This window comes from Homalodisca vitripennis, chromosome X, assembly GCF_021130785.1.
Source record: "Homalodisca vitripennis isolate AUS2020 chromosome X, UT_GWSS_2.1, whole genome shotgun sequence".
Lineage (NCBI taxonomy): Eukaryota > Metazoa > Arthropoda > Insecta > Hemiptera > Cicadellidae > Homalodisca > Homalodisca vitripennis.
The window spans coordinates 6,458,716-6,602,894 of NC_060215.1; the positions used below are offsets into that span (position 1 = coordinate 6,458,716).

Genomic DNA, 144,179 nt, shown 5'->3' on the forward strand with positions numbered 1-144,179 from the left:
CTGTCTCACAGCTTACACATATTAAGGGGACCCGGAAACCCAAAAAATATTTTTTATCAATTGTTATTTTATATTTATTTTAGTTTACATGAACATAAGCATTAAAAATATCAAACCAATGGTCATAAAATTAAAAAATGTGGAAGTAGATGTGTTTCTGACATGTCGTTGAGAAATTATGAACATAAAATAATATAATTTTATTCTAATACAAACACCATTCTCTATAAGATCAATCAACAACAAAGTGAACTTATCACTGTGTTATAACATAGGCATCTCATGCGACAGTCCCTTCCCCCACCACAACACTAGAATGCTCCTTGAACCTGTTTAAAAACATCAAATTGTTATGTTCAACTCCGAAATATATTATTGGGTAGCTTTCGATAATTTTTAAGTCGAGTCTGCATATTTGAGGCACTTATTTTTCAGCGTTCGTGAAAAACTTGAGCACCATATTTTTATAACAAAATATATAATTTGCTTAGCTACGGCACAAACATACAAAATCTCGTGTATAATATTTACGATCTCTGTTAGCCACTATTGGTTCAAAACGTTTAGTTATACGAGTGTGATAGTTATCAACAAACTAACAAGAAGAATAACAATTTTGGGAGTTAAAGTGTAACTTGTTTATTTTTGCGTTTAGAAACAAATCAAATAATTAAGAAATAAAAATTTTCAATGGAAATATCTGTCTAATTGAGAAATAGATGCAGACTTGTTTATGAGTTTAAAATAACACAAAAACTTGTTAATAAATTACCATTTTAACTTGTATTTCCTACCATGTGGTACAAAATATTCCACATTAATCTCTTACAGTTATATTCACCATTTAATTTATGTTAGCGATAATAAAGGTATTAGCTGTATCTCAGCATTCAGGTTAGAATGACTGACAACATCTCCCAATATGAAGTAAAACAAATGAATGCAGCTTACTATGTCCTTCACAACAAATTATAATGAACTTTATATGAATGAAATTATAATAAGGTTACAGTTTTTCGTTTATGTATTCATATTGAAAGACAAATGAAGTAATGTTATAAACAATACATTTTTAAATATAGAATTGTTTTAAACAATGTAATAAATTTTGTATTTTATATTTAAAATAGCAATATTTCTTTCTTACCGAGGAAGAGTGAACTGCAACAGCGCACCTACTGGTCTCAGTCCAAAGTAACTCAGCCAGTAACCTGGCTATATATAACACAAAGTCCTGTAGCCAGTTGTAATACTAGACAGACAGTTTTGACTGATGTCCTCTTTCTTGTTTTCTTGTCTTGCTAATGATTTCTTATGAGGTTTAATTACAAACTTTCTATTAATGTGTACTGTGTCTAAACCAACTCAGCCAGTAACCTGGTGGACAGGAACTGAACTAGCACGCCTGGTGGCAATTTTCAGAAGTTATTATTTTACTAAATACAGTAGAACCTCGGTTAACCGAGGTAATTGGGACCGAGGGTACCTCGGATACGGCGAACCTCGGATAACACGGAACGTAACCTAAAAATCGTTACCGGGGCTAAAAATAGCTCAAGATATACTAAAACATGAACAAAAGTTATTAACTGAACTGTTGTTTAGTTTATTAGTACAAGAAATGTTATTAGTACGCAATAAAACGTGAGAGGAAACGGTAACACTCACAATACTAAACACTGTTTTAATATAACACTCAATTTATTGCACAACTGAATACGGTATGATATAGGCTACACAATGTACAGAAGTTTTAGTTACAGTACAGTATTCCTGTTTACAAAATTAAATCAAAGAAATGAAAATTAATTTACTGTACATTGTACAAAAATAAACAAAGTAAGCTAATCTTTTTTCCCAAAGAAATCAGTTATTGTTTTTTTTTTGACTTAGATTAGAGGATCTTAGGCTAGCCGCCCTGTTGCGCCAGCGTCGCAGCCAAACTAAATCGTTTGTTGTTGCGGTTTTCTTGTTGTTCAATGTATGCCAGTGCTCCCGCTCGATCGTTCTTAGACCTTCTGTATGTGATATTTTCTCAGTCGCCCCATCAGGTTCATCGCTGTAAAAAAAACTTTTGTTTTTACGTAACCGTAACGCAATCAAAAGGCAGCAGTTGGAATTGGTATGAAATTAGTTTTGGATTGATGAATGGGCAACATTTAACTAAAGTGTAACAAATATACTGTAGTTGTTGTGTTAAAAAATTGATGTTGGATTATGTTTTTATGTTAAAATTTTTGCATAAATAAAAAAATCAAAAACTTACTTGTCATCATCTTCTGGTTGGTTGAGCATCTGGATAATCACGTCATCAGTTAGGGCCTGATCCTCATCTCCATTGATCCATTCACTGATTGTCCTCTGCACTGATGGGCTCAGCCACTGGAAGGTGGTTACAAAGATTCACAAGCTCTTCATTTTTCAGGAGGACATGCTCTTGGCTGGTTTTCAGGAGCAGCTGTCTCTTGGCGGCTTGCCTTTTCAATTCCGAAAAAGTTTGCGCCATGACCTTCTTATAGTGTCCTCCCTAACGTTATCCCAAGCTTCTGACACCCAGTAGACAACAACATCTTTCATTGTGATTAACTTTGAGAGCATCAGTGACACCCAGCCCGTCCTCTAGCTTCTCCAGTAGATTTCTAAGCAGCCTCTTTTTGTAGTTTCGCTTAAAAGTTTCTAGAACTCCCTGGTCTAGAGGCTGGATGAGGGCAGTAACGTTTGGAGGCAAAAAATAAGGCTCTAAATGCCATCGCTGACTAGCTCATCAGCATCTGGATGGGACGAAGCGTTGTCAAGAATAAGAAGGGCCTTGCGAGGGAGTTTTTTGTTCTCCAAGAAAGCTTCAACGACTGGAACGAATTCCTCAAAAAACCATTGTTTGAAAATCCGCGAGTCCATCCATGCGTTTTTTCTGGTTTGTGTATGTGCTGGGAAATGTGTCCACATTAGTTATTTTTAAAAGCACGTGGCTTTTTATACTTGCCTATTACAACTGGTTTGAGTTTCAAACTTCCTGCAGCATTGGCACATCCTAAAAACTGTAACTCGATCTTTAGATTTCTTATACCCAGGAGAAGCTGATGTTTCCTGCTGACTGGCTAAAGTTTTTGAGGGCAACATTCTGAAGTTAAGGCCTGTCTCATCACAGTTGAATATTTGATCGGATGTAAGACCCTCACTCAAAATCAATTTTCTTATTTTTTCTTCAAAAACTGTCACATCAGTTTCATTACCTGAAAGTTTTTCCCCAGATATATTAAGTTGCCGCACTCCATAAACGGTTCTTCCATCGCATTAACCACCCGGAACTAGCGGTAAAAGGTTCATCGCCATCGCCAAAAGATTTATGGAAATCTAGCGCTTTTGCCTGCAAAATAGGCCCACTTATTGGACTTCCCCTTGCTCTCATTTCCGAAAACCATAAGAATAAAGCCTCGGAAGTTTTTTCATACTCACACTTTTTTAAACGTTTTTCTCTCTGAATTGCAATTGGAATTTAAGCTCTGAGCACCCCATTTTTCTAACTCAGCCCTCTTCCTCCTCCAATCTCCGACGGTAACCTCACCAACACCCAAGTCTTTAGCGACTGTTCTTATTGACTCACCATTGTCCAGACGACGAAATCGCATTTAGTTTAGTCTCTAAGGACACAACGACACGTTTGCGTTTAGCACTCATTTACACACTACTGTAACTGCACTTAAACACACAATAAAAAAAAAAAACAGTGATAGACACTTGACTTGTAAAAGTAAACAAAGGACTGCCGACTGAGACGAAATGGCGTCTTCGGGCAGACCGATGATGCACGAACACATCCGAGCTGAAGCTGTACACCAGGACAGCCCACTAGATGCGCAATAAGCTACGGAGTCGAATCGGGGTGGTGGGGAGAGCGAGTGGCTCAGTCGCGTCTCGGCATTGAAACAGTTCGCATTGGTCCGGCGGCGAGCGGTGTCGGGTTTACAACACCTGCAGCTGCTCTGGCGAGCGGTGTCGGGGTGACAGTGCCGTATGCATTCGGCAAAGATAAGCGCTAAGCTACGCAAATATTTGGCCGAGGAAAACACAACAGTTGCCAACAATTTACTGTACAGTAGTTTTAACGCATTTGCAGGCTAGCGTGCGTATTGCGATAAAAGGAGCACCCAAACGCTCATTACTGTTACGTAGTTTGTGCGTGTTTCTTTTGCTTTTTAAATAAAAAAAATCGTCCGAGGACGGCCTCGGTTAACCCGGAGTCTCGGTTAAGCGAGGCTCGGTTAACCGAGGTTCTACTGTAATAATTTTTTTTATTTTGAATGAGTTTAGTATTACTAATACATTATCCTGATTCCTTAACCCTGTACATTGGGCAAGTTATAATGTAATATTATTCCTTGGTCTGTTTACTGTGAATTACTTTTAATAATACATCTATAGATTAAATGTAAATACCATATCCATGTTTGACCCGACTTGTCGGAGGGTCTCGCCATCCACTCTTCAGAAATAGTACTAATTTAGAAGCTATTAGTGATGAAAATAAGAGTAAACACAATTGAGGTCAAAATAAAAAACAGGTTAGTATACAAAACTTACCATAAATTAAACATGAATCTGGTACATTAAACCTGTTGATCATTCAAATAATAGATAGTAATCTTGTTGAACTGCGAGAATGGTTTGAAGCCATCCAAAATATGAATGGGTTATTTGGTTTCTTGAATGAAACTGGATTTGATAAAAGTTTTAGTAAATTGAAGATAAAAAAGAACTATATTAAAAATTTGACAGGACACCAACGATTAACCAATACAACGTGAAAAGAATGAATGTTGGTTATGAGAACCGTGAGATAATATTTTAGAGGCTCGATTAAGAAGGACCACTTCACACTAGGCAGTGAAGACGCCGAACACACTGATTTTAACAAGAGTTCACTAGGTTACACATAATGAGTTTATGAACAGTGCATATTCAAATAAAGTGCAGAAAATAAACAGTTACCTTTGTTTTCATGAGAGGTACCTAACCGTAGTCTGCTGTTGTTGAGGGCCAGGTTGTGATCAGTAAGTGTGGAAATAAGCTGCTGTCTTGTAGGCAGGCGTGAAGACGGAAGATGTCCTTCACGGATTCACTCACGCACAATACGACCGCAAACGAATAGTTCATAACACTGTGGCCAGTCCTGTAGAGCACGGTAGACGCGGGTGTCCGGGAGCAGAGACGTTCTGGTAGAGATTGCCAATCCAGAGCACTGACTTTAATGTTAATGTAAATGTACAACAAATAGAGATAAACTAATATTTAAATAAGAGAGTAACACATGGGGGAGAGAGTAAGTATGGTCAGCAGTGGCTAGAGAGTACATAAGTGCCCCAGGCGGGACCGAGAGTATAATGAGCAAGCGTGCCGTCGCTTGCAAGGTAGGCAATTGATAAGTCAACCCCAATATATATATTTGGGAAAGATAAATAATTAATTTAAATGCTCTGTGTAATATACCATAAATAATGTAAACTTGTTAAATCAAACAGATGATTTCATAATCTTTTTGCAAAATCTGTAAAAAAATAAATAACAAAATACTGCCTGTTGTTCTGGAGAGTAAATAAAATGTATGTTAATAAACATTCTATTATAATCAATTACAACTTTCACTCTACACGTTATTATAAAGAAGTTTTTGAATATCATTATAATATACAATTATTCAAAGATTCATTAAAAAAAAAAGATTTATGAGAATTAATTAAATTATTTACACTTAGCCCTAAGAAAATCAAATTAATACTACAAAAATATGTATAATAAAGATATATTACGGGAATTAAAGTAAATTTTTAAAGTAGAAATCTATTTAGTAATGAAAAATACATTAACTGCTGATAAGTTATGTATTACAAAAATTATGATCTGAAATGGTTGAAATGTTTAAACACGATAACCTAATTAACGTCGAGATCTTATCACCGATTAAGGGAATATTTAAACAACATATTCAAATAAATATATTTGTTCAATCGAAAATGGTATACCTCTTTACATACCCTTCCTGCAATGAGACCTGATAATAAATATTTGAGGGAAGCTTTCTTAGAAATAATAAAAATATCTGGGTTGTATCTTTCTTTAAAATTCGAACATGAAAAAAATGTTAACGAATAGCTAAACACAAACTTACTCACAACTTATATTACCTGGAGATAATACAGTTAAAAAGGCTGTATGATAATTTAAAAAGTATTTTAGAAAACATTCAGTTTATTTTAATAAAAATAATCCTATAACTTCTACTATAACTAAGATACAGAAGCATATTCCTTAAGGTTTTACATTATATTACGTTAGTTTACAAATCCGATTTCTAGCCTTAAAACAGCCAATTTGGATATTTTCATTTTTACTAATAACGTTAATGTTGTTAATAATATTTAAATTGTTTATAAATTTAAAATTAAATTCATCATTGTTCAAATCTATAATTAATCCAACATCTCTCATAAAGTTTGCACCTAATATCATATTCTAAGCAACATATTTCCCTAGCCTATTATAAATTTAACATACCTTTAACAATGCAATTACCAACAAGCAATCATTTGTAGCAGTAAAATATTTCCTGTAAGAAGGATACAAATTTTTTTACAAGTTTTTCCTTAACTAACATACTCAACATGGTCTCGTTAATTAAATTAACACTAGTCCTTGTGTTAATAAGGAAATTTTCTACTAAATTTGTAATAAATTCAACTTCTAAACTAGGTAAAGTACAGCTTGTATTTTGAGATTCAACCAGTTTTTACAACTTTCATTATTTATCTTACTTTTACTTTATAAATTTGCTTTTAAAATTGTTTCCTTTCATCTCTAGCTTTGTCAATAAATAACTGTACATAACTTAGCTTTTTATTTATACTGTTTTGAAAATTACTAAATTTAATACAGTTATGCATGTATTTACTATTTAAAAGTTTACTGTTTATTGGGGAGAGGTATCCTAAGGGGGGTGTAAAACGTCTCACTCGAATCAGGTTTTTTTTGATAATTTATTAAATTATTTTTCAGTATGAAACATTTTTTTGCACTATGACCTACTCGATGACAATTATAGCATTTCTTAACTTCCCGAATATTCCTGACAAATCTTGGCTTAACATTAAAATTTTTAACATAAATTTTCTTCTTTTTTTAAATTACTGGATTCAAGCAAAAGTGCATTAACGAGTAAAAGTAAATAAAAATCTTAGATTAAAAGACTTAGCCAATGTTCACCAGTCCTTGTAGTATGTTTTAATTCAAGAACAACTTCTACCAATGGCCACCAGGCGAGCAGTAAGAAATATTACTACAATTCTAGATTGAAAGTCATAATTGCAAATGCTAAATAGATTCACTGTATTTTTACATAGGCATGCTCTGGCATCAAAAGAAATGCCGATTAGAACATCGTCAAGTTTTAGAAACTAGATGATGCAATGTAAACTATAAACTGTGTTATAGCTCTTCCATTACAAAAACGCCTTTTCCGTTATGTGTGAAGAGGTGTAGTCTTTACTTAAAACTCTTCTGCATCACACAGAAGTGCGTTGGCTTTCCCGAAGAAACGTGTTGAGCGGACTGTTTCAGTGAAAATTAGGGATGTTGGTCTTCCTTCTAATCTACAAATTGAAGATCATTTTGCTGAAGAAAATGCGTATTAACCCGACAATATAGAACTGTATAAGATATGGTTTAGATTTATAAATATAAAAAGTCAAGTATTAAAACAAACTTTTGATTTCTTAATAATATGTCACGTGTATATATCTAAAAGATTATTTATAGATATTACTTTTATAGAAGCCAAAACTATTCCTTTATCTTAAGAATATGGACCCAGTGTTCGCCCCTCAAGAAGTAGGTATATTCATTCATTAATGTTATTTTTAGTTTTGATATCTCTGGTCATATTCTATTGACATCAAGCCTTTATATATTGAAAACGACATATCAAGTAATAATAAAAATCATCATTATCAAAACTCGTTACATAGTGTAACTGAACAAACTTTCAGGGGCTGATTGAAATATTCAACAGGTTTAGGAACGTGGTATACCTCGAGTAAAATGTTTGTGCTTAATATTAAAGTTTTAAGCTAATTTTACTTCAGTGACATTTTCTTGCTTGTATAAATTATTGAAAGAAACATTTTAAAGAAAATTTAGCATTTTAACAACATTTTAAGGATTGAGTTTTTTTTAAATTTTAGTTAGAATTTTCTGAAAAACCTATAAAAGAGATAAAAGCAGTTAAAACGAGTGTTTAAAGGTATGTTTGTACTTTTAAATTGTAAACTAATACAATTGGTTTTAATGAAACTTTATATTCAAATTTTAGTTTTACAGTCTTGATAACATAACTATTACTTCTACTATGACTCCTCACGAAAATGTTGGATGTTAACGGTATTGCTAATTCAGTTCTTGTCCACCAGATGGACGGCCGAGTTAGTTTTTACTAACGTCGCAAGGGGCGCCCTTGTAGCTGTACATTTCCACTAATGTGGGTAATTATCAATGTTTCAATTAAAATGGAAAAACTTTGTCAAATAAATTAAAATTTACATCATAATATCTATGTATTGTCTATTCTTCAAAATACATTAATACATAACATAAAAATCAAACCTATTCAATACAATCTTGCTCGCAGATTTAAAACCATTATATTTACTGTATCAACATCTTTAAGATTTGATTTTTTTAATTTACTAGTTGAAAATTTTCTTAAAAACCTAAAAAAGAGATAAAAGCAGTTCAAACGTTTAAAGGTATGTTTGTACTTTTAAATTGTACACTAATACAATTGGTTTTAATGAAACTTTATATTCAAATTTTAGTTTTACAGTCTTGATAACATAACTATTACTAGTTTGACTCCTCACGAAACATCAATAGCATATGGAAATGAAATGGATCACGTCCTTGAAATTTTATTACAGACATATTTCCGTTCAAAAACACAATTTTAAACATGTTTAAAATTATATTGTGAGGGGGTACCGTAATATTTAACTTCATTATTTTACAGGATACAATGAGAGGCCTATTTATTTAGTGGTGTTTGATGCCTCGTCCCCTCTCACTGGATCATAGGTTCAAAGAGATTCTCTGAGAACCACTTGTATAGATAAGCTAGATTCCAATGTCAGAATGAGCCGTATCTCAGCGTTCAGTCAGGTAAGAACGACTGAATACAGTTTCCAAAAATTGTTATTTTAGTTCATTGAATAGCACAGAAAGTAATCTTGTAGTTATTGTTTTAAGGATGTTATTTTTTATAAGTTAATTCCAAGTGGATCTGGGGACGGGGTTATTTTGAAATAGGCTTAAAGATTGTGTTCTTGTAGGATTTATTTTAAACAGAATTCAAATATTTTGGTTACAACTTTTATTTTTTAATATACTGTAATGTTAAAAATGTATTACAGTGTGTATTTCTATTTTAAATACCAATTAGTGTTTCGTGTTAAGCATGAGAGAACAACAACAGCACACCTACTGGTTTTAGTCTAAACTAATACAGCCAAGGTCCTGGTGGACAGGAACTGAAATACACAATACTGCTCGCTTGGTGGCCATTCGCAGAATACATTCCTTTTTTTAATAATATTAGGGCCACTGTACTATTACTAATTTATCCGTCACTATAAATTTTCAATATAAAAGCAATATTATCGAAAGCGTAATATTTTTTTACATAAATTGTACCATAGAACTCTCTCACCTTGCAGTGGCGTAATCACATAAAAATGTTGCGGATATTTGAAATATCCAATCGTTTCAAAAAATGGCAATCTCCAGAAAACCGTTTGTGTTCAGGAGCACAATTAAGGCTCATTTTACTTTAGTAACAATTTCTTACTAATATAACTTGTCCACGAAAATTTGAAGAAAGATTTACCAACTCATACAAACTTATAAGACTTGCGTTCTTAACTTAATACTTCAAAATGTTTCGTAAGAATCCTAAAATATATTAAATCAACTCAAAAAATTATTTAAGAGAATATTTTTACTGCAATATACAGATGGTTTTATTAAGTTGTGTCATATATTCAGTTTATTTCTTTTAATATCGGTTTTGATCACGTAACTATTACTTGTAGACTGTTAGAAAAAATTCGAGCGTTTCCTTGTTTTACAGAAAAAGTTAATAGTCATACGCAATCTTTTAAGTAGTAGGATTTTTTAATGTGACGCTAAACCCTCCATACTGTTGTTTTACCTTATATAATTTATGAAATTCGAACAGTAAAAATTAGTTCTTTTCGTTTGTTATTTACTCGTAACTGTGGCATTTAAATGTTTATTTGATACCTCTTCAGTGAAGTGAATTGCAAGAAAGTGTATGCAAGTGCTGTTGAAAAGAACTATATGATAAAAGACATCACTTCACTCTTTTGAAATGCTTAATCAATCCAAACAATCCCTAGCACATCGTCTCTCCCTTCAGTCTGATCTTGAGACCTTACGTTCATCTGCAGGCCAAATCACTGATATATCACAATATCAACTACTAAGTAATCGTAATAATATTAAAACCCAATTGAATTCCTTAGTTGATTAAATAAAGCATGTACAACCACAAAAATGCAAAACTATTGATAAACAATTTAAATCATTAATATCAAGGAATATCATCCTGTTAGCAAAGCTACGGTTGCAAAATTAAGAAATTTCGCCAAAAGTCTGAGTAAAATTTCATGTAAATGTTACGTTAAGATCCAATTCCCATTCCTCTTAGTGTAGCGTCTGGAAACTAACGCTGTTACAGACTTGAGTCCTGAACTCTGGGTGTCATGTTCGTCGGGACAGATACAATGAAAGTCTGTGAAAAACAAGCTCTAAATGAACTCGAAGTGAAGTGTACTTAATATCCACACGAAACCTATTTACTTTACATTGCAATGTTTTGTTCAGAACGTTTATTTAGGGAAAATGTCGGCTAAATGACCACGTTATAATAACCACTCTTCATCAGCAAGTTATCTGCAAGCTGAAGATTAAATCTCAAATAAAATCTACTTTAAAGACCGTAGCTTTTATGACCAGGTCATCCGAATAGTCCTGTTGTGTGACAAGGGAGAGGTTTGCAAAAAAGGATGTTCTCTTTTATTGCTTCACCCATTTCATATCGGACGAAACATGACATTTGCGATACAAATACGTCAGTCAATTCGTTAAATTGTGTTGAAAAACTGACTTTGTTTAGTTTTGTCCCTTAATTGTTTTTTAACGTTTTTAGTGATACCGGAAATTGTTCGTGCTAATGAGTATTTTGATATTTTTTTTAATTATAAACTACAACATTGAAGTAACTCAAATCAGCAAAATAAACCCGGAAAGAGTCTTTGACACCCTGAGTTAATTCATAAAATCTCCTAAAGGTAGCAGCACAGACTGGTAACGCTCGTTTACAGGCTTAACGTTGCATAAAAATTGTATATTTTGAATACGTATTCATTACGTATATTATCGGTTTTTACCCCGTAATTTTATTAGAAGAATAGATTAAACTATATCAAACGCAGGTTTGTGAGAGAATTCCGTAAATAAAACCACTTTACAAAAAACGAACACATTTATTTAGTTGAGCAACACACCCCCACTTTACCCCATTGTAATTTACTGTCCGGTGACATCAACATTTCAGAGAAAAATTAGGGAATAGTGTGTTAAAATAGGTTTTCTGAGAACTACTTGTGTAGATATTGTAGTGAAGTAAACAATTACAATATGCGCCGTATCTCAGCACTCAATTGAGAGTGACTGACCACAGCTTCTAAAAAATAAACCGAATATTGCAAAGTAGTTTAACATATTTTCGAATTATCACTTTTGATTATAAAGTTACTACAAGTAAAACTTTCAAACGGGAGCGTTTTGATATGACGCTATAGTTTTATACTTTTTTTATTATATAATAATAATAATAATAATAATTTATTGTTCTTCCAAAATATACAATACATTCAGTTACAAATAACACATACATATTTATATGCAAACACAAAATATAGAGTCCATCACAATTACACTAAAGCAAAACAATGCATATATGTATATATTATGTTGCCATGACAAAGTTTTTTGTGGAAGAAGCAATATTGCACCTCAAGGCAGAGCCCGTTTTGAGGTTGCAAATGTTAACATAACCAACTGATCTAAACAGAGCTCAAAGATAATACAGTTAGTTCATCATACAAGATTCACTACTAAGAATATAAAAACGTGTGCATTTGAAATTAATAATATTTAATCTACTTAATATTTTTGTTTGTATTTAAATACTTTTAATTCTTTACTATTGCAGGATATCAAAAAGAAAATCTATGTCTTCCAAACATAATAGCCATTTTTTCAATTGTTTGACAATTAATCTATTTGAAGGTAAATTCTTTATTTTATCTGGAATTTGATTGAAAATTCTGGGAGCAATAAAATTATAGGTTTTTGTGAAAAATGTAGTGTTTGGCTTAGGTACATCAATGTTATTTGGATTTCGCAGTTTAGATCTAAAAGTAGCTACTCTGTTATTTTCTATTCTATTACCACTCTTTGAAAAGAAAATCCTCATTACTTTAAAAACATACAGATGTTTCAAAGGCAGAATCTTCAAATCTCTAAAAAGCGGCAATGTGTGCTCATACCTATGCTTATTCTTTATCAATCTTATAAAGCGTTTTTGCATAAAATAAATAGGCATAATATTTGTTTGGTATGCTCCTCCCCAAGCTGATATAGCATACTCCATCCTGCTATGAACAAGAGAAAAGTAAACTGTCCTAAGTACCACTTCTGGACACATTGTCTTTAAGAAATAAAATATTCTTATTACACTATTTAACTTATTTTTTATCATACTTATATGGTTCTTCCAGGTTAAATTCTGATCTATATTTACTCCTAAATATTTTACACATTCAACTCTCTGCACAACCTTACAGCTATCACATTCAAGATTTCCATTTACACAGTTAATACACTTGTATCTAATTGGATTATGAAAAATATTGGATCCTCTTAGACTAAAATTGATGTAATTTGTCTTCTCTACACTAAGTTGCATTTTATGTTCCAAAAACCACCATTTGAGTGCAGTCAAGTCCTCAACCATAGCTTGTCTTATTTCCTCCGACGTGTTTTCTACATAACAAATGGAGGTATCATCTGCAAAAGATGATAAAGTACCTCGAAATTTTCCTTGGCACAAACTATTCATGTATATAATGAACAGAATTGCACCAAGTACCGATCCCTGGGGGACACCATATTTAACAAAACCTACTTCACTCAGAACATCACATACTCTTACACATTGTTTTCTATTAGATAAATATGATCGAAACCAATTATGAACTATGCCTCTTATACCTTCCTTCAGTAGGATATTTAATAAAATGTCATGATCAACACTATCAAAAGCCTTACTAATGTCCAGAAACAATCCAGACACACACTTCCCATTATTAGTACCTTCTGAAACTATAGAAATAAATTGGACAATTGCATCTTCTGTATTCCTGCCTGTTCTGAAACCATACTGATTTTGACTAAAAAAATTTCTTTTGTTTAGATAAGATATTAATTTTTTTTTCATAATTTTCTCTATAATTTTGGACCAAACAGAGACTAATGTTATGGGTCTATATTGATTACAGAACTTAGTACTTCCTTTCTTATGTATAGGTATCACAACTGATTCTTTCATTTTTTCTGGAAATATGCCGGTTAAAAAGCTTATATTAACAATATGAGAGAAAGGTTCACAAACACAAGAATATATGTTTTTAACTAACTTAGAACTAAAACCATCTAATCCAGGTGCTTTTCCATTTTTTAATGATCTTATTGCATCAATGACATCTTCAGGCGAAACAGGATCTAAGTACATTGACGATAGCTCTTGCTTATCATCAAAGTACTTCTGATAATTAAAATTCACTATTTTATCCGAGTCACCCAATTCATCTCTCAATCGGTCAACTACACTTATAAAGAATGTGTTAAATTTATTAGCTACTTGGCAAGGCTCAGTTATACTTTTTCCGTCCTCATCTTGTAATATTATACTAATCGATTTACTTTTACTTTGTCTTGTCAATTCATTTATAGTTCTCCAAGTATCTCTACTACTGCTCTTACAATTTTCAAATTTGTCTCTGTAGTAATTTAATTTTGTTTCCCTTATATCCTTATTTAACTTATTTCTAAATGTTATATATTTATTTCTTAGCCTACTATTCAGTGGGGTTTTCTTTAGACGTTTATGCAACTGATTCCGTTCTTTTATTCTATTACACAAACTATCATTTATCCAAGGCTTTAATTTTTCCATGGGTTTCTTAAAGCAATTTGTTGTACAGCTAATAACAACATTACTAATGACTGAACAAAATTCATCATATGCTTTTGAGGGATCGGAATGACAATATACACTCTCCCAGTCCATATTACACAACTGCTGCCTTATCTTATTATAGTCCAGGCGGCTGCTACATTTCACCTGTTCCCTCGGCTTCTCAAGGTCAGCCCAAAATAAGCCCAAACCAGTTATTGCGTGGTCTGTTATCTCCAACTGTTCTACTACTGTTTTAAATTGAAAATTAGCTCTATATTGTAGTCTAACAAATATATGATCTATGCATGTTACTGATCTGTCGGTTATTCTAGTTCCCACATTTATTAAGGATTCAAATCCAAAGCTTGACATTAACGTTTTATATTCGTCTGTTATTTTTTTTTCATCTAACAAGTCAATGTTAATATCCCCTATGTATATTTTATTTTTTATATTCTTAGCATTCTCTGTGTCACTTAAATAGTTTCTTAAATCTAATATAAAAGCTTCGTTACTACTACTATTTAATCTGTACATGGCTACTAGACTAAATTGTACATTGCATGACTTAAATATAACTAGTAATGCATCAGCAGTATTAATATTTAATCGTTTAAATTCACAGATATTCAAACAATCGTGTATATATATATCATAACACCTCCAGCCCTATATGTATCATTATAATTGGCAAGTAGTGTATAATTGGGTATATGAAACATATTTGACTCTTCTTCATTAATCCATACTTCTGATAAAACTATTACTCCCGGCTTATTATCATATGCGGACAGTTCCACCAAGAAAGGGTCAAAGTTTTGCCTTACACTTCTTATATTTTGGTGAAGAATTGATAATTTACAGCATAATATTTCTTTTAATATACTTATATTTTCATGTTCCAAGGTGTATTTAATAAATTAACCTGTAATTAAATAAATTATATAAATTAGCATTAAATAAATTATAAACTTTCGAAAACATAACAATTAATAAACTATGAAAAACATTAACATGTGATAAGTTTAAGAACGTAACAACAACAACAGATAAATGATTTAAATTTCTAAAATTATTTTTTTGAGAGCAAGACAAAAAATACAATGTTCATAATCTCATACCTCGTATTAGATTTATACATTCCCTTAATTTGTTGTTCTCTTTTTCGTTCACAAATTCTGTAGGTCCTGCTGACTGACTATTTCTTTCCCACGGTCACCTTCTTTCTTCCGCATAAAGATTTTTCCATTTCGCACCCACAGGAATGCATAACCGAGTTCCTTCTTCTTGACCCGTGCCAGGGCGAGCAGCCTCCTTTTTGTAGGACAAAGAGATTCATTAATATAAATTTGACTGTCCATCGGTAGATTTATATGTCGAGTAGATAACTCACGTTTAACTTTCCTCTTGTGGATCATATCTTCCTTACCTCCTCTCCTTACAAACTTTACAATAATTCCAGCTGGTCCTTTTGTGCCTGGTTTCTTATATATCCTATGACATGCGTCCACCATGTCATTTTCAATAGTCATGTTCAGCGCAGCCCCTACTTTTTTAACAGTTTCTAAAGTGTCTTCATTTTTTTCTTCCGGAACTCCGTAAATTTCTAATGTATTTCTTCGTGAATATTGCTCCACTTCAACCAGCCTCTCTTCCAGGACTACTACTTGTTGTTTTAAACTTTTATTTTCAGCTTTAAGTTCTTCTACAATCTTCATGTATTCATCAACCTTTGCGGTTTGCTCTTTTAGGGCGGCAGTGTTCTCTTCCATCTTGCTATTAAGAACCTCATATGCTTTATTAAAGTCCTGGAAAGACCTCCGATTTTCATTCTTCAATTCTTGCAAAGTTATCATGATATCATTCAAAGTCAGACAATCACCATCTACCCTATCTTCCAATATTTTTGATTTTCTTCTTTCTTCAGTGCAGGGGTTGCACCTCCATATGCTTTCCTCTCGTTTTAGTTCCTCAATATCTACTTATATTAAAACACAATTCAAATATTTGAATCAAAGCTAAAATTTTAAATATAGTATAATGTTAAAAAATTTATTTAACTATTGTATTTTTATTTTATATAACAATAATTATATAGTAATTAGAAATAGTGAAAGACAACTGCGCACCTACTGGTATCAGTGTGAACTAACTCAGCCAGTAACCTGGTGGACAGGAACTAAACTAGCATTACTGCTCGCCTGGTGGCCATTGGTAGAACTTATTCTTTTATTTAACACTGAGTCCCATGTGAACATTCATTGTAAAGGTATTTGCACTTACTGTGGTGGAACGCAGACATCGGGTCTGAAAGTGTTAAACATAATACACATATTACACGTAGCTTAGTGTATAGCTTTAATCTTAATATCCAATATGTGTAACTTTTCTCTTCATATATTAAAACTAAACATTTTAACCAAATTTTGCATGTAATATCATTTTATTTTAACTTTACGAACCATTTTATTACCACGCGTGTAATCCCGATGATTTTATCATGAAAAGTAAAGATGTTTTCAGATTTATAATAAACTATTACTGATGAAACTTCGCCAAAGATTATTCCTATAGTAAAAATGTTAAATGAACCCAAATATTGCTTCACGTCTTCGCGAGAAATAATTTTGTTGATAATAATAATGACTTGAAAATAACCTGATGTTATTCTTAGACACAGTGTACATTCTAGCGGATCATTTGACATCTGCCAACCTAAGTGAATCATACAGTGAGTAGAGTAATGGTGGGACGGGTTAATTCAATAAAAACTTTTACAGGCTTAACGACGGATAACATATGATATTTTGATTTCGCAATCATGTTACGTACTAATTTATTTTTTATCATAAACAGCTTCTGTTTACTTCTTTTTAAAGGTACATGTACTAGGTATCAGAAACTATTAAACATTAAAATGTTTATGTTATTTTTAAAATAAAAACATTACCTTAAACAGCAAAATTTCCACGGAAATAAAATAAAACTCAAGTTATGGGTGTAATAATTAGTATAGAAAAATGTTATTTTGAGATTTCATTACTTTCATGATAAATATAATTGAAAAACAACCTAAAATCAATTGTAATAACTTAAAATTGTACCGTAAACAAACTTTTTATAGATAGTTAATTGCTAGACATTATACACAAGGTTTTATAAAACAAATGCACTTAAAATTTTATTTTCAATTTTTATATCCGGCTTTTCAAAGGAAACAAAATAAAAATCTAGTTTAAGGTAAAATAACTTAAATAAGAAAACTTTATTTTTTAATTTTTATACTTTTATGAAAAAGAGCATTAAAAACAGCTTTAAATCATGTGCTATAACATAATATTGTACAATAAACACAATTTTACCAATTATTCAAGCGCTAGAGGTTTTGTTTTTCTAAAAAATGCAGGGTTTAGGAAAATATCTAGTTGAAGTTTATTTCTCAATATAAAAAGCTTTTTTTAATTCTTTAATCGATATCTATGGTAGATGTACGAGTATCTTCACCTATTGAACTAGTTTTTATAGCTTTAATCAGTAATTCTTACCTGAATGCTGAGATACAGATTATATTCAAATTGTAGTATACACAGAATTACACACCCGTTGTAGAAATGGGCTAAATCAGTACATGCATATAACCTTTTCTTCTGATACCGTTACTCCGCGATACTGAATACAAATACTGGATACTTGAAATCAATAATTCCGTACTAGTACTGACTTAAATAGTAGACTTAAGTAGTACTTCTCTAAATCAGTATTACAGTATTTTCAGTAATGCTTTACATACTGGATACTTGCAATCAGTATTTCCGTATTGTTCACGTTTACAACACTAAAAGGCTTTAAATCAGTATTTCCGTACTTGTAACGTGTAAAATACTGATTAGTTTCCCTGATAAAAACACAGTTTGAACAAAATGCAAGGTTCATGAATATATCTATGGCTACATTTTATAGATAGTTAATATCTATAAAACTGTCCAATTAATATTTTACGCTCAGATTGCGACACTTGTATATGCCTAAACACAAAAATATAATATAGTTATAGAACAGGTAAAGTAGCTGCAGTGTAAACAAAACTGTGAGAGCGAGAGATGGTCCACACAGCTGGTACGAAAAACAGATACATACAGATACAAGAAGGTGCTGGTCCCATTCCCCTACCTGCGCGGTACTTTTTATAAATTTGCTTCTGCGCAGGTTTTATGCTGTTACTGAATTGACGTTATAAAGTTGCAAATAAACTAAGTCAGACTATAACCACATGTGTGGGATTGTTTAGATATGGAATACGAGAATTTAATTAAGAGTGCAATGTAAATTTAGACTGATGAATTCTGTGAAATATACTAATTATAAATTGGATATCAGAAACTTTCACTGCTAATGTCTTATTTAAATCAGTAGAATACTATTGAATAGACTACTCATTATTAATGATAACTTCTCAGTTGATAATTTATTCGTCATTCTATTTTCGTTCTCACGCAAATAGAATGACGAATAAATTGAACATGTTTTATTTTTTTTCAAAAACTTACGTTTATATTAAGATAATTATGTTTTATTTATTTATTTGAATCTTATATTTTATTCCCTGTCCCTCCCGCACCATCCAATTCACTTCACTACGTTATTGGTTTATCAGTAATGTAATACAAGAAAAGCGTTACTAGAACTGGTCCGTTCATAGTTCATTGCTTGCACTATAATAGACTAGCCTGTAATGGTAACATGTTATTCTGGTAATAAGTTACCAGTTGATTGAAGCACGGAAGAAATCATTTGGGTACGAAGAAATTAATATATGCAAAAATAACTTGTGGCAATAGTAACTTTGGCCACCAGGCGAACAGTATTACTAGTTCGAATCCTCTCCACCAAGTTACTGGCTGAGTTAGTTTGGATTGTAACCGGGAGGTGCGCCGTTGTTGTTCTCTCGTTCTCAATGCTTAACAGTCATCGTTAATAAAAATATAAATAAAACCGTTAAATACAATTTTTAATATAATATTGTATTTTATAATTAAGCGCCCAAAAGAATGATTTGTATGTCATACAATAGAAATAGTAATATAACAACAACTGTAACGTTATTTACAAACGTTCTCGTTTACAGATTTACATATAATATCTTTATAAAGTATGTAGTTTGTTGCATATCTGAAGACTCAAGAGGACTTTGTTGCATGACGATGTTATATATTTTGAAAGCTGTAATCAGTCATTCTTGTTTGAATGCTGATCTACAGCTCATTACACATGTCGCTCCACATTGCATTATCTAATTATTCGTCATCGAGTTAATTTAAATGATCAGATTGCTTCGTTAACAGTTTGTTGCGTGATGATGTTTTATATATTTTGAAAGCTGTAATCAGTCATTCTTGTTTGAATGCTGATCTACAGCTCATTACACATGTCGCTCCACATTGCATTATCTAATTATTCGTCATCCAGTTAATTTAAATGATCAGCTTGCTTCGTTAACAGTTTCTGACATGGTAATATTCGGCCCTGAAAACGATTCAACATTCTCGTTTCCAGAATTACTTGTAATACCTTTATAAAAGACGTGATTTGTGAATTATATCCCTCTGCGCTAATACGTTGGCACTGATCATAAAGTAACAATTTTGGAAGCTGTAGTTAGTCATTCTTACCTGAATTCTGAGATACAGCTCGTTCTTACATGTAGCAATTTATTAGCTTATCTAATTAATTATTACCTAAATGTCAGCTAGTCAGCATGCTTCGATAACAGTTTCTGAGATGGTAATATTCGACACCAAAAACCTCAAAATAAAAATTTCTTTGTACTCATAGAACTTGTATTTTTGTGTTTTAAACATGTTTTACTAAACAAATAATACTAAATGAGGTAAGCTATTCTGACAACGCTCACACTGTTGCGTCTACTTTTGGGAGTCAACTGACGACTATGGTGATGAATTCGTGATGAGTCGCTTAGATATATGAAAGAATTAAGATTAGTGCAATTTTGTCTGAAAATATGTACAAAGCGTACTCTGAAAATACACGAAAACTGTATTATAATAAATGGTTCCCACGACAAGCTAAGTTTATATACAGTGTGTGTTAAGAGTATGGATACACTATGTTCAGTAACACTACATTTCGACATCTGCAATCCGATCTCTTCTTCAGGTAAACAACTAACATAGCACATAATTACAAAGTAGGTTATAATAAACAAATCACATCAGATCATTGAGAAATGCGTAAGTCAGGAAACACAACCACCATGTTGTGTGGCAACCACTTTCGACATTGGTTTATTACAAATAATATGTGACCAACTGTTCGCCTGTTCAACTTGACCCCATTCTTCATTGTTATTATAAAATATCTTTTTAGTGAGTTTAATTAATAATAACTTATTAAAACACTGAAAACATCTTTAAATTTCTAGATACATTATCCCAGTTACATGTATTATTAATATTATTGGCAAGAGGACCAAATAAAACAAATGTAGATACAAATAATTTAAAATACATACTTAATTCAAATGTTTATCAAACTTCAATTTTTAAGGTGACAAAGTAACGTTTGATGAATGTTGACAGTTAAAGCTACATATTATGTTACATTATTGTAGTGTAATAATCAGAAAATTTCATAAATCGACAGCCTGTAGTTAAGGAATGTGTGTTGTGCACTGGTCCAAATATTATATTTCCTAACAAGATTACTTCTGCCAATGGCCACCAGGAGAACTGTATTGCTAGTTCAGTTCTTCTCCACCATGTTACTAGCTGAGTTAGTTTGGACTGACACAGGTAGTTGCGCCGTTGTAGTTATCTCTTTCTCAGTGCAAAACCAATAATAGTATTTAAAATAAAATGCAATTGTTTGATAACATTTTAAGCTAAAAATTATATGTACAAATTTAGTTTTAGTATGCATATGTTGTTTTTTGATACAATAAAAAATAAACAACAATACAACTGTAAAATTATTTATAAACGTTCCCGTCTCTATATTTAACTTGAGTAACTTTATATAAGGTTAAAAGATATCATTTTTTTTTTACAACTGCTTCTGATGTGACGGTGTTGGTTTCTGTAACAATAATCACAAATGTATCAATGCTAGTCAATAACAACAACTGAACTCACGGTGTATCTTTGTCCTAATATTGAGGTTTAATAAAAGAATAACTTCTGCCAATGACCACCAGGTAATGAAATAACGTTTCCGTTTCAAAACTTATTTTTAGTACATTTATATAACATTATAGAAAACCATATACTGTATTTGTTACAACTTCTTACGTTGCGACGAAGAGCTGTCACGAATATTAATAAGTGTATGCTGAAATACAACTCGTACACTTTTATTCTGCAGTGTAATAAAAATAATCAGTTTATGGTGAGACTGATATAATAACAGTTTTTAATCCAATAAATGTTATGTGTGTGCTGGGTTTATTTAAATAAAGCATATTTTCTACTAAAAGATAATATTTAACAAGATTTTTGTATTTGGAGATGGTGTTAAAGATGACACAACAAACTGGTTTTACCTCATCTATTGTGTACTATTATCAACACATTATTCTTTTATGATTACACAGGAATGGTCATTTTCAAATTGGAATACACGATTATTATATATTTACTCTTTTTTGAAATCTCTAGTGCACAATCACATGCTATAGGCGTAAAGAACATTATTTAGCGTATAATTTAAATGTAGGAAACTGTACCAATGTGCATTAAACAAAATATAATATAATGAATTGATAGGCATCTCATAATATTGTCCTCTAATATCATTTACACAAAAGATTACAAAACTATTAATTTTAAATGTATTCTTGTTAACTAACCAAAATACCGTTTAAATTATCTGGATTGTTTGTGAATGCAGTCTACGTCATAAAGACCGACTCACTCAACTCCTGGAGATGTCTCAGAACAGACAGACATGCGAGCGAGTCACCACCTGCAGGGACGTAACTAGGCTGCGTTTTACCCAGGGTAAGAATTTAATTTGCCCCCCCCCCCTTACTTAGGCCCAATACGAATAAACCAACAAATATAAATATTATTTATTTAGTTTATGTACAATTTAAAAAGTCTTAGTCTAAAAGGCATGGTGAATAAGTGCTTAATGTAAGATACCATATTACCATTATTTAATTTCATAGAAAATAAATGTTGAATCAACTGTTGTACAAATTGAAAGCCCTATATAATACTCATAATAAAATTTGTTGAGCTTTTTTAATGCAAATGTCTTAACAATATCGTCAAAATATAGTGTTTAAGCTATTTTGTGCTCTATTGATATGATGGCCAAATCGTTGTATTGGTTAATCGTTGGTGTCCTGTCAAGTTTCTAATATAGTTCTTTTTACTAAAACTTTTATCAAATCCAACAACAAGATTACTATTTTATATTTGAATGGCCAACAGGTTTTATATATCAGTTTAATTTATGGTAAGTTTTGTATACTAACCTGATTTTTATTTTGTCCTGAATCGTGTTTACTCTTATTTTCATCACTAGTAGCTTCTAACTTAGTATTATTTCTGAATAGTGGATGGCGAGACCCTCCGACAAGTCGGGTAAAACATGGATATGGTATTTACATTTAATCTATAGATGTATTATTAAAAGTAAATTACAGTAAACAGACCAAGGAAGAATATTACATTATAACAAAGTTTCAAAGTTTACTTAATAAATTAAAGTTGCACACATTTAAGTTGTTTCTATAACGCGGAAATTGCCTACATGTCTGTAATATAATTTCAAAAACGTGTTGCGCCTAATTGCCAAATGCTACTGATTTTTTCTAAAGGGTTGAATTTCGAGAAACCAGCTCAGATTGATCCACAAATGTCTTACAACCAACAGGTTCTTTGTAGAAGTATGTTATTTACGATGAAAATTTGAAAGGATAAAAGTGTTGCAAACGTTTCCCATCTTTTATATGCTATCGAAATGTGTATTGTACATCGTGTAACGCATAACTATGGTTATAACTATTAGCCTACGAGTAATAGCTATTTGTTCAATCGTGACATGGAAATCAATAAATTGAATTTAATGTAACATTAGAACCAATTTTATTACTTTACATGAAAGTACTAAGTTTTTCATTAAACCTTTTTTAATATTTGTTTTTAATAATTAAGTTGAGCAATAAATGTGACTAATGTACAATTAGCCTACTATTGTACTTCTAAGCACAAATATTTTATCACTTTTTTAAACCTGTAGCATATTTCAATAATTATCCTACGCCTATTTTGTTTGGCTACGCCACTGCATGGGCAAGAACTTCTAAGATATAAATCATGCCACTAAGTATTATATAACAGTTTTTGATAATTATTTTTTATTTGTAACTTGATAGTGACAAACTAAAATCATTTTGAATATTATGATAATTCAGTATAGCGGTTTATTACAAGTGTTATTTTAAAACATCCTCATAAGATTTTATTTAATTAATAATATAACCAAATGCATGTAAGGTAGTCAAAATTTGTTTATTTACAGTTCCTGTTGTGGTCCTTATACAATGTTTAAATAAAAGAATTACTTCTACCAATGGCCACCAGGCAGCATCAATACTAGTTCAGTTCCCCGCCACCAGGTTACTGGTCGAGATAGTTTATACCGACACTAATAGGTTCGTTGTTGTAGTTCTTTCTTTCTCAATACCAAATAAATAATTTAATTTAAAATAAAATTACAATACTTTAATAAATTGTTATACATAATACTGTGTTTAAAATGTTCTTTTTCATACAAATATTATAACGGTCGTTCAACATGTATATAAAGAGAATAAAACTAACTTCATAAATAAAACGCTCTCGTCCCAAGTTTTACCTGTAGTAAACTTATAACGAGAAATGAGAGGTATTGGTATTATGCAACATCGAGCAAGAGGAGTAAATGCCCGTAATTAATTTTGAAAGCTGTGATCAGTCATTCTTACCTGAATGCTGAGATACGGCTCATACAAAAATTGAACGGGATAGACTTAAACTTTCACAAATCATACGCTCATTAGGCCACTCTAAGTTACAAATTGTCAGTTTAAATGTCATAGGAAATATAATCATATCGTTTATTGTGTTTGTAATATAATTTTATTATTACTGAGTAATTTTGTGTGTCATATAAAAAGGAAATTAATATGGTCTTTTACAAGTACAGTACAAAATTTATGAATCACACACTATAGTATTATTATCGTTTTACTTTAAATTCACTATTTATTAATAAAGACATCAAACCTGCATTGAGATGGGAAATAATAGATATCAGTTTATTAGTTTGTTATTGATGTCGAAAATTGTTTTAGTTGCTGTAGGTTAAACCGTAATTATAATATCACATCCATTGGTCAGAAAAAAGTTCTTTCAAATTAGTAAAAAATCAACTTAAATATTTTGACGATATAAAACATATGGGCAGACATATGTAACGTAGTAGCGTACTTGCTGACAAATAAAACTACTTTACATAGTGAAATTGTGTTAGGCATAACAACATACTACAATCGTAATGAGCTGAAATTTAAATTCACCAATCAGGTAAGATTGACTGAAATGCAGCTTCCTATCAGTCTTAGTAAATATCATTCGTTTTTTTACTGTCTGGTACATTTTGTGTGACTCACGCACACTTTTATTCCTATTGTACAATTATATCATCAGTTGTGAATTAAAAAAATACATAATACAAAGTTATTTATCATTCTCTGTATTAAACGTTTTGCACGAGTTTCAATATATTGGTATAAATACCAATTTCCTAAAACTTTGAGTTGATAACCTCTTATATATTTACCGTAATTTGTATTCTAATAATTATTTACTTCAGAGGAATAAACTACAACTGGGGCACCTCTTAGGTGAAGTGCAAACTAACTCAGATTTTCCAACACTATGGTTCAACTCCTCATTTTTCTTTAGTAGCTAGAAATCATTTCAACGCTAATTTCTTGAACTGGATTTGGCGTGGTGGACCAATCAACTGGCCACCACGATCGCCTGACTTATCGCCTCTTGACTACTTCTTATGGGGACATATCAAAGCTATGGTGTATAAACGTAAAGTTGATACCAAGGAAGAATTACTCGTTAGAATTCGCAACGCATTTGACAGTATAAGAAACAATCCAGACATCATTCGCAGAGCCACCACAAATATTTTACGTCGAGCAGAGTGCTGTGTGCATTGTGAAGGAGGGAATTTCGAACAGTTACTAAACTAAGGTTAGTTATTTTGTTAGCATTTATTTTTCTTGCAGTATTAAGTGAAAATAAAAGTTTATAAAAACATGTACGTTCAGCAAGAAAAAAAATTAACCGATTTTGCTTATTCTTCGTACGTTATTTATTTAATTAAAAATTGATTTTCTTAAAGTTTACGTATAATTTTTATTGGCTTATTTTACATCATTATCTTAAGAAATTAATTCTTTACAAGTTTTGTTAAAGAATTTTACGTGTTTGTTACACATTTAACAAAGTTAATCTACTTGAAACCTAAATGAAACTTGTTTTTGGACACCGAATTTTGCGTATTTCTTCAGATATCTTAGAAATTACTGCAGCTAGAGGTCTGGTACCAATTTTATTAAATTTTTCAGTTCCATTTGCATAATAAACATTAAATTTTACGTCCTGGGTAACGCCCAAAATAATTTAATAGGGCTCCCTTTTAACGGTGACACTGAAATCTGGGCGAAATCTTTCACCCTGTATAGCTCGCTAACTAAGCGTTTCTGGACCTATGTGTATATGAACTTTTTTCATTATTCTCACCGTAAGAACAAGTCCTGACAGTTTCTCCGTTTCTTCATGGGACACCCTATCTCATTTCTTCCAAGCTCTGTACCGAAAAAACCAGAAGGCGTAGCTCAAATCCATTGGTAAAATTGAAAGACAAAATTAAATGCAAATAATTGAATATAAAAGCTTTACTTTTAACTCCCTGATCCCTAATCTAATTTCCGGATTTAATCTGTCACCGAATGTCGCTTATCCCCGGATTCAGAAAAAGCCCCATTTAGGAGCCTGGGGTGAGTTTTAAGGATATAAAAATCAAAGATTAAATTGTAAGACCTAATTCTAATGTGGGTACTACTAAGAGCCTTCCATATGAATAAGATTTATCGAGCCTACGTCAAATTTAGTTACAGCAAATTACCTAACATTAGAAACTAATAATATGTTCTCATCATTGACTGAAGGCAGTCCTTGAGGAAAAAGCAGCCACGGGAGTGTGTCGCTATAATGAAAACTCTATCTGTATTAAACCTAAATAAGCACTTAGGGCATAGCGAAAGCTTCAGGAATAATATCTTTAATTCCACATACTTAATATAAAATCGCAATAGTGATAATATTTTTAATGTAGTAAATAAGCAAAATCGTTTAGTGAGATTTATAACACCTATAAAGCAAATCCGTGGAAAAAGCGGTTAGATATTCTAAATGAGTTTAACTTAATCCAATGGAATGCTAGGTCGCATAAACCAAAGTCTCTTGATTTTATACGAACAATTTCTATGGAATATATCGTTTCATAGGATATCGTTTTTTGAGGGATGAGTATTCCATAGTAAACAAAATGTAACATTTTAAACTATCCTCATTTTCTTTGTCTTTTTTGGCAACTGTGGCATTTTTCGATCGCACCCAGATTAACTATACGAAAACAGAAGAGTATATAATACTATTTGGAATTAAAGACTGCAATATTATTATTCGCCTTATGTTTATTTATGTGTTACATATTTTTAGAAATGGTTTCAATAACACGTGTTCTAAGCCGTGGCTTTGCCTTAGTACTCAATTACATCTGTTGTTTCTTATATGATTGCGCGTATTAGTTGGTAGGTATGTTCACTCGGTTCATCCTGTTGTAACCGTCATTAACTGTTGTGTAATGAAATACACGGGAGTAACTCGCCCTGTAGGGAAATACAGTGAATACCGATGAATTTTTATTTAAACGTAAATGCAGTAAGGTCCATTTATTGGTCTCTTTCTGATTATCACAACAAAACGGACCATGGAACGGAATGGAAGCGACTGAACTGTTGTGATGGCTTATATTTTTATAAAATACCAATAGTAGAAAATTAGTTTTAATTAGTCATTTACTTGTGATTTATGCACCTCATCTACGAATTGAAGTGCACAAAAGTGCATGAAACTGTTGTTCAAAGACCTAGGTTAAGCAAACAACACAATTCAATTTCCAGTTATCTTCTGAAAGCGGGTAATCGGTCTCAGCCTTCATGTGGGTTTTAATTAAGGTCTGCATTCTATTGAATCTCTGATCACTCTTCTTTCTTGTAATCTCGTTCAACTCGTTCATCAAATTTAGAAAAATAAAATAAAACACTGTCGTACCATTAATGTTAGATCGCATTTATTGCACGACTAAAATATTTAAATTAGTTAAAATGTTTATAAAATTATGAACTCATTTCAATCTTTAGTATACTACAAACATTCCAGACACAATGGCACTGACCTCAGTACTTTCATATATCCATGGGGTTGTCATTTATCAACATAGTAAACTCAGTTGACACCAAATGAAGAGATAACAGTGTGAGCGTTGCTAGGAAAGCTTCCGTCGTTTAGAAACGTTTAAGGCATAATATTATCAGGTTAGGAACTGTAATCATCCAAGGAAACTCATTGGCTAACATTTAGATAACAGTAATTAAGTAGTCCATTAAAATCCTAATTACATGAAGTATTACGTATTGATAGAGTAGTTATAAAAAGACAGTTTATTATAAGGTATTACACAATTGACAATTACAGTCCTATTGAGATCATAATTAATAATAAAGAGAGGCGTATGTTAAAATCAATGTATCTCAGCATACAGCTTTCAAAATAATTTTAACTGCTATAAGTGGAAAGGATGTAGTGGTCCTAGCAGAATAATAGCCTTCTATAATTTTATATAAAGTTACTACAAACATATTTAGGAATGGGAGCGTTTTAAAATAAGGTTTCAGTTCTATTGTTTTTATATCCTTATTTTACAAAAAAATTATTCATTTTAAAATAAACCTTACAATACAACAATATTCTAACATTTGTTTTAAACCATTTTATATTTTACTATAAATTCTAATACTGTTTTTGTACTGAGAAAGAGACAACTACAACGGTGCAACTACCTGTGTCAGGCAAAAAAAAAAAAAAAAAAAAAAACTCAGCCAGTAACCTGGCGGACAGGAGCTGAACTAGCAATACAGTTCACCTGGTGGCTATTGGCAGAAGTAATCATTTTACGAAATATAATATTAGGACACTGGTCACATTAGACACGTCGCACTTTGCTTAACTACAGACTGACGATTGTATGAAGTTTTCTGACAACTATGTCACAGTGACATAGGTTGTAATAGGTAGTATGTGAGGACGCTATGGGTAGGTACGATTTGCCCATAACTATACATTTAAATATGACAAACCTTATGCATAGTTATAATATATAGTTAATAATAATAATCTAGTCAAGCAATGTTCACTGATCCTAATATTACAACATAATAACAAATTATCCCAACGGCGACCACGTGAGCAGTATTGTTAGTTCAGTTCCTCTTCACCAGGTTACTGGCTGAGTTAGTTCGGCCTGTAACGGGTAGGTGCGCCTTTGTTGTTCCGTCGTTCTCAGCACTAAAAAATTATTGCTAACGAAAATATAAATTAAAAACTTTAATGCAGTTTTTAACATAAAATTAAGTTTTATATTTTAGCATTTTAAAGAGTAATTTAGCTGTTGTACAATATAGTTAATAACAGAACAACAATTGTTTCGTTATTTACAAACGTTCTATTTCACAGAATTACAAGCAATATCTTTATAAACGATTTCATTTGTAAAATTTCAACTCTGTTCGAAAACTTTATCATTGACAACTTTCTGATATATTTTGGAAGCTGTATTTTTAGTCGTTCTTAACTGAATGCTGAGATACGGCTCGTCATAACATATCGATTTTTATTGGTCTATCTAATTAATAGTTAACCAGTTAACATAAACATTATCTAGTAAGCTTGCTTCATTTAATAACAGTTTCTGACATGGTAATATTAGGTGCAAAAATCCTCCTAAAATACTTTGTTTGTGAAAGAAACAGGATTTTTCTGTATATTTGCCATCGTTCAGTGAAACAAGAAATCAGTAACATTACGTTTCGAGATCTGCTATCTGATCTATTCTTCAGGAAATAATTAACCTAATACATAATTACAAACTAGGTTAAAATTAACAAATCATACCAAAGCGTTGTGGCACGCCTAAGTCAGGAATCACAACCACCATGTTGTTTGTCAACTTCACTAACTCTATAAGCACTTAATAAAAAACTATACACAACACTAATCATTAAAACTGAACTACAGAATACGGGTCACAATACGTCTGCATTCGACTACCAACTACCTACGATTGCGTTTACTTTTAATTTTTTTAACATCCCAGCAATTTGAAGATAAATTTTTAGGTTTAAAAGTTCTTCTTTGGTGAGAAGATCAACATTTTAAAATTTCACTTAATCAATGAAACTAATTAAACTGTTTTCCTATTTTCAAAGTCTCACACTTCAATTGTATATACACAACTCCATGTTTCTTTTCAAAATTAAATTAATTAATGTTTACAGCCGAGTTGCGCAATTTATTTCTAACATGCTTGGACTAATAAAATATATTTATTAGTTATGTACTGTATCCTCTAGTATAGATACTCCCATATCTAGATAGTTAAACTACTACTGTATTGATACAATAATAATAAATTCACATTTTTTTCCTTGTTTTATTTAAGTATCTCATTTATTTATTTATAAATATTTCATCTGAAATTTTTTCTGTATTGTCATGTGTGACAATTATATTTACCAAAATATAAAAGTATGGTAAAATGGAAATGTATATATTTTACTATGGGAATGCGGTATTCTAATAACACTGAATTAAACTGTTTAAATATTTATTTGTATTGTTTTGACTATAAATAACCAGTACCTACTCAAAATATTATACAGTCGTTAAGGAAGAAAACTAATTATTTTTCTAGATTAGTAAATGAACTGCATATCAACATTCAGGTAAGAATGACTGATTGCAGCTTTCAAATATTATTTAATATTTTGTAGTGCGCGAAGTAGTTACATCTAAATAATGATGTAGCATGATTGTATTTAAAAATCATATATTTAAATCAGCGGACGAGAGTGTATAAAATTACGTTTGATTGCATTGTTTTGTATTGTATTTATATCGTATTATACCGAATGTATATTCATAGTGAAAAACTTTGAAACATAATCACGTTGGATTTAAACATTTTGTAATTTAATTTTAAATATCAATAAATATTTACTACAGAAGAAATTTACAGGAACAACAACGATCTCTAACGAACAAAATTTAAACTAACTCAGCCCGTAACCTGGTGGACAGGAACTGAACTCCACTGGCGTAATTTTTTGTAACATGGTTTGAATAATAAAATATATTTATTAGTTATGTACTGTTTCCTCTGGTGGAGATACTACTCCATTAAAAATAACTATAACCAGATTAGTCTTCATTAATAAATAGTAATATTTAAATGGAGTCGGTGTTCTGGTAAATGAAACTAGTATTGTTGTATTAACAGTTAAATCAAAAATATTATTAATCTCGTAATCTTCAATTTACAGTTTTATTTCTGTACAAACTGAGCTCAGTCAGTAATTATACTATTTTTATATCATTTTAGTTAGAGCATATTTCAGAATAATCTTTGAACACTTAAATCATTATATTGTTCCTGAATTTAGCTTGAATTGGTATATGAAAAATTTTTATTATAATAAACTAAAACAACTAACACCTTTTTTTTGGTTTCATGTCAGGTTCACTGTTAATCCCGTAAACTGGAGTCTTCTTTCAATCCGGATCTAATTCTGTGCCTACACGGCTAAACTATACTAGAACGTAAGTAGAGCTCTCCAGTAGTTTTGTTGTAGCTTTACATCACAAGTAACCAACTAGGTTTCCCATTGGTCAACAAGTTTCAGACCTCTGAACCAATCAAAAAATTAGTTTTTTACAATGGAATACTATTGTTTTAAATTTACAGAGCTGAACTTGTCCAATTCAAGCTACTTCAGGAATTACTTGTTTTAAGATGATATTGATCTTAAATTTAATCTTATTAAAAAAAGCTTATTACACACAATAAGTTTTGGTTTAATTTTTAAGTTTTTTTAATAAAACAATGTATTATTATAACTATTGGCATATACGATACAAATGTAAAAAGTGATATTCTGATCAGGTACTTGTCTAATCCTTATAAAATATTTAAGTGGACCGCTCTGGGCCACCTATTATTTAATAAAAAATAATCCAATTTGGTTTTGTAATTCAGAAATAAATCTGTACATAAACAAAAAAAAACATAAACAGCTGAATTGTATAAGTTCATCCTATATGAAGTCGGTTAAGAAATGAGACAGTGTTAGGTAATAAACAATATTATTGCAATAATAGACTTAATTGGCTGACATATAACATTCTACAAGTCTGTTAGTCTATTTTTATAACTATAAATTACTTTTGGGTATTTTATATAGCTGAATAAAAGTTACTAATCGTTTTATTTATGGTTTGATGTTTAGTTAACAGTAGATTAAATTTAATTATTAAGAAATTTATTAATTGTAATTTTTGTCCTTCATGTTTATATGGCATTTTTATTTATTGCCTTAATATTATATATTATAATAAATACCTCCATCTGAAATAGTAATAAAAATATTTTCTGATTCAGTTTAATATATTATATTAGTTTAAATTTAAATTGAAACAGTAAACTATTAACAGCCTTCCAATTTTCAATTTGCATGTTAATTTTTGTTGGGGTCAAAAATTATAATTTTTAGAGTTGGTTTGAATTTTTCTGTTAAGTGTTGACGATATGCATTAATGCTAATATTATGTAACTAAAAACCAGAAAAATATGCCTCTATTAAAGAGGCGGAGTTTGGTTCATCAAGCTCTCTCAATCACTCAACCTCATATCAGTAAGGAAAATTAACAATAATTAAATACATAAAAGTTAAATTATTAAGACATCATAATTTGTAATAAGATGTAAAAAGTTACCTAGTGAACTAGATCTACTTGTAATTAGTATTATATGCAATACTCATATCCTTTTTAGTTTTTAAACGTGTTATAGCGCAAACTACAAGTATTTGTTATAAAATATATACTTTATTTCAAGTTTTTTCAGTTCTTCATAAAAAAAACAATCATAAGGCTACATAATTATTATCGTAGCTGATTATTCTCATTTGTGAATTTGAATTGTGTGAAGAAGTATTCTCATTTAGAGTTGTTTTTTGTATATGTAATGTCAGTTATCATGTCAAAATATTATAAATGTTGTATTGTGATCTAGAATATTTTAATATATAATTCTTTTGTGGTTATATTTTGAATTAGTCATATTATAAATGAGTTTTTTCTACTTGTAATCATTATTATATACGATATTTATATTTTAATTTAATTGATTTTTATAAACAAAAAACTAATTGCTTACTCAAAGACTTGGAATGTTTTGTTTCTAAATGACTTTGTAACTTGGAGGGTTTATTGCTATTTTGGAAAGTAGTTTGTATCACAGAACACATTGCAGTTTTAATTCAGTGTCAGTGCCCGCTTGCACTAAACCCAGTTTCATATAGCCTGCGTGTTTTGGCTATATTGGCACTGGCACTAGATTTAGAACAAGACGGCTTATCGAGGTTATGTGGGGCAAGGCGCCTGTCTGCCGTCTCCATTAGTGACTATCTGCACTTCACTTGTACGTACAGTACCCGTCTTTAACCAACGTTCGGTACTACATTTTGTTGATTACTAGTCACCTACATTTATTTTTACATTATGTGGCGTGGTGGCAGGCGGATGTGATTTTGCAAGGACCCTGACCGCCGCAATTTAAATTCCTAATATAAATTCTTGGAAATTAGGATCTGTACCACTGGTATAAACGAGTACTAACTGACCTACCCTATAGAAACGGACGTCAGCCACCCTCGTCAAAATTATTAATTAATGTAACTACACTGGTTCATTATGTGTGTTATTTATTAAACGTAGTTATGAGATTCTAGTTCACTTAATAAACTTACGAATATGTGCTTATAAGGTAGTCAACAAGTAGTCAATAGTAGTTTCTTTATTAAACATGTGTACTGGCCCTTATATAGTTAAATAAATGAATAATTTCTACCAATGGCCACCAGACTGCAGTGTTCCTAGTTCAGTTTCTGGCCACCAGGTTACTGGCTGAGTTAGTTTGGACTGAGACTAGTAGGTGCGCTGTTGCTGCTCACTCTTTATCGGCAAGAAAGAAATATTGCTATTTAAAATACAAAATTTAATATATTGTTTAAAACAATTCTATATTTGCAAATTTATTGTTTATAAAATTACTTCATTTGTCTTTCAATATGAATACATAAATAAAAAACTCAAACATTATTTAAAATACACTCCCGTCTATAGATTTACTTGCAGTACCTTTATAAAAATTGCTATTCATAATTTGTAGTGAAACTGGAGATCTGTTTTTGTTAATTTTTAGGAGCTGTGGTCAGTCATTCTAACCTGAATGCTGAGATACGGCTTATACCTATATTATCGCTAATATAAATTACATGGTGAATATAACTGTAAGAGATTAATGTGGAATATTTTGTACCACACGGTTAAAAAATACAAGTTAAAGTGGTAATTTATTAACACATTGTTTGTGTTATTTAATACTCATAAACATGTCTGAATCTAATTCTCAATTAGACAAATATTTCAATTGAACATTTTTATTGTTTAATTGTTTGATTTATGTTTCTAAACGCAAAGATAAACAAGTAACACTTTAACTCCCAAAATTGTTATTCTTCTTGTTAGTTTGTTGATAACTATCAAACTCGTATAACTAAACGTGTTGAACTGATTGTGGCTAACAGATATTGAACAGACCAAACACTGTATTGAATCATATATACACATGTTTACATTGTCAAACAATAAATACTGAGAGTACAAAGACAGCGAGCCCGTAGTTCTTGAATTAACATGTGTGCCTATATAGGAAAGTAAACTAATCTTAAATATTATAAATGAGATTTTGTGTGTTTGCGCCGTAGTCAAGCAAATTATATATTTTGTTATAACAAATATTTTGAACGGTGCTAAAGTTTTTCACGAACACTGAAAAATAAGTGCCCCAAAAATGCAGACTTGACTTAAAAATTATCAAAAGCTACCCAATAATAAATTGCATAATTGTACATAACAATTTGATGTTTTTAAATAGGTTCAAGGAGCATTCTAGTGTTGTGGTGGGGAGAGAGACTGTCACATGAGATGTATATATTATAACACAGTGATAAGTTCTTTTTGTTGTTGGTGATATTCATGTTATAGAGAATAGTATTTGTATTAGTATGGAATTATATGATTTTATGTTCGTAATTTCTCAATGACATGTCAGAAAGACATATACTTCCACATTTTTCAATTTTATGACCATTGGTTGGATATGTTTTAATGCTTATGTTCATGTAAACTAAAATCATTTAAAACTTAATCCTGAACTAATATTAATTAATGAAGAAAATGAATGTTGAAATCGCAAGTCAGCTAATATAATGAAAACACACATAAAATGAAGGAAACCAGACGATCTTATTATAATATAAATCTATATTTTTCCTTTTTAAATTTTATTTTTGTGTGAACATTTTAAGATTCAGATGATGTTAAATTTGTTGTTCGTGATAGTTATATGTTGAATAAAACTGAGGGACTAATTTGTTGTTGAGTTTCAGTTCTGTAAAATGTATTCAGTGATGTTTTGAAGATGGGTTTTGGAAACTATGACGCCACTGTTATTCGGCAGGAAATAGTGTGCGAAGCCGTGAATAAGTACAGTTAAATAATAACTCTATTAGTATGACCAAGCATGTTATTTTTAAATTGTACTAAAAATACTCACATGAATTCTTCTGAGTTAGGTACTGATAACATGTATCTTACTATTCCACAATTTTAACTATTTATTACAATATAAGTATTGAATATCTTCAGAGTGTGTGGGCAATTTGATTTGGTATATATTTTTATTATTTTAAAACCACAATTAAAGAATGAAATTCTTATGGTACTAGTAATAATGTTCTAAACAAAAGCGAGTTATCTGTCTAAGCAAACATGAGGATTTTAATTAAGCTCTGTACTCTGTTGTATTTCTGAACACTCTCCTTTCTTGTACGAGTATTTCCGTTCTACCGGGCCATCAACATTAGAAAAATTAAATTAAACAAGAAAGCTTCCTTCGTTTAGAACTGTTTAGGGCATAATATTACCAGTCCTTGAACGTTATCATCCAAGGAAGCTCACTGGATAACATTTAGGTAATAGTAATTATAATGGAATGTCTAAAAAATGCTAATAATAAGAAGAACGAGCCGTATCTCAGCATTCAGGTAAGAATAACTGACTACAGCTTCCAAAATTGTAATATATTCATTTATCAAGAAGAAAACGTCATCTGTATACATAAAAACGAATTTTTTTCAAATATAAAGGTATTACAAGTAGTTCTGGAAACGAGAATGTTTGTAATCTAGTTTAAATTTACTGTTCGTTTTGTATTTATAATTTTAGAATGACAAATTACCTCTACGAACTACGAACCATAAAAATTCAAATCAATAATATAAATAAACGTGTAAAAAATATCTATAACTTTATTTCAAATGGGCTTAATTATTCAATACTAGGAAAAATAGAACAATCAAAACGCATTCCAGTCTATACCAGCTCAGCCAGTAACCTAGTGGACAAGAACTGAACTAGCAGAATAATGTTCGACTGGTGGATGGCCGTGGGGGCAGAAGTTATTATTTTACTAAATCGTAATATTTGTTGATTGTGACCGTATTTAATATTACCGATACCACATCGTGATTCCTTTATCCTGTGTACTGGGCAAGTTATAATGTAATATTCTTCCTTTATCTGTTGATTAACTGAAGTGTGAATTAATGTCTTGTAATAATAACTTTATAGATTAAATTTATATAAACATTTTCATGTCGGCTCCAACTTTTCTTAGGGTCAAGCCATCAACTCTTCTCTACTAATACTAATTTAGAAACTATTAATGATGAAAATAAGCGTAAATCCGATTCAGGTAAATATAAAAATCAAGTTAGTATACAAAAATTATCAAAATTTAAAAAGAAATTTTTTACAGATATTAAAAAATTTACAATGAGGGTAATTTAGAGATCACATATTAAGATAAAGAGATGTGTAGATTAAATCCTTTCAATATAAAAACATAATAAAGGTTCACTATGCAGACATTGAATATGTAGATTGAGATGGAAAAAATCGGTCAGTAAAATTTTAAAATTATGAAGCAGGAAACAAACTAGGCAATGCGCAATATTTGTTAATGTCAATTCAATTTATTTGTAGCATCTAGAATACACATGTACAGGGTAATATACAATGTGAGTTAAAAGTATGGATACACTCTGTTTAGTTTTTGATGGATAAAGATGGAGGGATGGATCTCAGGACACCTTATTTCGAAATAAAAGTTAAATTTTTATTCACTGTTACAGATTTAATCGTTCTCCAAAGTGGGAATTTCGGTAATTAGGAGACCTCTTTTGAAAGGCCATTATAAAAGAAGATGAACGGTAGAAACTAGAGATTTCTATCTCTATCCAGTACAAAATTGTCACTCATTGATATTAATTAAAAATTAATTAAGTGGAAAAATAAACATCCACATTCAGAAGGTAAATAACTTTAATACACAACCATTTTCATTACAAACCTCTTTTACAGTTATTACCTGCTGAAGGGCAGGCCTGCCTTATCTTATCAGGTTTGAAGAAGTCCAGTATCATGTTCAATTTCTGGTTGAAATTAACAAAGTTAAGACGTGATAGCCTCACTATTAACTGATTTTAGAGGAAAGTAGCTACGGTAATGAGTATAATTTCGCTTTAAGGAAAACTTAACCTCTTTTAACCTAAATAAGAACTCAAGGTATAAGGCAATATACAATAATAAAAACTTTAAATCCACAAGGTTTACATCAAATCGTAATAATGATAATAGTTCTAATTTAATAAACAAGCAAACTCGTTCTAAGAACACTGTCTAGAGAAGGTTGACTTTTACCAACTTTAATAGGCAAACAAATGCAATTAATTATATCAAATATTTTAAACAGCACAATTTAAGGCTAGTTAGGAATTTAAGTTGGAGAAAAGGTTAGGGTGAGAAAGTTTAGTTAGTATATCGGTCATAAACGTTCTCGTAAATTAACTGTGGAAGTTTTCTTTATGGACACAGCACCAAAGTGGAACTTAAAAAATCAGGTTTTTAGAATAGCACTTGGAGCCTTTAAAGAAACTCCCTTTGTTGTTCTACATGATGAAGCAACAATCGTGCCATTATATTGTAGAATAAATTTATTAACAGACAGATTAGTATATAAGATAATTACACAAGGCAACCACCCTACCTACTACACTTTGATGTATCCTAATGTAATTTCATGGTGATATACTATATTGGGTATACAAAATAATGCCTTTATTTTCTTCTGTTTTATAAGTAGCCTATCAATAAGATCAACTTTTAACTCTCTTTTTGCCTCAATTTATAAACATAGATTTTAACCAAACCCTATGTATGATTAATAATGATGAAACGCCTAATTTCAATGCTTTTATAATAGAAGAACAAATGTAAAATATCTACAAATTACCTATTGAAGTGGAATCCAAACTAACTCCAAAGGTTATAATGTATAATGCCTTCCAGATACGAACGTGTTAAGTGGTAACTTTTATAAAGACACTACAAGTTATTCTGGAAATGAGAAACTTTGTAAATAAGGAAACAATTATGTTCTATTTATATTTATATTTTACAAGAGCCGAATTATTATTACAACTGCTTAACTTTTAAATACAAAAACATATTAAAAATTGTATATTTTAAATACTGATAACTGTTTCGTACCCAGAAACAATGAACAACATCGGCGCACCTACCCATCACAGTCCAAACTAACTCAGCTAGTAACCTGGTGGACAAGAACTGAACTAGCAATACTGTTCGCCTGGTAGCCATTAACAGAAGTTATAAACTGATTAAAACTTAATATTAGGACCATATAAAGAAGTTAAAATGTAACAAATGCGATGCCAGCTATAAAATATGTATAAACAACAATAGAACACTGTGTCAAGCATTTACGAATATATATATATATATATATATATATATATATATATATATATATATATATATATATATATATATATATATATTATATTACAAGCCTGCAATAATCCCTACAAAATTTTATCTGTGATGTAAACAATTAATACAAGCAAAAACTGATTGCACAATGTTTAGCTTATGTTTAACTAAAAATAATCTCACTACAAGCAAAGTTATCGCTATAGCAGTTAAGTTTCGTTCTTTTTTTTCAAGTTACTATTTCATTCTATTATACTGCGAAATAAATCCATACTTATTACTTGTACACCACTAACTAATTTAATATCTCCATCACAAGGTATACATGTTTTTAGTTCTGATATAAAAAGTAAAATATTGTCAGTAATGTTTTTAAATTCTGTATGAACACACTATATTTTCAAAACTGCCAAATAAATGTTTTGGTTTATTCAAATAATATAGCCTTCATATTACAACAACTTTTAACTAACTGAGTACTAATAAAGTTATTAAAATATGTAATCAGTTTACAACAAAATACCGACTCATCCTTCCAATAATGTTTAATTTTAATTAACATATAGTTACTATAACTATTAAGGCAAATCTACATTACAACACATTTGTAAGAATGGTTAAAATAAAGTCACTTAAGACATTTTAAAAATACACCAAACAAATGATACGTTAAAATATAATCTTTACTCCTAAAATAGATTAATTCAATAGAAATAAAATTGTTCAATATTATATATTATTTTAGTTCAAAGATAAGGCTATTAGAATAATTTACGAAATGAAGTGTTTAATTGCTTATGATAAAATTTGAATCAATGAATTAACAGTAATGTAAAATATGTTTTGATTCCTTCTGCATATATCTGCCACTACTTAATATTTGAAAGTATATAATTAGCAAAATATTAACATTGTCGATGTTATTCTCTTAATTTGCAATTTATATTGAATGAATTTACTTTAGGGGTGACATACAGTTATAGTCCCCCCAAATTTAAGCGATTATATAGACGACCAAATGATCATGCACACAAGCAAATACACTGATAATCATCTCTCTTTCTACTGGTATCATTAAGTCTATTTCTGATTCCACCTCCGACATAACTATGTCATGTAAGTCATCAAAATCAAATGAATCAATGGAAGCACAATATCCCTCCAAAACGAGTTTCATGATCGGTGAGTTTTTGTAAAATTCATATGACTTGGGCATTAAAGGGACGTGATTTCTGTGCAGCGTGATCGAGGGTATGTCACAACCCTCCTTAATGGCCGACCACACGCACCTGAGGTACACGCTAAGAAAATATCTCACCCTTCGCAGGATCTCCTTGAGAATTTCATCAACTGATTTTGCGACCATCCTTCTTAAACTGCAGATCGGTTCTGACCTTCTCTCACACGTCTCGAGGCTGTGCTGGACGGTTCTGGAGCAATATGTTTGGGAAAACAGATTTCCCAGTGGAAGGCCGTCTTCACACATCGTGCAGTTATTCATGTACAGGATGGAGGATGCAGCTTTCCCCGGAAAACGAAAACATTTCTTTCTGAACTCGTAGATACGTCGCTTGACCTGCTCCAGAACGGAGCATGTAGACAGGACTTCGTCAACCTCGGGTTCCATGGTCGGCCTCAGACACCGCTGGGACTCCGGGGTGGTACACTGGAACTCTGTATGAGCGGAGCACACTACCACAATAACTGATGTCAAAATACCGATAACGATGTGAGAAACCATGGTCACTGAACAAACACGACCGATATAGACAAAGCTTTAGCTAAGACTGACCTGGAGGAGAACAGTGAGTACGTCCCGGTGGGAGACGCTGTACCGGGAAGACGCAGGATATGACGTCACATTTCGATAAGACTGAGCACAACAGTTCATAAGAATTCTCCTTATAAACCCTTTCAACCCTTATAACCCTTTCATCTTGACACTGTGCTGGCAGACAGTTGTTCCTTAACTTGTCCTTTTAGTAAACATTATAACACCTCTTCACTTGCTAAACTAAAACTTTGAATATGAACTGCCGTTAAAGTACTGCACTTCAACTCCTAATCATGTGTTTTCTGCCAATTGAAACACAGGTTTCATCTCAACCACCCACAATACCGGTGTTATTTAGGAATTCTTCCTGATTTATCTGATTTTTGCTGTACCATGGAAATATAAAGACTATAAACAAAATTAAGGTAAACATTACGTGGGAGATAAAAAATATTGGCGTAGTGTACAACACTTGCTAATTAACATAAAACAAAAATGGTTAAGTTGTGAATATTTTGTTGGTTTTAGATATTACTTACATATTTGGTCACATTTATTTCCGTACTGTTAATATTGAGTGCGGGATAGAGTGAATTTATAATTTGAGTAGAAGCGAATGCTATAAATTAAACTAACGGTCGCTTTTAATAACAAAAATCAGTTGATTGGCCATATTAAAAAAAAAATACAATTTCTTTAAAAAGTTGCATTATATGGTTCATACATTTCCGAGTTTAAAATGTTGCCACTCTTTCATAAAGAGAGCAACAGTATTTTAAGTGGTTCACAGTTCATAACTATAATAACTAAAAAGCTAAGTTCATATTTTTTCTACCCAACTTCAAAAAAGTCATTCGAACGTTCAGTGGTGTCGTATAAAAGCTATTAAGACTCCACTCAGGTTATAAAGTTAACAATGCGATAACAATAAAATTGGAATGAGAATATATTTGAAATATAATATAATACATATATAGGAGTTATTTAATACTGGAATTAGTAAAAAAGCTTCCTTCCTTATCTCGAGTACTAAAAATATATAAAAATCTGGAGATAGTACATTCTAGTAACATTCGAAAATGTATCTGTACCTTATGAGATTTGTGAGTCTATACAAAAACTAGAAAGTTTGCTTGAATTTGGATTTTATTGATTACTAACTTTGGAATATTTTGTCTCGTATTTAAATAGGAAACATTATACCATGAACTGAGGAACGTACTAGATTAACAACTCCCAAGACATGCCTTTGTATTAAGTCCGAATGCCTTTTTCAGCATCTGAGGCTACGCCTGGGGTCAAAGATTAAAACTGCGTTATACGAGTATATATGAACTCGTCACAATTGAATAAATGTTTCACTTCAGAAACCTAGATTGTATTGTCTTAATACTAATGAATGGATAAAATACGATAATCTGTAAATACTAACGGTTTATAATTAATATTAAAATAGTTTCTTATAAGAAAATCTAGACTGGATATATATGTTAAACAATTTGTGCTAACATATAATCTTATTATAATGCAGTTAATCTATAAACAATTTATTAGCACTAAGGCACTAAAGTCTAAGTTTCTATAGTGAAATCTTTATTGATTTCAGATGAGCTCCTAATTATCGTAGTTAGTTTTAAACTTTGTCCACATGTATAAAGCGGAGCCTCAGATGCACAGCCAGCATCGGAACACTGGCAGAAAAAGGTTAGAAATGGAATGTCTCTTTAAAAATCACACGAAATAAAAAAAAAGAAATAGAGAAAAATATCTTTTTGACTTAATTATTAAAATTTTACCATACCTTCAAAGTTGTACATATGTAACTAATTTGTCTAGCCTCTCAAAAACATTGACGAAAGTGACGTAAACTCATACGCAAAATATGTAGACAACTAAACAATATATTTTAGCTCTCAGGTTTGATTAAACTGTGGAAAAACATCGGGTTTTCGAAATAAGGAAAAATTAATGTTTTACATCCCTCTCACTGGTATCAGTATAAAAATAGATTACAATATTTTCGATTTAAGCCAGTTTAGTTCAAAATGCCATGAAACAATTTAAGATTTTCTCTTTGTAGAAAATTAGAGAAGCCCAGGCGAAAAATGTCAATAAATCCGCCAGTTGGATTTATACAGTAAACTATCTTATCCAAAACGATTCTAACAATAGGTGTATCGAAAAAAATTTCTTAAACCATGTGATTTCCATCCTAATTACCTTAAGAGCAAATTTTTATTGGTGGTGGTTCCCAACTCACCTTTAAGCCATTGGTCGTAAGTGTTAGGGAGGGCCTCTTAGCCCTAATTTCGCCTGATAAAATAAAACACCGTTGTTTTACTTTACGCTCGAGGTGCATTATCCACGGCGTAATCCAATTATACTAAATATGATGTTTAACTCTTTTAACACACTACCACTTGTTCTTTGAAAAATTAAGAATCAAGAAATAAAATGAGAAGAGTCGTAATGTTTTGTAGTCCTATTCATCAATTGAAAAAGTATAAAATTTTGATAGAAAACTGAAAATAACTGAACTAATTACTAAAAGTATCATTTTACAGTTTAATTTGACCTTTCTTGTAACTAGTTTAATCAAAAATATGATTGAATAATATAAAGAAGTGATGAAGAATGAGAAAGAGGAAGAAAAACAAGAATAATCCATACAGAGCCGAAATACTGAAGTACACGTCACCACACTATGAGTCATCAGCTCTAAGGTATGTCAAGGTCACCGAACAGCTGTTTGGCTGATAAGGATCCTTCTCCCAAGAATGAAGTGATTTTTAAAGTTCTTTAAAATACAATTCTGACCTAATACACAAGTATATACACAGGGTGTAAACCAAGTCCTGATACGCCAGGATATATTCCAAAAGGACTGAGATATTGATGTATACAATCTTAACCATACCTATTAATATACTTTTTTTGACTTTTTGAAGAATAAATGTGTCCCTCCCTTTTCAAAGGAGGTAAAGAGGGCCACTTTAAATTTTAAAATTACAATCCCTCTCTTGTGGCAGGTAATTTGAAAGGTAAATTCAAAAGAAACACATTGACATGAACAAAACATATCTAAGACGGTCCTAGCAAAGGCTATGGGCAAATAATTAATCCTTACATTGTAATGCCACCTTGAAAACGACACCTCTTACCAAAACTATGCACACCAGAAACATTAGATACTACTTAAATGTATGACTGGGCCCCTCAAAACCTTTCTAAAAGACATCACGCAATGTGTTGATATGTGCAAGACATTGGCATTGTCTCTACAGATTATTATTTTTTGCATGATTTCCTCCAAAATTTTGTTTTAAACAGCGTAGAGGTGTTTTCTTCGTGCCATTATGTTTCTATTTAATATACCTTCAATATGACATGTCACAAGACAGGGGTTGCAATTTGAAAATTTAAAAAATTCCCCCCTCAAATGTATTATTATTATTATTATGTTCGCAATTATTATTATTATTTTCTCATTTGGGGGTGGGGAATTTTATTTTTCTCTCTTCAAAGGGGGATGAAATTTTGTGTGTGTTGAAGGTTGTACATTGATATCTCAATCCGTTTGGAATATATTACAACCTTAGATGGAAGGTATTATTTGCCCATAACTTTTACTAGGATGTTTACCTTTGAAATTACAAGTCATAAGATAGGGGTTGCAATTTGAAAATTTAAATTACCCCCTTTTACCCCTCTTTCAAAAATGGGAGAACATTGTTACCCCCAAAAAGTATTTTTATAGGATTGGTGAAAATTTTACATCGATATCTCAATCAGTTTGGAATAAATCCAGGTCTACCAGGACTTAATTTACACCCTGTATTCTATTTCCTCTTTATTTATATTCATAGAGAAGAATATCATTAGCTGAGAGCAATACAATTGTGGCTTTTTTGATGTTTTGAGATATTGAAGCTGTAAAGTTTGAAACGCTCTATTTATTGCGTTTGTATAATAAATATTTCTATATTTTAAGAATTATCGCTTTATTAAACGTCAGTTATTTGGCAATTATAAATGTAACATGAATCATTCTTAAAGAATAAACATAATAAGGTGCCCTACATAAATCCTTTTGAGTTAAAAATAGAATGCATTATAATTCATGTGATGAAAGTAATAGGGTTATACATTACTTTATTATGTATTTATGTGTTAATGTAGCATGGAAACTTAAAATTGAATTAATTTTGGATATAGAAGTACCGGTAACAAATGTATTGTTACTACTTTATACTTCTCCTAAGTCACATCCACAAAAAACTTGATATACAACCCTAGTAATCTCGGTAATCTATATGTATATTGATTTATATGCCTTTTAATGTATTGGAATAACCATATACTCTCGAAACACAGAGTTTAAATACCCTAATTAGAAAGCTAACCACAAGCTCAACGAGAGGTACATCAAAATTTAGCTTGTTGTTTATGCTTTTGGACATATAAGGCAAATGATTTACAAACAGTAGCTTCCAGTTGTTATATCGATAATAATGGGGTTGTTGACGTTTTACAACCAAACTGAAACTTTCAAAATTCCATGCATCGGAAATTTGTGATCTGATTAAGACCAAATGTTTACACAAGACAGATAAAAGTGTATTGTATATGAGAATATAGTTTTATAATTATGTGATAAAAGTTGTTATTAAATTATCATCTAATTACTGACCGGGTGGTCCAGAACATTCGGCATTGGTCACATTATGGATATCATATTCATTTATCATGATATTCGAATTCTATATAAGTTATATAGTTTGAATGTCATTTTCTATATTGAATCAATGGTTGAACCATTGTGGCACTCACTCGTGTTGGCGTACACCCGTGGACGTTGGACTGCCAGACTTATCAAACAAGTCCAACCGTTTTTTACTATAACTGTATGTAAAGATATAGTAAAACAGCGCCTGGACCTGTCGACCAGAGTGAGTGGCACCAGCAGGCCGGGGCCCAGCTACTGACTGTGACTGCGGGCAGACCACCACCCACCCAGTGTCGACTAGAGTGAGTGGCACCTGCATGCCGGGGGCCCAGCTACTGACTATGACTGCGGGCAGACCACCACCGCCCAGTGTCGACTAGAGTGAGTGGCACCTGCAGGCCAGGGGCCCAGCTACTGACTGTGACTCCGGGCAGACCACCACCGCCCAGTGTCAACTAGAGTGAGTGGCACCTGCAGGCTGGAGCCCAGCTACTGACTGTCACTGCGGGCAGGACCACCACCGCCCAGTGTCGACTAAAGTAAGTGGCACCTGCAGGCCGGGGGCCCAGCTACTGACTTTCACTGCGGGCAGACCACCACCGCCCAGTGTCGACTAGAGTAAGTGGCACCTGCAGGCCGGGGGCCCAGCTACTGACTGTCACTGCGGGCAGACCACCACCGCCCAGTGTCGACTAAAGTAAGTGGCACTTGCAGGCCGGGGGCCCAGCTACTGACTGTCACTGCGGGCAGACAACCACCGCCCGGGAAAGACACAGAACGGTTGCTTGTGAGCACTTGGCCTTTACAGGGCTGTTCATTTAATCAACAAAATGCCAAATTCTATAAAAAATGCCTCAACGCCCAAAGCGTTGAAAATTCACCTCAAACGCTTTTTAATGTCAAAGGCATTTTATAATGTAGGCGAATTTTGGCACACAGCTGGGAGACTGATAATTTACAAGACTGACCCCGACATTGGAAGTGGATAGAATTGGTGTGTATGGGACCAAAAGAATGCAAAAACTGTATATCTGAATGGATACTGTGGTATAAATGACAAAATTATTTTAATTTTAATTTCTAGACATTTGTTATACATGTTTTGACGATAATAATATAAACGATTTGACTGTATACACAGTCTAAAGACACAAAGCCGAATTGCGAGGCAGGGAGCAGACGGTGGGTTCTCACACAAATGTAATAAATTAATTGACACAAAGAAAAGATGGGAGTGACAGAGATGACTGGAAGGAGGTGAAGTCCACAAAGAGTCTTATATACTTGTAAGCATGGCAGTTGAAATAAGTTTGAGTACAAGTACTTCAAATGTCAACCGATAAGGTCAAGTACGTACCAAATAGCTTTTGTCAGTGTAGATTCTGAATATTTGATGTTCAGGGTGTTCGTTCTTAAAGGGGTGTCACAAACTTCTGTGGCTGATAGTATTCATAATTTACAATAAAAAATATCTTATAAACATAGGAAGGAATATGTGTCGTTTACCTGCTAGCCGCCATATTGTACTTGTTAAAACATATAGCTCTACATATAGTCAAGCTATAGATACCAAACTTTGCACTTTGCTTGTGATAAAAAAGATGAAAGATAAAAAGAATAATTGTGTGATTATATAAGTATTAATGGTACCTGTTCAAACTTTTTCGAGTCAAATAAAAAAAACTGTTATTAATAGGAATGTTGAGATTAGCTTCAGTTCACCTTCCTCATACTTGCAGCACCTGAAAATGCTGTTGCAAACTTGACTCCTAAAATCTGAAGTCATGTTCGTCTGAAGGGATCCAAAAACAGTCGGTGACGAAGAACAAAGAAGCTCAAAACGAAACCCCCTACATCATTTCGACATCAGAGACACCCAGACTACAAAAAGTAGTGCAATCTAGGTGAAGATGTATTCTCATTGTCTCATCAGGTGCTCAATTTTATATATAATTGTATGAATATATAAGTATTTAAAACAACTGATTTAAGCATGTTCCATAATGGTTCGGTGATATAATATGTACTACTACATATTTTCTTTATGTATTATAGGATAACTTAAGGTATTAAAATCTAAATATTATTTTAACAAATACTCAGCTCCAGACCTATGGTAAACCAGAAGAAAAAAATTCACAATATTATGTTGTGTTATGTTATGTTTTCACAATTATGTTTTAATATTTGGCTTTACATATGATGTACCTATGTAATATTCATTATTAAATAGGGCATCTTAATAACCTATTACACTAGTCACCAGCATAAAGTGTAGAATGTAATATACAATATAATATATCATAGTATACAGAGTAATTTATCTTCCTTACTGCAGTGGGTGCCTTACACTCAATATTAGGTTGTACACAAGTCTCCTAAGCAATGTAATTGCCTACAACATAATTGCAGGAAATATGAAGTAGGCATTTTCTTATTTCTGTACTCATAAAGATTGTTAGCAAGATTCTTACCTATTGTACTGTATTTTATACTGTTTTGCATAGCAGTAATGCACAGCTATTTACATTACCAGCAATATAATTAATCAATCAAATTTTATTTCTCATTTGATAGAAAACAGAACATCAGATTTGTGGGGGTGTTAACACTCTCTAACAATAGCTGGCTATAATATTCAACTAGTGCTCATTTTAGCTTACATAATTTATTAGAAACTATAATAAATCCAAAAATAATAAAAAATTACCATGGAGGTAGATTAAATTAAATTAAATCTTCTGAATATCAGAGGTTAGATTAAAGAACTATACATTTTTTCAAAAGTTTTGTTGATTTATAGAATTTTATTCACTATTTTACAAGCCGATAAACAGAATATTCAATTTTGAAATTATTGTGTCACATAATTTCTTTTTGTATTATAAATGTTAGCAAGAATTGCCACAAACCTATTCTTATTTTTTATATAAAACTTGAAAATTTCTTAACTATATTTACATGGCAAAGTTAAAATATTTACAGACTTAAAAAGAGGTTTGCAGTATTCATCAACTCATTCATTATGTAAAATTTGTATCGATCTTTTCTGGAGGACGAATTCTTTTAAAACTATTCAATGTTGAGCCACCTCAGATAATCAATTAATAGGATATATGCTGTGAGAAATGGCTAAATATTTCCATTCAATGGTTAAACATTATTTGCTGTTCAAAAATCATCACAATCAAAAAGAATGTTTAAAATAAAACATGCAGAATGAGTTTCTTTGCAATCTTTTCAATATAATGTGAAAAAGTTGAATATATTGAGAAACATAGAAATTTATTTACTTTCGTCCCATCAAAATTTTCTTGAGGAACAAAGCCTATTAGTTTTTCATATTTTAATAATTAAAGCAGCTGAGTTTTCTTGTCATTTATTTGTCCTCCATTTATTGTAAACCAATCATTTAAGCATTTTATGATATCAGACTTGAAATGTATGGTGTCTTTTGCTGTTATTTCAGCAGAGGTGTGTATTGAACTATTTCCCATTCATGTGCATTCAACCAGACATTCTTAGATAAATCTGAGAAATACATTTAAAATAATGTGAGACCTAATTTAGATCCTTGAGGACACTATGTTTTGCTGGTATACCAATAAGAAAGAAGTAAATGTTCAGATCCATCAATTTTGACTGTTTGGAAGCTTTAATTTTAACATGATTTTTAAGGATTCCATACAATTCCAGTTTTTGTTAGAGAATTTGTCGGTTCATGTAATCAAAAGCTTTAGACAAATTGCATGAAATTGCTACAGAAGAAAGGTTTTTGTCAAAATTGTAATATACATTAAATCAACCGGAATTAATTTTCTTCTTTATTAAGTTTATTATTGTCAATAGTTCTCCTGTATCCAAGGCCGGTATGAGGCCCATGTAAACCTATGTGGGCATCATGGCGGGGAGGGGCTGGGGTGCCAACAAAGTCTTGCGTCAACAAAGGGCGCCTCTACTTACCATCAACTGGCCAAACAACATGAAAGCGCAGCGCAGAAGTCACCAGTACTCCTAATCATGCCAGGTCACCAGCAAACTTTGAAGGAGCGGTGCAGAGGAAGTTGGTCTACCTATTGGTGAGCTTATATCTTGGCACAAAGTGCTTTGGATAAGGCATCGGGTTGGTTTAAAGCAAACGGTTTTCCTTTAAATGAAAATAAAATACAAAACATAATATTTACTTTAAGAGCTATTGGTAGTGATAATAATTTAGATAAATATTCAAATCAAGTAAAGTTTCTAGGAGTTTGCTTTGATAAAAATGTAACATGGGGTTCTCATATTGATTACATTAGCTCAAAATTATCTAGGGATATTTTTTTAATTAAAGCTTTTTAATTGTATTGAAACAAATTATACTAGATCTGTTTATTTTTCTTATTTCCAATCAATTTTTAGATATGGTTTAATATTTTATGGAAACTGCAGCAGGATAGATGAAATATTAATTTTACCAAAAAAAGCAATCAGGATCATATGTGGTGTTAATTTTTTGGAACATTGTAAACCTTTATTTATAAACTTAAAAATTCAAACTATTTTCAACTTATACATATATGATTTAGTTTGTATACTTTTTTAATATCCTAACAATATTAAGTATGCTGATCATAGCTACAATACTAGGAGTAAGGCAAGTAGGCTTACTACAATCAATTTCTGCAGACTAAATAAAACCATTAATAGTCACCAGGTTGATTCACTAAAAATTTACAACAAATTACGTAATTTAATTAATATATACCCTAAAAAAGTGTTTTGCAATAACTTTTATAATTGGCTTCTAAACAATCCTTTTTATTCTGTACATGAATTTTTTGCTGTATCCCATATTATTTTTATAATATATCTTAAGCTAACTAAGGATCATTGTTTATAATTCATGGATGTGTTTACATATGTCTTAGATTTTAGTATTTAAATACGTATTTATTTATTGACTTGGCTATTGGCTGTAAAGTGACTTTGTCGATGAGTGCAAAAACTTAATATGGCAATAAATATTATTATTATTATTATTATTAATTTAAATTGTTAAAATAAAAACTTTAATTTTAAAAATATTAGATTTTTCTAGTCGTAAGTTTTGAGACATTTTATATCTTTATGTTACAATTGTTTTACTAATGCAACTTAAATTATAAACACTAGGTACCTTATCAGCAGATATCAGGGGATAACCAAGGGGATATTACTAATGAAGCTGTAAAATGCTTGTTGAAAGAAGATCCATTTTCAATTGTACAAATCACAAATAGCGATTAACTTTCCTTTTGAAAAAGGGGTAGGAGGTTTGCTCCTTCAAATTTAAAAGGAAGGTTATGGAATAGTGCAGAAGTAAATAGGGAATGGCTCAGAAACAAAGAATGCTATATTTTGCTTTTGCTCCAACCTTTTTTCTCATGAAACCATATCTTTTGACTGGAACGTGTAAGATTAACGATTGGAAAAGTAGGTTATTATTTTAGCAAAAAAATTCATGGTATCATATAAAATGTTTTCAATCAAGGTGGGAACTTTCTCAAAGATTGTATTTAGTTAAACCATAGATGATAAAAATCAGAGTTTAATTCAAGCATAAACTGACCACTGGTATGTAGTGAAACATTTTCTGGTTATAGTTTAATATTTTTGTACTCAAAGTCTGGTCTTTTATGGTAGCAATGACATATTATTTCAAGAAAATAATGAACACCTCATAAAACCAGTAGAACACATTTCTAAATTTGATTTTGTATTGGGCGAGCTAAAGAGAGTAACTGCTCACAAAACTCACGCTCACTACCTAACTGAAAAAATCCTGAATGAGCTTCAACATCCGAATGGAAGCCATTCCCTAAATTTAGTTGTAAATGATTCTATTCTCTTATGCCCAATAGGTGTTAAATTTTCAGCATCCTTCAAGAGACTAAACATTTTTTTTAATTTCTACACACAGGTGGAGTAGTTTGATGAACAATGTTACAAAGTCTAACTATCAAAGATCCTAGTGACAACCAATGAGAAATAGAATTGATGCCTCCAACCATTGAAATTCTATATAGAGGAAATATATGATACAGTGTACGAGACCACAACTGTCCTAAGTAGATGCCTTTGGAGAGAATACTAATACAGATATTGCAAAGAAACTGAAAGATTTAAAACTTATGTGCTTAGATAGTAAAGAACTATGGTATCTTATAGGGTGTTATAGACCTGATTGAAAATTTAATTTATGAAAGTGTGAGATCAGATAATTGCTTAAAAATTACTTTACTAATGCCCAAGATCCGATCAAGAAAAGTAAAGACACAATTTTCTTATGTGGGAGAAGATGAACCTAAAGAACTGGTTTAGAGTTGACTCTAATTCTAGTTGCAGTAATTTGTAAGATTTGAACAAAATGCAAAATCACAGCAGTAATTAAAGTTCCTGTATGACAACACATGGAAAAGAAAGAACTTAGAGTTGGTTGTAAAAATCTTTGATCAGTCCTTACTGATTAGTACGGGCGCAACATAGACGAAGGGGAGTGTTGGAAGACCTTCTATTTCCATCACCTATGATGACAAAAAAGGGTACAACCAAACATACATTATTTTATCTAACCGAGTATTCATATCTTGGGATGTTTCTTAACACATTTGTTATTTCTACTAACTATTCCCGTACCAGTTGCCGGTGACAAAAATTGTTTTCAAAACTCAAGTTAATTGAGAATTATTTAAGGTCAATGCCACAGGAATGACTGAGTGGTTTTGAAAGACTAGCAGGAAATGAAACTTTAAATTCTGAAAATTAAAAACATGATTTTAAGTTCTTTGTCAGACAAAAGCGACAAATTAATTTTTTATATGTCTTTTTTTATTTACTTAATAAGTTTTTTTTTTTTATACATTTGTAATTATAATAGTTCATCATGAATGAAAAGATTATTTATTTATGTAAAACCTGTAAACCATTTTGCAATGTAAAATAATAATTCATATGAAACATAGACTGTACTTAATACTGTCAAAAATTCATATTATGTTAAAAAATAAAAAAATACAAAAGGTGTGGAATTTTATAAGTAACTTTGGTTTACTTTAGTGGCCCTAAGAAAGGTATTCCGGAAAATGTTTTAGTTTCATATTGGACGTAAAAAGTAGAGCTGAATACATTACAAAGTCTTAATTCTGCTATAATTAGTAACAGAGTTCAAAAATATGTCTTTTGCTTATGAATTAGATCTCACACACACTAAAATGTTTTGCAATTGTAACTTGAATAAACTTTATAGAATCAGTAACTCAATTAAAAGTTTGGCTTCTATTTCATTGATTGTTATACAATTGTACAACTTTGGGGGGGGGACACTTAATCAGCACTTTACTTAGTCCAAACGTTTATCTCAGACTGGCATTGCCTGTACAGGCCAACATTGTTTCAATAGGAAGTTCAGTTCAGACCATTTGTAATACTCTTTTGGATTCAAGTTAGTAGCCTACATATTTGTTACACTGGCAAAATTTTTATTGAGTAAATTCACTTTCAGTGAGGCTTTCTGAACCAAGCAATGCCCAAGTACAAGTTCAACCCCATTTTTAATCTGAAAATATCATACTTATTTCAACATCAATTGTTTATAATTATCCATAACACTTTAGAAACATTTTCAGAAATTTTTATTTACTTAATATTGTTTAAGTAATTTGGTTTTTTAATCTGTTTTCTTAGTCTACGCTTACATGTTTTATATTTCTCCTCCAGGGTAGTTTTGTGAGAGTTTTGTATCCGGAGTAAGAAAGAATCTCTTTTTATTTTGCTACCATTTATCATCTCTGGTGTTAGCCAAGATTTTTTAAGAAGCTTTGTCGTCTGGAAGAAATAATGGTTTGGGACTATAGAATTTAAATGAAGTAGGAAAATTTCAAAAATATGAAATAAATACTATTTACAGAGTTTTCAGAATTATCCTGAGTTAAAAAGTAATGATGTGAATATCTTTTTTATGAATGTGGTTTTAAATAGCAAGGAATTAGTTTTTGAAAAATGTCTCTTTAAAAATGTATAATTGTTAAGGTTTTTATTATGATGCTAATCAGCTGGGCTGTGTGGTTTGAGAAGCCTGGATCAATAACAAATCTGATATTGACATTAAATGTAATGAAAATATTGTTTATACTGGATATTTACTTCACTTATCAGTTACTCTTGTTGAAACATTTATATTTGCAATCAAACCGTAAATATACATTATACCAATAAATCTAATGATATTTGGTCTTGTTTTCAAATATTAATATTGGAACCTTCTCCAAGAATTGTTTTCTTTCTTTTACATAATTAAATACAAATAGTAATCAAACTGTACGGAAGAGTAACCAGCACAAAAAAATCTTTTAAAGTAGTCCCGACGTGATCAGTTGGCACAGTGGTGAGTTGTAGAGCTACAAATAACAAATTTTCCATTCTATTCTTAAATTTATATAGCACAATTACAATTACAGTACACGTGTATCTATATCATATCAACATTTAGTATTAATCAAATCACAAGTTGGAGTGTTGTTGAAAATCCATTTATTGAAAATGTTATTTATATAAAAACTGGAAGACATTGTTTGGAAACAGTTGAATATGTAGAAACATAGAAATAAACAAGCTAAATGTTAATATAAATGCTGTTATTCTAGCTCAATTAATTAGTTTGTGTTCAAATTTCAAACTTGGATATCTATACTTTTTGATTCGAGAGTAGACATCAAGATTTAGCTTTGGTCTTGATTTTTGATTTAAACTATTTTGCTCAACATTTTGTTAATGTTATGATTAAATTTTGTGTTAGTTAAACAAACTTCATATAAGCTGTATTTGTTACAGAAGATTTTAACTATCCCTGTATTAACTCCTCCTGGTGATGGGTGGTAGTGTGGTTTTACTGTAAACACTATACCCTCTGATCTGATCTTTGCCCTCCTTTTATTAGTTCAGAAGTACAATATCTAACGATTTTAGGACCAAGTATTCCAAAAATGTTTCAGGAGAGGGCCCCTGGATCCCCTGCTAGTAGTATTTATCATACCCGGACATGCCCAGAGAAGATTTCTGGGTGCACCACTGAACTGCTGCTTCATCATTATTTTGGGTCACTTGCTAAAGAGTTCTGAAGCTGAGGGCTCTTCACACTTTTTTGAAACTAACAAGAACACCAGCGGTCATTTCCCTATCTGAAGAAATGCTACTGGGAAAAGGAAAACTTTCATGCATTTTGTAAATATGCATGGCTTCTCCCATGTTCCCATCTATTGCATTCATAATACTCCTTATGTTGATGTCACTAAATGATATTGGTTTGCTATTAGAAAGGTTAATTGAGACAGGAAAATCACTTACATTTCACTTTATTGCAGTGAGATGATGGGGTGGTTTTGATTTCCCTTTGTTATTTACATGCAAACCATGTTTGCTAAAGTGAATCCTCAAAAGTTTCAACTCTAGATGAATAGAATCACTTGGAGGCTTGCCATACAGCTGTAGGTATACCTGTGATGAATACTCTTATATTTTCACTTATACTAATTAACTTTCCTTCAGTTAATAAAAGATTTCTTTCAAGTTCTCATCTAAACTGCCTAGTGTCCCGCCATAACCAGTAGTGAGTTTAAATTTTCTATGCTGGCAGAGTTGATTATTTGCAAAAGACTAGCATTGGCTCTGATGTAGCAAAAAAAACAAAAACAAACGATGAACGCTGTATGATGTGGAGGGTTAACCTGTTATTACTTAATTTCTCTAACGCATATTGAATGGTCTGTTTTCACAATCCGAGCAGAAAGTAAGATTCACTGTTGGGCAACCAATTTTTTTAACTTGTCTAACAACTGTTAATATTATTTTGTGTAAGTTATTTTAAAATTAAATTTTGGTTTATAATTGTACTCTTTTAAGTAATTTTGTTTCCCTTCATAGTAAAATTCTCTAAGATTGTTATCAAGCATAAAATATTTATTACTGGTAGGAATGGAGAATTCTGCTGTTGTTTTCAGGTTTTAGCTTAAGTCAATATAGCTGTTAGAACTATGTTAGAGATACAAACCTGACAAAATCCTAACACTGACGTAAAGTTCAACTCTTTGCAAACTTTGTAAAAGAAGAAGGTCCTCTTCTAAAATATCTTATTGGAATTCTTAAGAATCACATATGCCAGTTCTTCAGCTTGTTTTTTTTCTTTTTTTCACAGAAACTGTCATCTGTAAAAAACTGCTATTGGGTCACTTTCTGTGTTTGGTGTTTTTGGTGCTATCTTTAATATATGATGGGATCGTGGTGAAAACAGCCTGGGATCGTGGTGAATCAGTTAGTCAACAACAGCATATTATGAGTGGTTTTCTGTGTATATGTGCCGCCACATAGAGGCATAGGGCGGCCATGCCCCTCGGTGGAAGAAAGGAAAAATTATAGTTGAGGAATCCAAACTATATTAATAAAATTAATATTTTAAACATACCAATAGACAAAACTATTTATGTAAATTAAGAATAGATGTATAATTTTAGTTCAAAATGTTTATTATGATGTTATAAAATATACATTCGTTGTTCCTTGTTTTGGTCAAGTTTAAAAGTTATAATTATATCTTTGAGACGCACAGATGACAACACTAGCCGTAATAGTTGACTGCTTTCAGCCATAACGTAACCTCCACATTATTCAACGTTATTAAAACTTACAATTGATAGAACAATTTTGATTTTTCAAATCCTCTTCACAATAAGATTAGCAAACTGCATTAGAAATTATAATTGTAAAAAATAAAACCATGCCTTGAGATGGCACTGACCCATTAGAGTTGCATAGGGTAAGTGTACACACTGCGGTCCACGAAGGCGAGAATCCATCATATGAACATTTCTTGTACCATTGAATTGAACGTACTAGAGAGGAAACATGATGCAAAGAGTTGGCGGACATTTAGCTGCAGTAGTTCCGTACAGAGTGCTCACAGTATTTCTGTGGTCATAGTTTGTAACTTATCAGGAGAAGGTGAATTTGTGGGCAAGGTTGACCTATAAGACAACCTAATGAAATATATCTTTACGCAAAAGAAATTTAAGCTATCTAAACTTTATTTCTTTAATTTTTACATGATTTACATATCACGTCCACTACCCCTTAGTCAGTACTTGCCATCATCCACAGAATTTCCTGGCGGCGCCCATGTCAGTCTTCATTAGTTTATCATTTAACCTCTGTTATTTTGTATCCTAGTCACTTTTAGCTCAGGTGGTACTAAAAAAACTATTTTATTCTTCTAGAGTTGAAACCACATATTTCTCATTAGTCGATTATGGACTATCAATGCTTTAATCTGTTTCACTCAAGATAAGCAACAATTTTGACTTTGTAGATATCATTTCTTAGATCAATACATTTCAAAATTTTGTACCAAATTGTAGTTAAAACATTGATTTCATAGCAATTCGCCAATTCCATATTAACATTGTTTGTACTTGTTTATTATGTATTGTATAAAGTTAACTTTTTAAAAATCATATATTGTCGATTCGTGTTGTTTGTTAATTGTTATTTATTTATATTATTTATTACTGATATAATTCAGTATTTAATGTTGCTGTGAATTATTACATAGACGTCTTCTTATGCTGTACATATTTATCTACTGTTAACTCAAATTTGTTAATTTTTATACTTGGTTATGATATTTTCCATTATATGTGCAGACAATGTATTTATTAAATATGACTTAACTACTATATTAAATTGATTAATGAACTAGAAGCATTTATGTAATAGCTGCTAAATAGTAATTTATAAATGACGAAGTCTAATGTATCATTGTATGTCTAATGACTAATAAAGTTCTTGATTCTTGATTCTTGATTCTATAACGGGGCACTGCTATAATGACTAGAAATAATTAATTATACAAGCTTTGGATACTCCATGCGTCCATCCAGAAAGAAAACATGTAATGTATATTGTCGTGAATAGTAGTGTGGGAAAAGCACATGGGCAAATTCTTTAATAGCAGCATCATCCACTGTCACAATAGAAGTATCATTCCATTAACCTAACGATTATCAGGGAAGCCTTTGGAGCCAAGAACAAAGCTGAATAAAACAGGTAATTTTGGAATTTATTTTAACACCATATCACAGGGAGTCCTATTACAAAATTAATGGCTTCTGTTATTTTCAAGCACTCAGCCTGTACCGTGCTTGATATTGGAATAGTTGTTTTCTCACACATGTCCTGATTTTGCAAGACAGATGATGGGTTTGGCTGACAGATTAGCATTTCTTGAATGGATGGGATAGTTTATACTTGGTCAGGATAGCTCCTGAGGTATGGGGCCCCAAATTCAGGAAAAAAGTCAGGTTGCAGCAAACCTGCATCTTAGCAAATTTCTTATTTGTTCGAAACCCTATTCTTGCATCTAGTTTTGTCTTTAATTCAAAATTTTTCATGTGACAGTATTTTATCTATAGTAAGAAAACTTATTTAAATAAAAACAAGATATTTATTTAAATGAAATTAATTTGCTAAAATAAATATAATTTACATTCCCTTTAAAAAATGTTTGCAAATCAATAGAAAGACCATTATACAGTTTAACATAAAAGTATTAGCGAACCTAGCACATACATTTTTTTTATCTCTTATGACAAGTTTATAAATTGCACCTATAAGGACTTTTGTGCTGCTTCCGGAGTGACAAAATATTCTGGATGGGTAAGGTTGGGGCTGCCTCTTATCAAGATCCATGAGGAAGATATTAGGGCACTAACCTCGAGTCATGTCCCCTCGACAGAAGGGGAGGCCAGCTCTGAACCAGCCTCTCCAGTCAAAGCAGGCAAGGGGTGACACACCCTTGTTGAGGCTAGCAAGAACCTCTGATAATTAGGCAACAAACTCCAACAGTCACCTTCCACAGTAAACTACACCTATCGAATTACTTAGAATCTCAACATTTGTCGTTAGTGATGTGCCGCTCCTGGACATCCAGATTAAGTGACTCATCGGTTTTTTGCCCAGTGGTAGGTTCGACTGGAAGATATAAACCAGTCAGAAGTGATCCCTGCTGGGTAAAGCACATGCATTGCCTACTAGTAGCAACACTAGCAACAAGCACTGAGTAGTGCGGTTCTCCCACTCCTCTCCACACTCTCCTTTCATGTCAACTGGCCACAGGTTTCAGTTTCATTGCTTTTATTGTGGTGATGTGACGTGGTTCTTGTTTTGTTAACCTGGCAAAGTTTAATAAAGTAATTATAATTAAATAGTGATGGTAAAATAAAGAGAACTTGAAAGAAGAATGGTTTTCTAAAACGAAAAGAAAAGAAAAAGCAGATCAAAGAAGCTTCTCAGTTTTCAGGTTCAATGTTGGATTGGTTGAAAAATAGTTGAACAAGTTCTGCTTCTGCATCCAAAGTTACAGTCATAGCAACACTACGGGTTGGCCAGTACACAGGACTGTGGGACTTGTGTCTGTCACTTATAGGTGTTATTTTTGACTATTTGTTATTATTATAGAGAATTTTAATTTTAGACTATTAAAAATGCCTCCAGTTACTAGGTCAAGTGAAGTTCTAAATCTACGACGGACCATTATAATATAGATGATGACATCATTAACAAAGCTTCCAGAATTTACAACGAATTAAGGTCGATCTCAGCTACTTATGGAGAAGAGGCCATTGAGAGACTTACACCTCATATCAGTACCCTAATGTGTCAACTTAATGGAAATTCAAAAGAAATCCATGATTTAAGAAAAACTGTGAATGATTCACAGGAAAACCTTAAACTTCCTGAAAATAAGTGCACTGGGTTAAACAATAGTTTTAAAAGTATTTCTATGCGATGACCAGCCTCCATATCCATCATTGCAAGAAGCGTCAATATCAGCCCTTAACACCGATGACTTCAAGGATGTTCTGCTGATTGGAGACTCTCTTTTGAGATATGCTAGCAGGGAATGTGTAAATAAGGGTGCATATCTTGAATGTTGTGCCGACAGGAAATATATAGACATTAAGACTAGATGGTTAAGTTATTTAGGTGTCAGTTTGTTTGTGGTACTTTTTCATGTTGGTACCACCAATTTAAGACGAGAGCATAGGGGAGGCGGTGGCCATGGGAAGCACGAAGCCCTTCACAGTCTGGCGGACTTGCTGTACACTGCCAAGACAAACTTTCCTGATGCTAAAATCTTTCATAACAGTATTTTAATCAGACAAGATCTTGTGTACAAGTCTCTGCATAATTTTAATTCTTAGGTTGATCTTATGGCATTTAGTTTTAATGTACAGTTTGTAGAAGTTAATTGTTGTCCTGGTAGGAAGCACCTTGCCCAGGACGGAGTACATCTGAGCAGGGCAGGTGTCTCTGGCTCCAATCTGTCTGGCTTAGGAAGCTTAGATTTGCTCATCATAAAATAAGGTCCTTGAACACAGGATTTGATGAAATGAGCACGTTTGTGAGTGATTTCGATGTTTTTGGAGTAGCTTCAATCTAACGTTCTGAATCCTATAAAATACCGGGGTACACAATGCTCAGATCAGATCGAAAAGGTAATACACCTGACAGGGTTGGTGGAGGGGTTGCTCTGTATGTAAAGGAGGGGTTTGTGTGTGGGTAATACTTCCATGCTGATCAATTTGTCCCTAGTATTCAAATTAAAAATTTCTTTATTCATCAAGCACAAGTGTACATGAATGGCGTCAAACTTACTCTAATGTATTCAATTTATAAATTACAAGTGCATAACATAGCAGAAACTTAAATACTTTAATTAAAAAATTATTAAACCAAACCATCAATCCATCAGACAAAAAAATTTCCTAATGGGTGAATGAGGCTTTCCAATTAGAAATGTTAAAATTTCTTTTTGAATATGTTTAGGTTTTCTATGTTTTTAAACTCACAAGGCAAATGATTAAAAACCTTAATTCATGCATAGCTAGGTTTCTTGGCATACAGTTCTAGTCTAAGACTATCATAAGCTGGTTGCTGACTATTTCTTGTGTAATAACTGTGGAAACTCCCTATTTTGAGTAGTTGGTCTAAATTACGCTTAATATGAATTATCATTTGATAAATGTGCAATCTGTAAACAGTTCCAAACCCTAATGATCGGACGTGTTATTTTACAGAACCCTGAAGACCTAATTTAATATTATTCGAATGGCCTTTTTTGTAAAATTAAAATTTGATTTAAGTTACTGTTCGATGTTGCGCACTATAGGGATAGATATATATTAGATTCCACAAAAGCCAAATAAATTTGTTTTAATGTTTCTAAACTGCTTAGTTTTGACATCATTTTAAGTGCATATAATGCAGAAGATATTTTAAAAAGAACTTTATTGATATGTTCATTCCAATTTAAATGCTTATCAATTAATAACCCCAGAAACTTAATTGTATTTACATCATCTATTAATATTAATTTTTATTAATTTCCATTTTGGTTTTTTGTCAATATTGAGAATTTAATAAATTTTGTTTTAAATAGATTTAGAATTAGATTAATATTTTTTTAAATTGAGATGCTGTTAATAAATGAAGAAATTTCTATATCTGGGATTGATTTTCATAGTATTTTAAAATTTAAATTGTCTGCAAATTTTGTTTGGGGTTTCAAAAATTGATGGCAAACCTGTAAATAAACTGAAAATAATAATGGTCCCTTTAGTTATTAAACCTGTAACTATTAAGTGTTTCTTTTCCATGTTGGTAAAAATAATATCTATAGCACTACTTCTGGTGCTGTTTACCCTTGTGGGAATTTCAATAAATGAGTGCAACTTGTGTGAATGCAAAATCTGTGTTAGTCTACTAAAATTACCTGGTGGGGTTACCAAAACATCTATGTTAATATCACTAATAATAGCTATGTAACTATATTTTTTGCATAGAATTTCCAGGAATACATCAAGTTTATCTAAAAACAAATTTTCAAAACATACGAAAGGTGAACGATATATACCTGCTAGTACAAGGTGAGGTTGTCAAGTTTTACTCGTACTAAGCAACACACAAATATTTTTTCTTCCGAGATACTATTAATAATTGGCAGGATTATTGGTTTAACTTTTAAGTTATTATTAAAAATTTTATCTAGTACAAGTACACCGCCACCTTTTGATTTTGATCAAGAGTAGGATGAACTAATATTGAATTTTTTGATGTTTGCTTTATTAATTTCTGAGCTTTGCTTTGTTTAATATTTTTGTTGAACTCCTTGTGGACCATCCTCCGTTGGATGTAAAAAGTCACTAACCACCAAAAATTATTTCTTAGGTCCAGTAAGCATTTTCTAAATTTTAACTTTTTCCTCTAGAGCCAAGACAAGAATGTTAAGCCATTTGCAACAGGAGCTTGTAACTTTTTTAAACTGTAAACCAGCACCATTTTTAAAAGGGTGAAACTGTTGAGGTCAAACATGCGGCATTATGATTTCCTAATAGAGCCCTTAAATTTGATGTATCACTTGACTTCTGGACATACTCCAGGGGCATCCATTAAGCAAACCTATCCATTAAGGTTTTATGGTTGGACCTGCTTCAATGACTAGATGTGATTTTAATTAGGTGTATAAAAGATTTAATAAGTTTGATTTTATAGTAGTGTGAGGTGAAAGTTACATCCAGTGGTAATTATAAATACATAGTTAGCTCAAAAAACTTTGAAGTTTATCTTTGCTAAAGTAAAATTAAATTGTAACTTTAAAAAACATTTTTGCAGTTACCATAACCTATATTTTTTAATAAACACTAATGAACTTTAATTAGCAAATAATGATAAAAGTTTGTTTATTAGAGAACTAAATTTAATTAATTTATTAGCAATAAATCTCGAGGAAGCTTTTATCAGTAACACAAAGTTTTATATTTTTATGGTACATGTTTTACTGTTTCCTGCTGAGAACTGCAAGTTTGCTATTTTCATACTAGGCAGTGACCATATGAACTGCTCTTTGAACTCCTATTTCATCAGTTCTGATAGCTGAGTGGTTAAAGTGACTTCCTCATTAGTCAAGGATCAGTGGTTCAAATCCTGACAGATACTTAATATTTTTGCTGCATAAAAACTTTTTATTTATTTGTTTTTTTTCTCTTCTCATATTATTAGGACTCTACTGTATGAACAAATGTTAATTGGAAATTATAAAAAAGGATATTTACTAAATATTTATAAAAAGTGAACTGTTATTTTCTGAATAATATTTAAGTATTTTTCTGATCCTTTCTTATTATGGTGAAGGGTAAATATCCTTGTGGGAAATGTAAAAAGAGTACTGGTAATTCTAAAGCAGTACAGTGTAAAAATTGTTCGTTTTGGTTTCATCTTCGATGTACAACCCTCACTGCTAAAGAATTTAATAAACTTGACAAATCAAACGTACAATGGTCTTGCAATACATGTATGACAAAAATTTATGAAAAGGACATATATAGCTCAATAAATGACTTAGATCGTAGTGATGATGAATCTGATATTAATACAAGTAATCAAGAGATTTTAAGAGAACAACTTGAAAATGTCAACTACATCTTAAGTACATTAGATAAAGATCTGTCTGAAGCTCGTGAAGAGATTAAAAATCTACGGAATCAAAAAATAAACCTAGAAACAATAGTATTGAAAAAGGAAGAAGAAATCATTAAGCTTGGAGAAGAACTTGAGAAATACAAAAACAATAAAAAGGAAACTGACTCTTGTTTTATCACTGTCTCACATAAAAGATCGCGCCACCAGATTAGATTACCTCTTTTCTCTACACCAATCAATAGAAACATATCAAGGGCTAAGCATTCAACATTAAAAACAACCCAAGAAAAACTATTTTCATCTGTAGTTCTTGGAAAATCCAAACAACTGCCTACACCTATACCAACTCCTTGTGCTCAACATAGGCCTACAATACAAAATAGTTTTATTTGTAACAATCCTTATCAAGTCTTAAGACCTGTTGACAACGAGGAGGAAGATAAAAGCAATGAATGCCAAAATGAAGAGCAAGAGGAAAACAAATTGTTAATATGCGCAGATAGCCATGGTAGAGACTTGGCCTGGTATCTAAGGCAGAAATTGTGGAACTCAAACAAAAACTCTAAGACATTTACACCAGTGGGTTTTGTGAATCCGGGTGGCAGAACGGATCGTGTATTAAATGAAAGAAACATTAAAGAAGAACTAACACAAAATCAGGATGTTCTGGTAATAATTTGTGGCACAAATGACGTGTCGAAGAATGAGGCAGACAAGGCTCTTTCAGGTATTAAAACAACTTTAGACCAAGTTAGGGACAAAAGAGCAGTACTGGTGGACATTCCAAACTGGTATGATTTATTAGAATGGTATTAATGTTGAGATAAGAAAAACAAATACTGCCCTAAAAATCATGAGCAAGGACTACTCAAACGTGATCTTTGTGGAATCCAGTAGTGCGGAACGACATTTGCATACTGCTCATGGAATGCATTTCAATCTGAATGGTAAACGGTGGCTGGCGGAGAGGATCTGCGAAGCACTGGATGTTGGTGACAGTCAACCTGCAAGTGTAGCTACACCTGCGGGAAACGATCAGCTGACAACGACTGTGGCAAACCACCATCAGACATCACAGACGACTTCAGGCTCCTGAAAGTGTTTCATCTCAACATTCAGTCCTTGAGAAGTAAAATTTTACCCTTAGAACTAATATTAGATAAGTTAAATTGTGATGTCATAACCTTAAATGAACATTGGTTGCACCAAGATGAAAGTTTATTATATGTTCCGACTGGTTACAAAATAGCCGACATTTATTGTAGATGTCCTGCCCTAACTAGAGGGGGTTCTTGTATATTTGTGAAGGATAGTATACAATTTAAAAGTTTCAATGTAAATAGTTTTTGTATTGAAAAAGTATTTGAAATTACTGCAGCTGTGATTAATAATAGTACTGTTATTGCTAGCATCTATCATACTCCTGACTCTGATGTATGTTTTTTTTCTATATCAACTTGAACATTTTATTAAATTTGTGAAAAATAAACATAAGGGTAAACTAATTATCTGTGGCGATTTTAATATTGATATCAATAAAAATACTCAGCAAGCCGAAAGTTTTCAAAATTTACTGAGGTCTCATGATTTATTTTGTCTCAATTCACATCCGACTCGAAAGAGTGCGTGTCTGGATCATTATGGTTAGTGATTACATTTAATCACTAACCATGGAGTGGAGAACAGGGATTGTATTATATATCAGCAAAACTTATCAGACCATGCTGGAATTTTGGCAAAATTTATTGACAATAGTGGTGTCAAGAATGAAAATGTTTACTTTAGTACTGTTAGAAACCTAAGGTTAGATAATGTTAATAATTTTAAGGATGAATTATTTTTAACTGATTGGAATTATTTAACAGAATTCTCAAATATAGATGATGCATTTACTTTATTTATAGAATATTTAACAGATACATTTAATTTGCATTGTCCTACTAAACTTGTAAAAAGAAAATCAACCAAATCTGGAAAAAAAATAAACTGGTTTACTCCAGAACTAAAGCAAATGAGAGATATTTTAATGGTTATATATGATAAGTTTAAGAACTGTGTAAATGTAGAAAATAAAGCTACATACAAAAAAGATTATATCCATGCTAAGAAAATATATAGATACAAAATAGACCAAGCTAAAAAAACTGCAAATGATAATTTCATTAAAAATTCCAAAAATAAGTGTAAAGCTACATGGAGTATTATAAAAAACTAATTTAGAGAGTTTGACCCTGAGTCAGCAATCTAATATAAATTCTCAAAAGTTTAATGACTATTTTGTGGGTGTGTCAGATGAGCTCAATAAGAATATTACTAAAAATAATGGCGAGGCTTTACAACTATTAAATAATTTTCTTGATAAGTGTTTTTTAAGAGAAAAATTTACATGGAGAAAAATTGTAAAACAGGACATTAAACTGTATATATCTAAACTTAGTTCATCCAAGAGTGAAGATTTTTATGGGTTTTCTAATTTTTTGGTTAAAAAAATCATTTTTGTTATTAAAGATCCTCTAGTATATTTATATAATAAGATGTTAGAACAAGGTGTTTTTCCAAATGCTCTCAAACTGGTAAAAATAATTCCTATATATAAGAAGGGAGACAAGTTAGATCCATCTAGCTACCGCCCCATATCTTTGGTACCCATCATTGGTAAAATCTTCGAGTATTGTATTAAGGAGCAACTGTATGGTTATTTCTCACTTAATTATCTTTTGTGTAATGAACAGTTTGGTTTCATGCCTGGTTGTAACACTGTAATGGCAGTTGAATCTGTCGTTAATGACATAATCTTAAGTTTTGAAAATAAAGCTGTACAGTCTGCAACTTTAATTGATTTGTCCAAGGCTTTCGATTGTATTTCACATACTTTGATCTTGGATAAACTAACTCGTTATGGTATTATAGGAATTGAACTGAATCTTTTATCATCATATCTTAGCTGTAGGAAACAGATGGTTGTTCAAGGTGATGATAAGTCTAACTTTAATGAAATTAAAAATGGAGTGCCTCAAGGCTCAGTACTTGGCCCATTTCTTTTTACTATAGCTGTCAATAACTTTTCCTGTAATGTTCCATGTAAATCTGTCCTTTATGCTGACGACACCACACTTTTACATAGTAATTATGTTATTGAAAATCTTTTATTAGACAAGATGCAATGTTAAAAATGGCTGCTAAGTGGTTTCAAGCTAACTTTTTAGTAGTAAATTAAAAAGTAGAAAATAAAACTGAAAAAATTTGTTTTACAATGAATAATATGTTTGAAAATTTTAAAACTGTTAAACTGCTTGGTATTTATTTAGATAGTAAGTTAAATTGGGATTGCCATGTACAAAATGTTTGTAAAAAGTTAGCTAGAGTTGTATTTTTACTTCGTAAGCTTAAGTTCTGTGTTAGTAATGAAATGCTCATTATATCTTACTATGCTTTTTCTCACACACATTTGATATACGGTGTCAATTTATGGGGTAACAGTAGAGTATCTAATAAAGCTTTTATATGGCAGAAGAAAGCTCTTAGAATAATTAAAGGAGTACCAGACAGAGAGACGTGTTTGCCAATTTTTAAAGAATTTCACATTATGACATTGCCTTGTATATATATATTTTTTTGTCTCATGAAAGTTAAAGAAAATTTAAATGAATATCAAATCAGAGGAAATACTCACGATTATAATACAAGAAACTTATATAAGCTTGACTTACCACCAATTAGACTAGAAAAAACTAAGAAAAGTCACATTTATATGGAAATAAAACTTTTTAATAAATTGCCAGAAGGAGCTTGGTTAGTTAGTACTGATAGGTTTAAGTCTGTAATTAATAGCTGGTTAAAAGAAAAAGCATTTTATTGTGTCAATGAATACTTTGCCTGTGATACTAGTGATATAAGTTTTTAGACACGTTTCTTTCTTGCGTTGTTTTTATTCTCTTGTTATTGTTATTTGTTGTTATTTGTAATGTTCTTGTTGTTAATTATTTATTAATTTATTATCCTTATTAAATCTTTTATTTTGTTAATATTTTAAACTTTAGAGTGGTTGTACAAAATAACTGTAATTATTACTGATAAGTATTTTGACGAAGTCAATTGCATATGTGTACTGTGTTTAAAGACTAATAAAGATCTTGATTCTTGATTCTTGACTTATGCTTTCACTTAAAGATTTTCTTCTGACTCCTTGTGGTGCCCTCTGATAGGATAGAAAACTGATAGTTACTTCATAAAATTGAATTTTAGGCATAGTAATGTTGTACCAAGTGTTATTGCTTTATCTGTAATCGTTCAGAAAATATCAAGCTTGTGCAGTCCTTTATATTATTTGGTTGTAAACATATTGTGACATTAGGTTATCTATTGATTATAGAATTTTCTTATTTTAAGTGTTAAAGTTTAAATTTGTTACTTATTATTCCAAAGATTTTAAAACTATATCACGATAGCGATTTTTAATCATAAAAAATTATCTTCAATACATTATTGTACATTTTAAAGAACAGAGATTTCTTTACTTTTATCATTTTTTCTATACTTAAATAAGGATTATTCTTTGCTCTTTATTGAAAAAAAAACTGAAATACAATTTCAACTGAACAAAGATTTACAATTTTTAAGGTACTTTGTCAGATCCTACGCAAGGGATGGGAAACACAGTTTTGCAATAAATCAGTGTTCTTTTTCAATGTAGATGTTTATTATGTTTATAAATAGCAATTAGAGTTCTATATTTATATGAATGTGGTGTTAGATTCTTAATTTATGAAATGGATGTTTGGATAAGTACGAGGGGGTACCCAAAAAAAACCGGAATTATTTTATAAAAATTATATATTATCAAATTTTTTACAATACGACCTTATCTCCTTCAAAATAATCTCCATTACAACTAATACACTTGTCCCAACGGTATTTCCATTGATCAAAACATTTTTTGTAGTCATCTTTAGAAATGGCTGCAAGCTCGAGCTTCGTTTTTTTCTTAACCTCTTCAACGCTGTCAAATCGTTGACCTTTCAAGCCTCTTTTCATGTGTGGAAATAAAAAAAAGTCGCATGGAGCGAGGTCAGGCGAGTAAGGTGCGTGTGGCAGCGGAACCATGGTGTTTTTGGCTAAAAACTGCCTAACTGAGATGGCTGTGTGTGCCGGTGCGTTGTCGTGGTGGAAGAACCAGTCTCCAGTCTGCCACAAATCGGGTCTTTTCTGGCGAACACTGTTGCGCAATCTTCTTAAAATCTCCAAATAAAATGTTTGGTTGACAGTCTGACCTGGAGGAACAAACTCAGAATGAACAATGCCTTTAGCATCAAAAAAGCAAATAAACATGGTTTTGATGTTTGATTTGACTTGCCGACATTTTTTTGGACGAGGTGAAGATGGCGACTTCCATTGGCTTGACTGTTGCTTCGTTTCTGGGTCATAACCATAGCACCATGACTCATCACCAGTAATTACCTTTTCCTGAAAATCGGGATCATTTTCGAGATGTTCTTTCAGAAGGCGGCAAGTTTCAACTCGATGTGCCTTTTGATGGTCAGTCAGAAGTCGAGGAACAAATTTGGCAGCAACCCTTTTCAGTCCTAAATCTCCTGTTAAAATTCGCTGAACCGAGCTCCAAGTTAACCCACTACTCTCTGATAGTTCCTCAATTGTCTGTCAACGGTTGGTGAGCACAAGTTCACGAATTTTCTCAACATTTTCGTCCGTTTGAGAGGTTGATGGACGTCCAGAACGAGGTTTGTCTTCAATCGACATGTCGCCATTTTTAAATCGAGCGAACCACTCGTAGACCTGAGTTTTCCCCATAGCATCATCTTTGTAAGCTGTATTCAACATTAAAATAGTTTCTGCAGCATTTTTACCAAGTAAAAAACAAAATTTCACAGCTGCACGTTGTTCACTTAAACTTGCCATGACAAAAAACGAAACAAGAACAAAATAGGGTTAGTGAAAACAGTCACTACGAACGAACAGAATGCACTAGGACAACGGAACTGGGGTCACTGAGCTCGCAATGGGTTGCGCGACACACGCCTAGTGGCAGGAATGTGTACTACACGCTGCCGGCTGCCAGCAATACAATTCCGATTACTTTTGGGTACCCCCTCGTATTGACTTCTCATTAATACTGACATATAGTTTCAGAATAAAACTTCGCTTAACATAATATAGAGTAAATGTATAACATTAGGCAACGATCATAATATCACGAAGGTATAAATTATAAATAATATGTGTAGTATTGTTAAAAATTAAAATAAATATATTTTAAATTAATTTACAACTGTTGTGTGGATAAATTTCTGATGGCAAAGCAGTTGAAGATCTATTTCACTTAGGTCAAGATGCTATTGCATTGCATTTAGTCCTAAATGCACCTATGTGTTTGTTCCCAGAGTGACAGGATATTCAGGATAGGTAAGTTTGGAGGTAGGCACCGCTTGTCAAGGTCTATGAGGAAGTATAGCAGCCTAAATCTCAGTCACGTCATCTTGGAAGGAGGAAAGGCCAGCTCTGTCCAGCCTCTTCAGTCAAATTGGGCAAGAGACAGCAAGAGACAACAACTAAGGGAGCTCCAACCCCTCAAACAGTCATTCTCTGCAGTAGACTAAACTTGTTGATGCACCCTTCCATCTAACATTTATGGTTAGTGATGACATCTATGGAGTTGCCCAGATGTAAGTGACACATCGGTTTATGCTGTACCCAAATGCAGGTTCAACAGGTAGTTCAATTGGTATACACCATCCAGCAGTGAATTCTCCTGGGGATAAGCTGTTAGAGTTATAGAATAAACAAAACTAAAGCCTAGACTTTAAAAAAAAATATTTGGTCTGCCATCATTTCTGGAAGACAACCTTTCATAACCCTACAAAACATGTTGAATATTTTCTGAAATTGTTTTCATAATAAACACTTTGTTGTTTGTTCTTAACCTTTAGCATGCACACTGGATTAAAAATCAATAATGATACACAAAATAAAACAAATAAGAAAGAATTGGAAATATTTTAATTAAATTACAATTACAATCACTTTTTTAACATTTAAACTACTAGAATAAAAACAATTCATGATGATGTATACATAAACTGAGTAAGGACGGATTGAAAACCTTAAATTAAGTGATATGTACCCGTAGTCAGCCCCAGCTTCTAGAGTCCCAATCGTCCCATTACCTGAAGAACATGATAACATGCAATTAAAATACACTAATGTACAACATCATCAATGATATACAATACAGAATAAAATTTTTAAGGTTTTATACTTTAAAGAATAAAGATTTTTAAGAGCAACTATACACAGTGATTATGAAATGTACTATTTCTGACTTTTTGTTACTTCTAGCTAAACGATTTAAGAAATCCAGCTATATGAAGCTACATATCCTTCAGTTAAAATGTCAAGAATATAATATGTCTGCCTTTGTGCTACTTGACACTGCACTATCTAATTATTTAACTGGTTGTACTGAAATCTAGCTATGTTATGTAGATACAATTCTTGCACATAATGATTACTGTCATACTCCTTAACAAGAAATGTTTTATGCTTTCCTAACAAAGCTTTTAAAAATATTGTTTAAGGAATTCACTCTTGTGTTTTATAAAATTTTTTCCGGAATATCCTGAATTTCTTTTTTACGAACAATTTGTGGACCACTCATAAAAAGTGATATTATTTCATTAATATTTTCAATGGCTACTGTATTTACACCGTCAGCCCAATTTAGCTCTAATGTCATCAAGGACTTCTCTTATATAAATTAATATACATCTTGACCTATGATTGTATTTAAGATTTTCATTGACCTGTTCTTTTTTTTGTTATCTTAGGACAAGAAGCTTATAAATTGCACTTAGTCCTTTAAGAACCTTTGCGCTGCTTCCGTAGTGATAGGATATTCAGGATGGGTAAGGTTAGGGAGTAGGGGCCGCCTCCTATCGAGATCCATGAGGAAGAATTAGGGCACTACATCTCAAAGTCATCCCAGAAGAAGGGGAGGCCAGCTCTGAACCAGCCTCTCCAGTCAAAGTAGGCAGGGGTGGCACACCCTTGTTGAGGTTAACAAGAACCTCTGAGGTAAGGGAACAAACCCCACCAACTCCAACAGTCATCTTCCACAGTAGACTAGACCTATCGAGTTGCCCATGAACCCCAGAATCTCAACATTTGCGGTTAGTGATGTGCCGCTACTGGACATCCATAAGGTTGCCCAGATTGAAGTGGCACATCGGTTTTTGCTGTGCCCAGTGGTGGGTTCAACTGGTAGGTATAAACCAGCCAGAAGTGATCCCTGCTGGGTGTAACTGACCTGTTACTCAGGGGTTGTAATTTAGTTAAGAGGTGGCATAGTATATAGTTTTAAATATTAAGTTAGTCTAAAGTTTCATCAAGAACATATTTTTAGAGGGAACATGTATAGAAATCTAGTTAGAAACAGAATGAGTGAATAATGTACTAAATGCAAGTTTAACAATGTCATAGAAACATCACCTAATCTAGATTTATGAAATATAAAATATTTCTTGAATGGTAATCTGCTACTAAACTCAAACACTCTAATTCTGTATATGTTTCAACTAAGCAAAACAAAAAAGAACAGCCTGGATATAGAAATTGATCAGAACTCCCTAGCTAGAACAAATCAGACAAAATTTTTAAGAGCAACAATTGATGATAATTTATCTTGGACAAATCATATTGAGAATGCAGTGAGTGCAATGTCATCTGGAATATATGCATTGTGGCAAATGTCAAAAATATGATTTGGCCACTGTAGAAACTATTTATCATTCTTTAATATATTCATACTTATAGGAATATCTGTAGATGGAGTCAGTTCTAAAAATATAACTTAGATAAAATTCTTAATAAGCAAATAAATGATATTATGTTTGCTATAAAAAGTTTAGTAGCTGTAATCATTAGCAATGCTAAAATCCTCATGGTTTATAGTTTATACCTACATCTTGGAAACAGTATATAAATAAGTATATAAAAAACATCACTATAAAATTCTGTTTGAAATAAACCATGATATAATACTCAGAACCAAGTGAGTTTTGATAGAAATAATTTGAAGTTTTACGAAAATAAAACTAGTTACATGGGAAAAAATTCTGTACACAGTTTCCAAATACAATTAAGAGGCAGAACATAAAAATAAAAACAACATTTAATCGAGAATGCACTATACTCGTTTTCAGAATTTCCCCAGGTAAACTCTGTGCTGAGAATACACAATAATAAATTGTCGAAATATAAATGTTTAGAATCTATATAATTTATTTCAAAGGTTTATGTTTTGTTATAAAGATTGCTTTTGGTCCTTTTCTATTTTATAATTTATAATTAGCCTTGAATATTCAAATATTCAATGTTAAGGTATGACTTATTGAATAAAGTATATTTTGACTTTGACAGTAGTATTCATCTTGCAACTACAATTGCACACAAGTACACATCCACACATATAAAACCATTCATGGGTTCTACCTTCATGATTTCACCACTGCTGTGAATATCAATTCCGAGTGTGTTCCATTAACTTGCCATTTGAGTAAAAATTGGTATCTAATTTTAGTTTCAGAGACACTGTTAATAAACATGATTCCAGCCTGAGAACGGAGAAATTAAGATGCTGCTGTTCTTTGCTGTTGAGCTCAAAAGCGCTCCCAAGCTCTTGTCTGGTCTTTGTATATGGTATCTGATTAATTTTCAAATATGCATACGTGCATCTTATGTTTTTACAGTAAAAATAGTTGTTTTATGTCTTGTGGATAAGTTATGTATATTGAAAAAATCTGTAATTAGCTATAACTATTTTTGTATTCAAAATAAGAGTGTAGTAAATTTAAATTTTAAAAAGTGTACTACAACTTGGTGTCCAAAAACCTTTTTTTACTTACCGTACTGTAGTTCTAATTTTTTTATTATGAAAAATATGAGAGATATAAGTGAAAAACCAAAAAGGAGACCTTTGAACCCCCTCAATTTCTTTTCCACCCCCTTTAGTTGAGGGCCTGCGGTGTGTGTACCCTAAACAATGTCCTGTTTATTGTCTCTTTCCTGCATATTGACTATATTTTATCTAGTTATCTTATAGTGTACAACAAAAAGTCTAAATCAAAACTTTGTTATAAAGTCAATTAAGTTGGACTAGATTTATAGTGCGGAAGAAAGTATTGGGAATCTTACAAACATCAATATATTTTGTGTCAGATAGTACTAGATTTTATGTGAATAAATAGTACTGCTTCCTAAGTCTGTCTCTATTTGGAAGCAGTACTGACCTGATCTTCACTGAGAAAATAACTGTGTCCTCAGTGGCATGTAAAAACTCATGTGATGACCACGGAAACGGAAACAGTAGCCTTTTTATGTCTGTGTTTTGTAACATTTTTACTCATGTGCAGTGTGATCAAGTTTAAAATTGTAAAAGTAAAAATTAAAAAGTAATTTAGTTGAAAATGTAATAACAAAGTATTTGTACAACAGGAATTGTTCCAAAAAAAAACTCATTATACTGCATCATTTTTACTAGGTACTTTTTAGTTTTTACTGGCTAAAGAAAATAACTAAGATCATTTAGCATTAGCATCATTTAGTCTAAAAATGTTTAAGAAGTATCAAATTTGATAAGCCTCCTTTATAAAACACATTAATGTTAAACATTCATGTGACATCAAAAGAATTGGTAACTCACAAGTGCTATCAACTTCTAACTCAATGAACTTGTGACAATTGCAAGTGTGTCAACTAGGACAGAGAGCGGTGACCTGCTGCTGCTGGGCCTGCAGATCTATAACTGACCTCACACACCAGTCAACACTGCTTCACTAGTTTCAACATACAGGGTGAGTAGAAAGAGGGACCTCCTATTCTATTTAGCTGTAAACGTTATATAAGGCGATATCCTTCGGGTAGTGGTGCAATGCGGAAAAGAAGTTTCATTTGATGAGTTTGAAAAGTTTTGTGTTCCCATAAATGAGAGAGTTTGGGGGCAACTCAAAAATTTTAAATTTACACCCCACTCAAGTGACTCCTCATTTTGAAGAGCATAAAAAAACTTGAAAACCAGAATGGTGAAAACCAGGATTGCTGTCTCTTTACCATCCAAAATAATAGCCATTGAGTTGCTTCCAAAATCCTGCATTTTTGGGGAACACAAAAAAATTTTCCAATTACCAAATGAAGCTCTCTTTCCTCATTGCACCATTACCCAAAGAATATATCCTTATATAAACTTTAGAATAAAATAGAAGGGGTGGTCCTGACTTTTTATTCACCCTGTATAAGCTGATTCCTTTACTCTAGTTGACAAGCAATTTTATTAAACCTTGCAATCAAATAAAATTATATATCCCTTTAACATACTTCAACTTTGAAGAATCTGACTGTTATATTTTCCTGACAGAAGCAACCAAAGTTCTCCCAAAAAGTTTCCTGACAAAATATTATATTTTCGTCATACAAGACTATTTTAATTATAAGTTTATTTAAATTATAAACTTGTTAGACTGTATCTGTTTTAACTAGAAGTTCTAACATACAGAGTTGTCCAGATATTGCCTGGAATTTATAAACGAAAACTGAAGTACACATCTGCATTGCATAAATTGCCTACCTCCTTACTGAAGGAACTGGGCTTTTCACACACTAACTGACAAACTGCGGGGCTACCCATAATAAGCCAGGCATTATTGAGACAGTAGTGGTAATTCCAATAAAACCTCATGTTATCAAGTTAGATTTTATGGAAGCTATGACTATGCCACATTTAAACTAGATGGCATCTGCCTGTATGATAAAAATAAACACAAATACAGTGTTTACATAAAACTTAACAACTTCAGGAATAAAAATGTAACGCACAAGATTATTTTGTTCTGGTATACCTATACCAGAACAAAAAGAGCTGCAGCACATTTGTGCAGTTGAATAAATTGGAGTAGACTGGCAATTGTGGGAGATCAATGACCTTGATCTATAGACTTCTTTAACCCTTGCTGCTGAAGCTGGTGTAATTCATTTATTCCTTAGAACATTCAACTACTACGTGATCCTAAACGTGATAACTCCATATTAAACAAAGAGATTAATATTTGTAGAACAATAATGGAAAATAATTTAGAATTACAAGAAACCATAAAGAAAAATTATGATCATATAAAACTCTCTGATAAAAATAGTGTGTTCCCTCAAGAAGTATACTCTATCAGAAAACAAATTTGAACAGGTACAGTGTTGGTAAGTGAGGTGCTTATTTACCAGGCAAATTTTAAAATATAAATAACAAACTGACATTATTAATGGTCCATGTATTTGGAGACTATTCTAAGTGCCAATCTTATTTTTGTAAGCGGTCGAAGTACAGAAAAGAAAATTATGTAGAATCACTTAAATCCTACGGAGTTTGACAAGACACTATGGCAGCCAATATTTTCCTAGCAACTTCACTTATAGCTTGCTATAGTGCGTCCCACCAAATATTGTAGAAAGCTACAATGATAAAGTTTGTAAACTGGTGGTGGGAAAGAAGGTAAAATAGGTGCAGAGGAACAGTTACTCCGCAAGGAGTGATTTGTCTGTGTTATCTACGAATGACAATGAAGAAGTACATCTCCGTATTCATAAAAAGTTGGTGTTTGGTCATAGTCCTGGAAAACACTCTAAAACCTTGGCTCACCGAATATGTAAAAGGGGGACAAGGACAAGAAGATCACTTTCTCATGAAGACAGAAGACAGAAATGTCGTTCCTTTTGAGTTGACCATGATTGCGTTGCTGCTGTAGAAATTGAACCAGATGAGTTTGAACACAAGAAAAATACTTTTTTGAATTCACTCAAACTTGGTACTGAAACCCGGACCTAGTTAGAATTAGTCTTCGTGGTTAGAGTACTTGCAAACTGTGGAAACACAAGCACAGAAAGAGAGGAATGGCATCAAATTTTGGAAAGATTTGTAATATGATGCCTACTACACCATGCCAAAAACAGTGGGACAGCTCCTATACAAAGAGTTTGTTGGAAACAAAGCCATGAGATATGGTATGGAGAATGAGCGCAACACTATAGATGAAAACCTCAGAGCAGTCAAAGTGAAAGAGTTCAAACTCTTCATAGATCCAGTTCATTAACTTTTAGCTGTTTCGCATGATGGCATATTTCAAGTATCTCACTCCAGCAAGAACTGTCAGATCACGTAAAAATTTATCCACAGTCATACAAATTGGAAGATACGTTGCCTTACAATACATCAACTACAGGAGACAGTCACAACTGTAATGAAAAATTGAACCCACCTGTGACACTACCAATGACTTTTGGTAGCAAACTGAACACACTTTTCACTCTACTTCTCGTATCGACTCCAGGAGACAGCCAAATTTTTAGTAACAAAATTGAGAACACCTGTACCTCCAAAATATAAAGCTAGGGGTAAGAGACACAATTTTTACAAATCACTAAAAGTAAAATATTTAGTGACTGACAATAACAACAACTAAGGGAAATGTAGCAAAAAAATCTAAAAAAGGTCACCCATAACAGCAAAAAAACTAGCTCCAAATGAGAGTTATGATTACTTCTTTAAGAAGAAGCTATACCTTTACACTACCATCAGCATCATTCAAACTTCTGTTAATAACTTTTTAGAAGATGTGTAGCCATCAACAGCCAACAGATAGTAATTATGTCTATTATTATTCATACATGACTATGCCTATTTCATTATATGTAAAATGTGATCAATGGCAATAAAAATTATGATTATGAGTACAAATAGATTTAATCAAAGCCATTCTAAAAATCAACATATCTCAATTTTACATAAGAATTTTATCATCAAATTTTCTTAAATTTGAATAACTTAAATTGTAGTGAACGTGTTCAAAATTTTCATGAGTGATTCTTTAAAATACTGTAGTTTCTTCAAGACATTTTCAAAATTATATTTTCAGATCAACCACAGACAGTTGAACTCCCTGACATCATAGCAAAGGTGACACAAGCTACTTGCAATAGTTCCAAGCTTCAAAATCATACATGCTCAATAATTTGCAACATATATACAAAACACTATAACATGTATTTTAGGAATTAATAAGGATCTACCTAATATCATTCTATAGATAAAAGATTGTTGTTTTAATAATAAGAAAAAACTTTATAAAAATCACCTTTCGCAATGGACTGACATCCCTGGAACTCTCCTCAGTTGTGTTTCTTCGCCTGGAACTAGAAATAAAATTACTCCAGTTAATCTTAATTCATTAAGTGTAAAACACAGAATAACTAAAAATAAATAATACGCTGCAATTTTGTATACAATAATCCATTAGTGGAAGATAAAATAGGCAAGAGGTTTTACAGCAGTGTATCACACTAAAAAATTAGGTGCACACTATGTTCAGAAAAAAGTACATCCACTCAAGTTTTAATACAATTTATTGAGAAAATTCTATTTAATCAAGCAGTTTCTATAAAAGTTACTAATTCAAAACTCAACTATTAGTACTCAAAATAATGGAAATTCATAATTAGATCCTGTTGAATGAAGTTTTCTGGCCAATAACCAAATTAAAATGTTTTTGTAAATGAACTGATTGAACTTAGTTTATAACACTTTACACGGTGTAGGTAGGTTCTACAGTACACCGGTAAATCTAACGACCGTCTTTCCGTTTTCTATACTTCACATTATTTTAAATTTTTAAGAAATCCAAGAAAGAAATTTGCAGTTTCAATATTGAATATCAATAAACAAGTGTAAAATCTAGATTTGATATATTCATCAAGTAAACCTTTTATGGAATCTTTTTTTTTCAAATTGTAAACATACTTTTCCTGACTATAAATGTGTTTTATTTTAAGTTAAAAAATAATAATTTTCTAATATATATGAATGTTTGTAGCAAATACTATCTGATGATAGCTAATTCTGTGTGGTGGTGCACAGCTAGTACAACTGTTATAAATTAATTACATTAAATTTTGTATAAAATTGTACTTGTAATATTACTGTCAGAATTTAATCAATGTAGAATGTTTGATAAATCATGTAATTGATTTAAAATGACTTTATCTCTTATTAGATCAAATGCAGCGTAAATAAAAAAATGCAGCGTATTAGACTAAATATTTAAAAGCGTAGCATTGGTTGACGTCTTCTCGCAACTAAACAATCCAAAGTTCTAGTTACACCTGGAAAAGATTACAGTAAATTCTAAAGACACTTTTTTTCCTCAAGTGAAAGTTACAGAAGACAAGGTATCAAAAAGCCCAACAGAGAGCTATCGAGAAGACAATGAGACACTATACACTGTAACTGCCATAGCTGTATGTAACATACTCTCAGTAGTTATGCACTGGAACCAACTGGAGCCACTCTGTGGGACAATATTTTCATGTGACAAAAGAACACCAGTGGCTATTGAGAAGACAATGAGACACTATACACTGTAACTGCCATAGCTGTATGTAACATACTCTCAGTAGTTATGCACTGGAACCAACTGGAGCCACTCTGTGGGACAATATTTTCATGTGACAAAAGAACACCAGTGGCTATTGAGAAGACAATGAGACACTATACACTGTAACTGCCATAGCTGTATGTAACATACTCTCAGTAGTTATGCACTGGAACCAACTGGAGCCACTCTGTGGGACGCTCTTTTCACGAAACAACATACCAGCAGTGACTATCGAGGCTTTCCAGTTAAAACAACATAAAATATGTGATATGTGATAACAAAATTAAAATCTTGATATACTTCATTCTCGATGTGGAGAACCATTTTCAGGCAACAAATACTAAACCAAATCAACCTTGTTTTGGTGTTTTTTTTAGGCTGCCTAAGCCTAAGAATTCTCCCAGGAGAGTCACCTCTGGCTGGTTTTTACCTTCCAGTTGAACAAAAACTGGGTAAAGTGAAAACCAATATATTACTTAAATCTGGGCAACCCTATGGATGCCTAGGAGTGGGACATCACTAACCACAAATGTCAAGGTATTGGAGTGCAAGGGTGGTCAATAAGTGTAATCTACTATGGGGGATTACTGTTGGTGTTAGTGGGGCCACCCTACGGATGCCTAGGAGTGGGACATCACTAACCACAAATATCAAGGTATTGGAGTGCAAGGGCGGTCAATAAGTGTAATCTACTATGGGGGATTACTGTTGGTGTTAGTGGGGCTCCCTAGGGGTTAAGGGCAGTTGTTATCCTGGACATAAAAGCGTGCTGCCCCAGCCCACTTCAACTGGAGAGGCTGGTTTTAATGGGACTCCACTTCTCCCAAGGATACTTGATTGATTAGTGCTCAAAATATTTCTTCGTATATATCAATAGGTGGTGGCCCCTATCCCTAACCTTACCCATCCAAAATATCCTGTCATTCCGAAAGCAGTGGAAAGGTCTTTTTAGGACCAACTTCTATTTCTCTGCTTCTTCGCTTAAGAGAACAAGATTAAAAGTAAACCATACTGTATTTATTAAGTTAACTTTGCTGGGCTCACCACAAATAACCCACAAACTTCATTATATCACTTTTTTAAATGTATATCAAATGTAATGTTTTTTAAATATAATTTATGTTCGCAGTAAACAAAATTAAATTACATAAAACGTACAATTAGTAAACTTTTCTTGATGGGCAATTTTAAGCATTGGAGGGCATTGAAAATTAGTGATTTTTTGTTGTTTTGTTAAAACTTTAAAACTTTCACTCTTACAACCTACCTACTACTTGAGAAATATACAGTTTATAAAATAAAACTCTTTTACCACATGAAATTACATTGCATTTTCCTTACTAAAACTAAATTACATTTTGTTCCCCATTTGAATATTTGTTAGCTGAGTGCAAATGTGTTTACTTGTAATCCGTCTGTTTTGCGCTATTATGGGTTACTACTATTGGATCAGAACTAATATCAATCAGCAATAGGGTTATGAGAGGTCTTGGACTCAATTGTCACTTATTCAGGAAGATGGGGACAAAAGGCTTAAAAGACATTGTTGACAATGTTTTCAAAGCTGTCAAATTTAAATGGGTCGACAGAGTGCTTCACCTTGCAGCCACTAATCCTGCAATCCTCTTTAATTATCAATCTCTTATCATTAAGTGATCCACTGTTTCGAAATATAGTTGTCATCAAACAACCATAAGAAGTAGAGAATTTGTTAGCCTACAAATAAAATCAATATTTGTTTAATGAGGGTGTAGGGCAAAACTGCATATACTGTTAAATATTTTAAAGTATAAATGTGTTTTTTTTAATCATTTACACCGAGCTTAAAATGTATATAATTTCTTGTTTGTGTCCCGAAAGATCTTAAAACATCTTCTACCCCTGTACCCCAAACAAAACTATTTACAAAAGAGGCTCTATTTGCACTAAGCAAATAATCCACTTATCACTGGTAAATATCTAAAACATCTATTAGGCAAGCTAGAATGGAGAAGCCCTGCAAAATTGATTTATGAATGAACACATTCATACAATGTATACATTAATTTTCAGAATAAGAAACATAAAAATATCTGCTCATTGTAATTTTGGAAGCATTTATTATGTGTCAGACATTAAAGAACTTCTGGTTCTGATCAATATGCCCATACGTACAGCAAGTGTGCTACTGGCACGTATTAATATATTACTAAGAAACACTAACGTAATATTAGAAAGTATTTGATATATAGATATGGATAAAATATAATCAATGGCAATCTTAATTTAAATAAATGAAATTACCTCCTGGTATTAGCAGCTGACGTCTTCCAGACAACATTAATAAATGTGTGTAGTCTCCCTAAAATTACTCGTGAGACAATGTACTTTCTTGCTCATGAGTGATCTCATGGATAGAATGTAAGTTTGTTCTAAACTATACAATATTTTATGTTTTGCTAATGGTGCAGTGTAGCGGATGTATAGGATATCGCAAGTAACCGAATCAACCAACATAGAGTGTGCTTGGATGGGTGTCCGCTGAGCGATTCTGTCCTAGCAAGCAGCCCGCCTGCCCGGCCGTTGATGGAAGTTCGGAAGTCACCTTTAAGCTGTTGGTACTCAGGTTAAGTATTAGAAAAAGCTTCTTAGCCCTAACTTTGCCTGATAAAATAAGACATCCTTTACCTTTTTTTTATTTTTATAATTTTGTAGATGAAGCTTTATATACAGCAAGGACGTGCTAGCGAAGAGGTCTAAGTGATCCGGATCCCCCCAAATCTTTAAATCGTTTTAATTACTGCTGAAAGATCGTTCTGAACATTAAAACGGGTCAAGAACTTTTTAAGGAACAATACGAGGAATGAGTGGTTTTCTGCACTTATCTTACTTACTTCTGTCCAGTATAGGAAGATATCATTCATCTTTACCCCACCCAAACCTTTTCCTGGCTACGTTCTTGGTACACAGAGTTATCATACTACACTGTGTCCACTGTTATCGTTTGAGACAGCTCCATTTAGACTATTCAATTACTTATTGAAATTAAAAGCTGTTTTTAAGCAAGTTTATGATGACAAAATATTTTCCTCCACACAATTACAGTTTTGTAAATGTAAATTTGTGTATTGGAGGAGCCAAATAACACACAGATTAATCTGTTAGAGATAACACAGGTTCAAATCCTGTCTGTGACCTTTGCACTTTTTATCAGTACCATCGACCTTGTACTGTACCAACTCTCCTTCTTATTCTGTTTGATAAGATCCTCACCCAGCCCAGTGGCCCTGGAAGATGTGCTGATTAAGTGCTACTGTCTCGCAGGCTTGGCCAGCAGTACGCTCACTGCCACTCACAGAGTTAAAAGGTGATCAGCCTCTCCTTTAAAATAGATGTGTAAAAAAGTACTGGATTGGGTGTTCCACACCTTTATCACAGAACAGTTATCCAGGAAGTCTCTACTCAGTAACAAATTAAGTCAGACTTTTTCAAATTCTCCTTATGGTTAGTGGTTATTCCTTGAAAACATATAAATCTATTTAATAAAATAAGTTAAATAATATGATAAATATAAAAAGTATGAAATGTATGACTTCGGTGAAAGTTTACCAACAATTATCATAAAACTCTTTTGCTTGTTTAGCTTACCCAGCTTCATCTTCCCTTCCTCGTTGAGGAGATCTGCTCCTGAACTCCCGTTTATTTGGTTTGCTCTCTCGTTCGTTTTCTACAGATCTACTTCGTCTACGAGCAGGTAATTCATACTTCCACGTTCCTTTTTTCGCCTCATCCACATTCCTCTCGGAATATTCTTTTCCCTGTTTACAATATCTTGGATCCATCTTATCAGCGAGTTGTTGATATTCTGGAATTCATAATAACTGTATTTAATTAAATGCAACTTGAGCAGTGGTGGATGAAAAAGAATGTGATGGTAGCAAGTAGTTTTTCTTAATTTTTTCTAAATGTGAACTTGAAAAAGACATTTAATAGAATAAAATGAAATTGTGTTCTCTTACGAGAAATAGATTGGGGAACCCTTTGTTCACATAAGTGCAAAATGGCTATTAAAAGAAATAGGCAGTGGCAAAGAGAGGCCTTCTTTATAAATTTCCTTTCACATTAAATTTTAATTTTACATTGGATGAAATAGTTGCACGAGGATACTATTTCAGTAGCTGGAAGGTAAACTATAAATGTATTCTGCTATTTGATTCCTAATAACATTAAGCTTAAGAACAGAAAATAACTAGTTTCTTGAAGTGAAATTTCTAAGGGGCAAATATAAAAAGAGCTATTTAGTCTATCATGAGAATGGTTTGAGACGAAAACATGTGTCTTATAAAGATATTTAAACAGTCTGAAACATTTAGGATCAGTCAAGGCTGTTTGTTCAGTGACATGATTTATTACACTCATTGATGTGACTGTCTTATTGCAACCAAACTGCATTATATGCTATAAAATTGAAACTATCAATACAGAATATGCTGATTTTGTACTAAACTTTTTTAAATTTAATTCAAACTGTTACAGAACAATATTACGTTTAGTATATGAATGCATAAAACAACAGATATGATCGATTTAAAATACTGATGTGGAACTAACTAATAACATTTATAACTGTCTTCGCTGTACAAAAATTATATTGTGGTTACTTGAATTTGAAAATATTACATGGAAAATAAAATAATGTTTTTACGATGAACCATTTAAGAACTAAATGTTGACCCATGCAGTACATTAAATTTGTAATTGAACTTTTGATATGTATGTGCTAGCATAAAATAGTTTTGTTCATTTTGAAAAACCCAGAAAAAAGTACAAAAAACTCATAACTAATATTATTTATTGCTGAAATGTTGTGATATATACACTTTAGCAGCAATTTATATTTTAATTAAATTTTAAATATTTTATTAATTAGTATAATTTGTGCCCGTGATTTTTAGAGATACATAAAATACATGGGATATAGATAACAATTTTATGACAGAAGTGTGCAGAACTAATGAAGATTCATTCATTACTACAATTCTCAGTTGTTTTCCCAAAATGCTTATGATTTGGCATGTGCAGTATGAAAAAAAGTAATAAACGATGAAATAAACGAATCGTTAATAAAATATAAATGGAACAATTAATGGTTCTTGTTTTTCTTAATAAACCATCAAGAACTAATGAGCTGTACAATAGTTGTTAATTATATTTTAACATGAATGAGCTGGAGTAAACTTGGCTTGTACATTTTTGAAACCCTTATAATAATTACATAATCCAGGAAATAAAACTATTTTTATGACTGAACAATGAAGAACTAACAAAGATCCACACTAGTTATCAGTAGAGTTCTCCAAAACAGAAAGAATACATTTGGTTGGTGAAATTTTAAAATTGTAATCAAAGTTTATTGTTATATTTTATTTTGTACTTTATCATAGCCTTGTTTGGATGTATGAAAGTATCTGTCGTAACCACAACAACCTCTGAATCCATGAATATGTCCAAACCCTCTCTGCTGGAATACTACTTGTAGTGTTTGCTACATAAGCAAATTAAAATTGAATTAATAACTATGGAAGAAAATATATATGAACATTTTTTAGAATACAAGTAGATTTTTCAAATTGTAAGAAAATTTTAAAATGTAATTTCTCGAGAAAGGGTCCACAAAGGTAGGATTGGATTACAGAAAGACAGCGGTTTATCTTGAAGTCAACTACTATAACTGGTTACAGTAGGGATAGAAAAGTTGAAAATTAATTTCTCTAGCCTTGAGACTGGATAGTCGGAGGCCAATCAAGTGTGTCCAACAGAGGTCCAAATTACCGATCTAAGAGTATAAAAGGAAAAAGTATGACGTAAATTACTAACCTTTTCTCATGTAGTTACGGACTTAAAATTGATAAGAGATGGAGATTAGGAGACCTCTATGCAAGTTTAAACACAGTCAAAAACTAAAAACTAAAACTAGTTTGGGCTCTGATATTTGGTCATTACACACTGTTCAGTTGAGTTATTTTGTATAAAATATAACCAGACTTCACTGATATTGACAGAGGGATTCCTAAAAATGACAAAGGTCCAAATGGGTGGAAATAGTCAGGGTTTTCAACAATTTCTTATTGTATATTTAGAAAAGAAGTTGAATGAGGTGGTCAAGTCTGCTTTCTACTAGTTTTCATTTTATACACTCAGCAAAAGCTGGTATCACTTGCTTGTTATCCAAAATATGTATAAACAATTTGTGAAGAGTGGTTCAATTCACACACGCCTACATGGTCCATAATCACAGAATAATAATCCCCATTGTGTAGACATACATAAGCACAACCACGTCATTCCTAGGATTGTTGATGCCCAGGGCAAGAATAGCCTCGGCAACCCCATTCCACCATAAATAAAAAATATACTCTGTCACTCATGCAAACCGTAATTCATTTAGCCAAAACTGACTACACAAGTGTAAAGCACAATGCTTACACACCAAACACCAAGAAGTGTGGAATAATAGTGAAAAGTACGATTACTTTATCATTTGTATAACAATATGGATTATAACATTATTATTTCTAAATTTAGTTATAATGTAACAATATCATGTTTATTAAGCATACCCTATGTTTTTATTTTATTTTTTTTAAATAGCTCCAGTTCACCTTCCCCTTTAGTGCAGCATCTGTAATTAGATGCTGTTGCAGACTTGACTCCTGGAATCTGTAGTCTTGTTCATCTGAAGGGATCCAAAAATAGTTGATAACGAAGATCGAAGAAGCTCAAAACAAACCCCCCTCATCGTTTCAACATTAGAGACACACAGAATACAAAAATTAGTGCAATCTAGGTGCATACACTAATGGTTGTGTTATTATCACTCTTCCTTCATCAACATAAAACCTCAGTGTATCCTCCCTCAGGCTACAGCCATGGTGCCCCAGTCGGCCCCCTTCAAACGGTCCTGAGCAATGTAACTGCTTGCTTTTGATTCTCAATAATCTACAATGACCTAATCCACCTGGTTTCTACTGGACACAAAACACTTGTAACTGCATCTGGAAATGTCCTGAATTACAAACTTCAGCACTTTCTCAAACATTTATAAAATTAGAAATGTTTTAGTTCAATGTTTTAATTTTTTTAAATTTCTAGTCCAATATTACTTCTTATTAAACTTTTATTTGTGTGCTATCGTAAATGGTAAAACTAGCCAGAATTAACTCACACATTTTAATAAATTTAGAAAAATTCTATGGAAGATGGGACTAATAGATGTGATCAATCTATTATGAACTAATGCAGATACATTTTTACACTAATTTTTAATTGAATTTTAACATTGAGATACTAACATAAAGTTGGCAGATGTTATAAAATATCTACAGGGGTGTTTGTAGGTGCAGAGGGGGGGAGGTAACCGGGGCAAGATGAAGTCATAGCCGAAAGGAGGAGTGCACAGTAGATTGACTAAATAGAATTGACATTTTTATTTTCATCAACAAACCTAAAAATTTTACCAAAGACGTGGTCAGTGCTATGGGTTGAACTCAATGGAAAGTTAGTTGATCATTCTGAGACTGGAGTTCAAATTAATCACCCACAAACTAACATGGTATATGCCAGGAGAGGTAAGTGTATGTTTTTATAAATTTTTATACAGGACTTTAGTATGTTATTTTAAAAGGTTTTTACTGCGTTAGATGCAAATTCAAATTAGAGTAAAATTTTTTAAGTTTTAAAAAGGTGTTTCTAAAAAATACCTCAAAAGACCCCTCTAAAAATTTATGATTCTTTAACTTATATACTGAAATTATCAGTACTAGAGGCAGGGACAATAGAGTCCATAGCCATACACTGATGGTATCTCAGCACTTTCCGCATCAGGTAGGCGTCAGTTTAATCAACAAGCTGAAAGTGTAAAAAATGCAAACAATCAAACCAATTCAAAACTCGTCTCAAATGTCTATTGGCTTCAAAAACATTTTATTTCCTAGAGGAGTTTATGATGAGCAGCAGGGATATCTAAAAATATCTGATATTAATAAAATTTAAAAGCTGGATCCAAAGGCAGTGTGAATTAGTAAAATGTAAGTGTGACTGCGTGTGAATGCGTAGAGTATTTGGTGTTTAAATATTAATATATTGATGACTGCTATACAATGTGATATGTTGTCAAAAAGCAATAAAGAGATTATTATTATTAATTACGAAGTTACTAACAAAATCTTTTCTGTAGTTAGGAAGATCTAACTGTCTATAGCATGAGTATGAAATAAATATTTAATTTATTTTCAATTAAACAAATTTAGTAGTACATTTCTCTACATCTTACTTACTGGTTCAGGGTAATACAGCACTACTTGGCAATGGTGTCACTACGTACAATGATTTACTTCTTCTCTGCTCGATGGAGGTACAGACTACAGAGAACTGAGAAAACCACTGAATGGACAATACTGGAGTCTGCACCGCTGTCCCCACCACCCCCGTACCTCACTCGCGGTGCGTAGACGTACGCTCAGGAAACAAGCCGGCGCAGTTTCTATGTACCTGTCTTGTCACCGAAATTTCCTCGCACGTCTATGAAAATGGTAGCATTTTGTGTTGATAAAAAGAGAGGTATTCTTTTGTAAATTATAAGTGAATTAAACAAAACAAAAGAACCTTATGAAGAGAGGGAACAGTCAGGGCCGTACCCAGCATTGGCGGGCCCCGGGAAAGACGTTCGGCCGGGCCCCGTCATGTCCCGCCACCACGCAGTGCGTCGACAAGGTGCCTTCAATTAAACGTGGGGGAGGCCCAGCCTCCCCAATTTTCGGATAAAATTGCTGGCTCCTTTAGCACATAGATAGCACCACTTGATAGAACATGGTCTCTGTTCCACAAAATTGGGATTTTTCATATCGCTGTTTCATTCTTAATGGTATATTAAAAAAAACTTTCCTTAATCGAAACCCTAATAATTATTACTATTAATTTACTATTCTAGAAACCAAATAAATTTGTTTTATATCTTACTACATATGGTTGGGTGTGGCAGGAGGACTGCATAGGGACCAACCTGTATGGATGTCTCTAGTAATTAACCATGTGCACTGGCGTATCTAGGATGACCTAATAGTGGGGGGAGGGGGTTCTACTAAAAATTTACCTCACAGTCAAGCCTAGGACGTGAGCATCCCCCCATCAGGAATATGTTAAATGCTAATAGTGTTAAAAATTGAAAGTTTGGCAGTCACCTGAGAGCATTGATATTTTTATTTATGCCCAACTAGCGAAAAAAGTGAAATTCATTACCATACTGTACTAATTTCTTGAAACCAATAATATATGTTCATCTCAATCTAGATTCAATCATATCCCCACAAGTTTTGCAGTTTTTTATTTGTTCGAAAATCGATGACTACCGTTGAGTCAAATGACTATAATTTTACTCTCTTTCTCCATTTAATTGGCCATCGTCTCGACTACGAGGCATTGGTTCTGGAATTGATGTGAACAAAAGACACTTTTGAGTGTTTAAAATAAAACATTTAAAAAATCGAAATTCAAGTCACATATTATTTAAGTTAATACGAAATTTATTTACTATAGTTGTGGACTTACAGTTTTTGTAAATTTAAATTTAATTAAAATATGTTATTGAATAAATTAAAAGGGCTATTTCATAGCTTCTGATTTATCAGAAGTTTTCCAGGAAAGGGTTGAAAGTTCATTATTTTATATTTACACGTAGGTCAACTATAAAACACGTTTTGATAAACATCTAGTTTTGTATATGCAACAGACGTTTTTAGTTTGAAACAATACCGGAGAAGTTTAATAGCAACAGCGAGTAATATTAAATAAAAAAATAAAAGAAGAAAAAAAAAAATAAAAATAAATCTTAATAGTAAAATCAGCAAATTAGAGAATGTATTTAATTTTTGTTATACTGCCACTATCAGTATTCATTATTAACACAAGTCAATAATACACGATTAGCGCCAACAATGAAATCGATTAGAACTATGTTCAGACCATTTCAAATTAGCCGTTCGAATATAGTCTATGGCTGGTAGGCGATCATGTCCATTACTCGCTCTCGCCGTAAGTGCGAAAAGTTGGAAGCGACAGTGTCTGTATTATGTTTGTCAACTCTTACGGATCACAGACGGACTTGTCATTCCGAAAAATTGCTAAGCACGAATATTGTCTTCTACTATATTTCAGCTGTTACAGTTAAAATATCAAAATAAATACGAACGAAACTGAACTGTAATACATTGCATGACTACGAGCACACTTTTAGTTAAAAATATATCTGGAATATTATTATCAATTGGGAGGGGGATTACAACCCCCTAAACCTCCCTCTGGGTACGCCTATGAGCAGGTGAGACTGCATCTGCAATAGTAATATAAAATTGTATACACAATTTTAGTTAATTTACACTCCTTACTTACTCTAAAGCAGTGGGTGGTGAGTACTCAGTTACAGGAAAGGATGTTTAGTCTAGAACGCACAGTGAACTGTTTGTATGCTTCAGTCAGTTATCACCAATAACCGGAAAAGTCACAGCTGACTGGTCAAAAGTTCTCGCAGTCACCAGCCCTGCGCTGACAAATTGTATACACAATTTTAGTTAATTTACACTCCTTACTTACTCTAAAGCAGTGGGTGGTGAGTACTCAGTTACAGGAAAGGATGTTTAGTCTAGAACGCACAGTGAACTGTTTATATGCTTCAGTCATTTATCACCAACAACCGGAAAAGTCACTGCTGACTGGTCAAAAGTTCTCGCAGTCACCAGCCCTGCGCTGACAAATTGTATACACAATTTTGGTTAATTTACACTCCTTACTTACTCTAAAGCAGTGGGTGGTGAGTACTCAGTTACAGGAAAGGATGTTTAGTCTAGAACGCACAGTGAACTGTTTATATGCTTCAGTCAGTTATCACCAATAACCGGAAAAGTCACTGCTGACTGGTCAAAAGTTCTCGCAGTCACCAGCCCTGCGCTGACAAATTGTATACACAATTTTAGTTAATTTACACTCCTTACTTACTCCAAAGCAGTGGGTGGTGAGTACTCAGTTACAGGAAAGGATGTTTAGTCTAGAACGCACAGTGAACTGTTTATATGCTTCAGTCAGTTATCACCAATAACCGGAAAAGTCACAGCTGACTGGTCAAAAGTTCTCGCAGTCACCAGCCCTGCGCTGACCAATTGTATACACAATTTTAGTTAATTTACACTCCTTACTTACTCTAAAGCAGTGGGTGGTGAGTACTCAGTTACAGGAAAGGATGTTTAGTCTAGAACGCACAGTGAACTGTTTATATGCTTCAGTCAGTTATCACCAATAACCGGAAAAGTCACTGCTGACTGGTCAAAAGTTCTCGCAGTCACCAGCCCTGCGCTGACAAATTGTATACACAATTTTAGTTAATTTACACTCCTTACTTACTCTAAAGCAGTGGGTGGTGAGTACTCAGTTACAGGAAAGGATGTTTAGTCTAGAACGCACAGTGAACTGTTTATATGCTTCAGTCAGTTATCACCAATAACCGGAAAAGTCACTGCTGACTGGTCAAAAGTTCTCGCAGTCACCAGCCCTGCGCTGACAAATTGTATACACAATTTTAGTTAATTTACACTCCTTACTTACTCTAAAGCAGTGGGTGGTGAGTACTCAGTTACAGGAAAGGATGTTTAGTCTAGAACGCACAGTGAACTGTTTATATGCTTCAGTCAGTTATCACCAATAACCGGAAAAGTCACTTCTGACTGGTCAAAAGTTCTCGCAGTCACCAGCCCTGCGCTGACAAATTGTATACACAATTTTAGTTAATTTACACTCCTTACTTACTCTAAAGCAGTGGGTGGTGAGTACTCAGTTACAGGAAAGGATGTTTAGTCTAGAACGCACAGTGAACTGTTTATATGCTTCAGTCATTTATCACCAACAACCGGAAAAGTCACTGCTGACTGGTCAAAAGTTCTCGCAGTCACCAGCCCTGCGCTGACAAATTGTATACACAATTTTAGTTAATTTACACTCCTTACTTACTCTAAAGCAGTGGGTGGTGAGTACTCAGTTACAGGAAAGGATGTTTAGTCTAGAACGCACAGTGAACTGTTTATATGCTTCAGTCATTTATCACCAACAACCGGAAAAGTCACTGCTGACTGGTCAAAAGTTCTCGCAGTCACCAGCCCTGCGCTGACCAATTGTATACACAATTTTAGTTAATTTACACTCCTTACTTACTCTAAAGCAGTGGGTGGTGAGTACTCAGTTACAGTCACTTATTTAGACTATCTTGGTAAATTCTCATTGATATAATATAATTAATAAGTAGTAGTCAAGTATTCTTGAGTCTATAATTTGTTATTGAATGGAAATGCTGTAACCGTTGATACAATAAATAAATAAATAAATACAGGAAAGGATGTTTAGTCTAGAACGCACAGTGAACTGTTTATATGCTTCAGTCATTTATCACCAACAACCGGAAAAGTCACTGCTGACTGGTCAAAAGTTCTCGCAGTCACCAGCCCTGCGCTGACAAATTGTATACACAATTTTAGTTAATTTACACTCCTTACTTACTCTAAAGCAGTGGGTGGTGAGTACTCAGTTACAGGAAAGGATGTTTAGTCTAGAACGCACAGTGAACTGTTTATATGCTTCAGTCATTTATCACCAACAACCGGAAAAGTCACTGCTGACTGGTCAAAAGTTCTCGCAGTCACCAGCCCTACGCTGACCAATTGTATACACAATTTTAGTTAATTTACACTCCTTACTTACTCTAAAGCAGTGGGTGGTGAGTACTCAGTTACAGGAAAGGATGTTTAGTCTAGAACGCACAGTGAACTGTTTATATGCTTCAGTCATTTATCACCAACAACCGGAAAAGTCACTGCTGACTGGTCAAAAGTTCTCGCAGTCACCAGCCCTGCGCTGACAAATTGTATACACAATTTTAGTTAATTTACACTCCTTACTTACTCTAAAGCAGTGGGTGGTGAGTACTCAGTTACAGGAAAGGATGTTTAGTCTAGAACGCACAGTGAACTGTTTTATATGCTTCAGTCATTTATCACCAATAACCGGAAAAGTCACTGCTGACTGGTCAAAAGTTCTCGCAGTCACCAGCCCTGCGCTGACAAATTGTATACACAATTTTAGTTAATTTACACTCCTTACTTACTCTAAAGCAGTGGGTGGTGAGTACTCAGTTACAGGAAAGGATGTTTAGTCTAGAACGCACAGTGAACTGTTTATATGCTTCAGTCATTTATCACCAACAACCGGAAAAGTCACTGCTGACTGGTCAAAAGTTCTCGCAGTCACCAGCCCTGCGCTGACAAATTGTATACACAATTTTAGTTAATTTACACTCCTTACTTACTCTAAAGCAGTGGGTGGTGAGTACTCAGTTACAGGAAAGGATGTTTAGTCTAGAACGCACAGTGAACTGTTTGTATGCTTCAGTCATTTATCACCAATAACTGGGAAAAGTCACTGCTGACTGGTCAAAAGTTCTCGCAGTCACCAGCCCTGCGCTGACAAATTGTATACACAATTTTAGCATCACTGACCAGAATAAAGAATAAGTGCAGGTAGAAAAATTAATTCATGGCCAGGTCAGTTTTGAAAAGTACCCTGCAGAAAAGTGACGTCAGCCACCCTCGTCAAACTAAGCGTGGACCTACAGTCCAATCATTATGCCGGTACGTGTTTGAAAAGAAAAGTCATCCAATGAAATCTTTAATTTTGTTAGAAGTAAATACTGTAGAGGAGGCTATTTTAGAGGAGTGTTTAAAACAGTATTGTGAATAAATACATTGTAAAAAAAAAATCATAAAAACGGATATTCTAATATTTAAAAACTAAAGAATGGAATTGGCTTTAGGCAAGCACAGCTGGAATTCGCAGCTGCACTGGGCATCGCTTTTTAGAGTCATAAGCAAAGAAAAAGTAATTTAAGTTTGCCAGATGAGTTATGAAATATTTTATTATAATAATATAAGTATTCGCACGTAATTAAGTAGGTTTTGCACCTGTATGAGTACTCTGGTTCGAGTGAATTATATTTCTGACGCCAATGTTGAGTTTACCTTCTTACCACAATCAAGAAAATATGTAAAAATGTGCATATTGTAACCATTATAACATACTTCGGTCTTAGATTGAATATATATACACATATAAATATACATTTCTGAGAAGCATATTGCTGTCAAAAGACAACTAAGATAGGTTTCATAACAGCCTTTAAATATATAGTAGAGGTTTTGGTATATAGAACACTACTTTGTCTTTTGCATCTGCATTGCTAGCAGTTATCCGCTGCTTTGTAGGCAATGTCATATGCTTTGCACATGTAGAAGCACTGTTGGTTCGAGTGAATTATATTTTAGACGCCAATGTTGAGTTTGCATTGCTGCTAAAATCAAGAGATTAGGTCAAAAAGTGTACATTTATGGCCACTGTAATTTACTCTGGTCTTTGCATATTTTGTTGTATTGTTGATTTTCCCTTGTTTCCCGATGAAAAAAATATATATAAATACACAGATCTGAGAAGCCTACTTCTTTTAAAAGACAACTAAGATGGATTTTAGTCTTTAAATCAAGTTTTTATTAGTTTGGCGTAAAAGTTAGAATGATAGTAACTTAGTCTTTTATATCTAATTCTTAATACTAGTTAACAATTTATGTTACAAGTACATTAACTTGACATTATTTACATGTTTGTTTATCTGTAAACTAAACTATATTTTTAATAGTTGTGAATATTTAGAGCTGGAATTGGTACATTAGTTCAAAATCACACTTCAGCATGGTTTCTTCTAGCATAGTTCTTCCCTATTGCGTCAAAAGGAATCTTCAGAGTCAAATTCTGAGCGTCTTGTGGTTTAGGACAAATTCTAAGGTACTTACCTAATCGCTGAAATCCAAAAACGGCGTGAAAACTAATGGAGAATTTACAAACTATAAGTGTAAACAGATTGAAAACCGTGATTAAATTAATTAAACATATGGTTGTGCGACCACAAAACAATGTTTTACAGAACAGTTGATTACATCTGACAGGCCTCTTCAATTAATATTTCACCATTTTAGAGACCAAGATGGGATATTTGCTACTTTAAATACAAGTAAGGCGTTGCCCGGATGGATTTCAGAATAGGCAGAATCCATCTTTTACGTTTCCTGTATTCATTCCAGGGAACGTAAGAATGTCCATGTAAATGTTTAGTACAACAGGTTGTATAGTTTACACGTAAAAGTAAAACAAACAAAGACTTTGTTGTATTTATAAAATTATTAAAATTTTGTATAAATACAACTGCTACTGTTACAACAAGCAGCAGGAGACTATAAATGCTACTATAACAGATTGACGGGATAGGTAGTTGCTTTGGTCCCCGAGAACTATTCTGAAAGGGGCTTCTCGGAAGTGGGGCCTCGAAGATGCAGGGGCGCATCCTTGACTAGGTATTCTCAGCAAAGGGTGTGTGTGCAATTCAAGAGGTGCTTTCTCGAAAGAGGAGTTCTTGTCATCTCATGTGGCAATGACGAGATAAAGGATTGGTTGCGGAGTCTGGCTCCTGGGCTGAGGGTCGGTAGCACTAAGGTGCATGTGGTCTTTGGGTATTGTAGGGATCTCATAATCTCTATCAAGGTCTTCGTTAGGGTCGACGGTCCTGTGTCCGGGAGGAACTCTGCGAGCATCCTTAAGGCCGTCGCCAACCAAAGTGGTAGAATTTCCTTGGCGGACTGGAAAGTTCTTGGGGACGTTGGTAGTTGAGCAGTCTGCAGTGACTCTTTATGTGAGGACTTGGATGATATTCATTGGTCTAGCTGAGGATGCGGGTTGTGGCCGATCATGGAGTTAAAGTCCTTCAGGTCAATCTGCAGCAAAGTGAAGCGGCTGTAGACTCTTTTTGGTGGAATAATTTCACGTGGCCCTGATACAATAACCCTGGATTTGTAAGAGTAAAGTATCAGGGCTTTCTATGACAGGGGTTAAACTTATTAAAGTCCATGTTCATAATACCAGAGCATCATGTATTGCTGTAAGCAATAAGGTGAACAGCATTCCTGAACTGGAATTTTATTCCAGGGATATTTTCACCGTTCGACTAACTGGGACTGGCACTGGACGCACCCATATCTTCCACATGATGATGTGAATTCTACACCCTCCAGAGAGATGGCTGGTTAGGTGGGTCATGCCGGCAGGTGGTAATGTGGAATTGGTGACTGGTTGCGTTGCTACCTCGCACACAAATCCGTGAGCCATGGGGTAGCAATAATTATACTATTATATCATTTTCCGAATTCTTTATGTGTTTTTATGTCACTTGGTAAAAATGCAACGGTAGAAGGCCATTTTAAACTAAACGTTCAAGTGGCCAATTGACAAGATGTATTACGTACTTATATTGTTTTACGTTATTACTATTAAAATACAGATTTAAAGAGATGTAATTAGGTGAAGGTAGATCAATATTGCAAGTAATTATGATAAACCAATAACCAAATAAAACTCCTGTACACAGCAGGGCCGGATTTATATAATACAAGCCCCTAGGCTCGTAGTTTGGGGGGTATGGCGCCCACCGGAGAAAACAGAAGAAATACGTGCAAAATTGTGATTTTTTAAAGGAATTTGCGCTAAATATTCTCTATTGTCTAGCCTGAAAATATTAATGCTTCGTCAGCTATAACATAATGTTTGTACCCGTATAGATGAGCAAATTTAAGACATTAGACAACTTGAATATCGTTAATTTTTAAGTCACGTTATTTTATAGGTAAATGTAAGGCCCAACAGTAAGCATAATATTAACAATTTAATATAAATTGGTAAGTCAACTTGATAATTAAAAGTCAAACAATATTAAGTACTTATAAATAAATCTTTAGCCATAAATTAAATGTACTGCAAATCATGTTTACTTCAGTCACTCTTGCCGATTGGTTTCCGTCTAAGCTTCTCCGCAATGCAGCCGTTTATGATGTCCTCATTATTGACTTGCCTCAGAATGTCGTGTTCTATACTAAGCAAGGCCAAACCGTTTAGCCTGTCTTCTGACATAGAGATTCGGAATTCTTTCTTGATCACCTTCAGCTTAGAGAATGATATTTCTGGAGAACAATTAGTCACCATCAAGGAAAGGGACTTTCTTAACGCTACTTTGACATTAGGAAAGCAACCTTTACGGTGTTTTACAACATAATTTGATACATAAAACTTTCTTTACTAATGTGAATTTCACTTTTTCCTATTAATTTTTTCACTGGTTGGAAAAATTCTTAAATTGTAAAACTTAAGAACCCAAATTCTTCGTCTAGATCTTCGTTGTAGCTGTCTCTTGTTTTGCTTGCTGCTAACACCTCATCATTACAGAGCATGTTCCATTTTTAAGGAACCCAAACCTCGTATCGATAAGTTTTTATTCTTGAAGCCTCTTTGTTAATGCACCCTCAAGTTCATCTGTAACTGTAATGAAGCTTTGGGTCCGATTGTATCAGATGGGGTTAGATCAACTTCCGGAGCTTGTACACAGTCAATAGGAGCTAAACGTATATTTGTTTTCCGTTTAAGTTTAGATTCAACTCGAACTTCATATTCTGGACAGTCAGTTAATATGAGAGCTTTCTGCTCATACTCCTCGAAACTTTCCCGTCTATCTTGAATCAGGCCTCTCAAAAGTTTAGGGATTTGTAAACATCTACTAGTTTGTTTTACTTGACCCAAAATATCGTCCCAAAAAACGGGATGCAACCCTGTCTGCAACTGGTTAATTTTTCGTACTAAACCCTGAGTAGTTATTCTTGATGTCCCTGAATCTTCCATGTCTTCCGAAATTTTGTCTGGATGCAGCAGCTCTAGATGACCATCGTATTATTGTCGTCCTTTTTGGTACAAGATCGTTTTTTCAGTTCCTGCTCGTTTTAACCACACGGTTAGTCAGGTGTCGGATGGTTGAGGCAGTAAAATATGCAAAAGTCTTTTCCAAATATCTAAAAACCTTACAGCATTAAGACAACAACCGGCTGCAGCTTGTATTAATAAATTCATTTAATGTCCAGCGCAAGATATCCATGCTGTTAAACTGTTTTCTTCTAAAACGAGCGTAAGTATGAACTGAACCCTTGGTTGCACTGACGCAGGTGCGCCACCCACTGCCCGCTCTATGCACCGGCGAGAGATACTTCCAACACACGCCAACCCGCCGCTCTACTCCCATACACTAGCCCTGTACATTCACAATAATGGTCTTGTATCAAGTATGTACGTATAAAGTACTATCTACGATAATAAAACGTAACCAGTGTCAAAATTTTGTAATTGTAATTGTGGAGCGGGACCCTAAGCACGCGCCTATGTCGCCTATACTTAAATCTGGTCCTGGAACACAGATTGGATACAGAAAGTATGAAGACGCACATTCAAATCAGCTCCTAGTTTTCCAGTAAATCCACCCATGTCATACACAAAAGCACGGTATCAAAATTATAATCCATCTACAAATTTCATTGATTCAAAATATACCTCTGACCTTGAACTTTGGTCAACTTGATAATAAATTGGCTGCTTCTTATCACTGCTTAAACTTGTAATAGGAAATCACTTACAATTGTCTATGTTGGTTTCTACACACATCCTTAGCGGCTTCATAACAAATGTCAGATTTCGCCTTAGATTATTAAAAATAATTGTCTGTCGTTGAAGGCCGTTAGAACTGATATAGAAAAATCCTGGAGATATAGAGAATTAGGAGAGGCGTACGCCTTCAAATTTATATTCGCTTGGTAAATTATATTTCTATGTCTCTCTAACATAAGATAGCCATTTACAGTTTTTAATTTTATCAAGTTAATCAACATTTTAGGCCAATCTTTGTGCATTTTCCATGTATAGGTTTTTCCTTTAGCTATTGGAAAAATGTTTGTGTATATTTCTGTAATTCATGTACTACTGTTGTCGTACCCAAACTCAAAGTATTACTGCTGTAGTAATTACAAAATTAAACACATACATTAACTGTCCAAATACGGCAGGTAAGTTAAAAAAACTACGGCGATTCTTTCCATAACCAAAAATAGGTTGTTGTTGGGTATTCCAGTAATCATTCAAAAAGATTAAAACTAAGATTCTGTAAACCTGCAACTTATGAATGAAACGTGTTGATAAATACAAGGCCTACGTTTTAAGTGATTAAAAACTGTAATATAAATCTCTTAATGTTTGGTTCCGCTACTGAGTCATGTTCTGTTAAGTACTGTATAAGATAATTATGTTTTTCTTGCCCCTAAGGTGGACTTTAAACAGTTTATCCTAAAAAGTTTGCTAAACTGACGTTTCCTAACTGCAAAAATCAAAACCTGATACAAAACAGCCTTAAAATAATACGAACTGTGGTAAAACTCTTTGAAGTTTAAAATAATAACATTCGTTCAAAGTGGAAATTTACCTTTTACATTAGCCAATAAAGTATGAAATATATCATTTAAAGCAACTTTTTACTGATACATTTGACGCTTTAGATTTCTGTCGAATCATCAAGATACTTAATTATTAGGATTTTAATTGCCTTCACTTACGTCCCCTTTATATTTATTTATCATTATTGACAATGTTTTTTTATAAACGTAAAAGGGATTTGCAGGCGTTAAACATTTCTTAACTCATTTTAAATGCAGTGTATTTGTAGTATTAACTACACACACGTCACAATACTGTACGTCTAAAGTAAGCTATATCCATCATCAAGCTTCCTTCCTCAGACGTGTTGTATCTGCTTGAACATCTCTGTCTACAAAAACGTTTCTTATCCTATTCCTTAAAATATAAAACCCTTCAGATGCTTGTAAAGCAGATTCGGTGTTTTTGGTATTTTCTAAATATATAGACCAACTATTTCTTTTGTGTATTGTTTTTTTTTTCTGTTAAATCTCGTACGTTGCTCTTATATTTCAAGTGTAATATTATGAAATTTCAGAAATAAATTTTTCATATTAATTTCATCTAAGAGATATGCCCAAACAATAGTCAAAATAGCGGCATAAAAATGTAAAAATGTATGTACAAGGAGTAATGCATCAGCCTTTGTCTCCTTTGTAAACTTACAATTTCTTTTTACTGTTTGTGTTTGATAATGGAAAGATAGTGAAGGTAACATGATTTTTCCGGACCTTTGCCATCGTTCAGTGATACAAAAAATCAGTTACACTTTAAAAACGTGTTACTGATTTGTTGTATCCCTGAATGATGGCAAATGTCTGGAAAATCCTGTTTCTTTTAACTATTGTAAGGAAGAAATGATTTGGCAAAAGTGTGTGCAATGAATGGGGAGTATGTACTTCTACTCTTGAACTACATCTGTTCTCAAAAGCAATTTTTAATATTATTACCATCTAACATATTCCGGTTGTGGTGGGGGGGGGGGGGGGGGTAATATAAAGTAGAGTAATTTGGCGGCCATGAATTATGTCCCCGTGTCAGGTGGCCGGAGGCTGTGAGTCCTCACGCTCACTCGCGGTACACGCGTAGGTTACAGGTTGCTATTATTGTCTTCTTTTAGAGAATATTCTGCCTCCCCGTCCTATCTTGTTACCCGCGTGCAGCTTCTGCGGCTCGTGCAGCTCCTGCAGATCATGCAGCACCTGCAGCTACAAGATTCAAATTCTAAACTAAAAACTCTATTATTCTCATAGACAATCTGTGCATTACATTATAATACATCAGATATTAATTTCTTCATCCAATATAAAACTACACTGAAATTCAAGACAGTCTAGTAAAATTATAATAAATATAATTAATATTCTCATTGTGTGATACTCAAAAATAATTCAGTTATTAATAAACGTTATTAAAAAGATTCTTTAATTTAGGTTGAAAGGAATATTCATTGGTAGTCTACACTCTCAGCGTCACCAGGAAAGTTGTTAACTTGATTACTTGTAAATTTACTTGATTGGCAATACAAGACTTGATTTATGTCGGGTAGGATAACTTCTGAGATTTAAAGATTCTATATGTCTTACAGTATACGATTGCATTGATGTAAAATAAATAAAGAGAAAATTAAAGTTAATAGCTTATTACGGACATAAACCTATCTGTAGATTTCCTTCTCCCTTAAACCGCAAACGAGAAAAAAAGACACTCCTCTGTAGGATAAAATCTTGTTTCATTCAAATAATTAATGCAATCTGATAAAAAATAAACGGATGTGACACTACAAACAGAAAGTAGCGATAATAAAACAGCTTAAGAGATTTAAAACGTAATATTTCAGTTTGATGTTACGGAGAGTGCAAGCATTTAATGTTTTTAGTGTAAACTATTAATTAAACCAATCAAGGGAAAAATGTAGATTTACTCCTAGAAAACAGTTTGAGTTTTATTCAAGAATACCAACTTCATCAATTACAGCAATAATCTCGAATTGAAGGACTTACGGACGGAAATGAGCAACAGCAGTCTTCTTATTTCCTGCTGTAACTGCAGCTCGGCCGATAAGCATGGCTAGCGCAGCAGCCACAGCTCTCGGACCTTAACACAATGCTCATCCCTCCCAACCCGCTCTTGGTATGGTCTCCTCGGCCGTGGAACATATCATACAGATATACAGAGCTCACAACCAATCCTCTGTGTCTCTTAAAGTGAGTAAATACTTACATACATCAGCACCTTTTCACCATAGACAGTACGCGGCTGAATGTGGGGTTTCATGGAACTCCTGGGCCAAAAGAGAAATGAGGAGTCAACCTCATCAAGGAAAACCTGTATTCGACATATACATAGTTTTTCGCTCCCAACCTACAATTAAATGCTAATACACCTGTATGTTACAACTCCGCGCCTTACGGTATCGGACGCACTGGAGAAGGCACGACTGTCCTCATGCACAGACGTGTGGCCCATCTGCTGTGCAGAAGCTTGTGGCTACCCTTGAGTTTACGGCTGTCGCCGAAGGGAGAGTTGAGGCGTTCGCCATCTTAGCCTAAGCGCAGCCAAACTCCGAGATGGAGAGCCTCCTAGCGCACTCATTATGAGGGACCTGAATACTAAACAAAGAGCAGGAAGGCCAATATATGAGTCATCGCGCTACACAAGTACCTCGAAAGGTATCCTGGTTTAGTCGTGGAGTCTACCGTTGAACCCACACTTTACCTACCCATAAGGCATTCCTACGTTACTTCATTTGTCCTTGGTCATAAGTATTGCGCTAGACATATATCTGTACCCCATAAATGACCTGTAATCAGATCACATACCTAACATTACGAGCAACGGCTACTTACAGTTCTCCCCTCCATTCCCTAGTAATGAAAATAGACTAGGATAAGGATATACCTGTACGTTTATAAGTTACTAAAATTTTCCTATGTTTAACCCTCCCAATATACTCGCTTTGTTTACTAATTTGTTTCATCTGTCTTCCTCTCATTACCGATAAGACCAATGTAGATATCAATGTGTCAGATTTTTACAGTGATAAATCGAAACTCCCAATGAACCAATATTTACAATTTTAAATACCGACATAAGGTTACACTCCAGATTCCAACCTTCTAGATCAACTCGTTCGATAGTTATCGTTCAGGCGGGCAGAATCGGAATCCTTTTCTCAGCAATTGGTGGCAGAGGCTTCGCTAAAACTCAGCCAAGAAATTGAATCTTTACTGAGCGCTTCCGGTTGAACGGGTAAGCAAAAAATATAGTACCTATCAGTATAATATTGAAATTATAGTCTGAATTTTCCTTTTGGAAAATAAGAAGAAATGAATGGTGGAAGTGCATTATGCGGGGATATTTCACCAAAAATCCAACAATAGATATTAAAATAGTAAATTTAACAATGTAAGATTACCACAATCGGCACTCGTTATCAACAAAAGTTAATAATACACGATTAGCATCAACAATATACGCTGATACATATAATGTAGTGATAAATAGATCAAGTGAACTATTTAAAATCAGGCGTTAGATCAGACCACCAGTAGACGTTCATTTTCATTACTCGCCGCGCCGTCTCGCTTGAAGCGCGGGAGTGGGGCGACAACAATGGCTTTTTGTCAATCCCCTACGAGTTAGAAATGAACTCGTTTTTTCCGCGAAAAATTCAACCGCATGTTTTGTGATATATGTTATGTCTGCTGTTATAGTTATAATAAAATAACTTGTAATATTAAAACAGTTTTATAGATAGTAAAAATAAAACAGAACTGTGGTAAATAATTCTACTACGAGCATATTTTCTACAGCTGGAAACGTCTTTGTGCGTGAGTTCCGAAGAAAACTGACACCTCCTCTTGGAAAGATCGTAAAGCGACTTTCATGACTGACTCTGGCTGAAAATTTCTATATTATTCTAAACAGCTGATTCCAACACTGTTTGCAGTGAAATATCAGTCAGGTCTACCAACTATCGGAATAGCAGAATAGACATTCCCTTCACAAAACCGTACAAAGTGGGTTTCTATAAATTATTTCATTAAAACCACGAGGAAAGTATAACATATGGTATTTTTGAAATCGGTAAATAGTGTACTTTCTTTCGATTTAGTAAAAAATGGGTGGTTGCGTTAAAAAACTGACTCCCTACAACCCTACAATTCCTGCCTGCTGGTTTTGTAAATGTTTTAATGATAATATTGAAAAATTAGAAAAAAACTTCTGGCAGATTTCACATTAAAAAGACATTTTAATATACGTACTAATAAGAGAACTATGGCAGTTTGAAATTGTTGTCAAAAATCAGTTTTTTGAGCACAGCGAGTGAACAACGCAACCAAAAGGCCTCATAAAATATTCCCAAGATCCTTTCAGTTTGCATACAATTTCGAACACAGTGTATATGATCAGAAGAAGTGAAGTTTTTAAATTGGTTTGGGAAATTATGACGTATCTTTGCTTTTTCACTGTGCTGTTGAGATAGCTTGAGAATAAAGTTATAACCGCGTATCGCCTTTGCTAAAATACTCATAAACTTTAAGAAAAGAAGAAAATGACGAAAGGACGAGGCTGCTGAGTAATAAGAACGGAAATGGTGGGGGGGGGAAGAGAGGTGCATTTCTCGCAGTACCTTTTGAGCCGGGGCTCAGTTTGGACAATTTATTTTTGTCTTTTATTTTGCCCACCTCGGCCACTCTTGTCAGTCGGTGGGGGAGTCACTCCGTCAGAGTATTGATTTTCTGCCTGGTTGGACTGATTGGTTGATGGTCAGCTGGTTGACCTTGACTAGTTTACCGACCAGCTGTAATTCACCGGCACCGGCACCGGCTACTGTTCGGAGCGGTCAGACTGTTCGGGAACACGTTCGGAGAAGCTACTGCGTTTGCTGTCTGTTCGCTGCTCGTCCCGTTCCACATGGCTGGCTAATTCTCCGACTTTCGGGCAGGTAAAATGTTCTTTTTGCACTCTCTTAACTTTTTTAGTTGGCGGTTTTTCTCTCCCACCCAGACATATATTATCGTAGATTAGTTATAAGTAATTTATATATATTATTTTTGTAACTTGTGTTCCTCGTGTACGTGTTCGTGTCGCAAAGTGTTCGTTCCTGTCTTTCGTACTTTCCTAAAATTTGTTAATTTATTTACTTTGCAGTTAAGTTTTCTATTTTTGCCCTAGTGCTTTCTAACTGATCCGATTCGGCGAACGGAAATTCTTTATTCCGTGTACACACACTTTGATTTTTTTAGTGTAAGCGAGACGGTACAGACTTTGCAAATTTTTGTTACCACGTGTTTTGTGTTGCGTGCAAAATTGGGTGGCAACATTCATGAATTTTAAATTTTATTATTTAATTATTGGCTTTATAGTAGCGTGAACGGATTATAATTTAATTTCTTGTTATCTGGGAAATAATGTTCTGTTATTATTTGTAAATTATATATTTTATTATTAGGCCTGCCTTACAATAAATTAATATTTAATAATAGAATGTAAATTATTATAATAGAATGATTAAAATCCAGTGAATTATTGTTACAAGTAAAATGTTATCACGCTGAATAATTTAGTATGGCTGTTCTAGCCTATAAGTAAATGTTTATATATTTGAAAATTTGTTTTGTTTGTAATATTTAATATCGTCAACCAAGTAGTGTATCTTATAATACTTGGTGTCTTGAGTTATTTTTAGGAAAATAGTCTTTGATACTTAAAAGGTACTGTTAGTTACAGATCGTTATTTTTTAATTGTTAAATTTGAAATATTTTATATATACTTTGGTGGCAAACATAATTAAGTTTTTATTGTTTCTCAGGTTACAGTAACATTTTTCTAAATATCTACTGGTTATGTTGGTATTCTATAGGGTCACCCCGTGAGTGCCGTCAGCGAGACTGATGCGGCGAGTCTGCCCACAGCACTGAAGTCAACTGAATGCCCGCGCCTGCCAGCGCTATTGGACTCGGCATCAAACCGGAGTGTAGTACTCCCATTCATTTCTTCTGGAACAAGGTTGGATCAGAAATGTTTTTTACTTCTTATACTGAACTTGCGAGGACTGGGGTGCAGGGAGCGCTGGCCAGATGTTAGATCTGGAGGAGGGCCAGTACTTAGCCAGTGTTTATTTAGTTTAGTTACATGAACTGAAGGGGAGGATTTTCATCTTTAAATTCGGATTCGTGGAGGCAACTAAGCCCCGCCTCCTTCGAAAATTGGCTTTAAATATTTTTTTTTTAATTTTCGGCTACAAAACTTGAAACCAAATTACTTTTTAAAATTAGTGGGCCTAGAAATTCTACAACCTTTTCCCTCCCCTCAGTTCATTAAAACATTACCTGTTAAAAATTTTTAGATTTACTACTGCCGTACCTGAAATTGTTATTTATATATCAAATCTCTATATTATATTATTTATTTATTATGTTATTATTTATATTTATTATGTTATTGTCTATATTGGAATTTTATTCTTTTGTTATTTAGTTTTTAAGTTACGCGCGGTGCACCGTGGTGCTGAAGTAATTGTATTTTGCATGGAAATGTTTGCCACCTATTAATTATATATCATTTACTCGAAATCTTGTCTCTCTTTGTCTCACTCTTCCACTTAGTGGCATGTGATTGTTTTTTTTTTATGATTTGCTTCCGAGTTTGGGAGGGGCACGCTTCCGAGGCCTCCTGTCTTTTTCGCTAACTCGGAACAAAATGGTAGCAGAGCGTGGTTACGTGTTTTTACCCTCTGCGGGCCCGGGGTTTTTGTTTTGCCACTGGTGGTGAGAGGGATGAGTTGAAGTTAGTTTGTGAACTTCCTGCGCCTGTGCCGTCTCGCTGAGCTATTTATCGCCGATCTACAGGAAGTGTGTAAACTTGTTTATTATTTTTCGGATTCTTGTTTACTTGTGTGTTTTTGTTATATCTTGTCTTCATTGTTTTTTTTCTGGTTTTTGTTCTGGTACGAGCGTAGTGTTTTTGTTGTGGTATTTTGGATTCGCTGCCGTTGTTTTCGTGGACGGCAGGAAATTCTGGGGACCCTGCTGATGAGTGTTGTCTCACTAAGTTATTCACACTTGTCGCCTTAGTTATTGCTTTGTTAGTCGTTGACTTCGAGTCAGTGTGTTGTTTGTTAGTTTTTTGTTACTCTTTGTTATCATCATGCCTGTCTCTCTGGTGCCTGAATACTTGCTGAAGGGAGGATCTCCATTTTGAGTTGTTGGCTCGTGGGGCTTAATCCGGGTTCCGACTGCGAATCCATGCGGAAGCAACTGCGTGATAATATGGAACTGGACACGACCTGGCCTAGAGATTTTGACGTTCCAGAAGCAGAGGCCTATTTTGGAGGCTAAGTTGGAGACTTTTGAAAATAGTCAGGAGGACTGGTTGGAGTCGCCGCCTACTGGCCGAGAGAGGGGCTAGGTATTTGTCCCGGCTTACCCATCTACATATGAGGCTGTCGCTACTTAGATCCAAGCTTACCAGTTTCTGGTGATAGGGAGTGGTTGGAGGAACGCATCACCTTGGTGGACAACAGCCTGCTGACTGTACTCGAGAGGGGACGAGGGAGCAAAGGCTCCTGAAAAAACCTTGTCTGCGGTTGACTCTGCTGCGGCTGTTAAGGGTGAATGCCGGATCCCTGGGTCAGTTGTTGCTGATTTTGATGTGGGCGTGGCGTCGGGGGTGTCTGGTGTGGACGGGGCCCGGGGCCTGTGACCCAAATGCCTGCTGGATCTGGGGGGACTGGGGACTGTGGTGACGGGATCCTTTGTTCAGTATCACAAGCTTTCCGAACCCACTTACCCCGTTGCTGCAGCGACTACCAAACGGTGGATGGTCTGGATACAGGGAAGCTTTGCTGCGGTTTCTATCTTGAGATCCTGCGAATGCATGACTTGCCTGGGTCTTCAGGGAGCGAGCTTCCTGCATGTCATCTCTCCGTTTTGTAGGCCACCTTTGGGTGACTGTCTGGTTCGAGTTCTCCAGAGGGGTGGTACCCTGGATGATTTTCATAGGGAGGCATTGGATTTCTTTGTTCCTGGTCAGTTGAGGGAACGTCTCCGTGTGGAGAAATTCTTTAGGCCTCAGGGCAACGGAGAGAGTTTGGCAAAGTTTGTGGCCGAGGTGAGGGACACTGATAGGGTGTTAAGGCTCAATATCCCCGAAAGTACTGTGGTCACCACCATTCTTGAGGGTCTCAATCCTGAAGAGAGGTCCCGTCTAGTTTTTTGCTGGTCGCCTTCCACCTTTTCTGAACTGGACCGTCTGTGCATTGCTTCGCGCAGCGTGCAGTTTGCTGACCGGCAGAGGGCGGAGAGGAACAATCATCGTTCCAATCCAGCCCTCCAGGCTGTCACGGCCGTACAGAATCCCGTGGATGGGGCCACATCACTCTGGTGGGCTTCATCCACCCATCTGCTATGCCTGTTGGTGAACGAGGTCATACTCGTCGGGAGTGTCCTAGGAGATATCCGCACTGGTCCAAAAAAATAGATCAAAGGGGGGTTTTCTCTGAAGTTCCCCCGAGGTCTAAGAAAAAATTTCAAAAAAATAGTACCTTGCGAAAAATTTGATTAATAGTTTGGACACTACGAGCCTAGCAGAAAAGGGAAACCTACGGCTTAGGACAGCATCTTCGGTGTGCCCTTATATCAATATCTTAGTTGGGAGACTCAGAGCATAAGGCCCTAGTTGATTCCGGGTCAGCCTGTAGCCTCATCTCTTCCCGTCTTTTTTGATGCCATTTCAAGGTTAGGTTTGGTGAAGCACACCGAGGGAGTCTTCTTTAACTTGCTGGACTGCTTCTAATTCCCCTCTTCCAATTTCGAGGAAGGCTTCAATCAAGTTTAAGGTTGAATGTTTTTCATGGGTGTGGAGCTTCCTGTGGCCCAGGACCTGAGCATGGACTGTATTTTGGGGGCGGATTTTATTCAAAAGACTGGTTTGGGTGCTGGATCTTCAGGCGGGCCAGTCTTATTTCAAATTCAATCGGCGAGTGGTCAGTCCCCTTTTCTGATAAATTCAAATCGACACCGCAGGTTGGTGAGGTGGAGTGTGAGGAAGGTTCTGCCCCTGGGGACCCGTTCGGTCACTTGGAATGAGGAGCAAGCTGGGGTTCTCCGTGAGCTTTGCTCAAGATTTCCGGAGGTCCTCACACCCAAGCTCGGTTCTTAACCCATCTTATTGAATATGAAATTCGTCTGACTGAAACACTCAGCCAGTACGCTCCCATCCATACAAGTTGGCTCCTCCAAAGATGGAGGTTATGCGTGGTATCATCAAGGATCTCTTGGATCAAGGAGTTATTGAGCCCCTCAAACTCATCGTATGCCAGTCCAGCGTTCTTGGTTCCAAAAGCCTAATGGAAAACATCGTATGGTGGTTGACCTAAGAAAACTTAATGCCAAAATTGAAATAGACTCAGTGGCCTCTCCCCGATCTCCATTCTGCTTTTGATTGGTTCGGTAAGGCCAAATTTTTCACTATATTTGATTTGATCCAAGCATATCATCAGATTCCGTTGAAGAAGGAATCACGTCCTCTCATCGGGGCCTTCTGTGTTCCGTGGAATTTGTATCAGTACCGATCTGTGCCTATGGGGCTAGCTGTGGGGGGCCCAAACGTTAACTAGGTTGCTTGACTCCATCTTCCACGATGTGAAGTTCAGTTATGTCTTTAATTATCTTGATGACCTTCTGGTCTACAGTGAGTCTTTCACGGAACACGTTAAACATCTTGAGGAGGTCTTGGTTAGGTTGGGTAGGGCTGGCCTTACAGTCAATCCGGAGAAGGTGTCTTACGCTAAGTCTGAAATATCGTTTTCTTTTCTCGGTCACCTCGTGTCGTCTAGGGGTGTATCTATAGGACCCTGCCAGGACCCAAGGCATTCGGGATTTCCCTCCTCCGAAGGATGCCAAGGGTGTTGCCAGATTCATAGGCATGGTTAATTTCTACCGTAGGTTTATTCCTTGACTTTGCCGAGGTGGCCGCCCCTCGCTGAAACGCCTTAAGAAGGAAAGACGCAAAGTTCGTTTGGGGTGAAGATCAAGAACGTGCTTTTTCAACTGCTTAGGGAGGCCATTATCCAACCTCCTGTGCTGCGAATACCGGACTTTAGTAGGCCCTTATCTTGCAGACTGACTCCTCATCCTGTGCTGTAGGAGCTGTGCTTTCTCAAGAATTCGACGGCGCTCGGCAAACCTATAGCTTTTGCATCTAGAACTTTGACCTTTCAGGAAAAAGAAATCTTCTATTTATGAGCTGGAGTGTCCTGGCGGTCGTTTTCGGCATGGATAAGTTTCGGAGGTTCCTAGAGCATTCCGAATTTCTGCTGGAAACTGACAATCAGGCTCTTTCCTGGCTATTGGCCCATCCTCGACAACTCGGGAAGATTGGGTCGCTGGGTTGTCAAAAATTGCGGCCTTTAAATTCAGGATGCAGCACATTCGCGGCACCCAAAACGTGCGTCCGCCGATGCTCTTTCTAGAATGTATCATCTACCCAGCGATCCTGTTGATTCTCAAGCACCGTTGTGTGGGACTGTGATGTTGGATTTCCCTGCTGCCTTTGAGAGTTTTGGCTCTCACCAACTTCATGACCCCGAGTTGTCAAACATCATTGGTGAGCTACCAGGAGGGAGAAGCCCACTCTCCTTACTTCTTGTCCAAGGGTGTCCTCTGCTGTCGTGCCCGACGCGGAGGTTGGTCCCAAGATTGTTCTGCCGAGTGCCCTCATACCGATGGTCTTTTCCTATTTTCATGTTTCTCCCGTCGGGCGGTCATTTAGGGATTCACAAGACCATCGCTAAAATCAGAGATAAGTTTATCTGGAAGAGTATGGACAGAGCCATTGCTGGTAGAGTACGAGCTTGTCATCTTTGCTCGGTCAGTAAACCAGCACAAAATACCAAATTAGGACTTCTTTCCTCCGAGGTGGCGGAGCGGCCTCTTGAAAAGGTGTTCATTTGACTATGTGGGACCCTTTCCCCGTAGCAAGTCAGGGAACACCTCCCTGCTTGTCGCTGTGGATTGCTTTTCTCTAAGTTTTGCTGGTTGATTCCTCTTTAGGAGTGCCACGGGCGTCGCTCACCGTCAAGGCACTCAAGTCCCGCCTTCTACAGAATTTTGGAGTGCCCGTGCCGCCACCTTTCGTTTCAGACAACGGCACACAATTCGTGTCGAGGGAGTTTCATCGCTTCTGTTTTGGGCATGGAATCAAACATGTTACGACATCTCCTTACTACCCCCAGCCTTCTCATGCTGAGTGGTTCAAACAAACCGCAATCTCAGAGCCGCCCTCATCGCTTATCACGCTGAGAAAACAAACTACCTGGGATGAAAAACCTGAGCTGGCTTCAGTTAGCCTTCAATTTGCTCTTCACGAAAGTCATGATTCCACGCCTTTCCAGGGTCATGTTTAGTCGTCGTCCTCCTTCTGATCCCTTGTCTAATCTCTGGAGTCTGGATAGTCTTCTACCAGTGCCTGGTACTCCCAATGTGAGTGACACTTGGGAAGCAGTCAGGGTTAAGCTCCTACAGTCTAGGGAACAGGGTGAGGAGAAAATTCAATAAGGGACGTATTGCTAAACCCCTTCCAGGTGGGGGATCTTGTCTTTTGTAAGGCCCATCCGGTCAGTTCGGCCGTGGATAAACGGGCAGCCAAACTTTGCTATCGGTGGACAGGTCCTCACCGGATTCTTCGTTTTCTCTCCCCAGTTACTGCTGAGTTGGTTGATCCCGTATCGGGGAGGTTGTGGCCATCGGAAGGCCCACGTTTCTCATCTGAAGGCCTTCCGTGGTGCCACCTCTGGTCATGCTCTGGACTTGGATACTGGTTGCGGCTGCGGGGTGTCCGGGACTGATCACCCCTGGTTTTTCCCCTGTGGTGTCGTTTTACTCTCTTTCTGTTTTCTTCTTTCTCCAAGAGAGGCGCTCTCAAAATTTCAGGAGGATCGTGTTTTGGTCTGCCTCCTGCTCAGGACTTTCGTTTCCTGTTTAGGGTTCTCGACTTCCCGTTTCCTGTGCCAGAGCTTGTTGGTTCTTCTTTCAGTGGGGGAGAGGTTTTGTTTGGGGTTGCACCCTTTTTAGTGGGGGAGGTTGAGCCGGGGCTCAGTTTGGACAATTTATTTTTGTCTTTTATTTTGCCCACCTCGGCCACTCTTGTCAGTCGGTGGGGGAGTCACTCCGTCAGAGTATTGATTTTCTGTCCTGGTTGGACTGATTGGTTGAGGTTCAGCTGGTTGACCTTGACTAGTTTACCCGACCAGCTGTTCACCAGGCACCGGCACCGGCTACTGTTCGGAGCGGTCAGACTGTTCGGAGAACACGTTCGGAGAAGTACTTGCGTTTGCTGTCTGTTCGCTGCTCGTCCCGTTCCACATGGCTGGCTAATTCTCCGACTTTCGGCAGGTAAATGTTCTTTTACACTCTCTTAACTTTTTTAGTTGGCGGTTTTTCTCTCCCACCCAGACATATATTATCGTAGAATTAGTTATAAGTAATTTATATATATTTTTGTAAACTTGTGTTCCTCGTGTACGTGTTCGTGTCGCAAAGTGTTCGTTCCTGTCTTTCGTACTTTCTAAAATTTGTTAATTTATTTACTTTGCCAGTTAAGTTTTCTATTTTTGCCCTAGTGCTTTCTAACTGATCCGTTCGGCGAACGGAAATTCTTTATTCCACACTTTGATTTTTTTAGTGTAAGCGAGACGGTACAGACTTTGCAAATTTTTGTTACCTCGTGTTTTGTGTTGCGTGCAAAATTGGGTGGCAACATTCATGATTTAAATTTTTATTATTTAATTATTGGCTTTATAGTAGCGTGAAGGATTATAATTTAATTCTTGTTATCTGGGAAATAATGTTCTGTTATTATTTGTAAATTATATATTTATTATTAGGCCTGCCTTTACAATAAATTAATATTCTAATAATAGAATGTAAATTATTATAATTAGAATGATTAAAATCCAGTGAATTATTGTTACAAGTAAATGTTATCCGCTGAATAATTTAGTATGGCTGTTCTAGCCTATAAGTAAATGTTTATATATTTGAAAATTTGTTTTGTTTGTAATATTTAATATCGTCACAGTAGTGTATCTTATAATACTTGGTGTCTTGAGTTATTTTTAGGAAATTGTCTTTGATACTTAAAAGGTACTGTTAGTTTACAGATCGTTATTTTTTAATTGTTAAATTGAAATATTTTATATATTACTTTGTGGCAAACATAATTAAGTTTTTATTGTTTCTCAGGTTTACAGTAACATTTTTCTAAATATCTAACTGGTTATGTTGGGATTCTATAGGGTCCCCGTGAGTGCCGTCAGCGAGACTGATGCGGGAGTCTGCCCACAGCACTGAAGTCAACTGAATGCCCGCGCCCCTGCCTGCGCTATTGGACCGGCATCCAACCGGAGTGTAGTACTCCCATTCATTTCTTCTGGAACAAGGTTGGATCAGAAATGTTTTTTTAACTTCTTATACTGAACTTGCGAGGACCTGGGGTGCAGGGAGCGCTGCCAGATGTTAGATCTGGAGGAGGGCCAGTACTTAGCCAGTGTTTATTTAGTTTAGTTACATGTACTGAAGGGGAGGATTTCATCTTTTAAATTCGGATTCGTGGAGGCAACTAAGCCCGCCTCCTTCGAAAAATTGGCTTTAAATATTTTTTTTTTTTTAATTTTCGGCTACAACTTGAAACCAAATTACTTTTTAAAATTAGTGGGCCTAGAAATTCTACAAACCTTTTCCCCTCCCCTCAGTTCATAAAACATTACCTGTTAAAATTTTTAGATTTACTACTGCCGTACCTGAAATTGTTATTTATATATCAAATCTCTATATTATATTATTTATTTATTATGTTATTATTTATATTTTATTATGTTATTATTGTCTATATTGGAATTTTATCTTTTGTTATTTAGTTTTTTAAGTTACGCGGTGCACCGTGGTGCTGAAGTAATTGTATTTTGCATGGAAATGTTTGCCACCTATTACTTATATATCATTTACTCGAAATCTTGTCTCTCTTTGTCTCTCTTCCCACTAGTGGCATGTGATTGTTTTTTTTATGATTTGCTCCGAGTTTGGGAGGGGCACGCTTTCCGAGGCCTCCTGTCTTTTTCGCTAACTCGGAACACTTTGTCACGATCACACTGTTCAGATTATAATTTATATTTGCAAAACGGATAGTAAACAGTGGACAGTGGGTAATAAAGAAGTGAAAGGCAGGTAAATAAATTTTTTGCTTGTCCCTCGCATCAACCAGGCTACATAAATTATACCAGGGGACTAATCAGCATACAGACGAACAATATTTCAGACAAATTATATGTAAAGCAATTTAAAACAAATCACTTTAACTCATAATTCACAATATTTAGATACATTTTCGTTGCAGTTTACAAGACTGGTACATTGAAACTCATAGGCATTGACCCAACTGGTCTCAGAGCAAAAAAAATATAAATTAGACTTAGTGATGCACCCAGAAATCTGAGAGATGTCCATAATACCGGGTATTGTAAAAACCTGATCAGCAGGAAGATCCGGAAAGTTTTTGAAATATTAGATCCTAAAATCGTTAATTTATAGTATCTCTGTACTGATTAGAGGGCAAAGTTCAGGTCAGTGTGTATAAAGTTTACAGTAAAATAAAACTACTACCTATCACTAGGGGATGCTTATACAGGGATAATTAAAATCTTCTGTAATAAATACAGTTTATATGAAGCGTATTTAACTAAAATAAAAATTTAATTACAACATTAAAAAAATATTGAACAAAATAGTTAATTTTAAATCACAAATCAAGACCAAAGTTAAATTTTGATGCATTCAAAACTCTCGAATCAAAAAGTGCAAATATCCGATTTTGAAAGTTTAGAAGACGAAGTAACTAATAAAGATGCTGGGAGTTTTATTGAGATTAGGCTAGTTTATTTCTGCGTTTCTAAATATCAAACTGTTTACTAACAATAACGTCTATTTTTGATTTCTATTAAAACGAAAAAATACCGGTTTTTGGCGCTTTTTAATCAAACTGAAAATCTTTACTCGAAAATCTGTGATCCGATTAAGACAACGTATTTATGCAAGATAGATATAAGTGTAATCTAATTGAAGATTTAATTTGAGAATAGTATGATAAAGTTGTTATTAAATCTTAACTAAAATTTTTGACCGGGTGGTCCACAAAGTTCGGCATTGGTCACTTTATGGAGTGCTTAGGCATTATCTTGAGTGTGTAATTTTGTAAACCACTATTTATAACGTTTAATTTTCAACATAGATAGAATTGAGCAAGTTTGATTAATCTACCGTAACCGGCAACTGCTCTTTTTAACTCGCCAGACTGTCCAGGGCGTAGTAGTGCCTAGTAGTGGCAACGGTGATAACAAACCCACTCACTACTGTGACAACTGATCACTACTGCAAAATATACTTCTTTACCGGGTACTCGTCTGCCCCGAGAGTATAATTAATCTCAAACCGAAAGTACATCGCTGTTAAATGAACTTTTACAATACAGATACATTATACGTTTACCGCAATTCCTGGTACAAAATAATTCGACCCTTTTACCAGTAACTAGAACGTGTACCTGTACCATTTTTGGGGTACTCTGTAACGTATGATTCTAAATCAATACATTTAGTACTCAGTTACTTAAGTACCGGGTACAGGTATAAGCCACAAGAAATAACAGAACTACCCTAACCTTTGTGGCTGGTGCGTGAAGGTAAAATTAAAATATTAAGAAAAAATTGAATTATAATATGTGCAGTGCCGTGTATTTCGTAAATAAAATAGTTATAATGTTAGAATTTATACATTTGATTATGACTTTATTTCAAAGTTCTAACATGAATATTATTTTTAGTAAAAAAAGACTATTAGGCTATCGATTTCTTTTTTAAATAAAATGCTGTTGAAAGGGGGTGGTTGTGATTATCACATACCCTTATCGCAATATTTATTTTTACGCTTAATTATGTGTTTTAGTAAAACTATATTAATTAAGTATTGTTTCATCGCTTAATAGTTTTATATGGGTATGAAGTATGTTCTATAGCCTTCATTCTTTAGAGAATAAATATATATATTTCCAAGTTCCATCAGTTCTGGGATGATGAGTAAGGAAGTGACTTTTGGATGGTTTCATGTGGAATGACTCAATTCTGAGAGCCACTTGGTCTTGATCTCAGGGAGGTAGTGTAAAATGACGTTTTATATATGGATATATAATTTTATACGTGAATTAGGCAACATGTAAGAAAACCATTGTTGGTATTGGAGCTCCACGGTAACTTGCCTAAAACTTAAAATAATAAACATTCCGTGATAAAATCCGTTCCTTACAACGTTAGCACCAATTATGGTTAAAACCTAACCAATCACAAGGTGTTCGTAGAAGAAGTAAATAAAACTATCATGGCCCTGGCGCTCCGCCATCTTAGCTCTACACGCTCTTAAGAGCTATCTTTCATTATCATTTGGTCCATAAAACATTCATGCAAGTTTTGGTTAAAATCCATCCGGATTTCAAGTGTGTACGTTAAAATTAGTCTTTACTATTTAGTTGATCTATTTTCGCATGAATGGTTTCTAGTAACATTGTCATATATTATGGAAATGCAAGGGGATTGCAGACTAAAACATTACCTTTTAAATTGGGAGTCATACATAATAACTATAAAATTATTGCACTTAAAGATAACGGGGCTGAATGAATCGGTAAATACCTTAAGGGGATTTTAATTTAGCAGCAACGTGGGTAGTAATTTAATAAGTATGATGAAGGTTGAACATTAATAACTCAATCCGTTTGGAATATATCCAGGTGTATCAGGACTTAATTTACACCCTGTATATTATTAAAAGAAAGGAATGTACACGTAAACAATAAAAAAGAAATTTGAATACTATGAAGCATTCAAGACAGTCAGGGCAGAGTCAAAACTATGTATTAATTACCTAAACTGCATTTCTTATGTTGAGTAAGGATTGTGAAAAATCCTGTTTCTTTTTGGTTTTCTGTGAGGAGGTTGAGGTTGACAGGTGGCGGGACTGCGATAGCTTATCAGGCTCCAAGATTTCTTATCAGTGTATGATACCTCCCCTATAGACTGTAACCAGTTGATTAGTGGTGTGCTAAGGCCGCTTGTTCACGCTAGCATTGGCTGCCTCACACTCCATCACGTAACTGACCACGAACTGTTCAATGCCAAGTCTAAGCGTTCGTTTGGTCCGGATGATGTTCCATCCTTTAATTCTAAATGATGTTTTGCCTGTTTAGTTAAAACTTTTAAATAAAATTGCTTTCCTGACCCCTGAAAAGTGACAAAAGTGGTACTAATATTTTATAAAAGTCAGAAAAATCATATAAAAACTGTAGACCTGTCACTATTATCAATACCTGCTAAGTAATTCGAGTCAATTTTATTTGTATATATTAGAATTTTCCAACACGTAAGGAATTTGATCTCGCCGTTTCTGGATTGTTTTTTCTGATAGGTCAATTAATATAAACCTCTTTTTTTCTTGGGTTATTGTACTTCAGTTTTGGACAAAATAGGATAAGTGGATGTGGTTTCCACGGATTTTGCTAAAGCATTCGACAAGGTCAACCATCTTGAATTATTAAAAAAGTTATCATTTTCACAATGATTGTGTTGATATGCTGTTGTCGACTGTGACCTTTTTTGCCGCAGCCTTCAGACACTGTTCTGAGTTTTGGTAAATTGATAAATAGCTTTTCATTTCCTTTTTGCAGATAAGTAAGTTAGTCATAAATGTCTGTCAATCTGAATTTATTAAAATATTTACTATTATTGATGTTCTTTTATATCTTTTTAATTGTAATTACGCACTATATATTTATTATTTAAGATATTGCATGTTGTACTTTGCCTGATTTGGTGTGTAAAATGTGTATTTACGAGTATTAAACTTTAAAATTTTAAATGAATATGTATCGCATAACACATAGACTCTGTGAATATTATTATTACTGAACATTTAAAATTGAATTAAGTGAATAGCACATATCATGGCCATATTGTTGAATATATAATGTATTTATTTTCATATTTAATGCTAGTGATTATATAATTTTATTTTGATTTCCTACAATGTAAGTGGATTTTAATCTGTTTTGTAGCATGAGAATTCCTATAAATAAATCAATCATAGTATTTGTGTAAGAACCTAGTAAATGTAAGTGTAATAACGGAGAATTGATTACTTAACTTAATATATTTATTTTTTTACTAAAAGGCTGAGCTTTTTAAAAACTTAAATAGATTAAATCTTCCATATTTAAGTATTAAATATGACGTACCACATAACCGTTCCATATTTTTTATCACTATTAGAATTATAGTGGGATTTCTCAAATATTTGAGTACTTCAATAGATTAATTTGCTAGATACAACACTTAAAAATGTTTAGATAGTGATACTAATGACCCTAATATGAGATATATGCCAGGCGGTATTCTTATCGGATGTTCAACTATAAATCTCATTAAAGATAGTCGTAATTAGGTACATATAATTATATACAGCTGTAATTGTTTTGGATTCGGAAATTAAATTTTTGGCTGACGACTTTTTAAGTCACGTATAGTTTGACTATGATTACATTCTCTTTTGACGGAAAATGATTCGCCTTACGTTATTGCCTTGTGGTGTGAGAGTTGTATAATACTGGAGTTGAACACAAGTCTTATAAACTCCAATTTCAAATGTAAACATTGACGATCTGAGTGAAATCTCGTAGAAATACAGAAGGATCATTATACTAACAAATATTATACTAAATATTGCTGTTCAAAGGCAGAGACGCATTTATGGCAGACTAGCATTCCTACAGTTCACAAATCATAAAGGTTTATTTTAATCATAAAGGTTCATTGTCTATAAATTTAAAGGATAGCCTCGATAAAAGAATTTCACTAACTTAAATTTTCGTCTGCCTATCAAAAATATCCTTTGCTCTTAATTCCTCCAGTATATTTCCGCCAAAGCGCCTCTCTAATACATATTGTTCCAGATCGTACCACGAGATTGACCAAGAGACCAGGTTCTTTGGAGGATTATACAATCGTAGAGCTACTTTATTACTCCACATTTGATTTAAGCGATGTTTTCAAAAGATGTAATAAATCTTGGAAGAAACAAATCTAATTGTTCCCACGAGTAAATTTCATAAGATTGACGGGAATAGAATATTTTATAGTAGCATCAGATTGATTTAGGAGTGTAGGTTATGGCTATAAACCGTTTCAATGAAATCCACAATTCCTCTACAATACTAAGTTCTGATCAGTAACGTTCATACTGCAGTAACTAAATGTGCAAAAGTATTCTAATGGGGATGTACCTAGTAAGCTGTATAAGTACCGAATGTTGCGTGGGAGTCATCAATATTGATAACGAATTACTATCTTCAAACTAATGAGTGGATAGAACACTCAGAACAATACGGGAAGAATGACCATACCCCTAGCTACAACGGGTTTGAGGAAGGGTTCATGCAAGGACAGATACCTCGAGTGCGTCTTTAGTAACGTTTTTGTTTGACTAATAATGAGCAACGTTTCCGGTAACAGAGCAAAGAACAAACATTTATATTATATTATATACAATAACCACACAATGCAGTTGTATTGACAACTACAAGGAGACAATCGTTTGTCGCGCTTGATTATAAGTATTATTAAATTTCGTGAATGATCTAAAATATTAACTGTAGTCAGTTTTTATTCATATTTTCTTATCAAGACATATTTAAAACGATACAAAAACACGGCTTTATCTATTAAAACGACACAGTATGACCATCTGGCTAGAAATATAAGGTTTTTGTTCGTTAATCTTGTTGACTGAGACTAATAAAGCAAATGTTTAATTGTCTTGTGAAAGACACTTGACCATGAACTTTTATCATTTTGTAATTTTAGTCCTTGCAATATCCCGGCAAAATATTTAAAAAATAGGATGCCTGGTGATAAATTACATACTTAAAGAAAATAACAAAAGTTTTCACTTCTGTTTATATAGGATATAGATAATGGGCTCACGGCTACCAAAAGTGTTATGATGGGGGAGGGTTGGGCTAGCTCAAGATCATTATCAGCTGTTTTCTGCGTCAAGTGCCAGTAGAATATGTAGAATTGCGTTCTTTATAGATTTTGGTCATTGATCTCACCGTTGCTTCTTAAATCTAACAATTCAAGCAAAATAAATTAAGTATATTTTATGCACTTATTATTCATATTGTAACATTGCTAAAGCCTAATTACTACTTACTGGAAAATTATATTAGTATTTGTAAGAGCAAAATGTACTAAAAATTAAAACAATATATTTCATTTAGTCGTATATTGGGATATAGCTAAAGTTATAATATAATAATGAAAACACAATAAAGAATATGTAAAATACTATACAATGTGACTAGCAAATCATGACAGAATAACTTTAACACTTATCACGGAGTACACATATCCAAACGTATAAGGATATGTGAAGATAGTCACATAATTTCTATTTCGGATGTCAAGTAATCTAGACTTATCTGAAACTTGTTGATACCTACATTGATTTTAAGCTTCAAGCGAATATGAAAAATAGACATTATGAAATATATACGAAGGTATCTGAACCCGGGACCTTCTATGTTCCATAGGAGTGTCAACGTTTTATGTAGGTATATTTATCGTTAGAAACGTACTTTGATTTTGTTTCAGGACACGAATGAGAATTAATTACGAAATATTTTGCTAAGAGCTATTTCCGGAAACGCTGTACCAATACGGCTAATTCTTTTTTGTTAAGTCCTAAGAAGGTTTTATGAAAAGAATTGGAAACGATTTACAAAATAGTTTGGAATTCAGAAAAATAAGGAAAATATTTACGAAACATAATCCATACATAACAACAAAAACATAATAATCGAAACATAATAATGTTGGACAGTAAACAGCTGCTGACTCTTTCAGCTGACCTTTTCCAAAGAGGTAGAAATATGGGTTTGTTTAAATTTTAGAAAATATTAAATACTCAGTAATTCATTAATTGAGTAATAAAGATTACAGAGACGAAATTCTATAACTAAAAGCGATTCTCTGAATGTGTTGCTAAACACTAATCTTAAAAACGACTGGACCAGTTTGGCTATTAAAAGATTTCATTGAAGTCCAAGGGAGGTTCATACGGAGAAGAACATTGGAAAAGTTTCCCGTAAAACTTTAGAATCTGGAAAAATAATAGTAATATTTATATTTTATAATCCACGTTTAACTGATACTGAACAGTTGGCACTTTTAAACTTTCTTTTATGTCTCAGCTGATGCTCGCCTAAGAAACTGAAAAGTTTATTTACAATTTAATTTTATAAAATATTAAGAACACAGTGCTTGATCAGTGCTGCACCAGTACTATGGGATTTGCTCCTACACATACAAATGAGAAAAAAGTTCATTTGAAGGTGTGTCCTAAAATCTAGTTTTCTGTGTATCTGTGTGTTTTTTATATAGAAATATATCTTTTGACCCAGTTAAGAAAAAGTTATAAAACCTGAGAATTGTATTAATCTTTGGTAGACCTTCTTGAAAAAAAAAACATTAACGATTCCTGTTACCCGTTTAAAAATGGCGGACGATAGTAGGTTTTGAGTTATTTTGATGGATTAATTTAAACGTCCGCCATTTTGAAACGGGTAAAAGGATTTTATAAAAGAATGAATAGGCAAAGTTCCTGCCATTGCTCTGCTACGGTATTGAAATCCTGTTCCTGTATTCAATTGCGAATGTAAAAAAGCACAATGTGTAATTTAATTACGCACTATTTTCCCCCGTACTCAGTATTCTATATTAAAAGGGTTTTCATCTAAATAAAATCCTAGAGACAATTTGTTTAGGAATGTAAATATAAAAAAATATCTTCAATATTTCATATAATAATATTCTGTACTTACTTAGCAGATTGAATATTAAAACCTTTTCTCTGGTAGGTGATTTGCTCAGATCTTGTTCCAAAATTGCCAAGGCTTTACCAGAAACATGTCGTAGAAATGACAGCTGGATAAAATTAATTATATATATATATATATATTATCATGAAGATAGCTTCATAAATAACATTATGGGGCTATCTAGTAAATATTCGTAAATACAAACAAAACAAATCTTTTTAGAGCATTTATAAATCTAAAGATACGCTTACAAAGTTACAAGCAATACAAAAGTAGAGTTTATTAAAAATCTTGGAAATTTTTACAAATAAGAATATCAAATATTCAGTAAGGGTGATTGACTTTAAATCATTTATAATTTGGCTTTTAATATATTGTATAGTTATAATTATATTTGCAAACGTCGGTTTTACACACGCTGGCACTTTATGGGTAAAAGTTGGAACGGATGAATCTTTAAAATACGATGAAACACTTTTAGATGTTTTTATCAGAGAATTAAAATGTGTTTTGAAGTATTTATTTTATTTGCCACTTTTCCTAAGATACTATTTAAGGGATCTTATACGCTACAAGTACGTTAAAAGTAAAAACATACTATATAAACCAACGGCTGAGATTGTCATTAGGCACGTAGCAGTATATGGTGAACTGAAGTTAATGCACACCTTAACATTTGCGCAAAACAAGTAGAAAGATATTTGAAATATATACAGATCGATGAATTAGTTTATGTAGAATGACATATAAAGCAATATAGAATAGAGGGTCAGTTGATACCTAAAGATTTCTATCTATATCATAATTTTAAGATATCATAATGATTAACGTTACAGAATAATAAAGCCTAGAAATTTGAAAACTAGAAATTGAATTAAGTAGCTGGTTTCCACATAAGGATCAACGTATAATACACGTTTACCTAAGTACAAAATCACCTGTACCCAACTAGATTTAAAATGTAAGGTATTATGGTACCTTTAAGAAAGCTGCACTAACCTGGCTGATAAATACTGGTCGTGGGATATGAATCATGTAGGACCTACACAAATACACACACATTCATTTTATAAATACACCAGAACACGTTCAATACACATCACAAGATACGTACGATTTAAAATTTATATCACACACTAAATTTACATACACAAAGCAATAAAATCGGCAATTCACGAAATACTCATTTTAAAACTAATTTTAACATGTTAAGTTAAATAGGTTATGTTCATGGTTTTAAAACAACAGTCTGTATGATGACTGACAGCCTAATTCGTACTGATAACTAACTATCCACAGAGTTCCTCGCTTATCACAAACACAACTGGACAAGTTATATCACATGGCACTTACTTTCTTCATGCACAGCATGTTGCTTCTTATCAAATCTATTTTATAGTTTATTACATGTCATGCCTACATTACCCATCTCTAGATATACATATCTTGTTTCTTGTTTACATATTATTTATGGTTTTAGCGTAACTTTAGACTTACTCATTATATATATATATATATAATATATATATATAATCATTATATATTATCATTATTATATATATATATATATATATATATATATATATATATATATATATATATATATATATATATAAATAACTTATTTAAATTAATACGTCGATAACATAACAGTGCAAACTTTAAACATATTTTTTAAATACTTTTAACCTTTTCCATATATGACCCCCGACATGGAAAAATTGGTGATGCAAAATTTTTGTTAAAGATTAATAAATAAAATAATTAGAAAACTTTAAATTTTAAATTGCAGCTCCATATTATGACGCATCAGATCAAAAACAATTTTGTAAACAACTGTCATTTTGTACACGAACAAGATAAAATATCTTTCTTTTAAAAACTTTGAGGTGCTCCTTAATAAACATTCTGAAAAGGTAAAACAAAACATTCATAAAAGAAATTCATTGAAGGAATTCAAATGAACATCCTGTAAAAGCTTTTCTATTTTTATCCTTAAAGAAACGTTAATAGGAATTACATCTGCCCAAGATGTAATTCCCAATGCTTTCAGTATACTTCTTGTGCATTACTTTGTTTATTAGTTTTCAATACGCTTGCACCTAACTTGGCTGAATAGCTACGGCTATTGGACAATGATATGGAGAAAGCGGTTGAACAAAGTTTCGGGAAAGTACCAATAAACCACTTACTCGATTCACACTTGCAGGGCCGTTCTTACCTTTTGCGGGGCCCGGTGCAAAGTTTACTGCAGGGCTCCTCAATTCGGCACCCGTCTAGCACCTCCTCAAACCTCTATAATTATGACGGCATATCGCTTGAATACACATAACAAAAGAAAATATGTTGCAATAATACTTAAGTACGAAATACAGTTAAAAGATAAATTAGGCTACTAATTTATCAGAGAACAGACAACATCCTTCTGTTTAGTATTCTTTTGAGACTATTATGGATGTGATTCTCAGTTGTAAATTAATAAAAATATTTAATACCATAAGTTATAGGTTTCATTGGTTTGCTACTGTCTTAGACACTGTGAAATTTTAAGTTCGGAGACAAAATATTCCAATATTATATAAAATTACAAATTACCGTATACCATATACATACTTTCCTAAGAATATCTCTAGCTGGTTTAAAATCACTTTTGTTTCCCAATGAGACGGACAAGTAACACCAAAATCCTGTGTTTTGTGTTGGCTATGCTGATATGCAAACTAACATCACGATTACAATTGCTTCTTGCTGTTTTAGTCGCAGTTATATTTAATATAAACTCTTTATTAATATGCATTTGCAAACAAGATTTTCTGGTGCACCAGTCGCACCTGATAAGGCCGACCCTGCATATGCTCGACAATCCTATGGCGTGTCTAGATCACAAGCAACAATACAATGTTCACATAGAAAAGTAAGCAATCAGAATTATGTTGTGTTTATTTCCCTCATACATTGCAATAATTCATTCATAAATTTAAGAATGATAAATAATTCATATTATGGTTCTGAAGAACCGTATAATATTAGATATTGAAATATTGTTGTTGCATATCATGTAATAAATCTTTTTGAAACTAAACTTCTCTGGTAAGAATACTTGTAAAGCCCTTCTCAGGCATTAAATTAAAATGTGACTGAATAGTGACAATAGCACCTACTTTGGGATAAAAATGTTTATTTATCCGAGTTTGAAAGTTAACCACCCAATAACTCATAAGAACTACAACGCTGCATATAGCACCATTATCTGTCTGGAGAATTGCATCTACAAACGAGCAGGCGCCTATATGTCCGGCCGCCGAAAATGAACTGTTCAATTAGATCTTTGTTAAAACTAAACGTTTTAAATATTATTTAACGCTAGTAAACGCCCATATAATGGATGAACTCAATGACATAACCAATGTCGAATATTGTTGAACCGGCCGGTCAAGAAAGTCCAATATCATAAACATAACATTTTAATATAACTCCAATTGTTGTAGCTTCACTATTGTAGCAGTTACTTTTTGGTTATCTTCCAAACTTGGCTATCAAAACGTTTTGATCTAAGAGTAGTATATGAGTTTTAGGTTTAGAATTAACTGTTCATTATTGTTACGATATAAACATAACTAACAACTCACTAGCTATTCACAGTGACATTCATATTATATTTGTCATATAATCCTATTTAATAGAGGAAGTGTATTAATATTATTTTCAGATATTAATATATTATGTATTACTCGTGCTGTTGGGCTAGCCAGGTTGTCATCGAATTACTCATTAAAGTGTAAATAGTATATTTGTCTTCGAAAATGATTCAAAAGTAGATATCGATATTAACTGGGTTGATTGATCAGATGTAACGTAAAATGAATTGATTTGTATTGTTCTCGTACTTAACTCTTCACTCATAATAAGTAAGTATAATATGTTTCGTGAAGTGTATTACCACCAGTAATATTCTAAAACAGTTTTAGTGTCTAACGAACTCAACAGAGACAAATACAAGAATTATTTTACAAGACATCACTCCTAAAATTAATCCATTCTAAAAAAAAACGTATTTTCGTTGAAAAAAAGATAACTACATATTTTCGACATATAGAAATAAATTTATTCCCAAACGACAGCTAGCAACCCTTGCAATCCGAGGAATAGACGTTGGGCTTACTGCTTAGTTCAAACTCATCACACCAAAATCAATCAATCAATCAATCATCAATCATTTTCTTTATTTTGGAATTTCGTAGAGAAATACAAAGGCGTCAATATGTTATAAATTACTAAAAGTAAACAGTAAACAATATGTCAACATAAATTTTAAAGTCATATGGATAACAGTACAGTGAAGTGTCCGTATCAGTTATTGGGTTTTAGAAACTCTGCTAGACTGTAGAAGAGGGTCGGTCTGTAAGCCATCTGCTCAGCTCCCTCCTCAAGTCCTGCCCTTTAAGTCCTCTAATGTTGTCGGGAAGGTGATTATGAAGCTTGCAGCCAATGTAGAGTGGTTGTCTTTCATACAAGGTGAGTCTATGTTGAGGTGTCACGAAGAAGGATGCATGCTGGTATTGTAGTTATGTATTTTGTCATTACGTAGAGGTTCATGTTTGTCAGCATACATAATTGCCTCTTGTATATATAGATTGACTACTGTCTTGATCTTGAGATCTTTGAAAGAGTTACGGCAGGTTTCCAATGGTTGTAGATCCGCAAGAATCCGTATTGCTCGTTTCTGTAAGATCAAATACTCTTTCCATGTTGCCGTGAGAGGTTCCGCCCCAGACAATTAGTCCATACCTTATGTGTGGTTCACATAGGCCAAAATATGCTGTTCTTGCAGTATTGATGTCGGCAACTTGTTTAAGTCTTCTCATAGCATAAAGGCCAGATGACAGTGTTTTGCATAAGTTATCTACATGAGGGGTCCACGTATGTTTTCTGTCAATGGTCATACCAAGCAGTTTCACCTTATCTTCAAGAACTATGTTTTCGAGTCCCACTGTTTCAGCGTTGCTCTTCCAAAAACAGATCTGCTTTGTTTTTGTTGTGTTTGCGACTAGGTCATTGTCTTTACAATATTTATAGGCCTTATGAAGGCTCTGAGCAGAGCGTTCTTTTAAGTTGGCAGTTGTGTCTCCACTTATTATCAGTGTGGTATCATCTGCAAACATTAAACATGTGCTCAAGTCACCAAGTTGTTGTGGCATGTCGTTGGTAAAAAAGAATAAATAGGATTGGTCCTAAAACCGAGCCTTGTGGCACTCCCCAGGTTATTTCCTTTGGACTAGATTTCACAAACTGAAACCATGTTGTTTGCTGTGTATTTTATCTCAACCACTTGGCTACGTCCAGTTAAGTAGGATTGGAACCATGATTTAGCTGATCCTTTTATACCAAGTGCATCAAGTGTTTGAAAGAATGAGGTCGTGTCCCAAGGAGTCAAAGGCCTTGCTGAAGTCCAGTAGAAGTCCAGTAACTATCTTTCCATCTTCAAGTAGATCAATTACATTTTGTATAAGACTAGTTATTGCAGTTTGTGGTAGATTTTCCTTTGACAAATCCATGCTGCTTGTCGGTTAACAGATTGTTGTCTTGTAAGTGTTTTAATAATCTTGCAAGGACCACTTTCTCTATTAATTTAGAGAAATTTGAAAACCAATGATATTGGTCTGTAATTTGAGGGATCTGTGGGAGCACCTTTCTTGTATTTGGGGTAGACCTTTGAGCATTTTAAAGTGCCAGGGAATAGTCCTTCTTTAAATGATTTATTAATTATACTTGCTAATGGAGAAATCAATTCATAGGCGCAGACTTTGATTATTTTGGAGGGAATTTCATCCAGTCCTGCTGACCATTTAGGTTTAAAAGAGGCAATTATTCTTTGTAGCTCTTCTGGGTTGGTTGAGGAGTTAGTTCAGAGAGGTATATGTTGCACCCAGCGATGTTGTTATGTGTAAGTTGGGGTTCTTGATATATTGTTTTTTTTCCAGCGCCTCATCAGCAGCACTAATCGAAATATCCATTAAGTTGTTCTGCTATTTCAAGGGGCTTTCTTAGTACTTTTCCATCCACTCTTAGTTGAAATTTGACCCGTCTTCTTGTCCTTGCTTTTTCCGCTCTTTATTTATAATGTTCCAGATTGCTTTTGATTTATTATGTGCTTTGTCAATGTATTCCTTTGATATCTGCTTTCTCAGTGATTTTTAAATTTTAAGGTCATAAATTTTCTTTGTGGCTGCACAGGTTTCTTTGTCTTCTTCAGCTCCTGTTTGTTCATATCTTGAAAAGGCTTGCAAATAGTCTTGCTTTAGCATAAGCGCGTCTTTGTTTTCGTAGATTTTTGTGTTTTTCCTTCCTTCTTGGTCTTTTTTTCGTTTTTGGACAGGCTGTCTCTATATTAGCAGTCAATGATGTAAGGAATTTGTTGTAGGCTTCCTCAGAGTTTTCAGCATTATGGACCTCGAGCCAGTGGTTTTCTGATAGGAGGTATTTCAAGTGTAGCAAGTTTTCTTCATGGAAAACCCGTGTGATTTGACCTGGTTGAGTTGAGCTTGACCTAGAGGACTTGAAACTACATATTTGGGCCCTGTGGTCAGAAATTCCGGTTTGTATCACCTCAATTTTGAAATTTGTAATATACTGATTAGTACACACACAGTCAATGGATGTTGCAGTTGTGCCAGTCACTCTGGTAGGAGGTAGGTGAAGTCTTTCAATGTCAATGAAGCAAGCAATTTCATTTAATTTGGTTGTATTGTTGTCAGATTTTAGAGTGTCCACGTTAATATCACCCATGATGATCAGGGGGTTTTTATGAGCTTTAGTTTCTTCTATGATTGCGGAGAGTCGGACCAGGACCTCATCCAAATTAGCCTTCGGTTGTCTATACAGTCCGAGCAGATACAGTGCACTGTCTGCTTGGCATATTTTGATCATTTGAAGCCTCTAGATTTAGCTCCTTGCATTCCTTTAGTACCTCAATGGGAACTATGGATTTCACTAGGCAGTCTTTCGAGTAGATTGCGACGCCACCCATTTTGTGGTCAGTTCTGCTGAAGTGAGAAAGAAGTGTATAATTAATTAGGTTAGTGATGGTAATTTCATTTTCGTTTAGGCCCATGTTCTGTCAAGATGATGATATCAGGCTCTGTAGATTGTATTAGGTGGTTTATGCGGTCAACTTTGCTTGCTAGTCCCTTACGTTCTGGTGTATAATTGTAAAATCAGCTAATTTGCTTTTTATTTTGCTGTTTATAAGGTTGTTGTGGCCTAAAAAATTAGTTTGGTGATCTTCGGATGGTTGGGTTGCTTGATTTAAAATTGGTTTGAGCTTGGTTGGGGACGGTGGCTGTAAAGAGTGGTTGGGATTGGATGTCTTCAGGGCCACTTTATCTGAATCCTGTCTCAGTGTTTTCAAAATGGGCTGGTGAGAGCTGATTTAGCGTATCAGAAGAAGGGAGGGTTATTGGGGTCACGTTTTTAGTGGATGTAGAATTTTTTTGAGTCATAATCTGACGATAATATTCAGATATTCTTCGTAAAAAAATTCATCTACACTTTGTTTTTCTGGCTTCACACTTTGCATACATTGGTGGTGTTTTTGTAAGTTGCGCTTTTGCCTTGTCTGGCTTACATAGTGATGAATTAAAGTGTGGTGAGGTGTAGCCATGGTTTCAGGTAGAGAGTTGATTGATCTCTCTGTTGCCGTGGTTGACTATCTGTTATTTCACATTTCTCTCTGTACCTTTTTGCCTGCAGTGAGATGCTGAAGTAGTTCTTCCCATGTTTTCACTTGTCTGTGTTTGTTTTCAGGTGTTGAAGAGAAGGCGGTATAGGGATTTAAGACAGATTTATTAGACTTTTTTATTTCTTGTTTGGGGGTAACAGGAGGATGAGTTTAATCCTTCATGTCTTTAATCAGGCTTTCTAATTTGCCTTGCCTAATTTTTATCTGGTCTATGTTCCAAATTACAGAGGAGTTTGATAGCTGTATGATATTTTCTATATTGTCTTGTCCTAATTTTAGTTTGGCTAGTTTCTGTCAGTAGGAATGTATTTGAGGCTAATTGCAGAGTATTTTTGAGTCGAGTGGTAGGTGACTCTGAGTTGCAGGTCTGCGTTTTTCTATGTTCTTGAAATTTTTTTGGGCTGTCCAAAATTATCCGTTACCATACACTTGTTAGTCTTAAGTTGTGTAGTTTCCCCCTGTAGATGCTTTATTTTTCCTTCATGTTTATGGATTATTTCTCCATTTTTTTTTATCATGTTCTTCAAAAGTCCTTATTAGTTCTTCTCGCAGTTTAAGGCTCTTTTTCCAACTGTCGGTCCGTTTCATTCACGGTTTTCCCTAGAAGGCACAGGTTTCGTTGCAGTACAGTTTCCTTTTCTTCTTCCAATTTTTCAATTTGGGCTTCATAGTGCATGTTGTTTATATTTTTTATTTGGTTAATTTCTGTAGTTAGCTTTAGGTTTTCCATTTTCATCTGTTTCCAGGTCTTGTTTAAGTTTCTCATTTTCCACCAGTAGAGCATTCCCCACTTCTGCTGCAAGAGTAAGAGAGGTTTCAAGATCCGGTTCTTGTTGATTTTTTAGATTTCTAATTTTTTTTCTTCAACATGTTGCATGCTCTGGCTTTGTGGAGTGGTTGTACAATTGGGGCATTTCCATTTCTCTATTTCTTCAGTTTTCAGTTGTTTAAACATCTTGTCTGCTCTATATTCAGGCATTTTGAGTGGAACCATTTCTTACAGTGACCTGTTGCAGAGGAGTGCTTTGTATCTTACATTGGTAGCACAGACTCCACAGGGGTATTTATTAGACATAGCCCTTGGAATAGTTTTGTTTTATCATTAATTAGCAGATAATAGTATAAAAAAGTTCCCCTTTATGATATTTTGCGGTAAGTAAAAATAAAATATAAGTGAATATATATTGAGTAGTATATTTCCTTTGCTATAACAGTAGTTTCTATGGTCCAGGTGGTTTTATATTGGGGATTCTGATGCTAGTAGGCAGCGATTTTGGTGTGGTTATCAGTCGCTGATAGCATGTCTTAGGAAAAAATGCTTTTGTTTACTTAGTTAGAATGAGGTTGTTCTTAAAAGCAGTCAACTGCCAGTGCAAACAGACAGACAGTTTATTGCAAATGTCTGATTATAAGAAGGTGTGCAGTGTATTTATTTAATTATTCATAATAAATAATTATTCTAATTGTACATTGAATATTTTCTAACAGCTGAGAAACAGCTGTAGAATTAGAATATTAGTCTGACAGTCTTATCAGTCAGATAGCAGACTGAGGTCAGTCAAGGCCATGTTGATTGTCAGATTGTTGGATGTAATCTTAATAGACTGGTTTGCACAGGTGTTTCCAGTACGTCACCATCTGATATCAGACTGACTAACGTAGTACTTCATTTCTTGTCCAGTTGTATTCTATTTAATTATGGCAGATAATTGTTTTTTTGAAAGTTATTTATTTAAAAGTGAGCTCCATTAATTTTGAAGATTGAAATGATGTTTTGATTTTATTGCAATCAGTTTAAAGTGTTAATTCTTCTTCATCTAGTTAGTCAAAAAAAACTATCACAAAACATGTGGATTTTATGTTGTATGGAGACTGCTTCATTAAAGTGAGTTTAGATGGAAATTGTAAGTATAGTTAAGCAAAATTAATTGCTAGAAGTCTACTTTCTTACTTAAAAATTATAATATTTACTGTCTGATCGATGTTTATTTTCATTATTCTTTATAAAATTCACCAGACATGAGGACCACTAAAGCACTGTATTGACACCACACTCTATGATGATACTGAAAAGGAGTTGGTATATTCATAAAAGCAATACATTCAGTATAAACTATTTTTAAAACTATCCATAAATTAAACTGTATTCTCCTTAAGACACTTGGGTCCTAGCAGCTACTAATCCTAACTTTGAACATAACAATATTAATAAGCAAACGTCATCTAAAGAAGTAAATTCTGGACAAGGTGAAACATAAGACAAAGAATTCTCTCTTGCAGGAAGTCTCTACATAGAAACAAACTGTAAAACTCCTCACATAGTAATATAGCGAGGTATAAAACCCAGTCAGGGCTGGATTTACATATGGGCTGAATGGGCTATAGCCCAGGACGGTAGAATTCAGGGGGCGGCAAATTTGGGTAAAAAAGTAAACCATAAATTATTCTAAAAGTTAAAATTAAAAGTTAAAATACTTGTAATAAATTTGTAATAATAACAATTTGGAAATTTACCATTAGTAATTTGCCAGTTTATAAATGTTGTGACATTTCATATTTTATGGTAAAAACAATAACTGCATCTATAAGAAGTGTAACTTCAATGTTGACAGTTCAAGCTATTTTATTTGAGTTTAATGACAAGCCGACGTCGCGTCGACCCACCGCGGTACCAAGGTAAGCCTACATAATTGGGGGGGGGGGGGGGAGGAGGGAGGCAAATTGTGGATAGCCCGAGGGCGGAAAATCTTCAAATCCGCCTCTGAACACAGCATAGTAAATAAACAAATGGACGGAACAGCACCATGACCTAGTGCAAAGACCAGCGGGCTCAGCAGACCAAGTGCTGATGTCAGCATCCACCACACGTCACACAAAGATCAGCTGTTCTCTCAGCAGGTCACATCCTCAGCTGTCGGTGACTCACCTATATCCTGCACCACGTCACAGCAGCAAATCTCATCTAAATGTTCTAGCTTCTAACGTAATAGGAATAATAAAATACCTTCCCCAGAATTTAGCACGGATCGTCATTAAGACTTACCTCTTGCATCTTTTAAAAGACCCCAAACATCACTATTTAAACTTTCATAAATCAGACCATTCACGTCCCAGTAAGATTCACCACTCTAGGAAACAAAACAAATTATTCTTAACGCATAGGTATAAACAATGTACTATTCGAAGAAATAGATGCGAGTAACAATATATCCACTCTAACAATTAATGTTAAATTAGAAACTGACCACAAACCACTTATCTCCTACTGATCGATATGGGCTGCAATAACGCTATCATAAAAACAAACATAGTAAAAGTATAGGAATAAAAAAATCTGATACATTCGTGCCCTGCCAAAGTCAAATATCAAGGAGATATGTCAAGGCCAATTATATAAATAAAACCCAAATTTATTTATTCTTCCAGCGGCGAACACCATGTGTACGAAAGTGAATGAATATAACGACCAATTAATTTGACCTATTTGTAATGATATTCGCAACAATAAATATTAGTAATAATAAGGACAAAACACATATGCACACAACAAATCCTAAGATAAATAAATCACAGAAAACAACATAAATTAATAATTAATTGTTAATTGATGCAAACATATGGTTATTTGAAAATAATGTGGTCAAATAGGTTTAAAAACTTACCCACAACAGGAAAGTCTACATATGCCAGCAGATAAAGAAAATAAAGACACATGGACCTTAAAGGTCCCCGCCATTAATACACTCCAATATTGAAGTTATTTCTCGTAGCAGTATATTGACCACGAAAAAATGTGATATCGTGTTAGGCTCGGACATTATCGTATCACCAAAACAACATCTAAAAGTAAATCCCACACCCGTCTACGGATTTAACCCTTTCAACTGAACATAACATCAGAAACTGCAAAAAAAACGTGAAATTTCCATTGTCTCCAATCTAAAAAGTGAAATTAAATATTTAATATGTATAAATTCTCAGGATGCCCAATAAATTTCAACGCCCAATAGATTTCAAACACAAAACCCTTATTTTTAATTACCACAAATTCAAGAAACCCTTATATTCTTACATCACAGTTATTTAGAACAGAAAGCAGGATTTTAGAAAATTACCATCGTTTTATGTTACAAAAAGTGTAACACAACGTATCCGGTCTAGGCGTTTTTTACTGAGCAAGATGCAAATTCCGAGAACAAGTCACGAGTACGAGAATTCAAGATCACAATCACTCGTCACACCATCACAGGTGAAAGTGGGATACTAACAAGAATCATCATTATTGACAAGGAAGTGTGTTTAACGAGTCAAGTAATGAAAAAATCCTGTCAAAACATGGGTCAATCAACGATCAGAGCGAACAATCATAAAAAAAGAAATGAACCAGGAGACGAACATAATTATATCACATTTCCACGCTTACTAAATATTAAACAGTAAAGTTCACCCCATCCTTCGGAGGTAAACACAAAACTGAGTGAGGTTGTTTATATCGTACAGGTAATCGCTATACAGTAAATACATCGACTACCAAAAATGAAATGCCCCCTCCATACCATAATCATAAGATTTCATCCGAAGTTATGATGTCAACTGTGAGACCTACATGAGATCAATGCCTCCCGACAGTGCTCTCCAGAGTCTGTAGCCCTCGCCAACAATTATCTCAGTGATCTACGCGCAGCTACGCCACAGAGAGACTTGGTGAAGATTGTCAACAGAACAACGACCTGGGTAGTGAACACTTCACCCTTCACGGCCTACGACAAACTGCTGCAGAAATGTCCACCGTTGTGGGAGTGATGGTGAGGGAGTTGACCAGTCTACTCCACTGCCATATCGGAGTTATTATAGATCCTGTTCCTGCTCCCTCCACACAGTAGCACGGCAGCTCCGCATAGACAGACAGAGACCAGCGCACTCGATGTTACATCACAGGAACAACAGTGACCTGGACCTACCTGTGACAATTTAAAGTTTTCTAGGGACCCCACTTACCAGCAAAGGGCCAAATTTACAAAAGTAATCCAACTATAAAGAACAAGCTCAGAATTCCACAACGAAAGTTAAATACGGCTGCTTCAACGATTTGTGCAATTTACCGCTAACAAACTAAACGAAATCCAACTTAAATGTGAAGGCCTACAGATATTCGTACATGAATGGTTTAAAAACAAATTGACCCTTGTTAAATCCAAAATTTCGAACTAGCAAGCTCATATTGCCAAGAAGTGTACAAAGGATAAGGTGTTACATGTTTTGGGTAAACAATTTTATTTATAAGTATTCTTCATCAAAGAAACAATTGTAAAAGCTTCAAAAGCCATCGATATCAAAGTTCACATAAAAAGCCAAATTGAATATCATAGTCATTTACAAATCACCCAGTTGGAATGAAGGTAAATTGTTTCCCGAATTTAAGGCTTTTCAGACTTACCTGACAAACCAAATAGAGGGTTTTGGGTGTTTTTAACAATTATGGGTGGGATTATAATCACCCATCTAATTTTTTTTTTTTTTTTTTTTTTTTTTTTTTTTTTTTTTTTTTTTTTTTTTTTTTTTTTTTTTTTTTTTTTTTTTGAGGTCATTTGGCCGCACATTGTCAGTAAAAACACAAACTAGAGATATAGCAATCGAAACATTAATATAATCAATCTAGAACAGCAACCAATTTGTAAAGTGTCACAGTGTCGGTAATCAAGTGTTATCATCTGCCATTTCAGACCACTACGGCTAAGAGGCAATAATTAGTGAAGAATAAATCGTGAGGGATCCTAAATTCTACTCAAACAATAAGAGCACAAGGTTAGGAAACATTGCTCTTGTTAGCACCGCTCTTTAACATAAAATTGGGAATATTTTAATTCCCCACAATCTTTATACAAGCATTTTAAGTTTATCTCAGATTATTGGATTTGTCATTTTTATTTATGCAATCCTAAAACTTTTTAGTGCAACCAAAAAAGGCAAATAATAAAGGAATCATAGAAGGAATTTTAGTTAAGAGAGAATTCTAATATCTTTTTAACAGTAAAATTAAAAAAAATCTTTATGTGTAATAAACTTTACTTAACTCATAGAACAAACTGTTTAAAATATTACAGTTTTTATACCGGGTGTACCACGAAGAGGTTTAAACGTTTGATTTTATATTACGTGCCCATTTATGCACAGAACATTTTCAAACTCTAGATAATTCGTTGTTATTTTGGTTAAAACAAAACTTAAACTAGATAGACCCGATTGCGTGAGTAAGAAGCACAAATAAGTAGCTAGTGTTAACTTTCAAGGTTATACAGTAAAAGCGAATGCAATCACCAGTACGACGTTACTGCTGATCGCGTAACTTTTGTAGGACAATCTTTACGCGCACTAGACGACCTAGAAAGGGCGCAAAGAAAAATTAAGGAATTTGAGGAAATGATAGCTAATCTTAAACGACCATGAGAGCTATTCGCTATCTTCAAAGAAGAGTCAGCACACATGATCCAAAGTCCAAAGTGCTTAGAAGATGAGAACCATCAATAAAGAACAAAAGGAAGCTCCAAAGTCCCATATGCCAGTTAGTCCACTTGGCTCAACTAAACTTGTATACAACATCTCACATGTGACAGTTCATAAACACCTGAGTCGGACGGAAGATGCTTTTGTCACCATCGTAAGGAAGAAAAGGCGAAAAGGCAGACAAAGCTAGAGGCAGAAAGATTATCAGAAATAAAGTTACCAAAAATATTCGGCTTCTGAGACCTCCTTGACTAACCCATTTCTGAAAGTTACTGTGATGGGAGACAGCCATATCCGCGGTCTGGCGGAGCTCATGGAGAAGAGAGTGCGAGCAGGCACAAACAATAAGAGGAGTCAGTATGTAAGCCGAGAGGCGGTCTGCTGGATGTCAGGACTACCTGCTCACCACCTCCAGACCTCTGTTACGTGCTGGATGTCAGACCTACCTGCTCACCACCTCCAGACCTCTGTTACGTGCTGGATGTCAGGACTACCTGCTCACCACCTCCAGACCTCTGTTACGTGCTGGATGTCAGGACTACCTGCTCACCACCTCCAGACCTCTGTTACGTGCTGATGGGGGGACCAAAGATGTCGACAATGGGAGAGAGGATGCAACCTTGAGTTTGCCCTGATTTCATCCAAGGAAAGTTCTAAAGTCCCGTTGATTCTCCCCACTACCAGGTACAACATCAGCCCCAACTGGCCCGTTCACGAAACCGTCTGGTGAATAATTATTTCGCAGAACTTTATTACCGTCATAACAGCGTGGAGTTGCTTGAAGCAGCATCGAAAGGTAGCACTACACTCCTCATGGACTCTACCTACAAGCAAGTGTGAAGCGACTCGTGACCAACCTGATTGTAAGGAGACTGGCCAACATGACACTCCTGTCCCCTCAACCTTTCCCTCAATCAGGTGCGGACGTACGGGCGCGCCTGGGCACCTGCATCACCAGCTATTCCCTACTCGTTGCAGTTCAAAACTTACGCCGAGGCCGTCACAACGCTACCCGGGAGCCAAAAATTTCAAAAATCTTCAGACACAAGGCCAGAAAATTTAACTCTCTTCAACTATTTGCTTTCTATAGAAAATGTGAAATTTTTTTAACCTAAAAGACTCAGATGGACACTAATAACAGTGATTCAAGCTGCAAAGCATGATGTCTCTAAAGAAAGTTTTACCTCAAATAATATTTCTTAAACAACTTGGGACATCATTAACAATAAAACCACTAATCATAAACGTATTCAAATTAAAATTGGACACTGATTTGAGAATGATGGAACCGAGGTTGCAAATGAGTTTTTGCAGGTTTGTCGCAACTCTGTCTGCTTGTGGGCAAGGCCGTCGCCCATCAACTCCTCAAGCAAACCCCACGCGAAGACATGGCCCAAATACCTCATCAGTTCTATCTCCCGTTTCCGAGGATAAGGTCGATAGAATCATAAAGCAGCTCCTATCAAAAAAGTGAAACGATTTAAATTTACTGTCAATGTGACTCACAAAGAAATGCTTTACGCGTATTGTAAAACCTCTAACCCCTCTTGTAAGTCTTTCATTTCGTACTGGAGTTTTCCCCTTTCTCCGCCAGGTTGCAAAAGTAATTCCGATTAAAAAAGACGATCCCACACTGATAATTAACTACAGGCCTGTCTATTTTTTGCAATTCTTTCAACTATTTGAAATACTACTTTTAATACAAATGATTCAATTTATAACAAACACAATCAGCTCACTAACGACCAGTTTGAATTTAGTAAGGGCATATCGACGATAGACGCAATCGTGAGTATTACCGATATGATTGTGGAGATTGTAGGACTGTAGGTCCACGCCTAGTTTGACGAGGGTGGCTGACGTCACTTTTCTGCAGGGTAGGGCAGTTAGTCCACGCTGACACTAGTCCGTGGACTAACTGTCCTACTTTTCAAAACTGACCTGACCGTGTATTAGTTTTTGTACCTGCACTTATTCTTTATTCTGGTCAGTGATGCTTCCACTATAGTTGCACAGCGTACTGCTAAAGCAGTAAATATTAACAACAGTTTACTCAAGATATCACATATGAAGTGGATTACTAATTGGAATTATATCTAAAACGAATTCCATATAGCATTATATTACTATCTGATTAATTTGGCATTGTCCTAATGATTCTTAAACATCTATAGTAAGTTTGTATTAGTTATTCCTTATCTTGGACCATAGTTAGTATAATACTATATATGCCAGTAGACACGTTACTCGTAGTACACGTTAATTGAAATGGATGGTTTATTGTTTTATTAACATTGTTAATAGTTAAAATAACCATTTAGTTTATATCTAATATATCAGTTGTACCAAATTAAGTTAAATAGATAGGCTACCTATACGAAGAAAAAATATTTTATTACCTTAAATAGTGGCTCTTGGCATATAGTCCAAACAGTAAACGAAACATCTGCTTACAGAGACATACTAACTTACATAATAGTGACCTTATGCCGCTAACGATAGGTTGTAAATATCACTCAAACAGGAATTTGATGAAGAGCGGCTAAAGAATTTATCTAGTTTCATTCAAACTTCCAATTGCTATTGATCGCTATATCCCGCCGCTACAAAGTTTAACGTTAGTTCAAATAGTGATCCCGGAACGACAGGAGATAATATGCTTAATTACTAGCAGTTATAAGTGACTTCGAACGCTCCGAATTCTTAAATGTATTCTTAAATCCTATTAGTTGTATTCCCCTTTAAAATGAACCGTTAACCGGTAAACGTTTTAAAATTTGGGGTTTAGTTAATACAAAAACACAAATGCTGTAAGGGTTTTGAAAGATACACGATTACAATGCATGTTAAAAAGAGTACTTCTCCGCTGTTTTTGCATGCAATTTCGTAGGCTTTCATATGAGTATTTCTGATATGAGTGAATTATATAATCGAAGCCAATGTTGAGATTTCCTAATTTCTACGACCAAGGAAATATGCCTTAAAGTGTATACTTACGGCAATCGTAAATTATTCCAGAATTAATGCATTTTGTGCCCTAGTTAATATTGCTTTGTTTCCTCGAACTGCCATAAAAACTTCTGAGAAGCCTACTTCTGTCAAAAGTAAAATAAACTATACGTTTTATAACAGTCTTTAAATAAAAGTCATATAGTACATTCCTTTGATGTCTGCATACAGTACTCACCATGCATACTCAATATTTACTAAAGTGTACAGTTAAAAGTAGACTTTTAAAAAAACTTTAAGTTTTCATGTCTAAATATTTGTCTTACTTGTGCTCGCTCAACAGTGGGTGCAAAAAAGTTTGAAATAAGAAGTGTTGTTTATCAATTACTCTATGCTTTCACGACTAAATGTAAGGAAATTAAAAATAGTGATCTAATTAATTTCATATATGATTGTGCTACTATACAACAATGTTTACACAGAACATATGACTAAAGTTAACAGGCTCTTATACTATTATATAAATGTATTTATCTCTTTAACTGATTTTTTCTGTGCATTCTTACGATATTTTAATCGTTGCTCTCCTAGTCGGAGCGAAAACGTAATCCAATAAAGCAAAGACAATTATAATAGTTACAGCCATTCTTAAGTTAGAAATGGCGTAACTAACTAACCTGACTTTATTTTATGTATATAATTTTGTTTAATTCTTTCTGCAGCTGTCTTATGTAGTGTACTGGAAAATATTTAGCAGATGCAGAGTTTAGATCTCGAAACATCCATCCAAGTGCTGCAGTGTGAGTACGGCGATCCCTTGTCAACCCCTCGTCAAAAGAAACCCGTGAGACGGATAGTGGGTCCCAGGCTGAGACCGTGGACCCCCTGTCCACCCCTTTAAGAAGTAGGTAAGAAATGCTTCCGACAGTTTTATCACGTGGACCTACAGTCCGTTTACCGATTGTGGAGGGGCTGGGAGGTCGAAATTGCATGCAGGTGTGTTTCTTGAAGGAACACGCCACGCTGCTTGACAAATTAGAATCCCATGCATTTAAGTTGCGCCTCTCTTGTGGCTCAGGTGATTTGAAAGTGAAAGAACTCAAATCATCCAAATTTCAAATCAGGTTTCAAATTCAATGAAGATGAGCAATGGAGTCTCTCAAGGTTCCATTCTCAGTCCCATTCTCTTCCTGCTTTATATCAATGACATAAACTCATCGCTGTCACACGGTGCAATCATGCAATACGCAGATGATACTACTTTTTACTTCAACGATATTTCAAATTCAGTTTTGCGTCAACAACTGTATCCAAAATTTCCACAGCCTTAATCTGAAGATACACTGTTCGAAATCCAATGTTCTGAATTTTTCTTTGCGGTCGGTATACTTCGAATAGGGTCCAACCATAATGATATACGATACTATACTAGATAAAGTTACTCTACAAACTTTATTGGAATTCACTAAGATCGAACCTTGTCATGGAGCGCTCACGTAGTACACGTCTGCTCCAAATTAACCACACTTCTCTTACGGATTGGTGTTGTGGGATTCTTGCGCTAACACACAGTTCCTGAGAGTGTTTGTAAATTACAAATTTAAGAAAATCTGTACATTGTGTTAGCTGTTCAACAGAACTCATGGAATATGTATTTTTTCTGTATTTCAAGAAAATAAATGTTTCTGAACTTGAACAATAACAATCAATCCGCGTAATTGCAAAGTTGAAGTTTAGAGAGTCGTACAGGTCAGTTTTTAAAAGTTTGCAACTGTTCACTCTGCCTAGCTTCTATATTTTGGAATCATCATTATATTGTATATCTAAATGTTCATTGACCAATGGACGAGATAAATGCCCGACCCAGACTAGAGGCAGCGAGAACTACCGAACTGCGAGATACAGAACGGTGGTACATGAACGCTTGCCCTCGCAGGCTGGATGAAGTTCATTTGATCAACAGATTGCCAAATGATATAACAAATTTAATGTCCTGACGCTCAAGGCTTTTAAAACTCGTCTGAAACGCTGTTTAGCGTTATATTATAATGTTGACAAGTGTTGGGCAATATACTGGGAAATCACATAATCATTAGAATCGCTGAGTATGTCGCAGAGTGAAGTGGGACTAATTAGCGATGAATGAATGGAAATCAACAACATGTATGTCTGTGTGAGAGAATTGTAGCCTGGAAGTACAAAATTGGTTTAAATTATTGTAACATGACGTTTGTTATACAACTATATTGTCGCTGCAATATTTTGTTGTCTAGTTGACTATAATTAGCCACAAACACACTTCTTAAATGGAGGATGTTGTCAAATATAGCCTGCCCAGTGCTTAAGGGTATCTTATAGGGCCACAGTATACCTGTATACTTCAGGAGAGGGTTAAAGACCTAAATTACAAATCTTCAATTTATTTGAATACAAGGTAATCTTTTTTCTAGATTTCTTTGTTATTTATTATATTTGCGATCACCTTATTATCTGTTTCTACTTCATAATTGCGTGTTATTTAATAGAGTTTTGTATGATTTGTGCTTAGTGTAATACTACCATGGAGAGTGTTTCAAAGGAAAACTTTTGGGATATGTAATCAGAGATCAGGTGCAACATATCTCCCGGCACAGTTGTGCTGATGTTACAGTTTCCACTGGTGCTGCCTGAGGCTGATCACCTGCTGGTGGCTGTCCGGTAACGATATTCAAGGGACAAAGTTCAGACAATACGAAATCTCCCGGCACAGTTGTGCTGATGTTACAGTTTCCACTGGTGCTGCCTGAGGCTGATCACCTGCTGGTGGCTGTCCGGTAACGATATTCAAGGGACAAAGTTCAGACAATACGAAATCTCCCGGCACAGTTGTGCTGATGTTACAGTTTCCACTGGTGCTGCATGAGGCTGATCACCTGCTGGTTGCTGTCCAGTAACGATATTCAAAGGGCAAAGTTCAGACAATACGAAATCTACCGGCACAGTTGTGCTGATGTTCCAGTTTCCACTGGTGCTGCCTGAGGCTGATCACCTGCTGGTGGCTGTCCGGTAACGATATTCAAGGGACAAAGTTCAGACAATACGAAATCTCCCGGCACAGTTGTGCTGATGTTACAGTTTCCACTGGTGCTGCCTGAGGCTGATCACCTGCTTGTGGCTGTCCGGTAACAATATTCATGGAGCCAAGTTCAGACAATACGAAAACCTCCCGGCACAGTTGTGCTGAATGAGTTCAGTTTCCACTGGTGCTGCCTGAGGCTGATCATCCTGCTGGTTGCTGTCCGGGTAACGATATTCATGCGAGCAAAGTTCAGACAATACGAAATCTCCCGGCACAGTTGTGCTGATGTTACCGGTTTCCACTGGTGCTGCCTGAGGCTGAATCACCTGAGGCTTGATCACCTGCTGGTGGCTGTCCCGGTAACGATATTCATGGGACAAAGTACGTAATAAAAAACACGGTTTATGGAAAGAAAACGGTACTGATGGTTATTTCTGTGTAATAATTTATTACATAATAGTCGTTAAGCCAAATATATACTTAAGACACAGCATGACATTCAGAAGAAGCGTGAAACATTTTAGTGTAAAAGAGACGCTCTGCAATAGGTAACTGAAAATAATCTTAATAAAATCACTTCTGCCCTGAAGATAATGATTAAAATGTTCTCAGAACAAATAAGATATTTTACTTTTTATAAGCGCTTAATAACGTTGTTACGAATGCTTAAGGACCAATGCTAGAAATAGAGTTGAATACTTGGCGTAACATAATGGAGTATTTAAAGCGATGTATGGAATGATTTTAAATGTTCTTATGAGTTATATATCACTATATCCAGCTCTTATACCATCAGAAGTTTTTCTCAGGAACTCAAACCAGCATCGGTCAATACAGCACCTCATTGGAAAACACCTCAGTTTATTGGAAACAATGTAGTGGAATGCTCTTTACAGGCGCCATATGAATTTATTCCTAAGAGAAGGATCTAATTTAATTTTTATGAGAGCTATAAATATGTTTATTATTTGATTGTTAATATAAAAGAGTAAGAATGGAAAATTGGGTAGTTTTGGGTAACTATAATGGCCAGATCTTAATCCAATGGAGATATTTGCTGACGCTGACTACAACGAAACTGCAATGATTCTCTGTGATGACTGTGAGAATTCTGCGCTATTGTAATGATAAACACAATGATAATGAGTGAGCAATGACAATGAGAACACTGCATATGAGCTTTATGTATAATAGGTATATAACTGACTTCCAATATAGGTTCATCGTTACAATTTTTAGTGTGTAAGTTTTATGCAATATTGCCGTTATGTATTAGGGTTTTTGACACTCCGAGAAGAGATGAAAAACATAATACTACATTAACATAACATAATATAATATTGTAACATATAATGATGGCAAAGTCCGAAATCATAGTATCCTTTCAACTGTTCTACCGTAAATAACAACCTTTAAACTGAGGATACAGGCAATTAGACATTTTAGAAAGGAATAAAAAAGTTATTCTTCGACTATTGTTAAACGATTAATGTGAAAATATTTTCCATGATTCTTGAATCTTAACAAAAAGTATTACATTTAACGTTATAAAATTGGAATGGAGTATGATGCATGGTGAATAATATTATATAACAAGCAATCCTTAATTTTATTCTGAAAAGATCTACTAAAGAATATTGAAATAGGTTAATTAGCATACAATTACAATACACTGTAGTTTAAGTTCCCAAATTTTCTTCCGCTAATAAACAAAATGAGTTATTATATCCTTAATAGACTTGTTAGTTATCAATGTCTCTTGATGAATACAAATTGGAACATCATTAAAAACTGCCCTTCAGTCACTGCAGCTCGTATTTGAGAGCTTGCTAATGTCATAGAATTAATTAAAGCAACTTCAGCTCTTTCCATGTTTGGATACTCTAATGACAGTTGTACGTCTCGTTTGCGTGTATATTTCTGCAGGCGGAACCTAATATAGTCAATTTATCGTTTGCTACTAGTTATTTATTGATCTACGTACCTTGAGGTAATGGTTCCTACTTGGCATGTCCTGAGTGTTACAGATCCTTGACTGTGTAGGACGAGGCTGCGTTGTATATTTCTGCTGGTGGTACCTAATAGTCAATTTATCGCTTGCTACTAGGTATTTATTGATCTACGTACCTTGAGGTAATGGTTCCTACTTGGCATGTCCTGAGTGTTACAGATCCTTGACTGTGTAGGACGAGGCTGAGTTGTATATTTCTGCTGGTGGTACCTAATAGTCAATTTATCGCTTGCTACTAGGTATTTATTGATCTACGTACCTTGAGGTAATGGTTCCTACTTGGCATGTCCTGAGTGTTACAGATCCTTGACTGTGTAGGACGAGGCTGAGTTGTATATTTCTGCTGGTGGTACCTAATAGTCAATTTATCGCTTGCTACTAGTTATTTATTGATCTACGTACCTTGAGGTAATGGTTCCTACTTGGCATGTCCTGAGTGTTACAGATCCTGAGACAAGAGCCTTGACTGTGTAGGACGAGGCTGCGTTGTATATTTCTGCAGGCGGTACCTAATAGTCAATTTATCGCTTGCTACTAGGTATTTATTGATCTACGTACCTTGAGGTAATGGTTCCTACTTGGCATGTCCTGAGTGTTACAGATCCTTGACTGTGTAGGACGAGGCTGCGTTGTATATTTCTGCAGGCGGTACCTAATAGTCAATTTATCGCTTGCTACTAGGTATTTATTGATCTACGTACCTTGAGGTAATGGTTCCTACTTGGCATGTCCTGAGTGTTACAGATCCTGAGACAAGAGCCTTGACTGTGTAGGACGAGGCTGCGTTGTATATTTCTGCAGGCGGTACCTAATAGTCAATTTATCGCTTGCTACTAGGTATTTATTGATCTACGTACCTTGAGGTAATGGTTCCTACTTGGCATGTCCTGAGTGTTACAGATCCTGAGACAAGAGCCTTGACTGTGTAGGACGAGGCTGCGTTGTATATTTCTGCAGGCGGTACCTAATAGTCAATTTATCGCTTGCTACTAGGTATTTATTGATCTACGTACCTTGAGGTAATGGTTCCTACTTGGCATGTCCTGAGTGTTTACAGATCCTGAGACAAGAGCCTTGACTGTGTAGGACGAGGCTGCGTTGTATATTTCTGCAGGCGGTACCTAATAGTCAATTTATCGCTTGCTACTAGGTATTTATTGATCTTCGTACCTTGAGGTAATGGTTCCTACTTGGCATGTCCTGAGTGTTACAGATCCTTGACTGTGTAGGACGAGGCTGCGTTGTATATTTCTGCAGGCGGTACCTAATAGTCAATTTATCGCTTGCTACTAGGTATTTATTGATCTTCGTACCTTGAGGTAATGGTTCCTACTTGGCATGTCCTGAGTGTTACAGATCCTGAGACAAGAGCCTTGACTGTGTAGGACGAGGCTGCGTTGTATATTTCTGCAGGCGGTACCTAATAGTCAATTTATCGCTTGCTACTAGGTATTTATTGATCTACGTACCTTGAGGTAATGGTTCCTACTTGGCATGTCCTGAGTGTTACAGATCCTTGACTGTGTAGGACGAGGCTGCGTTGTACATTGGATTGGTTCACAATTAATATCCTGTACAGTTCTGCCTCGTATCCATGTAAACGTGGAGAACTCTTTGAGGTGCTTTATTTAATGTACAGTATATGATAATCTGTACTCTTATTATTTTCTATATGCCTCATAAATACACTGAAGGCAATTGTGTACATGACCATATTTTACATACCACTTCTATTATAATTTCAGTTTAAAGTTAATATAATCACTTTATTAAGAGGCATAGGGTAAAAACTATACAGTCATTGGCACTTTAAGATGCTATTCCTTACGTCTGTTCAATATTTTGTTCTCAGACACATGAAAACATATATTTTGTTAATATTGATTGGTTTTTGGCTTTTATACTTTCTTTTTACATTCACAATAAATTTAAAAAGTAAATATTTATGTTATGTGGAAGTGGAAATATTTATTTTGTTATTAGTTACATAATTATAGTGATTGGCACCTAATTCACAGTTATTGGCATTCTGTTTGACAGTCATTGGCACACTTTCATATTTTGCTAAAATAAGAGTGAGGCAATGAAATCATGCACACAACTTACTCTAAAATGTATAATGTGTATATACAACTATTGAATACAATAATTATGATTGCATAAGTAGAAAGTTTAAAAAAAATA

General features: G+C 34.0%; 2 protein-coding genes across 4 annotated transcripts; both read right to left on the minus strand.

The window, feature by feature from the left end:
• Positions 1-15,537: 15,537 nt before the first annotated feature.
• On the minus strand, positions 15,538-16,140 carry LOC124369346. Its single transcript, XM_046827322.1, has one exon. The coding sequence runs from the start codon at positions 16,138-16,140 to the stop codon at positions 15,538-15,540; it is 603 nt and encodes a 200-aa protein (XP_046683278.1).
• A 53,673-nt stretch (positions 16,141-69,813) lies between these two features.
• LOC124368476 lies at positions 69,814-121,063 on the minus strand. Of its 3 annotated transcripts, XM_046825719.1 has the most exons (5): positions 120,735-121,063; positions 119,739-119,841; positions 81,929-82,145; positions 77,006-77,063; positions 69,814-69,997 (listed from the first exon to the last, which is right to left on the minus strand). In XM_046825719.1, exons 1-5 carry the CDS (start codon positions 120,795-120,797, stop codon positions 69,974-69,976), a joined length of 465 nt encoding a protein of 154 aa, XP_046681675.1. In that variant the 5' UTR covers positions 120,798-121,063; the 3' UTR covers positions 69,814-69,973. The 3 variants fall into 3 exon arrangements, with proteins under 3 accessions (XP_046681675.1, XP_046681676.1, XP_046681677.1); XM_046825720.1 differs by lacking the exon at positions 119,739-119,841 and having other exon boundaries at positions 120,735-121,058; XM_046825721.1 differs by lacking the exons at positions 119,739-119,841; positions 120,735-121,063 and adding an exon at positions 88,727-88,880.
• Between the last annotated feature and the right edge of the window lie 23,116 nt (positions 121,064-144,179).

What these genes read in the sequence shown, in the direction of transcription:
- LOC124369346 (XM_046827322.1), bottom strand. Translation starts at nt 16,140, where the DNA reads ATGGAAGAGAACACTGCCGCCCTAAAAGAGCAAACCGCAAAGGTTGAT.
- LOC124368476 (XM_046825719.1), bottom strand. Translation starts at nt 120,797, where the DNA reads ATGTGTGTGTATTTGTGTAGGTCCTACATGATTCATATCCCACGACCA. An exon ending in TTTAATATTCAATCTGCTAA is followed by an intron (nt 82,146 to 119,738) that starts GTAAGTACAGAA and finishes TATGAATTCCAG; the next exon opens with AATATCAACAACTCGCTGAT. An exon ending in GGAAGGGAAGATGAAGCTGG is followed by an intron (nt 77,064 to 81,928) that starts GTAAGCTAAACA and finishes TTTTATTTCTAG; the next exon opens with TTCCAGGCGAAGAAACACAA.